This window comes from Pan paniscus, chromosome 10 (assembly GCF_029289425.2).
Source record: "Pan paniscus chromosome 10, NHGRI_mPanPan1-v2.0_pri, whole genome shotgun sequence".
NCBI classification, from domain to species: domain Eukaryota; kingdom Metazoa; phylum Chordata; class Mammalia; order Primates; family Hominidae; genus Pan; species Pan paniscus.
In genome coordinates, this window is record NC_073259.2 from 96538704 (window position 1) to 96682882 (window position 144179).

Genomic DNA, 144179 nt, shown 5'->3' on the forward strand with positions numbered 1-144179 from the left:
AGAATATAAACACATCATAACACATTTTGCAAACACGATTTATACACCCTATAGTGGTCAAGGGAAAAGGCGGACTTTCCCAGGATGCCAATGTCCTTCTTGGCAGACTGTTCTGATGTTCAGTGTTCTTAACTTCTTCCTGCGATGACTCTTTTGGAGTCTCCCCTCTGCCAAGGCATAATTCAGTACTGGCTCCCTTGCATAAATGGAACCAGGCAACCATTTGCATTTGTATAGTGGGATATGGGTGAGCATGGTTTACATCAGGAAGAGATCGAAATCAGACCCATATCACTAACCGGCAACTATAAAGCTGACATGTTGCCAAATCCAATCACAGTTCCCACTGCTTTCTACACTGTACAGTGGCTGACACTACTGAGTTTTAAACATTTTTTCTAGATCCCTTTGAGAAAAATTGTTACCCTCACTATCCAAGCTGAAATCTACTTGCAGAGACCAGGATAACTACAGGCTGCAGTTTGTATCTGAAGAATAAAGCTAGGTGTTTTTTCAGCATTTAGACATTTCTGGAGCCATGCAAATGGTACATGCAGTCTGAGACACGTGCTTTCTCTTCCAACATCAGCTGCAAGTTCTAAATGAGACCCAAGTCCCGCAGTCCTTAAAATAGAGTCCTGCTCCATGCAAGTTCTTCTTTATAGATGATTAATTCAGTGCCAGTTTCACAGTAAAACATTCTGTTCCAATTTCTGAATCATCCATATAAAGTCATGGGTAGCAAGAACAGATAAAGATGTGGTCTGTCACTCCAGACAGAATATGAATTTGTTTAAAGCTGCTTCATTTATGAAGCAAACATGAACTGTTACCAGCCTAGAAAGGAAGGAAGAAAAGAGAGATTATGGTGTATCTGCCTTCTGCCTTTTTAAAAATCTCAATAGCTGAAATCATATATGACCACAGAATGAGTAACAGATTTGCAATGTATGCTTCACTTATATAGCAGAAAAGAACTTCATAAATATTTTCTTAGATGCAGTGATCAGTCATTTTCTTCGATCTCCTTGGTAACACATTATCTGAAACAATCTTACTTTTTGTTTATTATCTATGTCCTCCCATTAAAATGTAAGCTCCATGAGGGCAGGGAGCTTCTCTATCTCTTTTACTGCTGTACCTCCACTCTTATAATAATGTCTGGCACTTAATATACACTCAATAAATATTTCACCCTGTGACTTTCATACCTCCTGACATTCTACCAATGATCTCAGTTTGTGATAATATAATTATCAACTTAGTTAGCTTTGAATTTCTCTAGCAAGACTATAAAAGGTAGTAAACAGGGGTGAAGGGAGAAGGATTGACGAACAAAGTGTCTGGAGAGTGGAGATTAGAGAAATGGAGATAGATGGAGTAGCATGAAAGAGATCCCTAAGACAGGTGGAGAAGCTGGTCAATGGCCACCAACAAGTAATAGCCTCACATGGCCACTGAGCCGCTCTAGTATCTTGACTATCTAGTTAGGTTCTAGCAATCATTTCTTCCAGCTGAGGAAATAGCAGCAGAAAGATTTCATTCAATACTTCCAGCCAAAAAAAGAAAGACTGTAATCTTGGCACCGCATCCCAACAAAGTTCTGGGGAAAGTTCGTTTGGCCTCAGCATAGCTTATTGTACTTGTTGAAGCATGAAAGCCATATTTTGTTTTAGTTATTCAGTACTTGTGTTAATCTACTAGCTTTCAGATGTTTCAACTTTCCAGTAAAGTATTTGTATTTCCTTCTCTACTTAAAAAATATATATATAGATGGTATCATCCCATCTTCAATCCCAGTCTCTAAATAAATGTGTTTTGCATTTCTCGTCTTCTCTGCTCAATCTCTTTCACTTGTCCTTGTTTATCAAACCAGCATCACAGATCACTGTTTTTAAAGTATTGAGATCATTACACAGATCAGCCATAAAATTCCATAGTGTAATAAGAATTGCAATATTTTCCAGTCTCTCTAAATGTAATATATTAAAAACTGTCTTATACAACAATTTACCAAGCAGAGAACTCTAGAAGCTAGACAACCTGTATTTAGGAAATCAGAATTAAATCTAGAACAAAAATTAAGAGATACTAAGATAAAACTTCAGAAATCCAAAATATATAGAAGATATTTTAAAAGCATGGTTAGAAAGCAAAAGGAAATCACAAAAAGCAAAAGGATGTATTTTTTAAATGTATAAATAATTGGAAACACAAAGCTTAATGTAGAGAATTAAATGTAGGACAGGCATGGTGGCTCACACCTGTAATCCCAGCACTTTGAGAGGCTGAGGTAGGCGGATCATCTGAAGTCAGGAGTTTGAGACCAGCCTGGCTAACATGGTGAAACCCTGTCTCTACTAAAAATACAAAAATTAGCTGGGTGTGTTAGTGCACATCTGTAGTCCCAGCTACTCTGGGGGTGAGGCACAAAACCCCCTTCAACCCAGGAGGCGGAGGTTGCAGTGAGCTGAGATCACGCCACTGCACTCCAGCCTGGGCTACAGAGCAAGACTCTTAAGAAAGAAAGACTCTCAAGAAAGAAAGAGAGAGAGAGAGAATTAAATGTAGAGAAGATTGGAAATCTATTTTTGATTTTTGTCCCCGGGTCACTTAGCAAAGAAAATAAACGTAAAGACTGGCACCTGTTTTCCCATAGAACAAAACTACAATTTTTGTAATGATAACCTGGGTTCTTGCAAGAACCCTTGTGAAATAAGAAGAGTAAATTTATCATTAACCCTCATTACACATGAAAAACCAGGGTTTAAAAGACATGAACTGATAACTGATATAAACTCATCTAGTATTCTACACCAAAGGGTCAAGGCTTGAACCCAAGCCTAATCCTTTCTAATCATCTGCTTTACAATGTATCTACAGAAACCAAACTCCCAAAGCTTTGAAAGTCTTAGGAAACATCTGGCAAAGAATCACAGGTCTTGCTATTTGGTAACCAACCATTGCCAAGCCTTGAGGCCTAAATTTCCAAGCTTGTCTTCAGCTTGTCCTTTATTCCAATTCTAAGATTTATTTTCTTCCTCCTTAGCTCAGATATACCAAAATTTTGTTTGTATTTCTTTAGTGAACCTCTCCACAATCAAACCCATGCTATTTACTATCAACCACACGGGGCCATTTCTGTGACTAAGCAATTTCTCTTTCAAGGTCTCAAATAAGATTCTTTGCAGATAACTCTCAAATTGCAAATCATTCTTTCCAGGCCTGACTGTTATCTGAAGTTCCAGTCTAACATATTTGGCCACTGGTTAGTTTCAATAATATTTACCAACAGCTTCTTCTCCTGATTTTCCATTTCCTGTTAATGCCACCGCACTCTGGTAAGTCCCATAGTCTCCAAATCATTCTTGAGTTCTGCCTGTGATGCCAAGTCTCACATCCCATTAGTAACTAGGATTTGTTGATTCTTTTACTGCAATGTCTTCAAATGGTCTATGCTTTCTTATTTCCTGGCCCTGATGCTAATTCAGTTGTCATTCTCTCTCACATCTTATTTAAAGACTGGCCTGGTAAGTGGACTCAATTTCTCTAGTTAACCACTCCCGTACATCTTGCCATACCAACACCCGATTAGTTTTCTCACACCTCAGCTTTGATTGTCACCCACATCTTTCCTACACCATTTTCTCCCAATACCTCCTTATGTGACACAAGGCATTTAAGCCCCATTCCTGGAATTCAAACCCTTTCTCAAACCGATGCTCACCCTTTCTTCTCAGCACTTAACTCTTTATATGTGACTTCCACTGGAATCCAACTGTCCAAACTGACCCTTGAACACAGTTTCTACTTTGGGACTATACTGACTTTTGTTTACACCATGTGCTCAGTACAGATGCTACCTCCACCACTTACAAAGTGAAGCTTTTCTCCTATTGTTAGTGATTTCTCTCTCCTTTCAAAAATAGGTAACTGTATTTGGGTGTGCTCAATTCTAAGATGTCATTCATTCCAGTATCTAGAACTGTATTGAATTCACAACTTGTATGAACATATGCAGAGGCCTGGACTTTGATCAAAGTAACTCTGTAAACTTTTAGTTCACTTTTAAAAATTGGTTATTATGTATATGTCTGATTTCCTTTTGTAGGCTATAAACAATTTGAGGACACAACAAAGTTATATTAAGCTTTGCATCCATCAATGCACCTGCTAGAGTTTGTTGGAATCACATTTGTGGGAAGAGTAAAGAGCAAAAGTTTCCTGTAATGTATTAACATAAATAAAGTTTTTAATGTAATCCATCTGTTTTATTTATCTATCTTAATCTTTGCTATCCACAACCCAATATGAAAAAGGTTTTTGTAGGATGCTACGATGGATATTTGGCATAAGCTATGTGACCAAGTAAATTTTTAACTTTTCACATAGCTGTTCTCACGCATGGTGTCAAATAAACACACTTCAGTTAATTTTTTATTTTTATATTTTGAGACCAGGCCTTGCTCCATCACCCAGGTTGGAATGCTGTGATTTGATCATGGCTTATTACAGCCTCAACCTCTCGGGCTCAGGCAATCCTCCTGCCTCAGCCTCCTGAGTAGCTGAGACCACAGGTGCACACCACTATGCCCACCCAATTTTTAAATTGTTTGTAGAGATGGGGTCTTCCTATGTTTCCCAGGCTGGTCTCGAACTCCTGGGCTCAAGTGATCCTCCCACCTCAGCCCCCGAAGGTACTGGGATTACAGGAATGAGCTACCACTCCTGGCCTATTTATTCCTAGGTGCAACTTTTTTTGTTGTTGTTTCTAGTTCAATACATTCCTTCCACATTTGTCCCTTTAGTTAAGATATTAAACCCTCCTTCTTTTCATTTTCCAATTATAGGTTATTTCCTTAAGAGAACTAGCCCATATGTTCTCTATTCTAGTGTTCCAATATTTGTCTTGATTTAATTTGTTTTAGTTGGTGAAACTTCCATTTCAGGGAGAAATCCTTGCCATAAACCTGAGTCATTCCTTGTATTTTTCCCCTTCCTTGTTAACCAAGAAAATGATTATAATCCAAATTATATCTATTTTTTAAATGTATAATTGCAACTCCACATTTTATTTCTGTCTTGGCATTTTTTACTACAGTTATTCTTATTTTTTAGAAGATTTTCTCTCCAACCACATCACAGTTTGTTCTCCCAGACCTTCCCTCTACTACACACCTATCTAGGAACTAGACTTAAGAGTTCCTTGGAGGGTTTTCCATCTCTGCTGGTAGAAGGCCAAATGTAAGGGTTTACTTCATATAATGGGTAGTCAATAGATGATTACAAATGATATACACACATTTTTACTTTGGGGTTTTCAGATTCTGAGGACGAACTGGCCCTTTTCTACCTCTTTTCCTACTTTTCCCTCAGCATTTGAATTCTTATGTACTCATAGACACATACAAGTTTTTTTCTGTTTTTATTTTCATATATTTTATTCTCATCTTATTGTAATTCTGAGATATTCATTCATCTTTCCATTAATTTATTCAACAAATACTTATTCATCATTTATATGTGCACAGTATAAGTGACATTGTTTAGTGGGGCTCCAAAACTAAATTAAGAAAAAAAAATCCTGCCCTCTAAGAGTTTATGGTTTTGAAAAGGGCACAAAATGTTCATTTAGGTGACTGTGATGTCCTACCAAGTGTCATATGAAATCTATTTAGAGGGCCAGAAATAGAGATTATTTTCATTTGGGAAGTCAGGTTTTTGTAGGTGGCAGTATGTGACCTGAGCCTTGGTGGAGCTTTGCAGAGATGACGAGTAAGGCACTTTGTGAAGGAGAATGAGTCATGTTTTCATTCATTCTGCCATCTATTTCCCATTGACTACGGAATAAGTGAGCTGGGTTTTTTTCTGGATAATTCTGGCTTCTTTAACCTGGCTAATGTGATTCATTTTATACATGAGTAATAATTCATACCTTAAGAAAAATAATTTATTAGTTAATTTCTCATGTGATTATATTCCCTCTTGATATGCATACCTTGCTGTCTCATTAATCCAACCCAATACATTAAATACACACATTCACACAAAAGATAAAAACAAACCCTACTTCAGAAGAACAATCTTCTTTGCCATTTGCTTAAACTTTCATTTAGGGCTGAGTCACTCACTCAGTCTCTCATTCAAGAAACATTTATAGAGAGCCAACAATGCACGGGCAGCAAGTTAGGTGTTGAGGGTACAGCAAGAAACAGAAAGACCTAACTCTTTTCTTGGAATGCTAACTGACTATTCAACACATGCATAAGTTGTTTGACTATGGTTGCTTTAAAATACCATCTTTTTTCCTCCTAAACAAATGGCCTGGGTTTCCGTATCCTAATCCACTCCCAAATGTCATGGGACGAATGTCGTAATTAAAACCACATGATTAAAGACCTGTGTGCCAAAACAGGATCCCAGCAATGCAATCCCAAACCAAAAAACAGAGGACATTACTTGAGCATTTGAGCATTTAAGACTCAATTAACCATTTAATGTGTGGTTTGTGAATGCCACTTGAGAGAAGTGAAATGGCTGTCAAGAAGAAGAAGAAAAGGAAGGAAAAAAAAAAAAAAGAAAACAGTGAATCTCATCTTATGGTTCAAAGGCAAAAAAATGAATTTCTAGGAAAAAGCATGGTTTCAGCTTGGGAAATATTGCTTCGGAAAATAAAAAGTGTCAAGCAAACGGTCTATCCATTTACATTATTTGACAGGAAGAATGAGCCTAGAAAGAAGTGGCAATGGGCAGCAGAAAATAGAGGGTGCTATTCATGCTACGGACATGTTAATCAAGAGTATGATTGAAGGTAAAAGTGACAGAGTGTGTAGAATAAAGTATTACGGTGTTAGAGAAATGTGCAACATAATTATATCATGTTATCTTGAGTTGTTAAAAAATGTTGTTGTATAACCATAAAAGTAAGCTCATACAGGAGGCAAGATAATTTATGACTCAGTTCCACTGAAGAAGATTAAGTCTAGAGACAAATCTCTGAACCTGGGACAGGAGTTAAAGCTGGAAGGGCAGTGACTTGCAGGGTGAAGAAGGAATCCACCACAGACTATCTAGGTAATAAAGAGGAGAGTAAATAATCCTTTGACAATGAGGGAATGCACAGAAGAAATGAGGAATTTGAAAGAGGAGAGAATATTCGCATGCAACTGTGGTAAATGATCTCAGGATTCCATGCCAGTAACAAAAATAACAGCCAATTAGCAGAAGCAAAAGTGAGGGACAGCATGAATCAATACTGATTAAGTTAATGCAGCTGTGGGTCTTCCCGCAACAGTATCTGCAGCAAGGGAGCAGAGAAAGCAGACGGGACAGGAGATAATGATACCAGTACCTTCTAGCCACGTCTTACTCTCCTTTCTCCCACAATCCCTCCGCAGACCCACACAATCACAGCACCTGTCTGCCATGCGTTTATGTTCCGTGCATCCTGGGCTCTGAACTATTATAATGCATAATTATTACTAGTCATGTGGAAGGTGGCAATTGACCTGGAAAATCTTACTCTCCTGACTCTAAGATATTTGGATGTTTTCTCTTTTTCCTGAAAATGGCAGGGAAACATTCTGGTTTTCTCTTGTTTCAGCATCTAACACATGGGATACAGTCATGTTATAGTGGTCACACCTAAATAAAATTGATTCCATATATTTTTATTCTATTAGTAATACTTAATTTTAGTCCTAATTTGCTATATTTCCCTTGTCTAATTAATTTTCTGGTCTCAAAAACAGTCTAAGTAAACATACAACTGTTAATTTTTGTGCATATCCCACACTAGATGAATCCACTAGTCAGGACAAACACTGCTTACCTTTCAAAACTGGAGAATACACAATGAATTAGATATGCACATTTCAATTATGTAACAGCTTCAGCCAACATACTGACATCTGCTTGATAGAAGACTTACTAATGAAGTTTGTTTCTAAATTTTGGCATCTCATATGCTGTATAGTTCTTGCTAAATATTTCAGTTTGAATTAAAATTTTTACAATCTACCCATCTGACAAAGGACTAATATCCAGAATCTGCAAAGAACTTAAACAAATTTACAAGAAAAAATCAAACAACCCCATCAAAAAGTGGGCGAAGGATATGAACAGACACTTCTCAAAAGAAGATATTTATGCAGCCAACAGACACGTGAAAAAATGCTCATCATCACTGGCCATCAGAGAAATGCAAATCAAAACCACAATGAGATACCATCTCACACCAGTTAGAATGGTGATCATTAAAAAGTCAGGAAACAACAGGTGCTGCAGAGGATGTGGAGAAATAGGAACACTTTTACACTGTTGGTGGGACTGTAAAGTAGTTCAACCATTGTGGAAGTCAGTGTAGTGATTCCTCAGGGATCTAGAACTAGAAACACCATTTGACCCAGGCATCCCATTACTGGGTATATACCCAAAGGATTATAAAATTATAAATCATGCTGCTCTAAAGACACATGCACACGTATGACTGAGGCTGGAAACCATCATTCTGAGCAAACTATCGCAAGGACAGAAAACCAAACACCGCGTGTTCTCACTCATAGGTGGGAATTGAACAATGAGAACACTTGGACACAGGGTAGGGAACACCACACAATGGAGCCTGTCATGGGGTGGGGGGAGGGGGAAGGGATAGCATTAGGAGATATACCTAATGTAAATGACGAGTTAATGGGTGCAGCACACCAACATGGCACATGTAAACATACGTAGCAAACCTGCACATTGTGCACATGTACCCTAGAACTTAAAGTATAATAAAAAAAAGAAAAAAAAAAGGAAAGAAGAAAAACACTTACCAATGTACGAAAGTAACAGTGTTGATACAAGCCACAATTACACTTCTTGAAACTCTCTCTCTTTCTCTTGCAACATACTGAAAAACAATAAGAAAAAATGCTTATTTGCTCTTGGTCAGAGATTCTGAGGTACACCATGATCTGGGCATTGTAAAAGGCAGCTTTTCTGTAAATATAGTAGCAGAAGATTGAAAATTGAATGGGGAGCCTACCTTCTTATTACTATAGGGAAGAGGGAAGACTTCATTTGTCTTAAGGTAGTCTTTCCAAGTAGTTAAAACATTTCTTTCTCTGTATATGCATATACACATACCAAGCATGCCTATATGCATTTCATATGTGTCTGTGTATACATACAGGCATGACATGAGAGAAGGCAACACACCAAATGAAAATTATAATCAAAGGTAAGGGAACATATGAGTGCTGGGCAGTATAGGGTAAGGTGAAAGAATGACAAGAGCCAGCTACAGTGAATGGAAAGTCATCTTACAGCAAATTTTGTATTCAGCTTTAGAGAAAACAACGAGTATGTTGAGAATAGTTAAGGGCTCTGAAAGCCAGAGTAAAATAAAAGATATATAAAATATACAAGAGAAAATCACTGAACGTATTTTGAATAAGAAGTCACATGATGAACCAGGGTTTACAGAAGAGTGTGACTAAAGGTTGAGTTTAGAAGGGCTAAAGAAAAGATCAGTGGCAGCAACTCATGAGATCATAAAGATGTCAATGATGATAATGCTTCCTACCGAAAGAACTAAGCTTAGGAAGAGGCTCCAAGAGCTGAATCAGTATGTTTTGATAAAAGTGTGGAAAAGACAGAACATGAGCAAATGTGCCTCCAGAGTTCCACAACCAGGAGTCTGAGAAGATTCTGCTGCCTTACTTAAATAAGAAAGCAGAGGTAACCCCTTTATAAACCCTAAGAAGAGTCATGAAGACAATTATGTGAAGGTGTTCTGTAGGTGAATGGAGATGCAGCACTGAAGAGAGAGTGAGACATCAGAAACATGGATAGAGTTGGGACTCACTGGTTAGGAGCTACTGTCATGAGTGAAGGACTTCTTAAAGACATTATGGGCAGGTACACAGTGTGTGAAATGGCAATGCCATGCTTGATTCGGCACACATTTAGCAAAACAAAATACCTTATCTCATTATCCTCTTCATTAATTTGTATATTTTCAACTGCCCTTGTAAGACTTGGCTGTCTCTTCTGGAAAAAGAAGAAAGACATATACTGTAAAATAATCAATGAATGGTCTAATATTTAAGAGGTAAGTGGACTCCACTTTTATCTTTTATGTCAATAACTCCAATAACAGTTTTTTCAGCATGTAGCATGCAAAATATCTTTGTAATAAAAAATTATGAAAGCTGCATGGTACTATCAACTCAACATTTTTAGGATGTTGGGGGCTAAAGAGTAATAAAGAAGCTGACACTTAATCAAATTCAAAAGACATTTCAAGAAGCTGAGTCACAATGATTTTTGCACATTTTAAAATTTTAGACAGGCTTCAATAAGAACAGAACAAAAGAGTAGAAATCCAAAATAGCAGATAATACAAATGACATTTCTATTTGTCTTTTAAGTATATCATATGATTTTTGTCAGATCTTCCTCTTCATATTTAGTTCAGGCTATTAACACCAGTTCCTAATTCTTAAGCGTGAATTATCAGCTAGAGGGATTGTCTCCAGACATAATGAGAAACAGGAAACTTTATAAAATTTAAATTTTGTTTAGATTATAAGCTAAGGTAGAATTCACTGTTTTCTTAAAGGATCATTTCTTGAGGAAAAAAAGATAATAATTTATGTAAACATAGCATATTTTTAAAAAAAGGAATGGTACCACTTACCTTCCAGTATAAGGCTCCAAAAGCAAAGCCAATTATAAGAGAAAACAATGCTGGCAATGCCATGGCTGCCCAGTGTAGGCTGGAGTCTCCAGGGGGATTTTTGGCCTTCCCTATAATTTAAAGAACACACTGATGAATACAGCATATCCATTCTAGAAGTTTTGCTCTTATGCTGTGGTTCTTTTTAACTGTTTCTGTAACACATTCTGGACCTATATCTGTTTAAAGTATTCAAAAGATTGATTTTTCTGCTGAATATTGCTTTTGCAAGGCAATATAAATCCATGTAGTCTCCAAAAGATGAATGCATTAAAAAAGAAAGAAATCACAGAGACAGAAAGAGATCTGGCTTGGGTAATTCTGACACATATGGAACACAGACTTAATATATTTCTGGGGGGAAAATGACTTATACTATCAAGCAAATCTATCTCCCATGCCTTTATCTTCTAAAATCTTTTTGCTTTCTCACTCTTGACAGCTTGCTCAGAAATTTTAAACATGAAATTTTACAACCTGGATCAAGATCTGTATGCATTCAGCTATGTTTGGACTGTTGAAAATATTAAATAATTGTATGTGCACTGTGGTTATAGTATTTTTAGGTATCTCATGCTTAGAATCATGGCTGTTTCCACATTCATATCTTCAACATACATTTATCGGATGCCACTGTGCAACGGACTAAGAGTTTGGACTTTTAATGTTGGAAAGCTTAAGACTAACACTAAGGGGAATGGTTGAAGGCACTAGTGTTGTCCCATACTACGTCTAAATAAGAAACTCAATGAGAGAGAACACATATGGAATTGGTTTGGGACACCTTTCTTGATCCTGCCTGGCTCTTCCATGAGAAGCAAAATGATTCATGAATTTAGGTTGGATGTGGTGGCTCACCCCTGTAATCCCAGCACTTTGGGAGGCCGAGTCAGGCAGATCACCTGAGATCCAGAGTTCAAGACCAGCCCAGCCAACACGGAAAAACCCCGTCTCTACTAAAAATACAAAAATTAGCTGGGTGTGGTGGCGCATGCCTGTAATCCCAGCTACTCCGGAGGCTGAGGCAGGAGAATCGCATGAACCCGGGAGGCGGAAGTCGTAATGAGCCGAGATCATGTCACTGCACTCCAGCCTGGGCAACAGAGCAAGACTCTGTCTTTAAAAAAAAAAAAAGGAGCAGAATGATTCACGAATTAAATAAACAAAACACATCTCCCACAAGGGTCTCTTCCAACATGAAACTTATTTTGACAGATTTTTCTATATACCTATACCTATTTAACATACAAAGTACCTAGAGTACATAATATAAAATAATAGATCTACTATGTGTGTATCAACATCTTACAGGGAAAAATTAATTCATAGATTTAACTTGATAAGTCAGAAATAGATTTTATCTACTATGGTGAGGACAGGAACAGCCCATTCCTCTACCATATGTGAACTGAGAGCAGGAAATTCCCTCATCCTATAAATGGTATGTTTCCAAGGAGACTCTAATGATGGGATGTATGGATGTGTGCTCACGTGTGTGTGTGTGTGTGTGTGTGTTGGGGGAGGAGACAGTGAGGGATGAACAATAAGGTGCTGGTGATCCCCACGCAGGGAGTTGTCAGAAATAGGGTCTTCCATTCACATAACCATGAATTTCCTCCTTAGGATTCCTCCTCCTGGCCCACCCCACATCCTATAGCCCCTTGGGAGATATGTTTTACCATCTCAAGTTGGAGCCCAATGTGAATTTTCTCACCAAAATAAATCTGAGTAATAAAATGGGATTTGGTATAATTAAAGTACTATCATTACAATAACAGAGCTATTTTAAGGATTATGTAAGATTACGTGGACTAGTTTGGGATTTAACTACTATCTATAAAAGTGCTCTCTATATGAAATGGATTCAGGGTTACAAACAATTCGCACCATTTGAGGAATTTTAATAATACTATTTGTAAATAAATCATTTGGCTGTTTTGGTTCTCCTTGAAGGCCAATCTGCTGTGGCCCCCATTATCTATTGGGATTGCTGGTATGTAATTACGATAGATTTACTAGGTAACCTCCTTAAGAGGCCATAATCAAGGTACACAGAGAGAACAAATAAATTAATTAAGATTTTGTGCTTAAAATCCAATGGAAAACTCTAACAAGCTAGGAAGATGCTATGGAGAACTCCATTATCTACGTTGGGTCAGCCAGATGCCCTGTAATCAAGGTAGCCAAACACCATGTTCTTCTTGTTCTATACAAAGACCAAACCTAAGTCTTGAAATTCATCACTCAGAACAAAGGAAAGACCAGACTCAAAAGCAAAAAGCAGCTTACTAAAGAGTGAGATATTCTGGAATTTGCTACCTAAAACCTTTCTCAGGCAGAAGGATAGCATCTAAGGAAGGGGCTTCCAACAAAGCTGTGTGGGAGACCTCACTAAAGAAAGCTCAGACTTGCTCTCTGAGAGTGCGGTGACTACTATGTTGACAGTTCCATCCCTAAGACTGTGAGCCAATATACAATCCTGGAATCTGACTAAGACACAGCAGCAATCTTCCTGCAGGAGACAGGGAGGGAGAGAAACAGCAAAGACTGGATGGCGGGGCAGCAGTGGAGAGGAGGGTTGGGGGAAGCGCCCATAGGTTACTGAGCTTCACCTCCCATAGAGGTCAATGTTACCTCACTTTCTTTATTTCACTTGTTCATGCGTGGGGCTTAAGAACCAGGCCTTTGGTCCATCAGGGATACTACTGTCCCTCTTGCAGGCAGACAAAAAGAACTTTATCAGAAGAGATTTGCTTATACCTCCAGGGAATGACTTTCAATACTTTCCACTGCAGCTATCGAGTAGGAATCAATGAGATTTGAATTGCATGCCTCAAGGCCCAAATGAAGGGTATTTGGGGACAAAACTTAAGCTGACAACAAAGTTTTGATTTTATGCAAAGATAGCCTGCAGAGAATTTATGTGGAGAGGAAGCTCATCTGGGCCGGATTTGAGTAATCCCAAATTCCTGGGTTATTACCATATTAATTATATCTCCTTATTACCAAAACTATTCACTGTCCAGAAATCTTGGGAACTGACTTGTTTCATTTGACTAATAATAACCAACATCTGTAGAAATATAGAACACAAAGAATTGTGCTATAATTTTGCTGAACTTCTTTTTAGAGTGAGCATTTTTAGGAGCACCATGCCTGTGACATGGTTATCTTGGTGCTTATGAAACAAGCAAATGAGTATTCTTCCTTGATTCAGATCCAGAGCTCACTAAAGGTTCAACATAATTACTGATCCAAAGTCTTATTGCATCTCATTGTTCTAGTACTTAATGATGAACTCTTATAAGACATCAGTTATGTCTCCAAGCACATCTGTACTAACTCACTTAAAACTCACAGAAACTCTGTGAAGGAGGTATTATGATCTTCCATTTGACCGAAGAGTCAAAAGAGTTTAACTTGACTGGTATATGAGTCCAGGAAGGTTGGGTCAAGACTATTTCTAGAAAATGTATAAGATAATGTCAAAGTTAGGATTTCTTTCTCTATCATTTATGTACTGTCTGCAAGAATCTCAAACATAAAACATCTTTTAAACATTCTCTTTGCTTATCATAAAGGATATTACTGTTATGCTATAAACATAATTCCCTTTGGATAACTAATAGGTTTGTATGTTATTCCATTCTCCCATGACTTTTCCTTACACACTCACATCTCTGTAATAAGTTTTCATATGCCCTGGTACTCTGACATGGCCAGCTTTTGAGTTATCCCTGAAAACTAGCATGCTTTCTTCAAATTTCCCTAACCCTTCTCCCAAAAAAGTCTTACCCCCTTTGTGCTACACCTAAAAACATTTGCATAATTCTATTATGATACATATTGTATACTGTACTATGAGTATTTTATTTACGTCTGTTTCTCTCTGAATGTTAGCACCACAAAATCTTGTCTTGTGCAGAGGTATCTAAGTGGCATATTCATGAGTGACATCACCTAGCTAAAAGTTGCTGACAATGCAAGACTCAAAATTTTTTAAAAAGGAAAAAAAAAGAAACAGTGAACAAAAAAGAAGGCTGTCCATTCATCTTGCAATTTAAAAAGTAATCTCAGATTCAGAGGCACGGGATTGAATAGGTATTTTATATTTAGTTTGTCTTTTAAAATTAGTAGGAAAGACTTTTGTTTCCAAATACGATGGTAGCAGACTAGCCTTTCCGACCTAAGTAATTATAATTCTAGACAAATTATGAGGCAACTCTTTTCAGAAATTAGTGAACAGCAGTACAAATGTGTAATTCACGAGACAGGGAATCCACACTAAGTGAGGCTCATGTTTGCCCTGGCTTTCTGGCTTTCAGCTCTCCTGTCTGGGGTGCACTTTCAGATTGAGGTGTGGAAGACAGAGTTCAAACAAGGACCAATGGCCTCACTAAGCTAGGGAGTCAGAGATTGAAGTTCAAGGCTGCCGATGCAGCTGGAGTTTCTAGATCTAGGTTATTTGGAAGAAGGGAGCTGTGCAAAGAAGGAGCATCAGAAATCCCTAGATGAATCTCCTTAAGTTACTGGTCCAATAATAAGCTGTATATGCACCAGTAGAGAAGTCACAAAACCTGACCAAAAAATAAAATTATAATAAAAAAAATAACCAAACACCAAACTCATGGGAAGCTATAATCTTAGTAGAGGCCCTAGCAGTCACAGAACAATGGGGACAAAATTGTTAAGACAAGCAATATTGGAGAGATTTTATGAGCACTTTACAGATATCTCAGATATTCCAGGCCTTAGGAATAAGGCTACTTTCCCTTGTACCTAAGAAAGTTTAAAAACAAGGCTGGGAGAAAAGATAAACCTCATCTGCTACTATTCGAACCTCCTACCAAAACACAATTCAATAGCCTCTAAAGAACCGCTATAGAATCTGAAAGATATTCAACAGCATAGAATTCATAATATCCAGCATATATTAAACAATCACTAACCATTTAAAAGGAAATGTGACCCCTAATCAGAGAGGAAGAAGTCAATAGACATCAACTCTGAGATGACCTATGTGTTGAAATTTGGAGACAAGAACTTTAGAGCAGCTATTATAATTATGTTTAAGTGACAAAAAAGAATTTTTTTTCATAATGAGTATGCAGATGGAAAATTCCAGCAGAGAAATATAAAATTCATTAAACAATTAACTGGACATTCTAGAACAGAAAATATAAATTCATAAATAGAATAATTCACCGGATGAAAAATTCAGCAGATCAGAGATGGCAGAACAAAAGGTCAATGAACTTGAAAGCAGACAAGTAGAAGTTACTCAGAAGAACACAGAGAAAAGAGGATAAATAAATGAACAAAACTTCTGCGACCTATGACACACTAGCAATCTGCTAACATATATGCAAGTAGTATCTCAGAATGAGAGGATAGATAAAATGGATTAAAAATTTTGAAAAATTTATGACTATTTTTTCCCCAAATTTGAGGGAAAACAAATATATAGATCCAAAAGCTTGACAAATCTCAAGAAAGATAAATACAAAGAAAACCACTCATAGGCATATTCTAGCTCAACTGTTAAAAAGGAGAACACTTTGAAAGAACGCAGAGGAAGAAATGACCCTGTACATACAGGGTAAAAATAAGACAAATGGTGGCTACCTTTTTTATTTTTTTCAGAAACAATAACTGCAGGAATACTATAGTGATATTTTTAAAAGACTAAAAGAAAAAAAATCCTGTTTACCCAGACTTCAGTATCTAGTAAAAAGTACCTGCTACATGGAAGACAAAACAAAGATATTTTCCAATTAAAAAGAAAAAAGAATTTGTTGCCAGCAGATCTGTATTATAAGAGATGCTATAGAATGTTTTTCAGCCTGAAGGAAATTAATACCAAATGGAAACCTGGACTGACAAGAGGGAATGAAGGGTACAGGAAATAATAAATATGCAGATTAATATAAAAGACAATATATTTATTCTTCTCTTACTTTAAAATACGTATGACAGTTCAAAGAAATAATTGAACTGCATTGTGTATTGTAGACTGTATTGTGAAATTTATAACTGATGTAGATATGTTAATATATGTCAATGATGACACAAAAGATGGGTATGGGTAAATAAAACTACCCTGTTTCAAGGTTCTTGCATTTTTTTCTCAAGTGCTACAATAGTAACTCTAAGTAGAATATTACAAGTTAAAGTGTATACTTTAATTTCCAAAATAACCACAAAATAATGCAAAAGGGTGCTGTTGAAAATCCAACACTAATTAAACACTAGAAAAAAAAATTAACCAAAAAAAAAAGGGCTAGAAATAAGGAACAGAAGGTCAATACACAAATGGGACAGATAAAAAACAAGTAAGGAAATGGTGGATTAAAATCCAACTATACCAATGATTTATTACATAGAAATGGATGAAGCACTCTAATTAACAATCAGAGATACACTAAATAAAATAGTGAAGCCCAAGTGTATGTTGTCTACCAGAGATGTACTTTAAAAATACAGACAATAGACTGAAAATAAAGGAAAGCCAAACATATACCATGAAAACAGTAAGCATAAGAAAGATTTGCTCTAATATCAGACAAAATAAACTTCAAGACAAAAAGCACTATCAGAGATAATGAGGGATATTTCAGTAAGATTAAAAGGTCAATTAAACAGGGAAGATCTAACAATAATCAATGTATAAGCCCATAATAATAAAGCTTTAAAATATATGAAGCAAAAAACCCAAAACCAAAAGGAAAATCAGACAAATCCACAATCAAAAGTTAATATTTTCAATTCCCTTTTCTCAATAATTAATAAAAATTAGACAAAAAGCTTAATAAGGAAGGGAAGATATAAACAACACTATCAACCATTTTGGCCAAATTTGAGTGCTGCATTCAACAGTTAAATAACATACATAAAATAGTTTCAGTACATTTCAAAAAAATTATAGAGTATGTTTTCTGACAACAAAATTCATAGACTAGTAACAATAAGATATATAGGAAAATCTCAAACTTTTTGACATCAAACAACGCACTTTTATATTATCCATGTATCAAAGAAGAAATCACAGTTAACAAATATTTAGAAAAATAACAAAATCACAACACAAAAATGTGTGAGGTGCAGCTAAAGCAGTGTATTTAAGAAAATTTATACCTTTAAGTGCTTGTAATTAGCAAAAATAGTTTAAAATCAATGATCTGATTTTTCCACTTCGAAAAGCTAGAAAAAGCGGAGTAAATGAAACACAAAGCAAATGGAAGGAAATAATAAAGATTAGAAATCAATGAAATATAAGCAGAGAATTTAAGAAGACAAAAGTTGCTCCTTTGAAAATGTTAATAAAATCCATAGTTGGTAAGAAAACCCTTAATTGACTAACACACAAACAGGGCTCTAGTCCCTTTTTGACACATTTTAGAACTGATATGCTACGTAATTTAGAATTTTAGGTTTTAGAAGATTCTGTCCTGCACATAATGTATAACATATACTATCCCCAGTGAATCCTGGGTAGCATTCTGTAATCAAATACATTAATATTTCATTAGTAAAATATATATTCACTTTTAGAAAGATAAATAAAGACTATAAATAGCTTCAAATCACTTCAGGTCAGGTTTTGGTGGCAAAAAATTCCAAAATAAGTAAATTGTATTTTAGAGTTTTTAAAAAATGTTCTGCATTGTAACAAGCTATTATGAATTAGTAATAAATTGATTACTTCTTTTCACAGATAGGTCTTCTAAGTCCCTGAACAAATGACAGTGCCCCATTTATAAGTCCTAAGGGATGACTTTTTTAGCCTAGATCACAAGATGGTTTTTTTTCTTCCTGCACCTTCCATGAGGCTAGAGAGTATTTAGTAAATACAATAAACTTTATAATGACCTTTGCCTGGATTTTCAAAGAAAATTGGGTTCTTGGCAAAAGAGGACAGAAATTTCAGAAAAATAAGCCTATTCTCACCAAGCATATAATTCTGTGGTAAAATAACAAAATCATCAAATTTCCAAATGCGCAATAGTAAATACTGATATACACAAATCTGAAAATATCTTTGGAATTCTATACAACCAGCATTTATAGACTTAAACTTCCATTTTTGTCAGACACATTCCACACAGAATATATGTTAACAACCAGCATTTATACACTTAATTTTAAACTTCCGTTTTTGTCAGACACATTCCACACAGAATATATGTTAATGATTCAACAAAAGGCATAAATCATATTTCTAAAATTAATTTTATGTCTTATTTAAAATAACCTCAGCAGAAAATTTATTGGCCTAATTCTCTAAACATTATCTCCAGCTCTAGGGAAATTTAATTCTACAAACTTAAGTCTCAGGAAGACCATAAAAGGAATAACAGTAACAGAACAGTATCAATAATAATAAATGTAGAAGTTTCCTTGAAAGCCCATGCAATACTCCTATAGGTGCTAATTGGAGCCATGCATGCATTAAATCAGATATATGTACTTACTATTACTGCTACTGCTGTCATTCCTAAGGGAGCTGGCTGCAACAGGGGGTAACATAAATGGTTTTGTGACACTGACTCTGGAATCTAAATAGAAAGCAATAATGTGTCAGTGTTATATGGTGATTTGTATGAGTTATAGAGTCCCTGAAAGGTGAAGTGCAATACCAGATTACTTGCCAGGTCTGCTTCCCAAATCTAGAGTATTCAGATCCTATTTATTTCATACTGGGTCCTGCTATTCTATTTTACTAAGAAATCCACCATTATCACCTTGTAGAACAAATACTTATTGAATAAATATGTTAATAAATACAAATAATGACACATTGATGGTAATTTCTCATTAAAAAAAGAAAGCAATGAATCCAGGTTTGTATTATAGGGACCCAGTGAAGGGAAAAAAGAGTCTTAATACAGAGTAACTGGGGAGGATCAGAATTTGTGACTTAGAGTTAGATCCTTAAGAAAAAAATTTGAGAAGGAACATTAAGTAGACTGGAGGTACAGAATAATATAATTGTAATTACTGGCAAATATTAGATGAGAAAAGGTATGAGTGGCCATCTCATGTATTGTTTACTCACAAACAGCTCACTAATTTGAAACTGATGAATATTGCTTTGGGTTAGAAACCCACAAATCTACAATCATTAGTTTCTTCTGTGCTATTGATATCTGCTTTTTTATTAGACGTACATGCATGTATCTTGCTACAGCTAAACACAGAGGTAGATTCTTACTACATAGGGAAGATTTAAGTTTGTTGTTTACATTTGAACTGGAAATGCTTACATGTCTTACCTTTCTCAGGACTTAATGTTGAAGAAACCACACAATCACTAGTTTCAGATGCCACTACAAAGTCCTTGAAGGCATCAATGGATCTATTAAAAATTCTAAAGAATTCTTCAGGAGTAAAGAGCCTGGGTTCTGGGCTCTTGAATGATTTTTTTAGATCCTAGAAGAAAAAATAGGATTACATTTTTCAAATAGTCTTTAGACTTAACTGAGGTGAAGATAATGGACTATAAATATGTCTCTCAAAGATTCAAGTATTTAGACTCTTACAACTAGCACTTTTAGATGGCTGTTTTAACGTACGTAATTCAGATTGGTAATGCAGGGTAGTGATCCCAGTGGGATCACAAGTTGAATCTGGGGCAGTGAACACAATGTCATGGCAAAAAATAAAATAAAATAAATAACCTTAAAAACAAGCTGGGGATATTTTTCTTTAGAGACGCTCATTAAAAACATGAGGGTTTATTTTAAAAAGACCCCTCCATTACAAGAACTTCCAGTCTTTAGAAAAAAAAAAACCTCACCATAATGCATGCTCTAATATCCAAAAATTAGAAAGTCAGATGATACTAAATATTGGCAAGGGAACTCTTACATACTGCTGAGATAATGTAAGTTGGTACATTTGATATTATCCAGTAAAGTTAGACATGTGACCATCCTGTGACTCAGAAATTCCATTCTCAGGTAAATAACCTACTGAAACTATTGCACATATATACCATCAGACATATAAAAAAGTTTTTTTGCAGCAATATCTGTATCACTTATGTCAATCCAGACAGAGTGGCTTAATAACTAGTGATACATTGAATTAGTGGAGTTCAATTCAAGAGAAGGTTAACTACAGCTATATGCTTTAAAGTGGATACATCTTCTAAACCTAAAGCTGAGTGAAAGAGGCAAGTCCCAAAATAATAAAAATGGTATGATTAATTGATATAAAATTAATATAAAATTCCCCAAAGCAAATCAAAGCTATGTTGTAGGGATACATAATGGATTATAAAGAAAAGTAGGTAACCAAAATAAACAACTATCTGTTACTTACTATGGACTATTCTAAGTGCTTTATATACATTAACTCAATCTCCAAAACAACTGAGAAATATAATTGGTAATCTCCTGGGTTCCCACCAAAGTGCCATGATTAGTAAATGCACATTCTTTGTTGTTTGCAGTGTTCTTCCCAACATCACCATTGACCTAACTCATTTACCTAACTCATCTTTAAGGCTCTAATGCACATGTTATTTCCTTTGTGACACCTTGTGTGATGCACTCTACTTTTTGTGATCTCTACTTCTTTTGAATGCCATTGGCACACTATATGCAGTAGTAATATGAAAGAGTGGTTAACACCACATTCTGACTTTGGAAATTAGAAAATAATACAAAGATTAAAGGTAGTGATTGGATTATTAGTATGGTAAGAATTATAAGATAGGATAGCACAAATGGGATTGAAGTTGGGTCTTACAGAATAGCTGGAATTTAGATGGGACACAGGAAAAAGCATTTAGGTATTAAGGTACAGAATCTTGCTTAAAACTTTGAATTTAAACTTACATAAGTCTCCTAAGCTAATCTTTGGCCATTTGAACTGTATACCAAATCAGGTCTCCTAAGCATGATTTTGCTATAGACACAGTGTGATGAAAAAACATCAAATTTTATTAATATTTATTTTGCTAGGTAGGGTGTTAAAGTACTCATGGCAAATAACCTAACGTCGACCCTGTTAGATGAATTCTGGCATTGCCCCCATTTTAAAGATAAAGAAAGTGAGGTACAAAGAAGTTACGCTCACAGAACTCATTAGCGACAGAGCCAGAATTTAAACTCCAATATCTCACTCTTATTTTCTGGAGTACATTGCCTATTCCATATGTCATGCCCATATCCTGAAGTTGGTGATGATCAGTTATCCAATGACTTTGAGGAGCCAAAATGTATTCCTTTGCTGTGACCTATGGGGTGATTACATTATGGATAAAAGGATATGTGTTTATTACAGACAATTTTCCATTTAAATGAACACTTGTAACTTAATAGAAAGGTTTCAAGGACTTCACTTATAAAAAATAAAGATAAAGGCAGGACTGATTTTGCATTGTAATGTAAATAAGTTTTATTTTTGTATTAGATGACATTTAAGTTGGAATGTGCACTTCAGTATTGCAGTATAACTGCAAATACTTGTTTTCTTTGCTCATCTGAACAAGATTTTTAAATTTGAAGTTTATACAATCAAAATATCATAAATAAAGGTGCCTCATTTTCCCCAACAGCACCAAGAAGCATGGGTTTTTAGAGAAGCGTAATGAAAAATAATCCCAATGAACACAAAGTTACCTTAGATGAGTTTTCTTTCACGCACTCCACAAGGTCATCCACTATATTCACAAGTTTGTCTATGATGGAATAATTACTCAAGCCTTCAGAAATATTTGAAAACTTGTCCAGAAGATCAGTCAAGCTGTCTGACAATTGTACTACCATCTCGCTTATCCAACAATGACTTGGCTGCAAGATATGAAAAAAGAGACAAAACAGCTATTTTAATAAGTGCCATAAAACTCGGAGTACTCTTCAAAGCTATCGTTTTAGTTACTCAAGTGATTCTCCTGCCTCAGCCTCTCGAGTAGCTCAGATTACAAGTGCCTGCCACCACGCCTGGCTACTTTTTTATTTTTAGTAGAGAGGAAGTTTCACCATGTTGGCCAGGCTGTCTCAAACTTCCTGACCTCAAATGATCCACCCGTCTCAGCTTCCCAATGTGCTGGGATTACAAGCATGAACCACCGTGCCTGGCCAGATTTTTTAAATTAATATTACATTATTTAAAATGTTGTAATAGGAGGACACGGGTTATTGTAACAGGAAGAGAAGGGACTAGTGTGACAGGAGGAGGAGGGACTATTGTAATAGGAGGAGGGACTCGTAACAGGAGGAGGAGGTTGTAAGTTTGCAGGCTTTATATGATTTTAACGTGTTATCTTTTCTCTTATAAAGATCTTTTAAGTGGAAACTCTCATGTATTTTGAACTCTGCTGAAATGCTGCAGTGACAAAAATAACATTGTTTTTAAGAATAACATTGAATTGGCTCATTAAAAGCACAAATAATTTAATACAACTTGTAACAAAAATATTGTACTCAGAGTAACTGATGTCATGGAAAATAAATAAAACTACTAAGCTTTATTTCTCTATTTACCAGCAGAATATCTCTGTGGGAAAAGTCAAGCCTTTTATTTGTTTATTTATGCTTTAATTTTTTACAGAGACAGGCTCTCTCTCTGAGTCCTGGGCTGTAGTACAGGCGTGCAATCATGGTTCACTGCAATGTTGAATTCCTGGGCCCAAGTGATCTTCCCACTTCAGCCTCCCAAGTAGCTGGCACTACAAGTCGCATGCTACCAAGTGTGGCTAATTTTTAATTTTTTTATATAAATGGGGTCTTGCTTTGTTGCTCAGGCTGCTCTTGAACTCCTGGCCTCAAGCAATCCTCCCTCCTCAGCATTCTAAAGTGCTGGGATTAGAGGCGTGAGTCACTGCATCTGGCTCAAGTCATTTATTTATTCTAAAGTATAGAAGGGACCACTTTATATTCATTTAACAGAACTGTTTTACTTAATATAATACAGCCAAAAAGGAAACAGGTTTATCTGCAGATAGGTAAGCCCCAATTCCTGGAACCATTAAATGTCACTCAAAACTTTTAGGATTGTTGGCTCTGGCTTCAGATAAGAAGGATAAACAAATCTCAACATGGGAATTTAGTTCAAGTGGCCATTTCAACTCGTCATAACCAAGTTCTCAAAGAATATGTGTTTCCAAAGTATGTGCAGAACAGAGTCCTTGTTTTGTTAAATCAGTGCTTACTTCAAGCACATGCAAGTTCCTACTTGCATCATTATCAGGTCTCTTTCAAAGCTGTCAGTCTTTCCTTGGATGCTGAATTGCTCTGCAAGTTTCTTTCCTTTTAGGGAGTGATAATTCCTTATAGACCGTCAGCCCTATCAACAATGAACAGATTTCCTAGGATATGGAACACAGCATACACTGTAAATTGCTATTTGAATAGTATTTATGTGATAGAGTAGCTTTCACCAATTCATTCCGTTGAAATTGTGCAAATTTTTCTAACAATGAAATTCCAGGTATTAATCTCTTAGGACTCTATTTCCTCACTTTATGAATATGCTTGCCTAGGATCTCTGGCAAGTAAGAACCAAAATCAAATTCCTTGTTTTGAATTAAGACATTCCTTTAGTTTCTGTGGTAGTTGTCTTATATGAATGGGTACTTTGTTCATTTTGCTTTTTTTTTTTGTGGTTAAAGTAGAAAATGTTTTGTTGATTTGTTTCTTACTTTTAAGCTGGGGAATTCTGGGGTACTTACTGCCACTTCTGTTGATCACTATTTTCAACTGAACTCTATATTTACATTTTATATTCTAGTTCCTATTTAGCTATTACCCTACCTCCTCCCATTTTCACATACCTAAATCAACAGTCTAAACAATCAACTCTTTCCAGTAAAATTTCCAACCCCAATCCTGTGTTTTCTTAGAGTTAAACCATGGAAATTCCACAATCTAATCCTACTCTAATGTTTGCCCTTCTAAAGTCATGAACAATTTGTTGATAGTTGATATAAACTACGTGCCTACACAGCTGAAAAATCGCGTATTTCTAAAACCCTTGTAATCATGTTTCACTCATTTTTTATTTTTGCTTGTGCTATTGTTTCTTTGGAAAAGGCTGAATCATAAATTCAAAGTTCTATTTTTCAGTAATTTGTTTAACCATGTATATATTGGCTTTTTAAGATTCTTGAGTTTATTAAAGATAAAATGAAGGTAAACAAATAATATTAAGCAGTCAGTTTTGATCTGCCTGCTTGTAAGAGAGGAAACTAGTTTTGACTGGAATGTCTAGCAGTTTTGTAATTTTTAATTAAATATCGTCAATGATTTGCAAGGAGAATAAAACACAATGAACTAAGTATTTCATTTGTGAGGTGATAGCAGGTCTTTCTGTTTTTCAATTCCTCCACGATTATGATTATGAAATAAATGATTAAAGATTGTCAAATTTACAAACGTACTTTTTGTTTGCCTTAATAAATGATATTATCACTGTTTCTTATTTTTCAGAGATATTTTAAACTTAAATAGTTTTATATAAATATTTACTCAATGATATTCATTAGAAGAAAGTAAGATATAATGTTCTCTCTTTCACTAGAAAATATAAAGGATTAAGAAAATTGACAGTCATACAGGATGTCAAAGGTGACACAAATGATTGCTTTTAAATTCCTGATGTGCGTGGAATTTGATGCTTTATTCGCCTGTATGTATAGTTTCCAAAAGAAGAAACATATAGATTCTGCTTTGAGTGTAAAAACTTTTTTTTGACTCCATGCTCTCAATTTCTTACCTTCTTTCTTGATAGCTTCTGTCTTATGTTTTCTTGGTTAATTATAGCAGCTCTAGCTAGGAATACTAAAAACATGTGCTTTCTATCCCTATGTACTTATAACATGTATTATTCTAGAATCCAAACTGACTCAATGATATCGAATCAATATCCTTGGACTGCTAGCATCTCACTACCACTGACAATTCAGTTAAAAACTGTGAACTTCCTTAGGAATTTTAAAGTACCATGAACACCAAATCATGATCTCACTAAATGATTAAATGAAATATATAATTTAAAATGAATAAAATTAAAAGTATTCTAAACATAACTAGGAATATGACTGTTTCCAAAGACCAACAACAGAAATATATGCACATTCTAAGACTAAGCATAAATTTTTAAAAGGTAATATATTAATTCCACAGAATATGTGACACAGAATCTCTGTAGTTCCAGAACCAGTAAATTTGAGAAACTGGCTGAAATAAACCATGTGTTTTAAAATCATCCTGAGGACTTGCTAATTCTGGCATGCTTTCTCCTCTCCATCTCCTGCCTCATTCAAGAAACTGTGGGGGTTTATTAGGTGAAGTAATTTGACACATTATTCCACATTGGTATTAGATGCACAGTCTTTTTTTTTTTTTTTTTTTTTTGAGACAGTCTTGCTCTTCTCGCCCATGCTGGAGTGCAATGGCGTGGTCTCAGCTCACTGCAACCTCTGCCTCCTGGGTTCAAGCGATTCTCCTGCTTCAGCCTCCCGAGTAGTTGGGATTACGGGCATCTGCCACCACGCCCAGCTAACTTTTGTTTTTTTAGTAGAGATGGGATTTCACCATGTTGGCTAGGCTAATCTTGAAGTCCTGACCCCAGGTGATCCCATCTCGGTCTCCCAAAGTGCTGGGATTACAGGAGTGAGCCACCGCGCCCACCCCACAGACAGTCTTTAAGAGCAGTCACGGTAAGATTTACGGATTAAGAAGCTGAAAGTAGACAAAATAATACTGTAACACTTCTTCACTGAGGCACTTTACTTTCCATTTGGTAGCTATTCACAGAGAGATATCTATGTTCTTTCTTACAGGGCCTAAAGCTAGTATCTACCCAGTGAGAATGTTCTTTTCACAGGAGTTGGTGAAATACCAATTAGAGATTCTCAGAGAGAAAAGCCTGGCTCATGAACTATGAGGTTTCTAAGAATATTCATAAGGAGTATTCACCCAGCCTTCTAATCTGATTAATCTAAATACCAGCATTACCACCCAGTTTGTTTTTGTTTTACTTTCTTTAATTCGTGTCAAACTTCAGTCTTGCTGGAATTAGACGTATGCAAGCCTAGGGCACCTTTCTGTTTGTGCTTTCAGCATCTACCTCTGGGATGTGCAATCAAAATCTAGAGCCATGTCATCAGAATCACCAGAATTCCAGACCTAGAAGGAATACTGAGGACCAGTCTCACCAATTGCATAAGCGGGAAAATCAAGGCTTAGAGTAGTGAAGTGTCTCGTTCCAGGTTACATAACAAATTTACACAGAAATGCAAGAAACCAGGACTCTCGATCACTCATTTTGTTCTAGCAGCCATGAGAATAGTGAAAGCACATAAAACTGAAGTGTTTTTTTCTGCTGAATTCACTATGACCCATGTGGTCTCACATCTGGACCAGACACGATTCTTAGGCTCAATTAAGAAATCTCTTTGGAATAGAAATGGTTCTTTCTGTTTCATTTCAATTAATCCAGAGTCATACCAATGAAGGTAAATTTCTCTGAGGAATTGTGACAATTGCCATTTGTGGACTTTATTTACTGTTCTTTTGGTTTTTTTCGTTGTGGCTAGAAAGCTGACATTCTACTCTCAAACATTCCATGGGCAGGCAAATTTAAATGTTTCCTAAAAAAGCACTTTGCAAAATATTGCATGTTCATGTTGCCAGTGTAGTCTCCGAAATCTTAACTTCTCTTCGGATTAGCTGGGTTTTGTAATGATTTATTTTAGTCCTCTCCCTAAACAATTAATTTGGGTCTTCAGTGTTCACTTTAGGCATCTAACTTTACATTTCTTGTTTGAATTAAAGTGCCGTACAAATCTCAATCTGATTAAGATGGTAATCAACCAAAGCACTCTAAATATGTGTTATTTCCCAGGGCAGACCTATAAATGGCCCCTAGGCCAGCCCTAAAATAGAACAGTGAAGGAACAGCACAGGGGTTTGGGGAGTGAGGGCAGCAACGATGAAGTAGAGGCCTAGTTTTTAGTCCCAACTCTGTCAATTCACTTTGTGATTTCAGGCAAGTCATTTAATCTATTCAGGGCTTCAGTTTCTCCATCTATAAAATAAATTCTAATCGATGCTGGCCAATATGGGAATCCCACTATCCATCTGCAGCTCCTCTCACTCAAAATGCATTGAATGTGACTACAGAGCTAAAATTTTCATTTTACTTAATTATAATTTCTTTAAATTGAAAAGTCAATAATATCACCCTATTTAGAGGCTGAAACTTTTAAGTATGTTTGGAAAACACAGAAATGTGACTATCTTCTCAATGGTAAATTTTATTAAAAAATCTAAATATGGAATAACTATTTCTAATGAAAATTTAGTGTATGAACTGTAATATGTTGCAGATGTAAAACACACTGTGGATTTTGAATAATATGAAACATATAAAACATTTCATTAATAATTTTTATATTGATTTTAAGGTGAAATGACAATATTTTGGATACATGGGGCTAAATAAATTTCATTATACTTAATTTCAGCTGCTCGTTTTTATTTATTTATTTTTTTAGTGTTGCTACCAGACAATTAAGATTATGAACGTGGCTTCCATTGTATTTCTATCAGACAATAATGGCCTAGATAATCTGAAAAGCATCTTAATATAATCACTTATTAGGAAGACGGGCCCCTGTGCTGTAGTACAGTATACAAAAGAACTACTTAAAATAGCATTTAATGTCATATTTTATTCATTCAACTAACATTTTACGCTTATTCCTTTTAAATAAATACTTTCTTATTACATGGGAGATCGAGGCAGATAAATAGTTGACTACAAGTGTCTATTTGGCTGACGTCTATTTTTATAGAGAGAATGCCGCATCATAGGAGTGGAGCCTCAGAATCCATGCTTACAAACAGTGAACTTTCCCTGTAGCCACAGTTGGTTGGATGATGGTAGACACCTGACTTGGATAGGCCAACCAGAACGTTCCTCCCCAAAATTGGTATTGATCATTAGAAACTGATAATTAGTCTCTGAATAGGGCTGAAATTGAAATATGGAAACCTGGCAGCTCTTGGGCAGTTACATTCTACCAAGTGACTGGAACAAAGGAGAAAATATCTGCACAAATAGAACGAGGCGGAGAAACAGAGATTCAGAGATGGAGAAGGAAAAACTGATAGTTTCCAATCCTGGTTCCAGTCTTTTCATGAGGCCTGTTGCACCCATGCCCTTAGGTGACATGCTATTCTCTAGCGTCCTTATAATAATGGGACTTTTACTATTAGTGAAAACCACAGGAATCTAAACTAATAAGATGGGCTCCTTCAAGATTTGGAAATCTAGCATTTTTGCCAAGAGTTAAATGTTTATTCATAACTATTTTTTGAGGAGCGACTATATGCATTGGATTGTCTAAAGAATGGTGAGGAGATACACAGGAGTAAAAGATTTCAACCTTGCTCTGTAGATAGTCAAAATATAGTAAAAAGAGAACACAACAACAAAATAATAATGATGGTATCTGATGTTATTATATGCACACCACAACTCATATTTTTTGTATTTTAATTATTTCTCACAATAATACTTTGAGACAAATATATAACACTTAAAATATTAAGCTCTATGTAAGCAATATATGATCATGTACCCAAGATGAATAGCTTCTGGACAAATTCCATAGAAGTCCCAAGATAATAAACTAAAAGATAGGTTCCACATAGCAGGTGCAATGTTAGTATTGCTGACCACCAAGCCCCAGCATCAAGCAAAACACTCAGCACAGAGTAGATGTGATGCCAATTTCACCTGATCAAATGATACAAGGGAGAGAAAATGTGGGCTGAAAGAGCAGAAAATGTCCTTGTGTGAAAGAGAAATCTTAAACTGACCTTGGAGGAGATGACCACTAAGATGGGTTAAGCCCCAAGATATTGCATGATTCTGTGGGTAGAATTTGGATAAGTGGATGGGAGAAGAAAGGGCATCCTTTGAGAACAGGAGCATTATTTTAGGAGGCAGTGATGCATGTGGCTGAGGTGGCAAGTTTGTGTTGGGGAATAATGGGTATTCAGATGAGTTGGTTAGGGCAGGGAAGGATTACAGAGAGTCATGAACATTAGGTTCAGGAATTTGGCTCTCAGCCTTTAGTAAATGGGAACAATAAGCAGGTTCTTGAATGCAAAAATAACTCAATTAAAGCAGTAGAACAGAAGGCTTAAAGAAGCTGTGATTCCCCAAAATTGCATAATACAATTCTTACACCTAAAATATTTCAAAAAATTCACACGTATCTAAAAGAAGATAATAACGTTGCAGTGCAGATACTGTGTGATGAGTTATAGGCACTCACCTCATCATTATAACCTTGTGAACTAAGTTCAAATCTGTGCCTCAAGGAAATTACAAATGATTATATGGTAGGGAACTTTTCTTCTTCCTTTCTTCACTTTCTTTCAGCAAATATTCATTAAATGCATATGAGCATCCATGAGGCACTGAGAATCTAATGCAGAGCAAAAATAATATAGTTCCTACCTTCGTGAAGTTTACAGGTTGGTGGAAGATTATCTATTAAATCATCCCACAAATACATCCAAAACTGCTACTCTGAGGAGTGCGATGAGAAGAGTTTCCAGTAGAACAATTTGGTTTCATCAAAAATCAAAACCGAAATCTAAAAGAATCGGGTGTTAGCTAGACAAAAGAACCAATCAGGATTCCAGGAATAGAGAAAGCCAGGCAAGAAGCTATGTGGCAGCAAGGAACTGGTAACGATAAAGGACTGAAAAAGGATGTGGAAAGGTGCCAGATCAGTATAGTCTTTTTTTTTTTTTTTTTTTTTTTGAGACGGAGTCTCGCTCTGTCGCCCAGGCTGGAGTGCAGTGGAATGATCTTGGCTCACTGCAAACTCCACCTCCCAGGTTCACGCCATTCTCCTGCCTCAGCCTCCTGAGTAGCTAGGACTACAGGCGCCCGCCACCACGCCCAGCTAATTTTCTGTATTTTTAGTATAGACGGGGTTTCACAGTGTTAACCAGGATGGTCTCGATCTCCTGACCTCATGATCCACCTGTCTCAGCCTCCCAAAATGCTGAGATTACAGGCGTGAGCCACTGTGCCCAGCTAGATCACTATAGTCTTGGAGGCCTTGTTGAAGCAGCTCCTTTTCCTGTTTCCTAAGAGCAACAAAAAGCCATTCAATGAATATAAAGAAACAGGAATGAAATGATTGGATGTATTTCTTTTTAAATCACTCTGTCTATTCAGGAAGAATCAAAACATCAAATAATAAATCCTGAGGTATCAAAGAAAATGGAAAGAGCCCAGAGGTAAGTAACAGGGCCAGGCAAAAAAAGATGAGAATAGCCAAGAAGTGAAATTATGCATACCTGAGGAAGGGTACTGAAGAGGGAAGAAGGTTGGAAGGCTTATTGTTAGAGTGGCATCACATGCTGCCAATCACTTCCATATTTAGCTGTGCCTTTAAAAAGTCTGAATGAAAAACTGACAATGATAGCAAAGATTGGTTCAGGTAAGTATCATCAATAGATGCTAAATCTGTGGGAGAAACTTTGATAAGGAGAAGGATTGCTTATATGGCCTTAAAGTGTCTCTCCCCAAATTGTGAATGAGTAAATATACATAAATAGTTGAACATCTTAACCAGATGATCAAAACAAACAGCACCATGAGGAGAGGATGGACTCTGTGTGCCTCTGGATGTGGTTACCTGAGCACAAATCATCACTTACGTAGCAGTGTCACTTGAATTGCATAAGCTCCACAGAAGCATTAAGAAACATCAATCAAATGTTGCAAAGAGAAACACTTTTCTTAAAGGGGAGGACTGTCTCATTCAAAAATATCAGTGCCATAAAGACAAAGAAAGCCTGAGGAAATCTTAAAGGAGACTAGAGAGACAGGATGTAGTAGCTTATTATTGCTGCTATAACAAAGTACTACAAACTTGGTGGCTTAAAGCAGCACAAATTTGTTATTTTACAGTTCTGGAGGTCAGAAGTTTAAAATAGGTCTGAATAGGCTAATACCAAGGTATTCATTAGGGCTGTGTTTCTTTTGGATGCTCTAAAGGAAAAATCATTTTCTTTGCCTTTTCCAGCTTTCAGAGGCCATGTGCGTTCCTTGGCTTGTGAATCCCTCTTCCATCTTTGAAGCCAGCAGTGTAATATTTTCAAATCTCCCTCTCTGGCTCTGACACTCCTGCCTCCCTTTTATAAGAACTCATGTAAATCAGAGTGGGACCACCTGGATAATCCAAAATAACTTTTCCATCTATAAATCCTCAATTTAATTACATCTGCAAAGTCCTTTTTGCCATGTCAGGTAATATATTCCCAAAAACAAGGTATTTTTGGGAGTCATTATTTACATGGTATCAAAATGAAAATTCCAATCCTAGATAGGATCTTATACTGAAGGAAAAGAAATGCAAAAAAAAAAAAAAAAAAAAAAAAAAAAGCTAAATTGAAATGCAGACCTAGATTAAAGTACTATAATTATTGTAAAATTTGTTGAAGTTGCAAATGTACTGTGTTTAGGTAAGAAAATATCCTTCACATAGGAAATACACACTGAAGTATTTAAGAGTAAATGGACATGTATGCATCAGTATACAACTTATTCAAGAAGTTCAGAAACATAATAAAACACACATGCATACATAGAAAGAAAGCAACTGATAAGGCAAATGAGGCAGAATGTTAAAAATACTTGAAATAGCTGAATCTGGATTAAACGGCACATGGGTGTTCTTTAAATATTCTTGCAACTTTTTTGTAAATTTAAAATTATTTGCAAATAAAAAACTAAAAGAAAACTGATGAATATATACTTTAAGTAAAAATTGAAAAACGAATAAGATCCAGTGTTCAGTAGCAAAATAGGTGGCACAGTTAATAAAAATGTCTGTTTCAAAATAACTAAAAGTGGAATTGGAATGTTCCTAACACAAAGAAATTGTGAAGTTGAGCTGATGAATATTCCAGTTACTCTGATTTGATCATTACACACTGTATGCTTGTATCAAAATATCACGTGTACCCCATAAATATACACAACTCTTATGTATCCATAATAGCTAAAAATAAAAAAAATTTTTTTTAAATGAAGATTTTAAAACTCAAATATTACAAGCAACCCACAGTTTATGTAATGCTATGGAAGTTCAAGTGAATGAAGGTGTGTGGCAACAATTCAGCAATGCCATTTTTATTCTTTCTACAATAACATTACCAGTAAATGTAAAAGACCAGAAATATCCAGGTATTCTTTAAGGTTAGGAAGTTAAAGGAAATTTTAACAGTCCGGCAATATAATAGTTTCAAGGAGTTTAAAATAGCATTGGTGATTATCGTTAGATTTAAATACTAAGTGGTTGATCACACCCTGCTATTTGTGAGACAGAATCTGCTAGGTAATTTTCTAAGAAGGACCTTGGAAAAGTGAACTCCCTTTTCTAGGAGAATTTAGCTGTTTTTTAAAATGAAGGCAAAATAAAAATAAAAATAAAAGTGTATTCTATTCTAGAGCTTTCTTCTGCCCAGTGCCCATGGGCAGAATTTTATTGCTTTGGCACCAGAGAATCTTTTTGGCACCCATTCCCACTCCACCCTCTATTGTTTAAAGACAAAAGATAAGGCAGCTGGGACTCTGACCACTCGCAAATAATCAGAGGCCTCCCCACTGGGAAACTCCTCTGGTCTTCGCAGAAACGAACATGTCAAAATGAAGGTAAAACAAAGGGTGAGACCCCTGGTTCTGTCCAATGCTCTAAACATGGCCTTGTTTTTCTTGCCCATGGTGGTGGCCAAGAAGAACAGTGTTTCTCCAGTTGTGCCCGTATAGCATGCCAGAATCAATAGTAGATTTTTCTCAATTACAGAAACAAGCACAAAATATGTGGCAGTGAATCAGCTTTATTTTCACAAGCTTGGCTCTTGCTATCACAAGCCGACATTGAAATCTATGATTTAGTATATTCTATGATTATACCAGCACAAAAAATTCTATTTAGTTGTTTTCAGTTTAGCATTTGTTTTTCAAAGAGCAGCAGGTTATCTTTGGGTGCTTGGCAATCACAATCCTAAATGCTGCTGCAGTCAGGAAGGATCTGGGGTGGGTCTTTATTACCTAGAGGCTTCCCTTCAAACACTTTCCCTAAGTGTTGTAATTATTTAGATCCTCACTTTCCGTAACCCAGGGTTAAGAGTCTGATGACCTAGGGGTTTCTTTTTAAGACTCTGTCACGTTCTAATTGTATAGCCTTGGGCAAAATACTTTTGAGCTGTAAAGCTCAATGTATCATTTGTAAAATAGGAATCATAATAGCTATTTTACCTTCCTCAGAGTTTTTCTAATCAGCCAAGGAAATTAATATGTGAAATCATTTTGTAAATGGAAAAGTGTTATAAAAAGGCCACATAATCCCCCCTGCCTGCCTTCCCAATTACTAAACTTTTTGAACTAAAGATCATTGCCTAATTGGTGTGTGTTTGTTTCTTCAAGTGTCTGCCAAAGTGCTGGCTCCTGGTTAGTTTTTCCTAACTAAATACTTGCTTAGTAATCAAATAATAAAATTAATTAACTTTCAGGCTGCTAATAATTTTCCATTTCTATTTCCAGAGAACTCCCCCTAACTCAATAGGATAGACATTGACATAGGCTTGAGGATAAATGGTTCGACATGAAGATACATGTTCTAAGGAATTCTAAAAAAAACTTTAGGTAGTTCATGCTAAAATGCTTACTAATAAAAAGAAATGTAGCTTTGACATTCTCTTGAAATGACAGCCTTGTAGTCTTTGAAATGCATTTTAAGCACAAGCACATAATGATGTGTTTAAATTGGTAACAACTTTGATGGACTGATCCACAAAAATTGGTCAAAACCTAAAACAACTTGCACAAAGTAGATGTATAATAAGTTTTGGTAGATTATGGAAAGATGAGAGTTGTAGAGAAGAGAGTAACTCAAATGGTTTTAAATTTACTCAAGAAACACAGTACAGTAGTTGAAATGAGTCAACATAAAACAACTTGTCAAAGCATGTTGAAAGATATAAGCGAACTTCAAAGTATAGAAGCTTAACATAAAATTATTAAATATTCAAAAAGTTCCATGTCTTATGTATGGGTGCATACACTGCAGTAAACATATAAGAGAATGCTCCTCCTGCTCTACATAACACTAGTGAATGCTGTCCACATTACAAGCCCTGAAAGCACACATTGGAATGAAAAAGTCCAGCTCAGAATAAGTGTTACCACTAAGAGACAAACTGGGGATTAATGAAGACAGAGAAGGAGCATACATGGGGCATTAGTTACATTTGTAATGTTTCATTATTAAAAATATATTTGAAGCAAATATTGCACAATGGTAAGGTTTGATAAGCTCTGTGATAGGTATACAGATATTACATTATTCTCTATGCTTGAAATATTTCTTAATGTATGAATTCTGATACTGTGTAATGAGAAAAATAATTAAAATTTCTTGGTTTCAGCAACAGAGTAGTACTTATAATAGTAAACACATACACTTGTTGTAAGGTTCTAAGAATCTATTGCACTGCTAGTAAATCAAATTGTGCTTTCAAATTAAACAAGTGAGATAGGTCAGCTATGAAAAAGAATTTACATAAACTTACACTGAAGTCCTTTTTAGGGGGATGCTTAAGGAAAATGAGAAAATCTGTGGCTAGGTCTAAAGAAGATAATCGTATTTACTTTGGAAGTACAGATGGCCCTCTGTATCCATGGATTCAACCAACCAAAGATGGAAAATATTCAAACAATAAGAAAACATAAAGCAAATTTTAAAAGCAGAGTATAACAATGATTTATGTAATATAGGCATTATATTCAGTATTAGAATTAATTTAGAATTAATTTAGAAATAATTTAATTTAGTTCCAAATTCCTGGAACTAAACTCCTGGAACACACAGGAGTTCCAGTGTGCCTTCCATGGTGAAAAATAAAAATTTAAAAATAAAGTATACAGAAGAATGTGCATAGGTTATATGCAAATACTATGCCATTCATAGAAATGACTTGAGCATCCTAGGATTTGGGTATCCTGATGGTGGAGTGAGTGGGGAGGATGGAGGGTCGGAAGGTGTCCTGGAACCAATCCCCTAAGGATAGTGAAGAACAACTATACAGGTCTAGGATATATGTGCTGAAATGATCACTGATAAAGTTTAACAGTTGCTTAAGAGGGGGAAAAAAAAGCCTGCAAGTCAAATTCCAAAGATAAATTCTTCAAATCCTGACAATAAGCAAGCTCCTAAATAGCAGCTAGTGTACTATCTCAATATGAATGATCCCATTTCTTCTATGAGCTACTAAAATGAAACTCAGAAATGTAGTTTACATACCAAAACATCCATCCCGGGGACATATTTGAGGGTTATCATATAGTCTTTTGGAAGATTTGCCACCTACAGAGACAAAAAAAAAATTCCATAAGAAAATTCTTATACATCAATTAATCATATTTGTAGAACTTTGGAGAAAAGCAGACAAAACTGTTGTGCTTTATAAAGTTACCAATGAATTTCAATATTTACATGTATATTGATTTTTAATCCTTGATTTCTCTCTGTAATCAAAGGCATCCTTCAAAATAAAAAAGTGATAATACAGATCTTTTAGACTCCAAATTCAGTTATGCCTGGCTAGGTATAACCTACTGAGTTTTGGAAACATGATCTGAATTTCAGCTTCCACCTGTGATCTTGGAATTCCCCTCAAGGACTATTTTCCTACTTGTTCCTCCATAGGATTAATCATAAAATACATGCTTTTTATGTCAGTGGTTCTCAAAATGTGGACCTCAAAGTGATGTTCCAGCAATAGGGAATCTGTCAGAAATGCATATTCTCAGGCCATACCAGAGCTACTGAATCTTACTTAACAAGTCATCCAGGTGATTCCGATGTGCACCCAAATTTGAGAACTATTTTATGTTGAACCTAAAAAATGATCAGTGAAACTTCAAAAAAAAATGCTACTTATGAGATGCAAATGCTTTATAAGAAATAATTTAGAAAGATTCATTTTGTGATGTAACTTAATTCTCTTACCTTCGGCTGAACATTTGAGAAGTCTCAAATATTTGCCTAGGTTCTTTTGAAGGCTTTCAATAATGTCTGACTTACTTACATCAGTCATTCTGGCATAAGTGAATAAGCAATAGGTTTGGGACAAAGGAATCTGGGACAAATCTAAACTCTGTATGTTGGTTCCTCTCATTTATACAATGAAGATCAAGATACCTATGTCAAATGGTCATTTAGAATTAAGATAGATGAATGTGCCAAACACATTATAAACACTCAATCCATGTTCTTTACTGAGAGCTATACCGGCAACTGACTTTGGAGGCATATAACCCTAGTAAGTTACAGAGTTCTAGGTTCTCTTCCTTCCTACACACTGTACCAACTTTGCTGTCCGCAACCTTCTCTTATGTCACCATTAAAATTCCCAGATGAATAATTTAGCCAACAACTGACTTAGACCATTGGGTATTAAGATAACATATATTAAAAAGTAGTTTTGCACCATTACATCTTCAAGGGTCTATCTTGCTTTGTAGACTTATTTTTTCCTTCACCTTGTCTCTAAAAACTTTATCTTCCTTATAGAAAGCTAAGATCATGTGCATGTTTGCTAGACTAGGTCATCTCGCACAAGTTTACCATAACATTTTCTGTAGGATTCTGCTTGGTCTTGTCAATAGCTTCTAGAATCTGAGAACAATTTATTGATAAATGAATTTAGGCATGGGCATAAGTAGTCACATGGGAGCTAAGATAGTAACTGATCTCATGGTGCTTACTACCATCCTACTTCCAGTAATGCCACCTGACACTCATTTCAGCTCTGAACTGAGGCACTTAGTATGGTTCCTTTTCCCTAAGTTCACATAATCATAAAATAGTAACAGTGTCTAACACGTATCAAATATTTACTATGTGCTAGGCACTGTGCTCACTATGGGCTTGGGCTGCATTATTACAATTTATCCTCAGAACCTGCTGACATATTACCTCTATTTAACAGATGAAGAAACTGAGGCTAGAAGGGGTCAAGTGCCTTGACTAAGGTCACACAGCCATCACATGTTAAGTCTAGACTAGAACTCAGGTCCCTGGAGAGAAGAGCCTCCCTTGTCTCTTAGCTCCACTACATATTTTCACACTCTACACCCTCTGGGCACTTGTTCTGGGTATTTTCCACTTGTGAATCTTCACCATCAACCTTCTTCATACCACCCTAAATAAAATATTAGAATCATTGCTGCTTTTTTTTTTCTTTTTTTGGTACAGAGTCTCACTCTGTCACCCAGGCTGGAGTGCAGTAGCACAATCCTGGCTTACTCCAACCTCCACCTCCTGGGCTTAAGGAATCCTCGCATGTGTCAGCCTCTGGGATTACAGGCACGCACCACTACACCTGGCTAATTTTGTATTTTTAGCAGAGACGGGGTTTTGCTATGTTGGCCAGTCTGGTCTCAAACTCCTGGCCTCAAGTGATCTGCCTGCCTTGGCCTCCCAAAATGCTGGGATTACAGTCATGAGCCACCGTGTCCATTCCATTGCTGCTTATTGAAAACACACCTGAGCTGCCAGACATGACAGCATTTTTGTTCATTTATTTTTGGCGTTAACTCCCTTATTCTTTACACTTAACTTTCTTCCTCTCAAACTTTCCACCAAGCTTCCATAATTTCTTTTCTCTTCTTAATCTTCATCCTCATCTTTGAAAGGAAAAAGCGTCTAGTCATTTTATGTAAACCCTAGTGACAAAGACAGAGCAGACCTGCTGCAGATGTGAAAGCGATAAGTAAGCAGCAATATTCTATCTCATTTTGAATAAATCAGGTAAATTAAAGGCATTCCAGATAGAAAAATGCAGCAAGAAGTGGCAGGTATTCTGAACACAAGCTGCTTAACAATCCAGCCCTTTCTTAAGCATAATTTATATTATTTTAAAAATACAAAAATACAATCAACTAGATTAGTATTTACAAAGTGTGGGATCTGAGTATATGTCTAAAAAGCAAAGAAAATGTAAAGAGTATGGTGACCAATTCCATTTCATGAATAATTTATATACAAATATTGGTTCAAAGAGGGCTTATAGGAAGTTCCCTGATAAAAACACTGAAATCTACACTCTACCACTGGTGGTAGGGCAGTGTATAATAATAAAGTAATTTATTCGTTAAGCTGATTTACTGATATTCAATTTCTGGTGAGACTGAAAAATAATAATGTTTTTGAAAAGTGCTTTATAATTTAAAACAAGTTTTCATATACAGTCTCTACCACAACCCCATGAGAGATTATATTAAGCTTATTTTACAAATGAGGTCATGGAAACTCAGAGAGGTTAACCGGTATCCCCAAGGTACACGCATTAGGAGTAACTGGTGCAGGTAGGATGCAAACCCTGGCTTTGTGTGCTGGGGCTCAGCACATCTACCTATAGCGCAGTCTCCCATTATTACGTCCTTGGTTTTCATTGGTTTCCTTCTAATTACATTTGGAAGAGAAATTAGAAAGTCAAGTTGTAGATATTTGTGGTCACTTAATAAATTATTGTGTTAATATTACTTTCTAAGCATTTATACAGATTGAACATCTCTAATCTGAAATCTAAAATAAAGCTACATGCATACAAGCCATGTGATCTTTGACAGAGTCAACAAACATACACAATAGGGAAAGGACTCCCTATTCAATAAATGGTGCTGGGATAACTGGCTAGCTATATGCAGAAGAATGGAACTAGACCCCTACTATTCAACACATACAAAAATTAACTCAAAAGGAATTAAAGATTAAAATGTAAGGCCCCACACTGTAAAAATCCTGGAAGAAAACTTAGTAAACACCATTCTGGACATTGGCCTTGGGGAATAATTTATGACTAAGTCCTCAAAAGCAATTCCAACAGAAACAAAAAATGACAATTGGGAGCTAATTAAACTAAAGAGCTACTACACAGCAAAAGAAACTACTAACAGAGTAAATAGACAACCTACAGAATGGGGGAAAATATTTGTAAACTATGCATCCAACAAAGATCTAATATCCAGAATCTATAAGGAACTTAAACAATTCAACAAGCAAAAAATAACCCCATAAACAACAAGTAAGCAAAATACACAGACATTTCTCAAAAGAAGATATGCAAGGGGCCAAGAAACATATGAAAAATTGCTCAACCTCACTAATCAACAGAGAAATGCAAATCAAAACCACAATAAGACACCATCTCATATGGGTTAGAATGGCTGTCATGTTGGTGGGAGTGTAAATTAGTTCAACCATTGTGGAAGATAGTGTAGCGATTCCTCAAGGATCTAGAACCAGAAATACCATTTGACCCAGCGATCCCATTACTGGGTGTATACACAAAGGATTATAAATCATTCTACTATAAAGACACATTCACACGTATGTTTATTGCGGCACTATTCACAATAGCAAAGACTTGGAACCAACCCAAATGTCCATCAGTGATAGACTGGATAAAGAAAATGTGACACATATACAGCATGGAATAATATGCAGCCATAAAAAGGATGAGTTCATGTCCTTTGCAGAGACATGGATGAAGCTGGAAACAATCATTCTCAGTAAACTAACACAACAACAGAAAACCAAACACCACATGTTCTCACTCATAAGTGGGAGTTGAACAATGAGAACACATGGACACAGGGAGGGAAACATCACACACCAGGGCCTGTTGGGTATTGGGGGGCTAGGGGAAGGATAGCACTAGGAGAAATACCTAATGTAGGTGACGGGTTGATGGCTGCAGCAAACCACCATGGCACGTGTATACCTATGTAACAAACTGCACGTTCTGCACTTGTACCCCAGAACTTAAAGTATAATTTTAAAAAATGTCAAAAAACAACAGATGCTGGTGTGGCTGCAGAGAAAAGGGAATGCATATACACTGTTCAGCCACTGTGGAAAGAAATTTGGGGATTTCTCAAAGAATTCAGAACTACCATTCAACCCAGCAATCCCATTGCTGGGTGTATATCCAAAATAAGTCCTTCTACCAAATAAACCCATGCATTTGTACGTTCATCACAGTACTATTCGCAATAGAAAGACATGGAATCGACCTATGTGCCTATCAACAATGGACCGAATAAAGACAATGTGATACATATACACCATGGAATACTATGCAGCCACAAAAAAAAACAATGAAATCATGTCTTTCGCAGGAATATGGATGCAGCTGGAGGCCATCATTGTCAGTGAATTAACACAGGAATAGAAAACCAAATATTGCATGTTCTCACTTACAAGTGGGGACTAAACACTGCATACTCATGGAAATAAAGATGGCAACAATAGATACCAGGGACAACTAGATAGGAAGCAGGAAGACAGGGTTAAAAAAACTACCTATTGGGTACCATGTTCACTACCTGGGTGATGGGATCAATCATACCCCAAACCTCAGCATCATACAATATACCCAAGTAATAAACCTTCAAATGTAGCTGCTGAATCAAAAATAATAGTTGAAAGTATCTTAAAAAGAAAAAACCACAAATATTCTAAAATCTGAAAAAAAAAAAAGAAATCTGAAACACTTTTGGTCCCAAGCATTTTGGGTAGGAAATATTCAACCCCGTAGTATATTGACTCACCTTCCAGAAAGCACAGATAACCATGAAATAAATTCTGCTTCTCTGATACATATCACTGTGGAAAGTTTCACAGAGTAGAGGGAGCCTATGGCCTGCAACTCGGAAAATACTCCTTAGAGGCAGTGAATTTAATGTATGGACTAATAGCACAGGTTCTGGAGACAGACCACTCAGGTTGGATCCTGGCCCTGAAACCTACTAACTCAGAAGTCTTGGGCAAGTCACTTCATCTACTTCAGCCTAAATTTTTACATGTGTCACATGGGAATCATGTAGAATCTAGCTGATGGATTTATAAGGATTAAATAACTCATATAAAATACTAAGTGCTTAGTTAGGCATGGTATGTGAATGAGTATGAATTTCTATTAATACTAAATGCGAGGGAGTGGGACAGTCTAGATAGAAGAAGGGTCTTATGCAAAGGCAAAGAAATGGGAAAGCTCATAATGTGTTAGGGAGACCAGTTAAGAGATAAGAAATATTCCAGGAAAACTGCATTTGAGAGGGACCCTCCAAATGTTGAGCTAAGGAGGTCAAATGGCAGGTAGTAAGGTACAGTAGGAACAGTTCTACCATCAGAACTCCACAGCAAGTTGCTTCTGCTTAGACACATAGCATCATCTCTGTGGAAGTTCTACTCCTTGTCTGTAAGATAAAGAGGGCAAACTAGATAATTTCTATAAATTCAGTCTGGTTTGACTTACTCATGTAAGTGGTGATGCAACACTGAACGTGTTTCAGCAGAGAAGGAACCTGGTAGTAAAATACCAAGATTAGTATGGTAAGACAGTTTGGAGCAAAGAGAAAACAGAGACAGACAAAAGATTAGAAGACCACTAGGAATCTGAATATACATTAAATGTTTACATGCAAACTGGAAACTAGAAAAGCAGGAACCAGGTCTAGAGTCCAGGGAGGTATTCCCTATTGGTAGGGTTAAGTGGATAAGTAACCAAGGCTATGTATTTTAAAAAACAAATCTGTTCTACTAAAGAAATTCATGGCAAAAAAAAAAATTAATTGACGGAAAATTTTACCAAAGGCCAACTCATTCTAATGAGCTCTGGTTTGGAGTGCAAGGATGTCAATACTATGCCAGATTGTAAAATAAAAAACTGCAAAAACAAGTTACTGGATGATGAGCTAACTGTGCTAGGTGGGAACCATTTACTGTCTTCTTTGAATGTCCTAACGATTGACCATGTCCAGTGACACTGGAAAAACATCCATGGGAGAACAGCATTTGGAAATGCTGGAGACTTGGCCAAGAAGAAGTCTTTGCAAGCCAAACTGGCACTGGCTGCATACCACACCCTGCAGGTATTTGGACTCAGAAGAAAAATAACTCAAAGTCAGAACACTTAACTTCCTCTCTAGATCACTGATCTAAAAACCTTTGGATCTCATGGTTCAAGGGTCACTGAGGTCCCTAAATCTCATGAGATCAGTGGCCACCTTGGACATCTTTGCAAGACCCTTACTTGTTATGCTGTCTCTCCCAAGTCCAAGGCAGGAATCAAAATTCAGTAGTTATCTATGACTCCCTTGACACTTTTATAAAATGCTGTGCATATGTCAACTTTTCTGGGGAAAGAGTCTATGATTTTCAGACCTAGCAAAGTTTAATAATCATGGCTGTAGAGGAAAAAAGCTCTACACTTCTATCATCGTTCACTCAGGTACAGTAGCTTACTATGTTAGTTGTTCAACCTTCAGAAATAACACCCACCAAAAAAGCTTTTTGCTTCTTTGTTTCTCCTAAAAAATTATCTACCACTAATATTGACTAAAAATCTAACCAACCAGGTGTATTACCTATAGTTTTCAAATGTAACTGGACTTTTTTAAAATGGTAACTCAATTAGTGATTAAAAATAAATTGGCAGGGCACAGTGGTTCATACCTGTAATCCTACTGCTTTAAGAAGCCAAGGTGAGAGGATTGCTTAAAGCCAGGAGTTTGAGATCAGACTTGGCAACAAAGTGAGAGTCCATCTCAAGAAAAAAATTTAAAAAATTAGTCAGGTATGGTGGCAACTACTCTGGAGTCCCAGCTACTAGAGAGGCTGAGGCAGGAGGATCACTTGAGCCCAGGAGTTTGAGGCTCCCGAGAGCCATGACTGCACCACTGTACCCCAGACTGGGTAATAGACACCCTGTCTCAAAAAAAAATTAAGATGACAACTTCAGGAGGCTTTTCAAGGTCATCTTTCCTCAGTAAAGAATATCTAAATAAAGATAGATAACAATTTTTTCTTTCAAATAGAAGAGATTATAAACTACAATATTTAGGGAGTGTATAATACCTCATGATGATGACATACCTTATGATGATGACACACCTTATGATGATGATTCCAATTAAGTAACTAACTGAGCTTCTACAATATGATAGCTTCCTAATCACAGTAAGATAAGGTGACTACTATTCAGGAAATAAAATTCAGTAGGTTACAATGATAATTCATTAATTGTAGTTGAAACTTACATCTTAAACTACTGGGAAGGCATTATAAATTATGAACTGCATTACTGTGCCTCAATGATAGGTAGTTAAGGGGTCAAACCTCTACTCAACTATTTCCCAAGTGATGATAATCAGATTACTAAATACCACTAGATCTCAGCTTTCTAACCAATATACTGGGCTAAAAATAGTTATCTTGTAAGGTTATGAAAAGTAAAGGAGACAATCCATGCAAAGTGTTTCTGCATGGTGTCTATGTACTCATAACTATTGTTCTAAAAAACCAAGGAGCAGGCTGCACATGGTGGCTTACACCTGTAATCCCAGAATTTTGGGAGGCAGAGGTGGGAGGATCTCTTGGGGCCAGGAGTTTGAGACCAGCCTGGGCAACATAATGGGACCCACATCTCTACAAAAGATAAAAATAAAAATTCAACGAGCAGAAGACATATTATCCAAGTAGTTTATTCTATAAAGGAAGAACAATGTTTTCCTAACAATAAGACTCATGCTTGATAATATAGCAATCTATCTAGAGTTTTAATAAATATTATTTCTAATAGTCCTTTTTTTAAAATACAAAATGTCCTAAATTTAGCTTTAAATAGAGAAAGAATTTTCTGCTGACCACAGGAGCAGAAATTAAAATGCTAAATATTGCAACCTAATAAAATAAAATTTGGAAACTATCTTTCAAACTATTATTTTTTGAAGGTCAAACAAAATTATGTGAAATCTTCACTATTAATGATATACCTAGGTCATCTGAAGAAAAGCTTAGAATTCATCCAGAAATGGGGACATTCAGAGACTCCAATTCTTCACTTTAATGCAGTGGTAATTCTACTTGAGGGACATAATATTTGAAGAAGAAAAATAATCAGAATTAATCAAAACTGTCTATTCAAAGTGTGAAAATGTGTTATCTGAGGATATTTTTATAATCTCTCATTACGATAATCTCCATGAATCATGTATAAATATAGCCAACTTGAAATAAGTGCCTATCACAAGACCAGGAAGACAATAGATTCCTTTGTTCTAATGCTATCTTACTAATTTGTAGACTGACCTTGAAAAGACAGAGTAATTTCACCTTTACGAGATGGAGATGGGACCTTAAGAAACATTTTGAGGAAGACAAGTTATTACCCAATAGAAAGTTAAAGACAAAACATTTTTTCTCTTTAGCAACAAAATCATATTGAGTTAAATTGCCTCAAATGAAGAAACAAAGTCGTCACAAACAAAGAGAAGAGTAGGGAGAATACACAGAGAAAACTAGTTTGAACTTTTTCAATATCTGGATTTCCTTCCTATATGAACAATTACAACTACTAAAATCTGCAACCTAACTATCCCATAGATACAAGTTATAAAAGCTTGATTCATCCTCTTCCCAGATACTTGACCCTTTCTTTAGGTAAGTCTGAGTTTGCCATTTAAAACAAATGTTGCAACATTTTTTTAGAAACAAAGCAAAATGTTCTGTAAATAGATGAACTATTATGCTTAGTAAACAGGCCAGAAGCATTTCGAATAAAAACCACGGGGACTGTAGGGGCAGTACAAAGTGTTCAAGAAGAAATTAAAAAAAAAATTTGACATTAAAGTCATAAATCATGTGCTTCTGTGACATGAGAATCACTTCAAGCAAAAAAACTTCAAGTGTGTGGGCACAGTGCAGGTTGCCACCTAATGCAAAGATGAAACTGGTAGGGGCTGCAAAGGAATGATTTCCATTGAAGGAATAACTGTGAGCACAGGCAAAAATGGACTGTCAGGCCACTTTCTTTCCCTCACATAAAATGTAGCAAGGTTATGTCTGCAAAGCAAATTCCTCTTATCCTATATAACCTCCTTCAGTCGAGTCATTATTGAATTATTCCAAGAGGTGCAACCTGAAAAAACATCATTATGGAATAAAATAATTTCAAAGCTGAAAAGGGCCTCCAAGTTTCTCTAATTTAGTAGTTCTTATCTTCTTTGGTGTCTTAGATTTCTCTGAGAAATGATAAAAGCTACACACTCTCCTCAGAAATGAACATAAGGCATATGAAGGCAGCACAATTCTGAGCCTCATGTGTAAGCATTTGAAGTTTGTCAGCCCTAGATTAATAACTATTGATCATGTCCATGTTCCTCATTTGAAAAATTAGGAAATTGAATGCCAGAAAGATTCAGTGATTTGTCCAAGGCCACACAGCCAGGTAATAGTGGAGCTGGTATTAAAAAAACCTAGCATTCCCGACTTCCTTCAAGATGCTCTGCCCCACCATGTATAGAGAAAGGCTGTGATTATCTACATACATAAATCTCAACAGTCCCTCATGTTGCTGTTTGAATAAATGAAATTACTAAGTTAGGATAGGAACACTCCACTTCTTTTCAAACATTAAAATACACACACACACATGCACACACACACACACACACTCTATAAACATTACGGCCTAAGCAGTCCTGATACTTCTACATAAATAACTTTTATGTAGATGCTAGTTGGAAACATTAGGGTTCTTACACCCCATCTCCACAAGTTGAGATTCGGTATAGTGATGCCCTTAGAGCTGTACCTTAAATAAGTCCCTGAGAGACTACCAGTAGTGACCTACTTTAAACATATTTTGAAGATTTGTATTAACCTGGCATCCTTATAAGTCTATACAACACAGATGATAACTAGTCATAATAGGAATTGAGATTAAATAAGAGTCAAGACATTTTGGTTTCTAAACAATGACAGAAGAGACCATCGAGAGCAATTGCTCTTAAGCCTCCTTTCAGAATTTTGTTAAAAATATAGATGTTTGGATCCCTCTTTCAGACTTACCAAAGTAGTTTCTTGGTGTAGTCCCAGGCACCTGTAATTTTTATTATTATTATTATACTTTAAGTTCTAGGGTACATGTGCACAACGTGCAGGTTTGTTACATAGGTATACACATATCATGTTGCTTTGCTGCACCCATCAGCTCGTCATTTACATTAGGTATTTCTCCAAACGCTATCCCTCCTCCAGGCCCCCACCCCCCAACAGGCCCCAGTGTGTAATGTTCCCCTCCCTGTGTCCCTGTGTTCTCATTGTTCAACTCCCACTTATGAGTGAGAACATGCGGTGTTTGGTTTTCTGTTCTTGTGATATTTTGCTGAGAATAATTGTTTCCAGCTTCATCCATGTCCCTTCAAAGGACATGAACTCATCTTTTTTTATGGCTGCATAGTATTCCATGGTGTATATTTGTGAAATTTTCTTTATCCAGTCTTCTATTATTGATGGACATTTGGGTTGGTTCCAAGTCTTTGCTATTGTGAATAGAGGTACCCATAATTTTCATCAGCATGACAGGTGATTGTGATGCTCACTAAAGTAAAGCACATCATTTCCTCTTCTTCACTCACCCAGCAAACATTTAATGAACATCATCTACTTTGCTTTCCCCGCCCTTCTCATATCACCATTAAAATTCCCAGATGAATAATTTAGCCAACAACTGACTTAGACCATTGGGTATTAAGATAACATACATTAAAAAGTAGTTTTGCACCATTACATCTTCAAGGGTCTATCTTGCTTTGTAGACTTATTTTTTTCCTTCATCTTGTCTCTAAAAACTTTATCTTCCTTATAGAAAGCTAAGATCATGTGCAGGTTTGCTAGACTAGGTCATCTCGCACAAGTTTACTATAACATTTTCTGTATGATTCTGCTTGGTCTTGTCAATAGCTTCTAGAATCTGAGAACAATTTATTGATAAATGAATTTAGGCATGGGCATAAGTAGTCAGATGGGAGCTAAGATAGTGACTGATCTCATGGTGCTTACTACCATCCTACTTCCAGTAATGCCACCTGACACTCATTTCAGCTCTGAACTGAGGCACTTAGTATGGTTCCTCTTCCCTAAGTTCACATAATCATAAAATAGTAACAGTGTCTAACACTGTTTACTATGTGCTATGTGTCAAATATTTACTATGTGCTAGGCACTGTGCTCACTATGGGCTTAGGCTGCATTATTACAATTTATCCTCAGATCCCGCTGACATATTATCTCTATTTAACAGATGAAGAAACTGAGGCTAGAAGGGATCAAGTGCCTTGACTAAGATCACACAGCCATCACATGTTAAGTCTAGACTAGAATCCAGGTCATTCACAAAAGTTAGATTTTAAACACATACTGTCCTTTTAGTATTGTTTCTTGGGTCACAAACTAACAAGCAACTCAAGGAAAAAAAACATGATCTATTTTTAAACAGTATGTTTTTTTTAAAAAAAAAAGTACTCCCCCCTCACCCCCATCCCTATACACAATAGCTAACTGGGTATATAGCAGACAACTCTTGCATGGCTTTGCTCACAGTTCCCTCAAGTAAGACATACTGATACATCTGCTGCTGCTGCATGGAAGAATGCTTTTAAACCTGAACTCTCTGGGTCCTAAGGAATTTGTATAAATTGTGTCTGTGTGTTTCTAATTCTATATTGAGGCTAAGCCAGCAAGACTTCAACAGTGGCCTTAAACTTCTGTTTTGAAGTTCTATTATAAACCCAAAATAAGACATATACACCAGAAAATATATATCAAGAGGAGGGAAGATAAATAGAGCCCCTTCTACTCCTTATCCCAGTACCTCAAAAAATAAACTTTTCATCCTTTTCTCCATATCACAACCCTCATTTCTTACCTATTCTCGCATCACCTCGGTTCTCTAGTCAGTATTTAAATAACTAGGAATTTAAAAATTGCTTCTCAAGCTTTGTTCATCCTGAAATCATACATGGTTCAAAAAAGCATTAAGATCTCCCCTAGATCATGACGGTTGGGAAGGATGCATTCCAGATGTGTTATGCCCTCTCTGTGGCTTGATCTTGAGAGAAAGCATCTGGAGAAGCATAGCATGGAGCTGGCAGTGACTTGGGGAAGCAATGCAAATGCTTTCGCTGAGGGAAGAGTTCAACGTGACAAACCAGGGAGATGAGTCCCTTCAACATGTGGGCAATGAATCACCTCTCTATGTTCCCTGAAGGAGCAAACACCCACTGACATGTGACAGGGTCTTCCTGCTGATTGAATTGGGAGAATAGCCATTTCAGATTTCCTTTCATTAGGCTTTTTAAAGAAGAGTAGGAAGACATGTGAAGGGGAAATAGAACATGCTGGGAAACCCACTGGAGAGATTATGGGGAACAAGCTGGGGCAAGCCCATCAGCACACAGCGAACTCTCCAAGGTCCTTCACTGCCTATGAAGGATGGGGAGAAGACCAGCAAAGAAGCAGTCACAGCAGTGGTGTGCAACTAGCCAGTTTTACCAACAAATTATCCATGACCCTAAATATCTCACTACCTGCTTTCTATAAACCCTTTATTGTAACCCAGTGATTACTTTCCCCACTTTAGGAAAACATTACTTTGGGGCAAGAAAAATCTAAATCTTTTATCAACAAGCACAGGAAAAAGAGCCACAGCTCTTTTTTACACAGCACGGTAAAGCATTCCTTACTTACCAATTTAGTGACGTCTTTTACATTATTAGTCACACGATTCCTGCAGATCCCTTCAGTTTTGACGAGAGGATTAAATAGGAGCAGCTGAAGATAAATGCAAGTGAGAATCCAAGTCTAAATGAAAACAGAAAAATTGCTTGGTGATCATCAGTTAAAATCTGTAATCATTCAAACTTTTAACATCTAATGCCTTGATGCACAAAAAGATCAGTCTAATATATGTGATTGGCTTAAATGCAATTAAATATTACGCATTCAAGCTATGCTCACCAAAGTTTTTAAAAGCTTTTAGTTAAAATCCATTTTGAATTATTCTCTCAATGACAATATTGTTAACTTTTGTTAAAAACTTTCTTCAGCCAATTTCCCAATGGCAATTAGGAATAAACTTGTAGCAGCATGTTAAAGACTTAGCCCTTAGGGTATCTTCTAAAAACCAGAGAATGCATAAAATGTATACCTTATGGCACCAAAAGAAACATCTTATTTCTACTTTAAATGTAGACTGCTTGGCAAGAAGCAGCATAATCCCTGAGCAGTGCTTTAATCCAATAATCTACAATAGCACACCAAGTTAAAGTGAGAGAGATGTATATTTTTAGACCTAAGAGAATTCCACTGAATTTGTGAGACATCAAAAGAATATTTTGAAACACAGCTTTTTAGCCACTTAAGGAAAATATTTCCTAAGCCAATAGGAAGGCATTCTTGAACCCTAGCAGAAAGTAATCTGTCTTCTCTCTCTCTCTCTTGAACACACATAACCTACACATCGGCTTGAAAATAACATTTTCTATTATGTATTATAGTTGCTTTTATGCATGACTTATTTTTCCTTATTACACTGTAGAGTTTCAAGAACTTGTGCAACTGATTTATCTTTGTAGTATCTTCACAACACATAACACAGTGTCTTGCATATAAAAAGTCCTTAATAAATATTTGCTGGGTCAATCAGTGGTCAAGGTAAAAATATATCCTGATGCTCAAATTCAATAACCATTTATTGAATATATATTATGCAACAGGAACAACGCCAGTCACTAGGGTAACAAAGATGTTGAAGATGCCCTTGAAACTCAGAGGCAGGTAAATAAATAACACTCACATCTTGTGATAAACACTTTCGGAACACAGAAGAGGAAGCAATTAATCAATTAACCTTAAGGGGGAGAACCAGTTGCAGGAAGACAGTGCCAAGAAAAGCCAGAAAGAAAATGTGACTGTGGCTGGATTTAGGAGGACAAGGAGGATTTGCAAGGGCTGACAAAGAAAAGATGAACGTTCCAGGAAAAATAAACAGCATGACAAAACCATGCAGATGTGAAGACATCTTAAAATATGTGCACATTCTTTTATGAGATACCATTCTTCTGTAAAATCTTAAAATTACACAAGAGTCCAGATGCACATGGCTAGAAATCTTCTCTATTTACATAGCTAGCCATATTAAAAAGGAACTGGATTATTATTTTCAATTAATATCTGCATGCTAACTAGATATTATACTAGAACAAATAGTGATTATTATTTGCTAAAATTTCTAAAACTACAATGCTAATTACATGGATATAGTGGTTTGTATTCAAGATTGAAATCCTTTTATTCCCTTACCACCATGGTCTATTTTAGCAGTAATCCTGCATAATTTTATTTAAGGCTACTTCTAGCATTGTGGGGTCACACTCTTCATAGTATCATCTTTCTTGGACCACAGTGAAGACTAAGTTGTATAAATTATTTCTGTTTGAGGATTCTTCTTTTTGGACAGACAACCCCTACATACAAACTGTCCCTTAATAACAGTCTTCCTTCACATGTGTAAATATAATTTATTAAAGTCAGCTTTCTTTTATATTGTCATTGCTAAGATGTAACCTCCCTGGAAATATATTTCTCTAAACCCCTCTTTCTGATGTGATTTGGGAACTTTCTCTAAGGATCTCTGTAATGGACCAATCTCAGAAATGACCATAATCATATCCTTTGCTCAAAGAAATGTAATGGCAGAAATTCTGTTACTGGTCTTCGCAATCCTTTACGCCTGGCTTTGAATAAATACTAAAGAAACATTTGTTTTCTCATTCATCTAACAAGTATTTATTGAGTATCTGGTGTATACCAGGCATTGTCCTAGGTGCTAGGCCTATATAATGAACAAAATTCCTGCCCTCATAAGGCTTAATCAACAAACATAAGTAACTAGGTTATACAGTATGTCAAAAGGTGTCAAAAGCTATGGGAAAAATAAGATTAGAGCAAGGTAAAGGGGATCGGGATCATAATGTCTACTCTGCCTTACTGGTGATCTTGGGTTCAGAGTGACAATCACAGTCATGAGTCACAGGAGGCTTTGCCCAGCACCAAGTGTACTGCTGAGTTTTAAGAAAGGTTAGGTTGGCCGGGCGTGGCGGCTCATGCCTGTAATCCCAGCACTTTAGGAGGCCGAGGTGGGTGGATCATGAGGTCAGGAGATCGAGACCAGCCTGGCCAACATGGTGAATCCCCATCTCTACTAAAAATACAAAAATTAGCTGGGTGTGGCAGTGCATGCCTGTAATCCCAGGTACTCGGGAGGCTGAGGCAGGAGAATCGTTTGAACCCGTGAGGCGGAGGTTGCAGTGAGCCAAGATTGCGCCACTGCACTCTAGCCTGGCGACAAAAGCTAGACTCCATCACCAAAAAAAAAAAAAAAAAAAAAGTTAGATAACAAAAGAGTACATACAGCACAAGCAGAGCAGACTCCCAGGCCATCTCTGATATCAGAAAGTCATTGAACACTCAAGATACGTGTGGCAATGATAGGTGATGTTGGGTAGGTAGAATCATTCCTTCTGCTTATACCTTGCTAGCTGAGCAGCTTTTTAGGGATATGGCATGAACTTCTATTCATTTTCTAGAGCAGCTACCCCCACCAGTACCAGTCTCAACAATAAAATATTAATACATATCAGTGCATGACATATGCTTGTAATAAAGCACACATCAGTGCCTGCTACCTAGTAACTTCAGCTGAATTCCCTTGGAGGAAGTATAGATGTACACCTAAAAGTTTCTTGAGTCCTTGTTGAAAGAAGACTTATAGGGAGGGTCAAATCACCAGGCATCTCTGAGTCTCGAGAAGAGCCATAGAACTAACTCTACTCTTTTCTTTCCAGAGATTGCAGTATGGGTGGAAACAGCTTGAAATTTTTAACAGGGTAATATTGATAAGTGTCTCATTAAGAAGATAAAATTTCACCAAAGATTGGACAAAGCTAAGGCAGTAATCCACGCAGACATCTGTGTGAAGAGTACTGCATACAGAGAGAAAAGCTGGTGCCAAGGTCCTAAGGTCTATTTAAGGCGTCTGTTATTTAAGACATAGCAAGAGTAAATTAGGGAGCAGTAGAAGATGATGATGTCAGAGAGACAATGGAGAGGACAGCTCATGTAGGGCGTTGAAGCCTATTGCCCAGACATTGACTCTTACTTGAATAAAATAGGATTTATTGCAAGATTTTGAGCAGAGGAGGGATATATACTTCAGAATAAAAATAAATTAATTAAATAAGATCAGTCTGATTGCTATAATAAAAATAGACTTTAGGGTGACAACAGGTAGAAAATGAAACCGACAAGTTGGGAGGTTGCTGCCGTAATCCAATCAAGAAAGGGTTATAGTAATACATTGACTGAAAGTGGTTAGATTCTGGACATCTTCTGAAGGCTGAACCATGAGAATTTCCTGACAGAGTACAATTTGAGAGAAAGAGTCAAAGATGACTATAAGAACTTTGGTATGAACAACTGGAAAGATGGTGTTGCCATCAACTGATATGGGGAAGACTGGGGGTAGAGAAGGTTTGGAGGGCAGATCAGGAGTTAAATTTTGAGTATGTTAAGTTTAAGATGTCTTTGAGATATTCTAGTGATAATGCCAGGTCAAGAGATTTAAATCTGGACTTAGGAGGGAAACTTGGGGTGCAGATATAAATATGATAGCCTTCCATATATAAGCAAATGAGTGGATGAGATCACCAAGGGAGTGAGTAAAAGTATAAAAAAGAACAAAGAACTGAGCATGCTATGGTGTTCTAACCTTAAGGGATCTGACAGAAGAGTGAGAACCCACAAAAGAGTCCAAGAGAGCAAAGCAAAAAGATCATGGAAGGAAGCCAAGACTTTAAAAAAGTACTTTAAGGAAAATAGGGTCAAACTATGTCAAATGCCAGTTATAGGCCGAGTAAGACAAGGACTGATAACTGACCACTGGTTTGGCAACATTAAGGTCACTGGTAATATTAACAAGAGCAGTTTTATTGAAGTGGTATGGGAAAAAGCCAGTCTACAGTGGGTTTTAGAAAGCAGGAGACGAGATTAACCAGAAACAGTGAGTATGAACAGCTGTTTTGAAGAGTTTTCCTTCAAAGGAGAGCAACTGGATAAACAAACACATAAATAAATAAAACCAAGATGGGGAAGTAGCTGGCAAGAAATTGGGGGTGAAGAGAGTTTTATTTGTAAGAAGGTTGAAATGCCAGAATGAGTGTATGCCTATGGGAATGATCCAGTAGGAGGAAGCAATTGGCAATATAGGTCAGAAGAGAGGGGACTGCTTGGGCAACAGCCTTGAGCAGGAAAGAAGGGGTGAGATTCAGTTCTCAAGTAGAAATTGTGGCTTTAAATAGGAGTACAGGTAGTTCAATGCTATCAGGCAGAGCGCTGGAATGTGAATGCAGATGCTGGTGGTGTTTTGGGAACAATTCCATGAATAGAGCTAAAGGTTACTGAACATTTACTATATACCAAGCATCTTGGATATCTAATAAGGAAAAAAATAACTTTCGTATATCCTAATTTTAAAGATGAAGGAGTTGAGGTACAGGGTGGTTTGGTGACTTCTGAGTGGTGAAATCAGTAAGCCCAGGTCTGTCCAATTCTAACTCCTGTCCTTTTAGCCCCTCTACACTGTCCCAGAACTCCTGCAAATCTGTTAGATGATTTGTGAGAACTGTGATGCGGTAGCAGATCTCTAAAACTTTAATACTTTTGCAAATATCAAGCATATGGAGACAAGTCTGTTCCATATTCCATGCCACAGCTGAATAGTCTACATTATTCAAGTCATCATAATTTTTAATATATGTCCTTTGATAGTTCCTTAAAATATATCAACACAGACTGCTATAATAATTGAAGAATGATTTGATCAGGGCAACATAAATTTTTTTTGCATCAGTTAAATTCAAATATCTTACAAAGACACGGTTTTGTTCATTTTATAAAAATCCACTGGGTCAATGCTAAAATTAAATCTATGTTAGCTTATGAACATTCAAATATCTCTGAAAAACCTATATTTCTTAAGCCCTTTATTTTAAAGCCATTATAAATAAATTCATATTGTAATTTAATTTTGCATATACTTTGCATTAAAAATATCCACCTTTCATAAAATTAAAGAATTCATTCTGGCATAGCTAAACATTAGGACAGGGAGATAATCAAGTTAAAAATACTGAGATTTTTGCCAAGCAGTAATGACATCTCCTTCATCAGTATACTCAGGAGAGAGCTGAAATGCAGAGCTTACTTCTTTATATAAAAAAGAAATTTTTCAGTATTAACTTTTCTACACAGAAGTCTTTCTAATATTGTACACACACTTTGATTTCTTAAACAGTGAATTGAAATATTAAACTTTGCTTTTCTGTGACGGTTCAGGTTCATCAAATAAAAGGAAGACTTTCAAAGTATCTCAGTTATGTAGTTGTAGCTTCCCTTCTCCAAGTGGTTCCAAATTACTATACTTGTTTGTATAACTTTTAAAAATTTATTTTAGGTTTCATTTGTTTGTTCCTTAGTTTTCCTGTTTCCCCCAGATTGTCAGGTCATTACTTGCAACATATTGTTACTGCTAACATGCCTATTTCTAGTCTCCTGCACTCTTGATGATGAACACAACACATGTCCCATATGGGAGCTTACAGCAGGAAGTATAATGGCCCCAAAGATGTCCATGTCCTAATTCTTGGAACTTGTGAATATATCACCACACATGGCAAAATGGACTTTCCAGACATGATTACGTTAAGAACTAGAGATGAAGAGACTATCCTAGATTCCCTGGGTCCAATCTAATCCCCACGGTCCTTAAAAATGGAGACTATTTTCCAGCTCTGTTCAGAGAGAGGTGCAATGATGGAAGAAGGGTCGGGGAAATGTGACCTGAAAAGGACTCAACACGTCCTTGCTGGCATTGAAAATAGAGAGAAGGGACCAAGAGTCAAGAAATGTAGGCAGCTTCTAGAAGCTGCAAAAGAGAAAGAAATAGATTCTCCCCTAGAGCCTTTGGAAAGCAACATAGTCCAACTGATACTTTGATGTAAGTGAGCCCTATTTTGAACATTTGATCTTCAAAATTATGATAATTTTTTTTTTTTTTTTTGACAGAGTCTCTCTCTGTTGCTCAGGCTGGGATGCAGTGGTGCAATCTCGGCTCACTGCAACCTCCGCCTCCCAGATTCAAGTGATTCTCCTGCCTCAGCCTCCCAAGTAGCTGGGATTATAGGTGCCTGCCACCATGGCTGGCCTTTTTCTTTTCTTTTTTTTTTGTATTTTTGGTAGAGACGGAGTTTCACCATGTTGGCCAGGCTGGTCTTGAACTCCTGAGCTCAGGTAATCCACCCGCTTCAGCCTCCCAAAATGCTGAGATTACAGGCATGAGCCACTGCACCCAGCCAGTCACTAAATTTTTGGTAATTTATTACAGCAGCAATAGAAAAATAAAACACAGCTCAATTGAAATACTTTTGGAATGAATGAATGAATGAATGAATGAAAGGTGTAGTGTAGTGATGGTCAAGCTATTCCAAATGAGGAAAGTGAATTGCCTCTGCCAGAATTATTGGCCTGCACCCTTTATTTTAAGCAGAGCAGCTCAGCTTTTTTTGTTGTTTTATTTGTTCATGCCTCTGAGTAAGATTCTGTTTAAACAAAAGTTTCCAAGGGCAAGAAGAAATTAAAAAAAAAAAAAAAAAAAAAAAAAAAACGCTTTTGGAAACCATGGGCAGAACATGGATCCAGAAAACCTCTCAGTCCCTTCCCATGTGACTTCAAACAAGTCAGCTAATCTCCCTGAGTATCCATTTATCAGCCTATAAAATGATAGTAAAAATAATTTTTGCCTTACCCATCTCATGAACTAGTAGTAAGAATCAAATGAGAAACTATTCAAACTATGGGTGTTATGCAATTATTTGTTGTGTGGTTTATGGGCTTTGCATTGGCTAGGAAACCAGGAGACAAGTACTTCAAAAATGTTTGAGTAAAACTTTCTGAGAAAAGACTTTATAGAGTAGATCTCCCATGTACAAAGAGTATGACCTTTAGCACATGAATATTTTGACACTGACTTTGAGTTCACACACCTTTTTCATTTATTTCTTAGTTCTGAACTGTGTTTAGAGTAGCTTCAGTTAACAGACAACTGACTTCCAATTAAATGACATGTTCCAATATATCAACAAAATATTTATCTTTGTTTTCTCTTCCTCTTCTTCCAATTTCTGGAAACTGAGGGAATACGGTGCCTAAATATGTGGGTGTGCACACACGCTCACACACACCCTAATGGAGATACACTGAAGCAAAATGTCCCTGTGTTTGTGACTTCTGCTCTAAAATGTATCTTTTCAGTTTGGGTAATCATCTATTTTTTTTTCTGTTAACATTCTCTGCAGCTGTATATGACATTTTTCTTTGGCTACTTTGTTTTATCATTGTACAACTTTTCTCTCTAGGTCAAGCTCTTTGTGTGATAACCCCTCATATCTGGATAGTCTTTCATTGTATAGACACATATCGTCCTGGGTAGTTCTCGATTTTTGTTTTTAGAAACATGCATCAAAAGTGTCCCCCGTGTATTCCCCACAACACACAAAATTCCAATAATCCTTTCATTGCTAAATGTTGCCTTCAAATTATTTACATGATTAGGAAAAAAAATAATGAGAAATCTGTGCACACTGTTACAACCAAGGCATGCAGTAGAAACAGTTCTGGTAGAGGGAAGTAATACTGACTAAAATTTGTTAACATCAGTGACAGATGTGGCTGGTCCTTTTCTGGGAGCAGACAGTAGCAGACAGTACTAGAAAAGTACTTTAAAGAAGTCTAGGGTGGGAGGAATTTACAAGAAGATGAGGTTGAAGACCTCAAAGGCAAAGGTCTTGCTTAATTTTCATTTTTATTGAGAACAAACATCAGCAGACTCCAGTGGACTATTCACTCAATAACCAATCCCTCCTGAACACAGAGCTTTCCTTACAGTAAAAGGCCACATGCCAGGAAAAGGAGCTACAAACACCCAAAACAAACCACGGACTTAATCTGAACGTGTGTTGCAACACATAAGTCACACTGCAGATTCCTTTCCTTCAGTAGAAATTAAAATGCATGCAGCCTAAGAACATCAGGGAGACATATGCTGTTCAAGAAACCAGAAGATACCAATCCTCTAAACTTGGAAAAACAAAAAAATAAAATACAGAAAAAAAGCCTTTTTTTCTCTATGAATATGAGAAGTGATTTTAAAATATGCATTGTCAGGGTCCATATTACAGACGTCACAAAGTCAAAAAGAAAGTTAAGTGTTTGTGTAGCTCATTTTCTTTATGCACAGACCTACGAAATGGTATTAGAGCTGCCCTGAACAAAACAGCAGCTGCTGCCAAAAACAACATTCATCTTCTCTTTAATCCTGCATACCAGCTATTGAAGCAGGCAGTTCCCTTGTAGCCCAAATGTATTTTGGAAGAGAGCCAACTGGCTCAACTACCCAAAGACAGGAAAGCAAGTTACCAAGATACAGGTATGGTAACTGGTCCTGAGTTCAGGTCTTCTTAACTCATATGAACCATATCTTCCAAAAATAATCTATGTAAACCAACAACAGGATCCTCATTTGGTGAATAACCATTCAGTTCTATATGACTTCTTTTTTCAGATCTTTTTAATTGCTTAAAAATTTACCATTAAACATTATAAGGAAAATACCTAATCATCTTACACAGACTAAAATTCTTCTCTAAGCACTGTTAAGTAATCTCAAAGGGACAAATGAAACATTTAGGAGATTTGTTAGTTTTTGAAACTTAACTACTATCAATAAAACAGATGTTACCAGAGTAACTAATTGAAACTCAGACCAACTTGGAGTCCAAATTGGTGGGTGCCAAAATCTTGTAAAGATACTCTTCTAACTTCCCTTTTGTGAAGAAGTAAGCTAAAAATGTTTTAAAATATGGGTGATCATTAAAATATGTAATGAATATGCTCTTATAACAAAAAAAAACTAGAAAGAAATTGCTTAATATGAAAAGGCAGACAATGTAATATAATAAGGGAATTTAATGTAACAGGGGAATTTAAAGATTTCAAGGTATTCAATGCATGAGAAAAATTTGGGGAAATTCACCCTTTAATAATCAGTCCTCGTTCTATATGTAAATACTACTTAAAGCGGAAATAACTCAAAATATATTGACTTCTAAGGGGCTGTGCATAGGACAAGCAGTTTGCAGATATTATTTCCTGTAATCCTCCCATCAACCAGGTAGATATTATTACCCTACTCTGCAGGTGAGTAAAACACAATTCGGGAGAGATTAGGTAACTTCCTTATGGCCACTTTGCTAGGAAATTGCTGGATTGGATATAAACCAAAACCTACACTATCTATGCTGGAAAGAAAAATACTAGGCCAGTTAGATAATAAAACTGACTTCATTTATATTTAATGAACTACTAAATTTTATTTAAAAGGGTCATGTTACAGAAGGCATATAGGTCTCTTTAACTCAATCAGTTTCAAATTGAAACTACATGTCAAGTTATTACCAGGTTGAATAAATGAGTCGCGCAGGTAAATCAAGTTACACTTAGCTATAGCTTAAACAAAAATTTACATAGCTAGAGGGAGGGGAGAAACCCAAAAAATAAAGCGATAAGTTGTTTCTTCTTATAAAAACAAAATTGGGTGCTTTCAGACTTCTAGTAACATTATCCCAGGGGCCACTTCTTCATTTAACAGACATGTATGGAGTATCTAATAAATACATAAGATAAAGACAGAAAGACTATGATCACTGGCCTCAGGAAGCTCAAGCTACTAGAGAACACAGCACAGTGGTGGGAGTCAGAGAGAAAAGGCCCAGCCCCTCCCTCAACTGCCCCCTGCCCCAAGTACAGCTAAACCTGACTTGGGGAGGGGGGCATTTGGGGGACAGGGGCATTTGAGGGAGGGGCTGATAGTTTCTGGGGGGAGAAGCTTCTCCAAAGGTGATCGGGGGCAGCCAACTCAAAGTTAGTGAGGGAGAAGACCCCTGACAGAGGAAGTAGCAGGTGCCCACAGAAGTGTGGAAACAAGGCATGTTCTTAGAATTCTGTGATTTTTTTACTCCATTGGAAAATAAGTTTCAAAGAATAAGCAAAAAAAAAAAAGGCAAGGCTAGAGAGATATGTAGAGGCCCTCCTTGCTAATTGATTTAGATTTCATTTTAAAAGCACTGGGGAGACCTGGAATGATTTCAAGCAAGGGAGTGTCAAGATCTGATTTATTGTTAAAAGGTTTATCAGGCATCAGAATGAAGGATGGACTGGGGGAGAGAGGGCAACAAACCTGGGGGCATGAGGCCCATTAGGAGGTCACTGAAGTAATCCAAAGCTGAGATGATAAGGGCCTTAACTAGGGCAGTGGCAGTGAGAATGGAGAGAAATGAACACGTTCAACAGGATATGGAAGTAGAACGGAAGATCTTGGTGACTAATGAAAAGAGGGTAGGGTCAAAAGGGGAAGAGGCACAAATGACTTCCAGGTTCCAGTTTGGGTGACTGTGTAAAAAGTGGTGCTATCTGCTGATCCAGATATGTAGGAAGAGAAGAGGCAGCAGGAGTCTGGGAGTTTATCACCAAAAACCTTAGTGAATACTACCATACCATAGATAGATACCATTCTATCATGAACTATCTGTGTAGGAGATGAGAGAATGTGAAGCCAAATACATGAGAGGGAAATCAGTTGATTGTGGGGTACAGCAGCCAATGGAAAAAAAAATACCAAAGGGAGAAGGCAATGAATAAAACAAGCACTAAAAGATGTCAATATGATGTTTACTAAAGAGTACTTAATGGAGCTGACCTTAATGAGGGCAGTTGCCATTGAGTTGATGGAATTAAAAGTCAATCACAGTGGATGGACTACAGGAGTGAATGAGTATGAGGGAATTTCAAGGGTATATTACTACAGTTTGCCAAAAAAGAAAGAAGAGAGTGAGTGATCATGGAAAGGGCTAGAAAAGTTCACTTCGGTCTTGGTAGAAGGGAACACACAGCCCTGAAAGAGTGGGACTAAAATAATAAACTCAGCATTTCTCTTTTTTAAATGGCCTAGGAATAGGGAACAACTCACCTGGGGTTAACAGAGCCAGGTGAGCTCAGAAGTTTTGACCCTGTGTAAAAATCCCTGATAAAAGACTGGTACCTCAGGCAAGAATATAGGGCCTGAGTGTTCAGGTTTTTACTGTGACTAATTTTAATAAAGATGTACATAATAGAGTAAGCATTTGTGACAGCAGTATAGACTATCTAATTAGTAACAATGGTTTAAAAAGTAGATCATTAGCTATTCATAAAGCTCTTTAGCAGTTATACAAAGCAGAGGGGAAAAAAATCCCCTACACAGTATAATCCACTTAATTTTAAGGAGATGCGAGCTAATGACTAATTCTAATTTCTGTGAGGATAATGATGTGTAACAGACTGAGCTAGTCTAGAAAACTGATAGGTACTAGTTTAATTCTCAACTATCACGTCTGGAAAGCTAAAAACGCCATTTCTCAGATGCCCTTTAAGTTAGCTAGGTTTATATATCTACTGCCAACTCTCTGCAATAAGTGTGTATTTTCAAAGAAATAAGACGAGCAGACCTCCCCCAACACCGGCCAAAGTATGGAAACATAATTTTAAAAATTCATGAAAGTTCTGAAATCTGCATCTTCAGCACTCCATGGACACGGGCACCGTTTACTCTTATGCCAACTAGCTGCTCTTAAAATTGAACTACCCTGATGTACAAGAATCTGAGGGTTGTACATCACCCTGATGTACAAGAATCTGAGGGCTGTAGCTCTCTAAAAACAGCTACAGAAACATAAATCATAATTTATACTCTTTCAAATACATGACTTGCTTCTGAAAGTGAGATCTCATGTAAATAAAAAATTATGTAATTATTTAAAATCTCTAAAATATTTTGAACTCCAAACCATTTAGTGATGTGAAATGAGCATAGGCTTCAGTTGCCATCTGATCCCAAGTGCCCAATCTGAGACCGAATGCCTGAATTTCCTAGAACCTTTTTGTGTTTTTTTCCACTATGGATGTAATTAATGTGCTCATATGTATTTTCACATCTGCTACTGAAAATCTGACAAGTTTAGTCTCACAAGACCTTTTAAATAAATAAATAAATAAATAAAAATCTGAGGAAGCAGCTCAGAAAATTTTCAACAAAGTTCCCCCCACCCCCCACGACCCGCCACTCACCAACCTGGATATTTTACTACATGAGAATAAACTAAATCTTTATACTCTACTTTAACTGCTTCCAAATATCATCAAAATGAGTGGAGCTAGAGACATGAGCTCAAAGAACGTTCACAATCTTGATCGTTTTCTCTGTCACATCAGATGACAAGCTTGATTGGCAAAGGTCACAAACTGGCTTTGCGAATTATGCAATGTGTGCAAGACATACCAACTGCCTTTTTAGTGGGATGGAATAAACTGTTAAAATGTTCCTTCTTTCACTGAAGGTGTTCCAACTGAAACCAAGGGAGTCAGCTGTGTTATGTTTAGATGAAAGTGTAATCATCTGGGGTGTTTACTTAAAATACAGATTCCTGCATGTCAGAGGGAATCCAAATTTCTGAGGGTGCATCTCAGGAAAGCACATCTTTTAATAAGCCCTCTATGTGATTATTAGGTACTCTATAAAGTCTGAGATATAATATTTTAGATAGTTCATGAGTGTTATATTGTTAAAGAAAACAAACAAAACAAAAATGTCTTAAAAGGTATACAACGTTGTATTTGATTGAAGGGCTACATACTAGGTGCTCTTGATTTAGAGTAACTTGAGGGGGTGAGGGATAAAAGATGACAAATTGGGTACAGTGTATACTACTTGGGTGATGGGTGCACCAAAATCTCACAAATCACCACTAAAGAACTTACTCATGTAACCAAACACCCCCTGTTCCCCAATAACCTATGGAAATTAAAAACAAAAAAGATAAGAAAAGTTAAGTGTATTGAGTGCACAGAATACTGTTGATTGTCTCTTTCAATTGCCATTCCAATATTCTCCTAGCATATCCCTCTAAACTATCATGGCTGGAAAGCTAAAAACTCCATTTATCAGACGCCCTTTAAGTTATCCAGGGTTGTAGATGGGACTTCGGTTCTGCCAATTAGGCGTGACTGCAAGATCTGATATGGGAAGGAAATACTCGAGAAGACAGGCTGGCTGTGGGCATGCATTTTGTTGGCTTAGTTGGTACTGCGGGCAGCAAGACCCTCCAGTCAGCAGCAGTAACAGCTTTCTGCACTGGCCGCAACATATTTACAGACTGTAGTGGACTTAAGTTCTGAGTGCTGGGAGTGTTCTGGAAGCTCAGCTTGCAGTCTGCTCCTACGGCCCTTCCAAAAATTCCACAGGCCATCAAATGCACTTCAATATACTCTTTGAAGTATATTCCAGGTTTCAATCAGGCAGAGTAGATTATATTGTCCAAAATTAAATCCTAAGCAAAACAAGGGGAAAAAGCCAAGTAATTAAGCATTTATTTCTCCTAAGGGTGGTCAAAATTTTCCTTAGAAATTTCCCATTAGTATTTCACAATTCAAGTTGAAAAATAAGGATTATTTTAAATTTTAAAAAAGACCAATTTTTTATAGGCAATCCATGAGAGTTTTATACAATTCTACCAGCTGAAACACAGCAAAGCATTTACAGTTGGCATGCCTGGGACAAGTTCCTCTGGTAACAATAAACTTCAATTGCAGATTCATTGACACGCCTGAGACACGTTTCTCTGGTAACAATACTCTACAACTCCAGGTTCAATGACATGCCCAGGACTTGTTCTTCTGATAACAATATATGTCAATTGCAGGTTCACTGTTTATGAAGATGATGACATTTAAAACAGAGAACGTTATCAAAGTAAGATATGAATTCAAATCCTGGTGCTGTCACGTGTTGTAATCCAGAGCAAATTATGTAACCTCTCTGAGACTCAGTTTTCTTGTGATGATAACATGTTTTTGCAGTTTTGAAAAGATTACATAAGACAATGTTATGTAAAGCACTCACAAGCCAATTGGCAGATCTATGAGAACATTACATGACTATTAATGCTCTAATTATTATTTTGTTAATTACAGCTAATAGTTAACTATAGCTAGTTCAGTTAGCTACAGTTAAACCACAGTTGATGCTACAGTTATAATTTTATCTTTATTGATCCCTTAAATATTCTAAAAGCTGTGCTAACAGTAAATGACTATACAATCATTCACAATACAACCCATTTAAAAAAAAATGTATTTTCTTTTTAATTGCACATAATAATTGTAAACAATCTCATTTATCCTCTGCCTCCCCAGAGATTAAAGATCAGCCCTGGAAAGTGAAATAAAGAGGTTGTGAAACTGCCCCCTGAGCTTGGATTTGGATCCGCTCTTCTAAGCAGGCAGGCTCTTTTCTACCTAGTATAAAAGTGAGGCAAAAATTGTTTGGGCAACAGGTGAATGTTAACCTAAATAGCAAAGTTTCAAAAGTCAACTTCAGCTTCACTAATATATCCAAAACAGCTTTAGAAAACAGTGTGTTGGCCGGGCGCTGTGGCTCACGCCTGTAATCCCAGCACTTTGGGAGGCTGAGGCGGGCGGATCACAAGGTCAGGAGTTCGAGACCAGCCTGGCCAACACAGTGAAACCCCGTCTCTACTAAAAATAAAAAAATTAGCCCGGCATGGTGGCATGTGCCTGTAGTCCCAGCTACTTGGGGGGCTGAGGCAGGAGAATCGCTTGAACCTGGGAGGTGGAGGTTGCGGTGAGCCGAGATTGCACCACTGCACTCAAGCCTGGGTAACAAAGCGAGACTCTGTCTCAAAAAAAAAAAAAAAAAAAAAAAAAAGAAAGAAAGAAAACAGTGTGTTTACTCATGCACAGAGAAGTGGTATAGAGGAGGGGGTTGGAAAACATCAACCTTAGAATCAGACTGCCCATATTTTAATTTCTACTTTGACACAATCCTTATGGCCGTTGGAAAGTTATTTTATCATTCTGGGCCTCAGTTTCCTCATCTGTAAATGGGTGTAATAACAGAAATGACTTTATAGGTTTGCTGAGGATTAAATATAGTTATGTAAGTGAGCATTTAGTATAGTACCTGTCAAATAATGCACCTTTATAAATGTTTGCTATGGCTATTGTCGTTGCTGTCTAGAACAAGCATTCCTAGTAACATCATGCCCAAACTTGAAGAATGGTGGTTTAAGCCAAAAATCTGGGCACCATCCTTGATTCTTCCCAGTCCCCTATTTCCACATCTGATCATATTTTCTACCAGCAAAATAAATCTCAAAACTCATTTCTCTCCATTTCATCTTGTACAACTTTAGCTTGTGCTAAGTTCTTAGCACACTCTTACTGGAAGATTACAGGGATCCTCTAAATAGCCTTCTTTGCTTTCAGACTTATTACTCACAATAGTATCTTCTTCTGGGAATATATAAAACATGATCACTACCTGCTTAAAATCTCCCAATGCCTTCCCATTACATTTACAGTAAGACTCGAACTCCTAATCAAGGCCTACAGAGACCTTCGGAAGACAGACTTGTCCAACTCCATGTTTACGCCTTAGTAACCTTTATCTTCCCACCATGCTCTAGCCACACTGGCCTCCTTTATGTTCCTGAAATACCTGGAAGGTAATTCCTGCCTCAAGCCCTTTGTACTTGCTGCTGCCAGTTTTCTCCTTTTTGGGCTTTGCCAATGGCAAGTTGTTCTCATCATTCAGGACTCAGTTCAAATATCACCTTCTCAGAGAAGCCTTCCCAGGTAACCTGTCCTAAGGAGCACCTCTTATCACATCACATCACAGTTTTGCTTTCCCTTAAGCACTTTTCATTCTCAGAAATTATTTTGATTACCCAATTAGTTTACTCTTATCATCTGTTCCTCCCAACAAGAATATACATGGTATAAGAATGAGGATTATATTATTCTTATCCGTCATTCTTACCTCTAGCACCTTGATTTGGTCCTTTCTCATAGTACATAATCCTCCATATTTGTGGATTGTATGTATTGCTAACTGCTACTGAATTGCTCATAAAAGTTCTCCTTCAATAAAATTCTCTTTTATATGGTACAGACCAAGGTACTGGCACTATCTAAATTGTGTTACTAGAGAATAAACCCAGGTAGATATAATGGGGCAGAGAGGAAGGCTGGACAATGTACAATTCAATCCTCAGCAGCTGGTTTCCATATTTACACAATAGAATTGCAACATCGCCAACCAGTTTTGCTTATTATCTGTTTCTTACACTTGACTGTGAGCACCATAAGGTGCCATATGGACTTTCAGTCCCTCCCTGTTTTGTCAGACTGACTAAGGCAATGGCAGGTGTGAAGAAGCCCCTCGTAAATATATTTAGAATGAATGAGTGAAGGATAAACAGAAGGGCTTTGTTCATCAGTTGGGTATAAACCATTGTCATCCTTCTCACTCTTAGGCTCAATAACTGCTAAATTCAAATAGTGACGATTAGCTAAATGCTTCTCAGTTTGAACTTTTAACCATTTTCTTTGTACCTTTAATACTTCCCTAGGTCCATGTAAGTGGAAAACTAGGCTATAAAACCATGAGTAGACTACAAGCTCCAAGAAGGGCAGGGACAACGTAAATAGACAATTTTAATGAATGAACAATCATTGAAAAATGCTTCTCCTGGTAGATGCGGCCCAAAATCGAAGGGCTGACCTGGCTATAAAATCCCCAGAGCTCCCTTTCTGAAGAAACTACATAAGTATAAAGTGGAGTTTCTTTCCTTTATTGACAAAAAGGGGCATATTAAAAAAGCGAAAACACTGAAAGTATCACACAGAGCTGAAATGTAGACACTGTCCTGCAGTAAGTTCACTGGAAGTCTCTGAGAAGTCAACAATTCCATATACTGCTTTATTTAGAATTTATTGTAATACGCAACCATAAATTTTTTATTTCCCCAGTGAGTTGCAATCCATTAACATTTCCAAAGTAGCCATTCATAAAAATCATTCATGGTGATTCAGCATTCAAAATGCATGCAAAGAATAAGATTTCACTCAGGGAAGACATACCCAGAAGTGATGACATGGGTTAAGCTTTTAAATGCTAATCTTATCTCTTCCCAAAGCATTGGTTGACTCTTATCTATCTGTCATCTTTTCTAAAGCAGGCAAAACAATGTTCATAAAACTGAATCCCTTTCCAGACTCATTCCTACTTTGACCAAAACAAAACCAGCTACCTTTTCTTCAGGGACACACTGGCATAGTGTTGATGTTCCCCTATCATGCAACTTGTTTGCAAGAAACAGAAAGTCGCATGCCAGACTACTCATGAGCTGATTCAATGACACTTCATCCCTCCCCCAAAATAGGCTGCATCATCACATTTTCATGCTAATAATCATGACTAAGTGGCAAGCTCTTTTATTCCAATTGTTTATCATGAGATCCATGGAATTATCCTTAGCATTCTCTCTAATACCATTTTGATGTAGGAGGAGACTCTAAATTCATTAAGAAAGGAAGATGTGGCCGGGCGCAGTGGCTCACGCCTGTAATCCCAGCACTTTGGGAGACCAAGGTGGGCAGATCACCTAAGGTCAGGAGTTCGAGACCAGCCTGGCCAACATGGGGAAACCCCACCTCTACTAAAAATACAAAAAATTAGCTGGGCATGGTGGTGGGCACCTGTAATCCCAGCTACTAGGGAGGCTGAGGCAGGAGAATTGCTTGAATCCGGGAGGCAGAGGTTACAGTAAGCCAAGATTGCACCATTGCACTCCAGCCGGGGCAACAAGAGCAAAACTCCATCTCAAAAAAAAAAGAAAAGAAGAAAGGATGTAGGACACAGTAAGGAAAGAGATGATTTTTTACAATGTATCAGGATAGGAGTACTGGCATCACACTTGTTATTGTTATCTCTATTTTAGAAGATTCTGACTTAACAGTTTTCTCGGTAAATGTAAGTTATTGTGCATTCTGAAATTCATCCTCATGGTAGACTTGGGAAGATTATTTTGCTTTCAAGTTTAAAACAAAAGAAGAATATAGGAAATGTACCTTAAGGCCTCAAGTCTTGACCCTTAATAATGCTGGGAAAATACAGAAAGAAACTTTCTTCTTGGAGCAGAAAAGGGGGAGAGTGGGTAACCATTTCAAGGTAATCCTTTGAGCTTCTTTTCAAAGCAGCTGCTTTGCTGAGGAATCAGAAGGGGATGGAAGAACAAATGTAAACAGGGAAACTGTTTGGATAGCAAAGAGATTTTCTCACCATATGGGAGAGAATAGGGATCTACTTCCTCAGGAAATGAAGAGAGGGACTCGTGAGCAATATATTCACTAAATGAAATTTAAGATGTACTTCAGCTGCTGTATGTTTTAAGTGCCAAATCTGCACAAACCATTTTGTACATCTACTTCATTGCTCACTATTTGTGTGTTATCTCCTCTTCTTTATGGTCCTTTTTGGAGCTTTTCTTTGCAAATCAAGGCAGAAGGTAGACTTTGTGATATAATTATATAAAACTGGAAACATTTTATTGGTTCAAGAAATGTTAACTTTTCAGATCTGCACCCAAAACCAAGAAGCTTATCTGATTAAAAAAAAAAAGGAACACAGATCATGCTCTAAGTTTGTATCATTTTAAACACTTCAGAATTTCTTAACTTGGCATCAAAGAGTATCCCCAAAATGATATATGTTTTTAAAAGTACATGCAATATCTGTAACATTATTTTAGAGCACTGTATTGTAAAGCAGTAGTATTACTGCCTTGAGTCACTAAGATGATGGCTTCTAACCACACATGAAATTTGAAAACATCACTTCTTGTTAATCCTTCTCCAACTTTCTTCCTCCACGCTTAATCTCTGATCTTATGTATTGAGACATTATTTTTGCTAAACTCCTTAACCATATCTGTTTTAAATACATAAATATCATTCTAATAGAATCATCTAAACCCTCTCATATTGTCATATTTCTGTCTTTCAACTCCTTTTAGACAAAGACTATACATCTCAGTATCCAAAACTACACAACATCCTTTACTTGAGTATTGCACTAGCTACCTATTAACCAGCACAAATTGTTAACAGAATTTTAAAGGAAGCATCTTGAGTGTGGGTGAGCTGGGAAGGAAGAATCCATTTACCATATTTGTAATAGTCTCATGAATTATTATGTATCAAAAAAAAATCTCGGCTGGGCACGGTGGCTCAGGCCTGTAATCCCAGCACTCTGGGAGGTTGAGGCAGGCAGATCACGAGATCAAGAGATCGAGACCATCCTGGCCAACATGGTGAAACCACATCTCTACTAAAAATACAAAAATTAGCCGGGAGTGGTGGCACGTGCCTGTAATCCCAGCTACTCAGGAGGCTGAGGCAGGAGAATCACTTAAACCTGGGAGGCGGAAGTTGCAGTGAGCTGAGATTGCACCACTGCACTCCAGCCTGGTGACAGAGCGAGACTCCATTTAAACAAACAAACAAACAAACAAACAAAATCTCTAGGTGAGAAAATAAAATGTCAACAGTACTAATACTAAGCAAGAAATTAGGAACAAACAGATCAGGTTTGATGACTGAGAGTTGTAAGATGCTGAGAAATTTGCTCAACCTCTGTGAGCTGATTCCTCCTCTTGTATCAAATGGAATAATCACACTACCACCACCCTCACAGGTGGGGAGAATCAGGAGACATAAAGTATGTAACACATTTAGCTCAGGACCTGGCACAGAGAATAAGCATCGGAAATCAACATTTTTCCTCTTCACCATCATCAACAATATTCTGCCCTAAAATCCTTTCTGGTTCTTAAGTCTTCATATATCTGGCATTAGCGAGTTTTAACTGGCCCTTGTCATTCAGCCTATTGTGTCATTTCCTTAAGAATGGCAAGCAATGGCCTCACCTTCTCCTTTATTTATTTATTTATTTATTTTTAATTTACTGTCTCCATTCTCTTCTACCACCCAAAGTGGCTCATTTATCATTTCTCTCTCTGAGGAAAATTCTGTTTGAACAATGTATGTATGTTTATACAGGACAGTGTTACATGCAGTTTCATGTGTCTGCTGAGGTCAGCAGGCACAAAATTGTCAAATGTCTGGATCCATTCTTAGAATGCTGACAGGTGGATGTTGTCCCTCAAAGAGACATTTGGCATTAAATTCATAGTTTAGTTCAGAAAACCTTTATCAATATTTTGGCACTAGCTAGGGATACCAGTGTTAGACAACTTAGCTAGGTAAGTAAAAAAATAACTTCAATATAATGTGATAAGTGATATGATTGTTTTTTTAAATGCTACAGGAGCTCAGGGTAAGATCACTAAACAACATAGCAGGGAGAGGGGCTGAGGAAAAAGAGCAAACAAAAGTCAGGGAGGACTTCCTGGAGTAGAAACCATCAAAGCTACCCAAATGCGAGGCCCTCAGGGCCTTGGAAACCAAGTGCAGCAATATAGGTATGTCATTGTACATAGTTAGGTGACGCTGGAATGAAACTTACCACTCGGGAGTGGTGGAGATAAGCAACAGCCAAACCACAGAGGACCTTGTATAGTGTGCTGAGGGTTTGGACTTTATCCTGAGGGTAATGTAAAGTCGGTAGAGGATTTTAGCCAGGGTAATGACACAGTCAGACTTCTGTTAATAACTCTAGATTGTGTGCATTAGAAAGAACCTTTAAAATTAAAGGATCTACCCTTACATTTTGATGGACAATAAAATGGACATCCTGAAAGCTGCATAGCAACACAGTACCACATACATGAATTTAGGACATGGATCTCCTGTGCTGTCAGCAAGTTCTTGTTCTGACTTTCCTGTATTACTCCTCAAATGCTAGGACACAAATCTTCAGGGAAAAGTGCAAAAGGAATTCCTTTTTAAATCTAATTCTGTTCCTAAGCAATTCACAAAAATTACACATGTCAGTGTTTCTACTACATTCTCCTTTAGGCCTTAAAAGCAGGGACTTTAATATATATATATTTGTTTTTCTTTTTCAATATCTAAAAGAGATTTCTGCATTTTAATATTGGTTCAAAGTGTTGTGTTAGATCCCACTCTGAACTGAACCCAAAATTACTTCCCACATTTTCCGGCTTGGTAAATTAATCACTGTGGTATCCACAATCAAAGATTCAATCAAGAAACTTCCAGAAAACCTTTGGAAACAAACTTTGTATTACAAAAGAGTTATAAAACAGGAGCTGTTTTCTCTCTTTCACAAGTGTTTTGAACAAATCAGCACTCCATCAAAAAGAACATAACAGTTTAATGTTCTGTCAAAGAATGGAATGCTTGTTTACCTGAAGTAATGGACTGATAAAAGTAACTTGCATCTGTCTTGATTGATACAAAACTTACTCAAAGATGAATCTGGACAACCAAGCCCTTAAACTAAACAGAGTCACTGACAAGAAAATAAAACCTGAATTCATAATGGAAACATTTCCAAACTGTTGATTCTATAAAGTTATTAAATTCAACACATGCAAAAAAAATAAAAACAACAAACGAACAACCTTTGAATGCAAAACTGCATTTTATTTGAAAGGAGCTAACATTTACCGAGGTTTTCTGGTACCTGTCCTAATGCCCTTCTTATGCATTAGCTTATTTAATCCTCACAGTCACCTTAGGACTTAGACACTATTATAAACCTCATTTTACAAGTGAGAAAATCAGAATGTTATCAGAAGAATCAAGTGACTCAAAGTCATACAGTTTGAAGAGATGATTCCAGATTTATGAGTCTCCAAAGCTATTCATGATCATACTATACAAAAACTAATTTGAGGCTCATTTTAGAAGACATTAATAAACTAAAGTTTTCATGTACTTGGAAAATTTATATTTTTTATTGCTCAAGTCTGAGAACAATACAACAACACTAGGCCTCTGAATGGACAGTATAGTATGTAGAGCACTGCTCAGTTAATTACTCTCTTGACTTTCACAACTTGTGAGGTCGCCAACATGTGTCAACATCCTTACAGACACAGAGCAGACAGTCTAATACATACTGATGTGTCTGCTGGCATAATCCATTCCCTAAAGCTTACAGATACAATTTATTGAGCATCACTTCTGGGTCAGACAATTTCCACATATTATCTCATTTATTTATTTATTTATTTATTTATTTATTTATTTAGAATATTTTTGTAGAGACAAGGTCTCACTATGTTGCCCAGGCTGTTCTCAAACTCCTGGGCTCAAGCAATCCTCCTGCCTCTGTCTTACAAAGTGTTTGGATTGCAGACATAAACCACCATGCCCAGACTATAATCTCATTTAATTCTTGTGTTCTTCCAACTATGTACTATTACCCCTACAACCCCATTACACCAATGAGGATATTGGGGCCTAGAGGAAGGAAATAAATATCATGTTGTAATCATAATAGTAGAGCTAAGATTTAACTCTCATTCTGTCTAACTCCAAACCCCATGCTTCTTCCAGTCTACACAAGGCCAATGAGCCAAACACTTTGAGAAATATAATTTACTTCTTAAAAGTAGAGCAGGAAACCGTGTTAATTCTGAAAAACATTGTTTTCTAATAGTACAATTATTTGAGTGATTGTGATTCGTGATTACAAATTAGGTATATAACATTATTTCCAGGTTTTTAAGAAAAAGAAGGGAAAGAACAAGGAAAGAAGGGAGAGAAAAAAGAGTGAGGAAACAAGAGAAGGAAGCTGCAAAGTATTATTCTTCCATTTTACAGAAGTTTAAGAGAAGGTTAAGGAAAGATAAATAAATTGCCTAAGGTCCCATGTCAAGCTAGAGTCAAGAGCCAGAGGTAAAATCTGTATGCTTTTGACACAAAAGCCATGTTCTTTCCATTTTCTTTTGACAAGTGGCTATATTTCTATGGATGCTGAAAATGACTTCACTCATATAGGGAAAAGTAGGCAATCACTCACTATTTCAAAATGGGAATGACTCATGTTCTGTCCCCCTAATTCCAGGTAAAGCAAAGAGCTTGGGAATGTGAGCTCTGAATCCAAATCTGTTTCATAAGCAGCCACCACATATTGGTGCCGCGATCTTGGGCACATGATAGAAAGAAGTAACTTTGCTCTAGGTAAACTCTTTTGTGATTCTAATTATACACATTTTTCTTTTTCAGTTTTTGTTTAAAAAAAGAATAAAAACAACTACATTACTCAGGACAAAAGTGAATTTGAGGCTGGAGTTACTTGGATAAATTGCTTCAACTTTCCCTTTCACTCTGGTAGTGGAGATTTTGCAGTTAAAGTCACTTTCTTTAAGAAAGGAACCATCACTATTGATAAGCATTACATTACCATTTGTTTAATGGTAATAGCAAGAGTAAATGTTTATTTAGTATTTTCTTGGTGTCCAGCACTGGACTAAGTGCTTTTTTGTGGATTATTTCATTTTATCCTTATAACTACCTATGATAAATGTACCATTGTTCATTCTGTTTGGCAGATGGGGAAATTGAGGCTAAGAGGTTTTCGTTCTTAGGCAACCAAAGCAGACCATCTGACTGCAGAATTTGGTTAAGCACATCTCTGTTCTGTTGTCTCCTTTACCTGTGTTGAGATGATGCCAGGACTTTTTAGCCAACATTTTCATTTGTACTAAACTGCTATTGAGTATGTTACAAGGTGAGGCTGCTGATAAGGTTGTGCTGACAATCACCCATTTAAAATCTTGCGATATTAATGCAGAAAATATTTTTTTTTAATATTAATGCAGTTGGATTGATAAGAAATGAACAAAACAAAGGCCACAATATAAATGGCTGGTAGCTTTAAAACCCAGACATAAACGACATTATTATCAAATAGTTTCCTAATATGATCACAGACATTTAAAACCATCTTCCAAAACAGCATGTAAAGAGGATCAGAGCAAATTGATAAAAGTAATTTCTGAAGTATCTTTCTATTTCCAAGAAGTTATTTTGAAACATAACTTTAAAATATTTTAAAATCTGCCCTCTGCCAACAACGTACCACTTTATTTGAAAGACAGAAAGCTTTTTGGCAATGAAGTAATTCCTAATTCCATAAAGTAAGACGACATCTTTAGAGTTTACAATGAGATTCCCTCACAACAGTCAGATGAGTCAGGCAAGGGGTTTCCATTTGACTGCTGGGGAGATGGGTGGGAAAGCCTGATGAGGAAACCCAGGCTCCCTGACCTGTGGGAGTGTTGCTCACATACAGCCATTTACACTTCTGGTAAGTACTGAGGAGTGTGGGGTCAGATGCAACTCATCACTCAACCGGAGGACTCAGCTTTGCCTGCTCTCAGTCTTTCTGGTGTAAAGTTAAAATGCATCTTCTTCTCCACAAATAAATTAGAAACAACAACAACAACAACAAAAAAAAAACAAAGAAGTTCAAGCCTTACAGTTTGTATGTGTATGCATGCGTGTCTATATTGGTGCATTATATTGTAGTGATTAGAAGGAATCTGGCCTTTAGATTTAAATAGGTTTGGCTTCAAATACAAGCTCTTCCACTTACTTGCACTTTTTAAATTCTCATTTTGGGCAAGTTTTCTTAATCTCTCTGAACTTCAGGGTTTTTTATTTTTCTTTGTTAAAAAAATGATGCCAAATAATAATATGTACTTTACAACATTTTGCTACAATCGAATGAGATACACTTGTGCAGTTTGTGGCATGGTGTTTCACCCATGGGGAGTAATTCACAGTTATTAACTTATTAATTTGTCTTATATTTCCTTATTCAGTAATCTGCTCTTTTACTTCTTAAACAGCTTGTCTTTGGCCTACTTTGTTATTTCTTTTCAACAGAAAGGGGAGAAAAGTAAAGAAGACAAAATTGGGAAAATTTTCTAAAAATTTGCTAAGGGTGTTTATGAGTGTCAAATAAGATAGATAATGTATAAATAAGAGAGTTAAGCTATTAGTCTCTAAGGATTGGTTTTAATTTTTTTATTTATGAAAGCCCTATAGCCAAAGCCAGGAATTACTAACACTGAAGTTATTTCTTACAGCATACAGATTTGTATAATGTTCTGTGTGATTTACTATTCTTTTAGAGAAGGAAATGATGCTCTATTAAGTAAGTGCCAGTTGCTGTGATGTTAGACAGTCTATCTCTTTTAATTATCACATCAATACTACTACTAGGTGGTTACTTCTGTGCCCATTTTAAATATTGAGAAAGTGAAGTTCAAAGAGAAAAACTTACTGGGGTTGGTAAGTGGCAGAACCAATACTACATTTGATCTATACCCATTCAAACCTTTGCTATTCTCTCACATTGTCTCCAGTTTCACTAAGTAAATGATGTTATGCATTCACTGAAAATTAATGCTGTAAAATAGTAAACAAAGTAGCCTTGCCAGTCATGCACCAAACACATTTGTGTGTATAACAGACCTAGCACAATTGTTAAAATTTTGCCATTAGAAAAAAGGCTTATAAAAAATGTATCAGTATCTAACAACCTGAATTAGGTCTCCATTCATTTCACAACATTCCAAGTGTATTTACTGAGCAGTTGGCAGGAGCCACTCTTTGAGGCAACTGCAATCACGAAATTTTTGTTGTCCAAATTCTATTACTGGCAGCTTTTTTGAACATCTGAGTTGCATTTGTTTTTGATTCAATGTTCATGTAAACAGAATGCATATCTTTGAAGTATTAAATAAGCCACACTAATGCGCTGTGGTTAATGCCAGCTGAGTCTCTTTTGCAATAAACACCTGGGATTGGCAGGAGAAAGACCTTGTCTTAGTTTTCCTATCTGTGAAATGGGGTTTAAAAAAATAATAACTACCTCTCAGCGGAAAAGTGTTGTGAATTAATTAATCTTGGAACTGTTTTCTACTAAGTGCCATTTTGGGATGATCTATTATCAGGATGGTTTGATTTTATAATATAATGATAGAAGCTATTTAAAATGGCTACACATTTAAATGCCAAACACTTGACACATAGTACAGTAAATTTCATCTCTTCAAGTTGAATCATTATGTGTGACATTTGTACAGAAGTGCAAACAATAAATGGTCAAATCAGTCTTGGATTTAAAAGTCTCATTATTGAAAAATATAAATAAATAAATGCAAACGGCTTAGAACAGGTCCTGACATTGTAAGCATTATATAAGGATTTGCTAGCATTATTAGAAGCTACTTATAATTTTAAATTAAAATTAGCTACAGTCATATGTGTATCTATATATGAAATAAATCAAGCAAGCTTAATAAATGCCTAAATACATTTTTTTCTTAAAGACCCTAGTTTCAAATTAAAAAAAAAGGTACATTATTTTTAAAGTATTATTAAAGCATAGAGTACTGTGGCTTCAGTACATTACAAACAGGAAGTAAAGTTTTAAAAACACTTTTCTGGGCAGGGGCTAAGAATAAATATAAATATGTACATTATATATATATTATATATATATATATAATTTGGTACAAAGATAGTGGAAGAATTATGTAAGCCCTATTTTGTAGTTCAGTGCTTTTCTACATAGAATTAATGTCATCCAAATAGTAAAAACATTATGCTAATAATTTCCTTTTAATTTTTCATGAATGTTGCCTAATCCCTTTATTATCCCCTCATTTTGTTTAGTTCCCACTTTGGACCACCTGGAAGTAGAAAGCACCAGCCATTCTCCTATACTGTGATAATGTATCTTTCAAACAGCAGAATGACAAATGTGCTAAGGTCAGTCCTCTGACTAACAGAGCACATCAAAGATTTATGAGTAGGGCCCACGGAATACAGCAGTTTTCTAAAGTTGCCAGAAATCCAAACTAAAGCAATCACAGAGCTTTTGGTTGTTCATCAAAAAAGGAAATCCCTAATGTGTTTACTATTTCAGAAGCGTTAAATTGTACATTTACACAGAACCATAAATAATGATGTATGACTGCTGAGGTCTGTGTTGCAATCCTTGGGTTTTCTAGATCACATTAGAAACAATTTTATATGAAAACATCTCTACCCTCCCTTCTTCCCACTCCTCCATCTAAAGTTCTGCAGTGAACATGAATTTTAACAGCCAGTACATCGATATGGATAACACATCCAGGAGGGTGACAAAGCCTTTATAACAAAGCACACTTTCTCTGTCACACTCTTCTTGGAAGCCAAAGAATCTGTGTGTTTTCCCAAGGCAGTTGTTTGGGAAGGCACTGAGAAAAGAACTCCAAGTAAACAGTAGAAAACTCAGCACTGTAGGGCCCTAAGAGGTTCCTTCGCAATAGACCACCACTATTCAGTTGTATTCCTTAGAGGCAACCTGGTTCACTGCCACTCAAATACTCACATTTAGGTGAAACAAGCCAATAATGAGATGCGATTCAGCCCTGGAGCAGAGTGAAGACACTGAAAGGGAAAGGTCCTCAGCTTTAGGGATTTTATGTCAAGGTGAAAAAGAGGGAAAAGTTCTAAGCACTCACAGGGCTTATGTTCAGCAGATGAACTTCTGCTCCTGAAAAGGCAACACAGTATGGGCATACAAGACAAACACAACGCCCCCCTCCAAGCTGTGCTCTTTCTTCCCAGGTTTGCACAGGGATGCAATTATGCAGTGGGGATGCCCTTTCTGCAAAGGTGAACAAGGCTTGCTTTTTCAAGTGAGCACCGATGAGTTTGCGGTGGTCCTTTCATGTCCTTTTACATGGTCACCCTAAAGAGCAAAGGCATTCTCTGTGAGCAACAGACAAAGTTTGAGCTGCTGTCTGTGTACCCGGAACACAGAAAAGGCTACCTTATTGCCCCGCTCCCTCCCAATCTACCCATGTTCTAATCAGCAGCATTCAAGAGCCCCAGGGCAACAGCTACAGGCACAAAGTCAAGTGCTGAATTTCTGCATCCAAATATCCCAATAATAGCCATTGCTACTTTTTTTTTTTTTTTTAATTTTCTAGACTATTGCCTCAATTCTAAACTTTGTTTTAGTGGATAGCTCAGTGGGCAATGCCAGTGATTAGAGAAGAACATTATCTTCATGGTTGTGGCCCTGTTTTCTGAGAAATGTGTGTTCTCCTAGCTTGAGGAGGGTCCAGCTGATCTTGGAATATTCTCATGTCAACAAGAAAAGACTGCCATAGCTTCTGACTGCTAAAAAAAAAAAAGAAGAAGAAAAAAAAGAAAAAAAGAAAAGGGCTACGGCTAGCTGCTGGGTTTGCTCCAGCTCTCAGCTAAGGAAAGGAGGTAAGCAAGCACTGTTCCAAGGATGGTACTGGACCCAGACAAAAGCCAGCCAAGGAGAGATTTGGCATAGTATCATCTGCAGGAACTGCCTTTCCCTGAGGCTCCCTCCTCTTTCCACCTCTGTGTCTCCAGCTGCAGCCTCTCATCTTCACTATCTTCTCAGGATTAACTATCTTGGGCATGATTCAGAGATACTAAGACTGGGAGACTAGTCCAAGGTCACACATCTTGAGGCAGAGCAAAGGGTAGGATCAGTTCCTCTGATTCTCCCCTCAGTGCTCTTTCTACTACATCATCAGATCCCTTCTTGGTTTTCTTTCTCCGTTTCAACTCCATGCACACACGTACTGGAAGTTAAAGGGACAGAAAAAAACAGGCAAATACAGGGAAGCATTACCTTTTGTAAGCTTATCTCCTCTGGTTAGCTGACTTTATCTTAGAATTCTTTTTCATAGAACTTAAAAATTTAGAACAGAGAAAGTAAAGATCCTCTTTAACTATGGATTTTGCTAAAACAGGAAAGTGTAAATACCATTCTTTTTACACAGAAATATCAAGCAGTAGGTGAAATGCATAAAAGTAGAACAGTCTAGATTTAAATCTCCTACATTTCTCCCCATTGGCTTATTCATAATCATAAAACAATGGTTATAATGTGTATTCACACTGAAGCAATGGCTGCATAAATCTGAGAACTGAAGGAAGCTTAAATACCATCTGGTTCAAATATCTATTTTACTAGTACTTTAGAAATAGAGAATTTTAGAACCAGAAGGCACTTAGAAATCACCTAGTCTCACTTACTCATTTTACAGTTGAGCAAACTAAGATCTGGAGTTCAAATAATTTCCCAAATTACTACTACTTATTATCCAGGTTAATAAAAGAAATCAGCCTCCTAATATCCAAGCCAAAGTGGCAGCCTACAAAAATAGTAAAATGTAGCCAAAGGACAAAGACAGGTACATAAAGAACAGCCTTCCTTTAGATGACACGCATTATGATTTTAAAGAAAGAACCATGAGCCCCAGCTATGAGAAAATCACTCCCCCACCTCTTTTTTCTATAGAGAAAGAAATAGGTAGAGATGAGATCATGACAATTCTCTTAAACTCGCAGCCCCTGTAAACAGTTTTTACTATACCCATAATTAAGTGAAAAGGCAAACACATCTTGCTGCATCTATAAATCAGAAAGGCTGCAGTCAATTGTCTCTATGAAACAGAGCCTATACAAAACAACCCTGAAAGCAGCATATATTATAAAAATATCTTGGTGTTCCCTCAACTTGTTTTGTAAATTGTTCTGGCTACACACGTGACTAAGACCAAGAACAGTGTGTAGACCAAGAACAGTTTCTTGCAGCTGCTCATGATTTATGTGCTAGAAAGAAAGATAAAAGATCACTCCTCAGAGATTTATATCCAAATGCCTTGCCCTAATTTACAAAAGGGAATAAAATTTACAAAAGGGAATAAAAATAATTTACAAAAGGGAACATTAAGATAATCCAGAAAAGAAAAATAAAAGTCTCAAACTAGCATAATGAAAAAAAAATGTCACTGCACGTTGCCTGGTAAAGACAACAAAGACACCCCACAGAAATGAATGCATGGCCTCACTCAGAAAAGCAAGTGCGAGAACATTAGGGATGGGAAACTGACCAAGTCTCTTTAGTCCAAAATAAAATAAAATAAAATAAAATAATTCCTTAGAATCATACAAGGAGAACTTAGCAAGAGTGTGGAAATATGAAACTGAGTCAGCGATAAAGATAATATTTCCATTTTCCATTTCTATTTTCTATTCTAATTATCTCATTCATTTGTACTTTAAAAGAAAAACCTTCAAAAACGTAGCACCTCTTATGCCCACATATCACCTTTGTCTTCACATATTCCTGGATTGATGTGTCTTAATTATAGTCTATAAACAGATATTAGCCTATCATGGGAGTCACCAAATCAACAGATGTAGATTTAGGAAAACTTGGTCTCTGTGCTTGGTTCATTAGGCATAATTTACCTGCAATAAGTCAGTTTTTCTCTGGCTTGTAAAAGTAGGCCAGCAGGCACTCTCTTCTCAGGAACAATAAATTCAAACTGTACATATAGTAAGCTACTATGCTGGTATAAAGACACATATAAAATTTCATTTAGTCCTTAAAACCACCATGTGAGAAAAATCTTTATAACTTTTATAATCATCATACAGATTACAAAAAACAGAAATCCCAAAAAGTTTAACAATATTTGCCTAAGGTCATTTGTCTCATGAGTAGTAAAACAGGAATTAGAATCTAAGTCTTCAGAAGCTAGAAACTAGAATCCTTCTACCAACCATATTTTAGGTGTTTCTCATATATGCTCAGATATGCTTTATTCTCAGATATAAAGCGAAGGCCACATGTAGTGGAATTTGCCAATCCATGTAAAAAACCTCCAATACCCACACTTGCTATTTGAGTGAGAAATTTTTATGTGATTTATGGTGATGGAAACATTTCAGTCACCTATTATTAAAAAACAAATGTGACCCAGAATTTGCTATCTTCAAATCAGCAGTTAGACGTAAATAAAATTTAGCAATTTTAATTGGTTTGGCCCAGACTTTCAGATTTCCATATGGTTATTTTCCTTGTTTTATGTTAAATGTAATCAACTTAGCACTTGGGTTTTAAAGTCTTGGCAGAATGTATCAATTAAAAGCTACATAAATTAGAATTATTCAAAGCATACATTCCAAATTGAGTGATCTTAAGGACAAGACTAAAAAAATGCTCTTTTCATAAATATGTTAATTTTCTTCTACAAAGTAAACTTGCATCATCACCCACATGACAAACTTCATACAGACATAAAAGAGATATTTTCTTTGGAGTAGTGAAAATTAGCACTCTATTTGCTTATTCTCTGAGAGTTAGTATGCCTAAAATGGCCTTTTTTACATTGTTTGCAAGATCAATCTTTCTTATCTCAGTATTTCTGAAATTGACAGGAGTTATGACACTTCTCACAAACCATCCCCAAACTAAAATGTAAGCACAACATTGATAAATGTAACACCAGGCACATTAAGCTAATGGCACTTTTAACCCAATCTTAATCAGTGTTGCAAAATATGGTGCCTTGATTGTTATCCAATATGGTGTATCAGAATATTATGTTTAAAAAATAGTTACACATTGAAAGAGATGTTTTTTCTAAGCCCAAGCCACAAACACCTCTAGAAAACTGTAAAACCACACAATCTGAATAAAATAAAATCAAACAGAAATCTGAAAAATTCAAAAGACATTCATTTCTGTAGAACTGTGATTAAATTTATTGCCTGTGTCATTATATTGGAAATACTGAAGTGTACCACACATGCTAAATGAATGAATCATTCATCAAACCCCAAGTGGTTGTTGATGGAATTTTCACACTTATTTAGCTTGACGGAAAGGCTAGAATACCTGGAGTCCCCATGATTCTTGGAGAGCTGTGTAATTCAAATCAAACCCCATTTTAAAATATTACTATTAATTTTTTTTATATGTGGGGTAGTAGGAGAGTACAGAACAAGTTGCTTTATAATAGAACCATGGTATTGATGCCATGTTTATAAATGACTATTTAAACTACTAAATATTAATAGATATTCTTCCCTGGTGAGGATAACATTAGAATCAGAACAATCGATCCTATTTCTTAATGTCCAATTTACATAGGCTACCTTCCATCCATGCAGCATTGCACAGAAAATGTCTTTGTAATTTTTGGATTAGAAAATTTAACAATATGAAAGATCTAATCCCCTCCTCCATTTCTGCAGATTATTTTATTGATTTTGGGCTATTTCCAGTGTCCCCTTTTTCAGTGACTGTGGAATCGCTAGAAGTATTCTTAAAAAAAAACCTTGAAGGTCATTAGATCCTAGGCAATGAATGCCTTCATTCAACAAGGGTACTGCCCTCCTTTGCCTACAAGCCGTTTAACATCAGCAAGTTCCCCCAAAGGGCCTGCACTTTAACTTGTGTGATGTGTGACCAAACAGGTCACATATCTAAAATACTTAGCTTTCTCAAATTTCTCTGGTCGGCAGCACTGAGTCACTAATGCCACAGTCACAATGTTTCAGACTAGATTGACCTCTTTCTAGTTTTCAATGGAATTATTCCATGTAATCCGATTTACACAGCCATTTAATCAAAGCGAGAAAGGAGATTACAGAGCTCACATTTGTTTTGCAAAGCAAGGGTGCAAGGATAATCAATCCTACTGCCTCTCAAAGTGACTTGATAGTACATCCCCTGGCTTTGGAGTGTTGGACATTAACCTTATCTGTCTCCTGTGTTCCTGTTTAAATAGGAAGGTTTAGGCTCTTTTCCTGAACTAGAAGGTAGCAGCTTCTTCCCCCAGATCTCACCACGATTCATGGGAGCAGATGCTACTATAAGAAGGAATCGGTCTCTACCCTTCTTATAATTTCGCAGAAAGCTTGTCTAAATCAAGAGATTACAATAAAACTTTTCTTTTGTTGCAAGAATCTTTAACATTTGCATTTCGACAGCACGCTGTGGTGATTCCAGGTGCGGTGCTCAATGCCTTGCCTGAAAGCTAACCTGCTTGTAAGAGAGGGGAGAGGCACATCGCGTCTTTTCTCTTAGAGAGTGCTCTAGACACTATGCAAGCCTCTTTTAGCCAGGCAATGTCCCTTTCCCCTGCCTTTTACCACACCGGTACAAGGGGCTAGAGTCTTGCAACTTTTTGCAGGCCTAGATATCTGTTTAAAATATGATGCTAAGCAGGTCATTTGATAAAGCATTTTGAGCACATTGATGCCTTCATTCTACACCAACGATGTGTACAAACACCCCGATTTCCTTTTTCCCCACCACTTCCACCCCTTCCACACGTTTCAGGAACTGCAATCTCCAACAGAACCTCTGGGGGGTGAAAGGGCAACCCTTAGCCAACCGCGGCAGATAACACATAACAATTTCTAAGGGGGAAAGTGAGAGGAGGTAACAATCAACAATGGTGAAGAGAACTGTGGATAGGGGCACCGTGGCGGCCCTTTCTAAACGAAGAACCAGGTATTTTCTTCAAGGGAAAAAAAAATCTAATTGTCCCCCCAGGCAGCGCTTTACCCACAGTGCTTTATGTATAATGCAGAATTTAGCAGCACTGGGAATTATCTCAATCACTATCATTCAGAGGTGCCTATTTTATAAAAAGCCTTTATCCCTTTTGAAATGGAAAAAGGTGCATGCATCGTGGAGGTACCAGAGCTCTTTAGAGCCCACACAGAGCCGCAAACTAGGCAGACACCGCCGAGAGCCAAGTTTCCCGGGCAGGCGGGCAGGTTCCCGCCCCGCCGAGAGCTGCCGCTTAGGAGCTCCGCGTTGGCTTCGCTCCCGCGGCTGCACCCGCGTTCGCGCCGCTCCTGGTGCCCGGCGCCCACCTCGGGGCTACACAAATAAATCTGAGTGAGAAAGCTAGTGAGGGTGGCGCGTGGGGTGCTGTTTCATAATCTCCCGGAATCCACGGGAAAACCGTCTCCTATGCAAAGACATGCCTTCCCGTGATAACTTAACATTCCATGGCCCAAAAGCCAATCTTTCCACCAGACGGGAATTACGGTTTCCGACTGACAGCTCAAAACTTAACTGCTGAGGCTCCAAACTTGACACCGGCTCCCTCTCAGCACTCCCACTCCTTTTCTCCCTGGCTCACCCGGCTCGGCTCGGGATCACACACCACGCCGGCCTCCCCCGCATCCTCTTGGCTCACCCGGCAGGCACAGCCCTGCACTCCCCAGCTGCAAGTCCCAGGGAGCGCCGGCTTCCCCGGGGCACCGGGCGCGATTTTTCTTGGAGAGCCTGGGAGCTCCCGGGCGCGCCCTACTCACTTGTGTCTTCTTCATAAGGAAAGGCAGCGCTGCGATCCAGCACAAACAGTGGTGTGGCGACTCCGTTTAGCTGTTCTGGAGCTCCAGCATATTGCACGAACAGCGGCGGCAGATAGTCCACGCATTGGGTAGCCCGAGCGCAGCGCCCTCTCCACTGTCCCTGCTTCCCGCAGCGCTTCTAGTCTCGGCGCGAGGCGGCGAGCGAAGCCCGGCTGCTGAGCCGCCGGCGCTTTTATACAGTTCCCGCCCGCCTGCTCCGGACACGCCTCCTTCCCTTCCGGAGCCCGGGGTAGGCGAGAAGCAGGCAAGGGCGCGGAGGTTGTCCGCTCGCCTGGGGGCCCCGGACCTGCACTGGCGGGAGACCGCGAAGGCGCGGGGACGCAGAGGGCGAAGCTTGGTACCCTGCAGCTACTGCTCGCGAGGAGTCCCAGCTTACCCTCCCGGATCCGCTGGGGCTCACCTGGCACCCCCGGGGACAGACGAAATACCTCGCGCGCCAGAGAGGGCTCGGAGCTCCCTCTGTTATACAAAGTCGGAGAGGGAGAGGAGTCCGGGAGGTTCGGAGCAAAGAATTCACCCTGCCTGCCTTAGAGAAATAAAGTTTAATTGCGATCTGTAGTTAGGCCATTGTCCTATCACCTCTATTTTTTAAAAAAACAATTACTTTAGTGAATGAATATTTAATAATTACAAGAATTGTTGACTCAAGCTTAAGTATTGCAAGGGGACACGCTTCATTTGGAATGGTTTGTTACTGTGTCTTTAGAAATTAAGATTGAAAGAGAAGCGATAGATTATTAAACTACAGGTCGCCAACACAGCAAGGCTTTGAAAGTTGTACTTTTTTGAACGGAAAGATAATGCAACCACAATAATAATAGCTAACATCATTATGTGATGCACTTATTCATGTGCCAGGTGCCAGACTAAGAACTTCGCATAGATTATCTCATTAAATTCTTTCATCAAATCTATTAGTGTAGATCTTATTATTTTATTCCCATTTTATGGACGATGAAATACAAGGTTAATTTTCTTGACCAACCATATCTAGTAAATGGCAGAGCTCTAATTTAAACCTGGAGCTCCAGCTGTACAGTCTTAAAAAATACTTCAAATATTTTATTGATTCTCCAGAACGTGTCTGTTTTTGTTTGTATAACTGGAGAACATTCCAAAGCATTTCATTAATTTTTTAAAAGAAAATATTAGCTGAACATTAACATCAGTGATCTTTAAAAGAAAGAATAATGTATGAGTTTAGGAATTAGTTATTTTAATAATAGAGTAGGATTCCAAATTTGCTTTAATTAGTTCCGGTGCGTTTGTTAAACATGAATATGCCAAACCTGTAATCAGGGCGAAGCTTGTTTATTTCACTCCAGATGTGCTGACTTCTGTGATTTCCCCAAATGTGGGAAACTCGACTGCATAATTTAGTGGGGGACTGCGTTCTCACTTTCTCATGTTAGAAAAAATATGTATAGACAGCACATCAATCATGATTCCAAGTTGATAGTTGCTTAGAAAGATTTTTATACATTAGGTACTCTTAGTACAAATATATCGAACATCAAATATCAAAATGAGCTTAATTTGGATACTGGAGGCATAGCAAATGATTGTTTTTTTTTTCTTCAAGATTTATTTTTATTTTTTATTTTTTAGATGGAATCTCGCTCTGTCTCCCAGGCTGAAGTGCAATGACGCAATCTCGGCTCAATGCAGCCTCCGCCTCCCAGGTTTAAGCGATTATCCCGCCTCAGTCTCACAAGTAGCTGGGATTACAGGTGCCCACCACCACGCCCAGGTATTTTTGTTGTTGTTGTTGTTGTTTTAGTAGAGACGGGGTTTCACCATTTTGGCCAGGCTGGTCTCGAACTCCTGACCTCAGGTGATCCGCCTGCCTCAGCCTTCCAAAGTGCTGGGATTACAGGCGTGAGCCACTGCACCCGGCCCCTTTAAAGCTTTTTTGAAGTGGAGAATTTTATTTTTTTTCTCCAGCTTTATTAAGTTATATTTGACAAAAATAGTATCTATTTACCACATACAATGTGATGTTCTGCTTATGTATACATTGTGAAATTATTAAATCAGGCTAAATAATATATCCATCACCTCACATACTCATCATTTTTGGGAGCTGAGAGTATTTAACATCTACTCTTTGTAGTTTTGGAGTACCTCAGTATATTCAGGGGATTGATTCCTAGACCTTTCAGGTATACCAAAATCTACATATATTCAAGTCCCACAGTCAACCCTGCAGAACGTGCAGACACAAAAGTCAGCCCTGCTTATACATGGGTTTTACATCTCTAGAACACTGTATTTTCCATCTGAGTTTGAAAAAAAATTGCATATAAGTAGACCCATACAGTTCAAACCTGTGTTGTTCAAGGGTTAACTGTATACAGTACATTAACTGTAGTTATCATGCTGTACAATAAATCTCCAGAACTTATTCATCCTGTCTAACTAAAACTTTGTACCCCTTTACCACCATTTTCCCCCCAAGAAAAGAAATATTTAGTGTCAATATAAACTCACTTTCATGTATAACATTAAGTAAATAACAAGTAGTACTAAAGGAGGACAGATACGACAAAAATAATCAAAATGGTATGAGAGTTACTGAAGCCTGGGAATCATAAATCTAACCATACGGATTTTATGAGACCAATAGAAAGGAATGGCCTAATTTGTTGTACCAGGTTTAAAGAAACAAGGCAGTGTTCCTAACAGAAATTCAGTTCAATTTCTTTTCATTCAACTCAATAATACATGCTGCGTTCATCTCCTACAATGGATTCTCATTCTCCTCTCTCTTTCTCCCTCTTTCCATTTTTTTCCCTCTCAGTTCTGTCTCCTCCTCCCACCTCCACCATTCCCTGGTTCTAGCTTTGTTAATATCACTGACTTTCTCATACGTAACTGTATCTTTTGTTTCCCTCATACTGCTGCATTACAGTTTTGTTGTGTAATAATGTTACTTGAATCAAGAGAATGTCGAAGCAACTATCCAAGGGATAAGAAAGAGCTAATATGCAAATGAAAGATTTTGGGTAGGCTTATATGGAAGTCACAAATGGGTCAGAATGACTGAGATCTCTCCTTAAGACTGGCTTTTGATAGGGGATGCAGGCCAGCATTCAGTTGATTCGCAGAAGAAAAACCAAGGAGTTCCTTTAAACTGAACAAGAGGCAGGGCTATGTCCCAGGTGGACAGGAGGGATGGGGGATGTTTTCTTATGGAAATAGCAGGCTACCATTATACAACTCAGGGAGTTCAACATTTAACACACTGGGTAGAAAGTTATTTCATGATTATCTAATTTTTACTTGAATACTTTCAATACTATTCGTCACTCATGCTATTATTGATTAATCCAATTTTGAAAAGCTTTTTTCCTGAGCTTTATCGTTTTTGTTGTTAAGAGGCAGGTGTAATTTACCAAATAAGTCTTATCTTGCTTTGTGCATGTGAAATATCTCTTGTTCATTCACTATTTTGTGGATATCTTCTTTTAGACACACATATTGTTTTCAATATTTTTCTTTTAAAAAATGTCTCTCACAAACTGAAACTTATTGCCTGACCAAGCCAGACCGGAGACAGACTGTCTATATCTGTCTTTGAGTGACTAGAGGAGGGGGAAAAGGAGAAGAATGCCTCTTTGATCATGAAATTTCCTCTGCTGAAAGCTCTTTGGTGGCTTGCCATTGCTCTTGGAATAAAGAAATTAGCACCTTAGCAAAGCCTTCGAGGCCTCCAGGATCTCGCCTCTCCCTCCTTCTCCAAGGTCAATTCATTATGTGCTCCCTTTTTTCCAGGGCCAAGGCCCTTCTGTCTTCATAATTCTCACCTCAGACCATTTGCAAATACCCTCCTTTCTGCCTCTGTTTGGACCACTTTGTTTCACCCTATCATTGTGCCCAGTAAGTATGCATTTATCATGTAGATCTCAACTCAGTATTCCCTATATTTTCTTCCTCAGGGAGGTTTTCCCTGATCTCTTTGCTTTGTTCAATTCTCCTCTTACTATAAAGTCGAGCATGAATTACCTATTTTTTACAAAACAACTGCAGTTTTGTATTTGTTTGTTTGACTATTTGGTTAAAGTAATTATGACTGCCCTTGCTCATTATTTTATTGTCAATATCTGTCACAGGGAAAAGAACAGAGCGAATCCCTTAAATAGTCAATTAGGTTGCTGTTGCCCATATAAGCCAGGAATTGGTCTAAGCCCTTAGTTTATATTCTGTCAATAACTTCTTATGACAATCATGTAAGAGAGGTAATTTTTAACTTTTCTACTTAATAAATAAGGAAACTGAGGATCAAAGAAGTATGGTGATTTGCTCAAGATCCCTCAATTGATAAATGGGAAAACCATGATCTAACCTAGACATATGGACTGTGGTTAGGAATTTTTTTTTGTGGGGGGGACAGAGCTTCACTCTTGTTGCCCAATCTGGAGTGCAATGGCATGATCTTGGCTCACGCAACCTCTGCCTCCCAGGTTCAAGCGATTCTCCTGCCTCAGCCTCCCGAGTAGCTGGGATTACAGACATGCGCCACCATGCCTGACTAAGTTTTGTATTTTTAGTAGAGACGGGGTTTCTCCATGTTGCTCAGGCTGGTCTCGAACTGCTGACCTCAGGTGATCTGCCCACCTTGGCCTCCCAAAGTGCTGGAATTACATGCGTGAGCCACCATGCCCGGCTTAGATTTTTTTTTTTTTATTTGCCTAGCACACTTTCCTGTCACTCTTCTTCCATTATTAGCACTCACTTTCACTTAGAGAATTCAGACTATTCCTTATCTTTCAAGAGAGACTGTCATTCACATGGTTCTGTTTTCCCACCTCCCTCCACTATGGGAGATAGGCTTAGTACCCTGATCTGTCCAGTCCTGATTGGTGGAGGAATGGGTACATCACATGAGATGGGCCAATCAGAATCCACTGTGGGACTTTTGTGCTCGAGCTAATGGGAAACAGTATCTCCTTCCTATGGAGTTTCCAAACTACAAGAATGTGAAGTTCTCTTTGCCTATGTGAAGGCGTGTGATTTTACCAGCCTTGAAAATGATGAAATACATAATAAGTTCACAGAGTATTCTTTGAATAATATAATTTTTCTAGTATTCAGAAAATAACATCAAACTCATTTGTCTAGTTCAGGGTTTTTCTTGATTATGTAATAAGGGTTAGCAATATTGTGAAGGATAGTGTATTAGTCCACTTCCATTACTATAAAGGGATGCCTAAGACTGGGTAATTTTTAAGAAAAGAGGTTTATTTGGTTCACAGTTCTGCAGGAGGTACAGGAAGGATGGTGCTGACATTTGCTTCTGGTGAGGCCTTAGGAAGCTTACAATCCTGGAGGAGGGTAAAGCAGAAGCAGGTGTGTCAGATGGCAGGAGAGAGCACAACAGAGTGAGTGGGGGAGGAAGTCCCAGATCTTACACAACCAGATCTTTCATGAACTACCTGAGCAAGAACTCACTCATTACCAAAGGCATGGTGCTAAACCATTCATGAGGGGACCACCCCCATGATCCAATCACCTCCTATCAGGCCCCACCTCCAACAATGGGAATTACATTTCAACATGAGATTTGGAGGGAGATTATGAGAAACCATATAATTCTGCTTTCGGCCACCCAAATCTCATGTCCTTCTCTCATTTCAAAACACAATCATGCTTTCACAATAGTCCCCCAAGATTGTAAACTCATAAGTTCCAAGTCCCAAGTCCAACGTCTCATCTGGAGATGAGTTCCTTCCACCTATCAGCCTGTAAGATAAAAAATAAGTAATTTACTCCCAAGATGTAACAATAAATAATACAGGCATTGGGTATATGTTCCCATTCCAACAGGGAGAAATTGGCCAAAAGAAAGGAGCTACAGGCCCAATGCAAGTTTGAAACCCAGCAGGGCAGTAATTCAATCTGAAGGCTCCAAATGATCTTCTTTGACTCCTTAGGACCCACATCCAGGGCACACTGGTGCAAGGGCTCCCAAGGTCTTGGGCAGTTCTGCCCTTGTAGCTTTGTGGATGCAGCCCCTGTGCATGCTCTCATGGGTTGGAGTTGAGTGCCTGAGGCTTTGCAGGTTCAGGATGCAAGCTGCTTTTAGATCTACCATTCTTGGGTCTGAAGGATGGTGGCCTCCTTCCCACAGCTCCACTAGGCAGTGACCTAGTGGGGGATCTGTTTACGGTCTTCAACCCTACATTTTTACTCTACACTGTCCTAGTAAAGGCTTCCTGTGAGGGCTCCACCCTTGCAGGAGGCTTCTGCCTGGTCACCCAGGCTTTCTTGCATGTTCTCTGAAATCTGGGAGGGAGCTGCCAAGCCTCCTTCACTCTTGCATTCCATGCACCTTCAGGTTTAACACCATGTGGAAGCAGCCAAGGCTTACGGTGCCTTATGGTCTCCAAAGCAGTATCTGGGGCCCTTTGAGCTGATTCCAGAGCCAGAGCAACCAGAATGTGGGGAGCAGTGACCTAAGGCTGCACAGGACAGTGGGGCCCTTGGCTTGGCCTCCAAATCCACTTGTTTTTCTTAGGCTTCTGGGCTTATGATGGGAGGGAGTTCCTCACAGACTTCTGAAATGACTTTGAGGCTTTTTTCTCATTATCTTGGATATTAGCTCTTGGCTCCTTTTTAGTTATGCTAATCTCTCTAGCAAGTGGCCACTCCAAAGCCTGCTTGTATTGTGTCCTGAAAATGACTTTTCGTGTTCTATCAATGGACAAGCTGCAAAATATCCAAACTTTTTTGACTCTGCTTCCCTTTTAAATGTAAGTTCTAACTTTAAGTTCTTTCTTTGCTCCTGCATCTGAGTATAGATTGTTAGAAGCAGCCAGGCCACATCTTGAACACTTGCTGCTTAGAAATTTCTTCCACTATATATCCTAAGTCATGACTCTTCAATTCAAAATTCTACAAATCTCTAGGGCATGAACACAAAGCAGCCAAGTTCTTTGATAGGGCATAACACGGGTGACCTTCACTCCAGTTCCCAATAATTTCCTCATTTCCACCTGAGACCTCCTCAGCCTAGCCTTCACTATTCATATTTCTATCAGCGTTTTGGTCACTACTGTTTAACCATTCTCAAAGAAGTTCCATATTTTCCCTTATCTTCTTGTCTTCTTCTGAGTGCTCCAAATTCATCCAGCCTCTGCCTGTTACCAGTTCCAAAGCTACTTCCACATTTTCAAGTACCTTTATAGCAAAATCCCACTCCCTAGTACAAATTTTCTGTGTTAGTCTGTGTTACTATAAAGGAATACCTGATACTGGTTAGCTTATATAAATAAAAAGAGGTTTAATTGGCTCCGAGTTCTACAGAATGTACAGGAAGTGTGGTACTGAAATCTGCTTCTGGTGAGGACCCAAGAAGCTTACAATCATGGTGAATGGTTAAGGGAAACAGATGTATCACATAGCAAGAGAGAGCAACCAAGCAAGTAGAAGGAGGTTCCAGACTTTTTTTTTTTTTTTTTTTTTTTTTTTTTGAGACGGAGTCTCGCTCTGTCGCCCAGGCTGGAGTGCAGTGGCGCGATCTCGGCTCACTGCAAGCTCCGCCTCCCGGGTTCACGCCATTCTCCTGCCTCAGCCTCCCGAGTAGCTGGGACTACAGGCGCCCGCTACCACGCCCGGCTAATTTTTTGTATTTTTAGTAGAGACGGGGTTTCACCGTGTTAGCCAGGATGGTCTCGATCTCCTGACCTCGTGATCCGCCCGCCTCGGCCTCCCAAAGTGCTGGGATTACAGGCGTGAGCCACCGCGCCCGGCCGGTTCCAGACTTTTAAACAACCAGATCTTGCATGAATTAATTGAGCAAGAACTCACTCATCACCAAGGAGTTGGTGCTAAAAATCTTAATATGATTTTTAAGCTGGGATCCACCCAGATCATTTGGGATCCACCCAGATGATCCAATCACCTCCCACCAGACCCCACCTCCAACACTGGGAATCATAGTTCAACATGAGATTTACAAGGGACAAAACATCCAAACCACATCAGATAGTAAATACTTACATTGTTGGTGGTTGGCTTTTTTCCCCCTTTATTCTATGCCTAAAAATTAATTGTATGATCAATTTAAAAATCAACAGTAAATAATTACATTCCTGAAAAAAGTTGAGCTTGTATAATAACTCATCTTAGAAATTTTTATTTTTTTATCCCCTTGTGAACCTCTAGAAATATTCATATTAACTCAGAATGTTCTGTTTAGTCTTATCAATAAACATTAATTACATATTAAATGGAATTTGTTTGACAAAAAATAAAAAAATCATGAGTGTCCCTGGAGATAATTATGATATGGATAAGTAATTATAGTTCATATCTATCAAATAATCAAGAAGCAAGCTCAGCTACTCACTGCTTGTAACAAGCATTAAGTGCAGTGGAAGGAAAATTACTTTATTCCAGGGCTTGCAGTGAGGAAATGACCAAGGCTAGTGCCTTAAAGAAACCATTTCAAACTTTAGGGTGGGGAGAGGGGCTTATAAAGGGAACTTGGAATGGGAGGCATGCTGGAGTGGCACTGGGTACAAGGTCTGTGTGTTTTGTACTAGTAGTATCTTGAGTTATGGTTCGCCTAGAGTACGGGCTGGCATCATCTCAACAATGGTGGGGTTGTTGACTAACTACCTTGAGGTAATCTCTGGAATTTCGTGTCTGGGTCTTCATGCCTGGTCTCTCTCAAAATTAGCTTCTGGAACTTCTAAGTAAGCACAACTTCTAAGTGTGCATGGTGTAAGTTTAACAAGTATACAGTTAGATAAATGTTCATAGGATCAAGGAAGTGTGTGGTGAGAGAGGGACATAGCATTCCAAAGAACACTTAAAGGCTATAATTTAAGACTAAGGAGAAAAAAAGAAGGTTTCTGCAGTTTGCTTCAAGGTTACATGTGGAGAGTAGGGGGAAAGGAGAAAAAGGAAAGAAGAAAAAGACAATTCTCAAAAGAAGAGATACAAATTGCCAACAAACATGAAAAATGCTCAACAGCACTAATTAACATGGAAATGAAAATTAAAGCCACAATGAGATATCACCTTACTCCTGCAAGAATGACCATAGTTAAAAAAATCAAAACATAATAGACATTGGTGTGAATGTGTAAAAGGGAACACCACACTGCTGGTGGAAATGTAAAGTAGTACAACCGCTATGGAAAACAGTATGGAATTTCCTTAAAGAAGGAAGAGCAGAATTACCATTTGATCCAGCAATCTCACTACTGGGTATCTACCCACAGGGCACTTGCATATGCATGTTTATAGCAGCACAATTAGCAATTGCAAAAATATGGAACCAGCCTAAATGCCCATCAACCAATGAGTAGATAAAGAAAATGTGTTATATATACATCATGGAATACTGCTCAGCCCTAAAAAAATGAAATAATGGCATTTGCAGCAACCTGGATAGAGTTGGAGACCATTATTCTAAGTGAAGTAACTCAAGAATGGAAAACCAAGTATTGTATGTTCTCACTTACAAGTGTGATCTAAGCTGTAAGAATGCAAAGGCACAGAATGATATAATAAACTTTGGGGACTTGAAGACAAGAGTGGGAGGGGGTGAGAAAAGACCACACGTTGGGTATAGTGTACACTGCTCGGGGGCAGGTGCAACAAAATCTCAGAAATTACCACCAAAGAACTTATCCATGTAACCAAAAAACACTTGTTCCCCTAAAACTATTGAAATTTAAAAAGAAAAGAAAAGAAAATGTTTAATGTATTTTGAAGCTAAAGTGCTCATTACAGTATTGGCTATCACGATCCAATGAGAGAACGAGATTGCCAAGAACATCTAAAGGAATAAACTTATTTACACATTCTAGTAGCAACTTGAGGGAAAATAAATCCAGTGGATCTTAGAGATAGGATTTCCTGGTATATTTCAAAAGTACAACTTCAGCTTTGCAGAGAGAACTTCAATCATTTATTCATTAGTCCCCTTGTTCGGCAAATATTTGTTATACTTCCAGATGATACTATTTCCTTCAAAGCACATGATTAATAATTAATATTTAAATAATAACTGATTTTCTCTAACTTATTTTATTGTTTAATAATTTCATCCAAAACATATTATTTATTTATTTTGTCACTGCCCTACTTTAGAGTCTCCTGAATCTCACCTAAACCATTCACCAATGGTCTTCCTATCCTTGGTCTTCTATTACTACAGTCCATTTCAACATTGCTGCAAATTTACAGCTGCACATGTAAAAATCTGGTCATGCCACTCTTCTGTCTGTCATAGTATTTTTACCCTTGGTACCTAGAGAATAAAATCCAGGGCTCCTTACAATTTGGCCACAATATTTATCATTCTCTATGTTCATCTGTTATCTACCTCCTTCCAAATAACCATATTGAACTTCTCAACATTTTCTCTTTGACACCTTTATTCCTCTGCTACATTGTTCCTTTAACATGGAGTAGCTTTTCCTCCATTTTCTGCCAGAAATCTCCTTTTCATCATTCAAAGCCTGGTTCAAATATCACTGTCTCTTTGAAGCAGAGTGGTTGCTCATTCCTTACAATCTTAGGTTTACTGTTAACAGGAAAATTGATTTGTAGTACATGAGCCTCCACTCAGTGAAAGAGAAGCTGTTGCTCAAAACGTGCTGAGTAAAAGAGTAAAACGAGTTGTAGAAATGTGATGGGAACATTCTAGAGAGAGAATACACATATAGGACTTGATAAAAGTCCTATATGTGTATTCTTTTTTTGCAATTAAAAGTTTTATTAACATAAATATTTGCGACTCAAATTTAGAAACTAGAGAAAATTTAGAGATTTTTAGGAACTATGAGTTTGTAAGTTATTTCATGAACACAGGTTTTAAGACTAGAAGAAAATTTTGCTAAAAGGTAGTTTACACAATTAATCTGCAGATGATGAAATTGAGGTTACAGAGAGGCTAATTTATGATAGAATGAGGAGTAGAACCCACATCTTCAGACTTGACTTACGCAAAACCTTCTGGTTAGTCCAGAGGCAGTACTTCCAAGGAATCAAGATCAAAGAGTAAATATTCTAGTGCTGTTTATAGTAAAGAGTGACTTATTGTTAAGGAGACAGTGGTTTTAAGATTATTCAGAAAGGAATTTCTAGAGAAGAAGAAAAGGTGGAATTGATTTTCTAAATGATATGTATTTCTATGAATATACTTTTTTATATTCCATATTACCAGCATATAGGAGACTGTTGAATACATACATTTTAGATGCTCAAATATAATGTAATACCACAATTTTGATAAATTTTACCACAGGTCCCTCTTCTTCATAACCACTTAAAAATCTATCATATAATCGTACATTTCGGCATCATTTCAGTTTATGGCTTTTTCTATGTCTCATAACTTTTATTTGTACTAGATAAATTAGTTTAGGTTGGTGGTTTTGGCAGCAATGTTATTCTTTTTGGTTATTTGATCTTAAAAAAGATTTGTGGCTTCAACTGTGGCAATGTTGTTTTTCATATTCTACTTTTGAAACATGTGTCCTCCAGTGAATCATTTAAATGAGAAGTTCCTAGAGTATGGCTTATTTCTTAACTGACAAGTTTGTTTTGCATCACTCTTGAAATGACAAAGTTAATAAAGGGTGTAGGTATATAGACAAAAGCAATGTTTTGGAAAGTTTTGTCACAAGATGCAATGCAATTCCCATGGTGTATTTTCCTGTGAAAACTATAAACAGGGAATACTGAGAAGCTATCAAACATTTGGGACTTTCTTCTTTCTGTCTTTTTAGGGGTTGGGGTGGATAGGGAATGAATTTGACATGAAGTCAACTAGGTAACAGATAACTTTTACCATTTTGGGTTCCACAGTCCGAAACAGGCATTGTAATATTTCTTTTCTTTTTTCTTTTTGTGGATGTGCAACTTAGACAAGTTGTAGATTTTTCATGTCTCCTTTCAACATCATCAGACCACTTATCAAGTTTGCATAAAATACATTTGTTAACAATGTACCTCATTGTCTGAGTTTTCTCTCAGCTAGAAACTGACTGCAGTGACCCCCATCTTCACAGGTTATGGGGATCTTAATCAGTTTTCAACCTATTTCCCAGAGGCCTTGAGGGTAGAGATGGCTTTTGGAATTTAGAGTTCCAAACTTAGACTGGTTAGTAAGCCCCAGGCATTGTCATCATTGGCCACATACACTACCCGCCCTCACCTATTTGTTTTTTTCTTTATTTTTGTTGGCAAATGCCAGACACTAATTTTCTTACTCTGAAAACTATACCCAAGGTGAGACACAGATTAAAGAAGATGCTTATTTTCATAACCTCTGAATTTTTAAATATGTTTCCTTTATTGTTTATTAAAAAATGCATTCTTGGCCAGGCACGGTGTCTCATGCCTGTAATCTCAGCACTTTGGGAGGCCAAGGCAGGTGGATCATGAGGTCAGGAGATCGAGACCATCCTGGCTAACATGGTGAAACCCCGTCTCTACTAAAAATACAAAAAAAAAAAAAAAAATTAGCCGGGAGTGGTGGCATGCCCCTGTAGTCCCAGCTACTCGGGAGGCTGAGGCAGGAAAATCACTTGAACCTGGGAGGTGGAGGTTGCAGTGAGCCGAGACTGTGCCACTGCACTCCAGCCTGGGTGACAGAGCAAGACTCCATCTCAAAAAAAGAAAAGAAAAAAAAAGCAAAAATGCATTCTTAAATTGGATTGATTAATGCCATGATAGCTTTCATTTACCTTAAAATATGCAGTGTGGTATTGTGTGTTTGCTATTTGAGTGAGGCTACATCCCACATGCTAAGAGCATTCTATTCAAGAATTTGAGTCCACAGCTGACCAGCAGGCTTTCTTTCTTTTTTTTATTATACTTTAAGTTTTAGGGTACATGTGCACAATGTGCAGGTTTGTTACATATGTATACGTGCCATGTTGGTGTGCTGCACCCATTAACTCGTCATTTAACATTAGGTATATCTCCTAATGCTATCCCTCCCCTCTCCCCCTACCCCACAACAGGCCCCAGTGTGTGATGTTCCCCTCCCTGTGTCCATGTGTTCTCCTTATTCAATTCCCACCTATGAGTGAGAACATGCGGTGTTTGGTTTTTTGTCCTTGTGATAGTTTCCTGAGAATGATGGTTTCCAGCTTCATCCATGTCCCTACAAAGGACATGAACTCATCTTTTTTTATGGCTGCATAGTATTCCATGGTGTATATGTGCCACATTTTCTTAATCCAGTCTATCATTGTTGGATATTTGGGTTGGTTCCAAGTCTTTGCTATTGTGAATAGTGCTGCAATAAACATACGTGTGCATGTGTCTTTATAGCAGCATGATTTATAATCTTTTGGGTATATACCCAGTAATGGGATAGCTGACCAGCAGGCTTTCTAATGAGGAGTTCCATGCTTGATATGGTTTGGCTGTGTTCCCACTCAAATCTCATGTTGAATTGTAGTTCCCATAAACCTCACGTGTTGTGGGAGGGACCCAGTGGGAGGTAATTGAGCCATGGGGTCAGTTACCCCCATGCTGCTATTATCGTGATAGTGAGTGACTTCTCACGAGATGGTTTTATTAGGGGCTTTTTCCCTTTTGCTGGGCACTTCTCCTTGCTGCCATCATGTGAAGAATGACATGTTTGCTTCCCCTCCCACCATGATTGTAAGTTTCCTGAAGCCTCCCCAGCCATGCTGAACTGTGAGTCAATTAAACCTCTTTCCTTTATAAATTGCCAGTCTCGGGTATATCTTTATTAGCAGCATAAGAAAGGGTTATGGAATTTAGAGATCCAAACTTTAGCAGGTACTGATACAAGCACTTGTATTACCCATATGTAGCTTATCCATAGATGTTGGAAATATGTTCAAAATAAGAATGTTATTAATAGATATTATTCATGAATAGCATACTATATGGAAAAATGGTTTTTTAGAGGTGAAAATAGTGGCTGACTGATCAGCATCATTAATGTAAAAAGAGAGCTCTAATTGGTAAGATTAAAGTTCTTAAGAACATGTGGATTGGTTAAACTTCTTTTAGAGACATAAACATCATCAGGGTATAAGAATCCAAGGAGGCCTGAAGCTTGTAGCAGTAGAAATGATGCTAAGGACGTGAGCCCTAAACAAACTGGTTCTAGCCATTGACTGAGAGAAATACAAACTCTAATGATATGTTTGTATTCAGTGAATTTTTCACTTAAGATGTTAAAGGGAGCACTTAACTGTACCAAGAACTAGGACTTACTCAAGCTTTAAATAATATTTTGTGTGACCTGACTTGTGTCCACTTGTCAATGTGTTGGTTAGTCATATCTACATTTGTGAGAGAATTTGATCTGTGATTTACTTTCTCTGTGGTCTGGTAGCCAAATAATCTACTGTAAATAACCTAAGAATTATGCATACTAAATAGACTTAAGATCAGTTCATAATTGTTTAGGGAGCATTTACCAAGCACTAAGTACTTTCCATATATTGTTTAATCTTTACTATGTTCTCTACAATAGTCCTCACAACACTCCTAAGAATGCTATTGTTGTTTGTTTTGGTTTTGGTTTTTGGTAAGCTCACTGTGAATAATCTGGTGCTTATCATTGTCATTATTTAGAGAAAGGGAAAAAAGACGATCAAATCCATCTATGAGATGGGTATAATTACCCTGTTTTGCAGATGAGGAAACTAAGTCACAGGGGTAGTTAAGTGACTACTCTAGGTCACAGAGCTAGAAAGTGGCCAATTTTGGATTCAACTGGTGTTTGAGTAACTCTAAAAATCCACTCTTTTAACCATGATATTTTAGTGTATCCCTTAATAATACTTTGTTGTTAAATAGGAACATTTATGGGCTAGGAAGTGAGTTAAACATTTCTGATAATACAGTGTAGTATTTACATTGCAGAGTTTCCTTATGTAGTCAAAAGGTATAAAAGTAACTTGTCTCATCCTAGGGCATGCTGGATAGCTACCCGGACTACTGGATAATTAGACAACTTTCAAAGGAGTACTCACAGCTTGGAAAATGTCCTTAAGGATTTTGATTCAATGACTGATTTCATGACAATGAAGGGCTCCGAAAGCGGAACAAGGTTCCTTTATATAGAGTAAAGGAAATAGTTAGGCTAGCACTAGACCTTTTTGGTGCAGACATTGGAAGCTGAAGATTATCTGTACTGATTTTCCCCCTAATCCCCATTATTGGGTTTCTGGTTACCAACCTTAGTATAGCTTGTACAATATCATCTCTGTAACCTTTGTGTTGGTTTATCTTGATCAACTGTCAGTGCAAAGTGAGAAGCTGCCTTTCATCTGGTTTCCAATGGTGTTAACTAGAAAAAGAGAAACTAAAAAGTTTGCGTTGAGCAGAAATATGTAGTCAAGGTATTAAAGCACTAACAGTGAACCTAAAAAAGGTATTTGAAGAAAGAAGGATTCCTGGAGAGAAGTTTCACTAAAAAATAGCCTACACCGTAGGACATTGTGAACAAAGAGAGTTGGCTAAAATCTGGATTATTTGCAACGGTACAAAGTTTTTCTATTTGAACTTCAATGAAAAGTTTTTTGTCAATTTATCCTTGCACTGAAACTGTCCACTTAAATCTAATGCATCAAAGATCTGGCATTGTTAAGGAAGAAATCCTTGAACTCTAAGCAGGCCTGGCAAAAAAAAAAAAAAGATAATGGTACATCAATCTTCCTCTCTGGAAAAAATGAATAACTAAAGCCAGTTTGACTTTTGGAGTCCAGTTAAATCAGTTAGAAGAATAGAGAAAGAGCTTTCTAGCCAAGGAGGGAGGAGAAAGTGAACAAGGAAGTTGTAAAACACAGTATGATTATTTTACAATGGTTTATTAAATGAAAGGAGGTAGCACTTTTCTTATCTAACATAGATCATTTTACACTGTGCCATAGTAGAAATAACATCAGCTTTGTGATACACAGACCTCAGTTTAAGGCCTGGCTCCACCACTTTCTGCCTGGGAAATTCATAGCTGCTTCTTAACTCCCAGTACTTGCCTCACAGTAGTATTGGGGCCTGTGTGTGACAGTAACCTTCTGTTTGACTTTGGCCAACTTAACCCCAATGCCTCAGAGGCTTCATCTCTTAAATGGGAATAATAATGCTTCATCACTCCATTCTAGAACTTTTTCCTGCGCATGGGGACAAAACATACAGAACTAATGTTCCTAGTGGTTTTTGTTCTCTCAAAGGAGGATAATAATGATGACTACCAATAGTGGCATTTTGAAGGTTAAGCATTAGTGTATTGAAGCGTTAGTGTCTGCTAATTCTTAAGCAGACAATAAATGCTGCATAATAAGCATGCAGTAAATATTAGAGCTACATTATTAAATTCATACAAGATCTATTGGTGGCATTAACTTAGTACTTACTTTTATAGAGAAAAACATATGCCACAGCAGACAACATACAGGAATACCATCTCATATCTGAATTGTGCTCATTATTGTTCAAAGCATAATCACATTCTAATGGAGAAGGGCATGCATACCTCATAATTCTCACCTTCCAGAAAAGGAGGATGAGATCCAAAGAACTTTAGTGATATTAACCAGAGATGATGTAACTTTAAATAGGGAAGTCAGGGCTGGAATCTGAATTCATGAACCCTGTCTTAGTGATCTTTCCATTACTCCATTTATTTTTATTTTTATTTATATTTATTTATTTATTTTGCTGTTCTATAGGTCTGGCATACTTTTCTAGAAATCCTTTGTTAGAGTAAACTATAAGAAGAAGAAATATGCAATCAAATGGCCTTTCATCTTATGAGTTTACGATGCATTGCTATCCTGAGTTTATTGTTTCAGTTTTTTGAATGTGAAAAAAGATAAATTCTCTGTAACATTCAGAAAGGAACAGAGAAAACACACTTGTGCTAAATTGAGTGGACTCGTGCCATTATCAGTTTTGAGCTTTGAACTGATTTCAGACGCATGAAAGTTGAAAATTAACAAAATGTTTTGCTTTTTTCAAAAAAAGACTGAAATTTTAAAAAATAACAAATCAAATTTATCCACTCTAAGTAACTACAGAAAGATAAATATTTTGATCAATAAAACAAATTGGAATATCAACAAAATTATTAAATATTCTGTGAAACATGTCTATTTAGAATAGAGTAGTTGGTTACTGACTCTATATTGTTTAAAAGTGTTGGGTTTATAGAATTAAGCCTGAACTGACTTTGATTCCTCAATATAGTTTATTTTACCTACCCAGTTAAGTACTTTAATATTTGAGAAACTTTTTTTCTTTGCAATATCAAAATACTTTTAGAAAGTCACAGGAATTTACAGCATTGTGTAAATGTAATATTTATCTATTTTATTTCAGTCCAGCTGAATTTAACCTACACGATCATTAAGAGTCTACACCACCAGGCATGATGCTTTCCCCAGATAACTACAGTCTCTGCCTTTGAGGAATCCAATGTCTGAGCTTTATGGCAATAAAAGCTTATAGTTGCTATCATTCATTAACCTCTTGCAATGTATGAGCCACTCTGCCAAGAGTTTTGTACATGTTTTCTGATTTAATCCCATTGTCCAAGGTTCTGGAGACAGTGTTTTATTAACCTAGTTTATAGATGAGGGAACTGTGGCTTAGAATAAGGAACTTATCCTGAGATACTCACCTCATCAATGGTTTAATCTATCTGATATGGTTTGGCTGTGTCTCCACTCAAATCTCAAATTGAATTGTAGCTGTCAGAATTCCCACGTGTTGTGAGAGGGACCCAGAGGGAGGTAATTGAATCATGGGGGCTGGTCTTTCTCATGCTATTCTTGTGATAGTGAATAAGTCTCACGAGATCTGATGAGCTTATCTGGGGTTTCTGCTCTTTCTTCCTCCTTGTTTTTTCGTGCTGCCACCATGTAAGAAGTGCATTTCGCCTCCCGCCATGATTCTGAGGCCTCCCCAGCCCTGTGAAACCGTAAGTCCAATTAAACCTCTTTTTCTTCCCAGTCTCAGGTATGTCTTTATCAGCATCATGAAAACGGACTAATACACTATTCTTAATTGATATGCCAACACAAATATAGAGACACATAGCAACATATATACACAAAATGCAAACAAAATTACTTGCAGCTTTAAGTAGATCTAAGTATACTTTTCCTTCTTCAGTGGGAACAAAGGTGTTGTAATTGTTGTTTCTGCCTACAGGTAATGCTTCAACATTGATTACGTGATAGTAGCATTGCCGTTGTGCAGAGAAGGCAATGCATTAATAATCATAGAGGGCTACAAAAGTCCATCATGGCTAGTAACTCAAATCTCAAATGCTCTGACCTTGACCCTATAGCCTCGATTTTTCTTAAAAAAAGATTATAACCAAAATTATATTTAAACTTTAGGTTGACTTAAAGGTCTTTAATTATTTTTAATGTTTTAAGATCATTAAAGATCTTTAAGTCAATCTAAAGTATATTAAAGATAATAAAACTTCTCATCTTAACTCTATCTTGTGCTTTTTCTAGGAAACTGAAGTAATAAGAAATGCTTTGAATATACTCAGAACTGTATCTTATAAAAGGATCACAAACACACAATGCCAGAAGACCTTAGACAAGAGTGTATGAAGGGCACAAATGTAGGAGAGAAATTAGTGAAGACATAGTACTTTAAAAATAATAGACTTTCCCCCTTTTTATTTAAATTTTTGAGAGCGAAAACTTATGATAGAATATTTAGAAACATATTAGAGATACATAATTTCATCCTTATTTATTTATTCATTTATTTTTAAGACAGAGTCTTGCTCTGTCGCCCAGGCTGGAGTGCAATGGCCTGATCATGGCTCACTGCAACCTCTACATCCTGGTCTCAAATGATTCTCATGCCTCAACCTCCCAAGTAGCTGGGACTACAGGCATGTGCCACCATGTCTGACTAACTTTTTATTTCTTTGTAGAAATGGGGTTTTGCCAGGCTGGTCTCAGACTCCTGGACTCAAATGATCTGCATGACTTTTCCTCCCAAAGGGCTGAGATTACAGGTGAAAGCCACCATGCTAGGCCTCATTCATGCATTTAAATAGTAAATGGAGTGATTGTATTCTAAATTTGCTAGGGCTTCTATAACAAAGTAATGCAGACTGGGTGGCTTGAGTAACAGAAATTTATTTTCTCACATTCTGGAGGATGGAAGTCCAAGATCAAGGTGCCAGCAGAGTGGTTTTGTCTTCCTTGGTTTGTAGATGGCCATCCTCTTGCTGCCTCATCACACTGTGTCTGTGCACACCTGGTGGCTCTCCGTGTATCTAAATTTCCACTTCTTATAAGAAAACCAGTCAGAATGGAATAAAGTCTTCCTCTATGACCATTTTAACTTATTACCTCATGCCCTATCTCCAAATACAGTCACATTCTGAGTTACTGGGTGTTAGGGTTTAAACACATGAACCTGGATGAGGGGACACAATTCAACCTATAGAAGTGACTTTAATTGCGAAGAGCTTAGAGTTTCTTTAAATCTAGAATCTAGTGCAACTTCTTCAAAATTTTCACTCTATATAAATTAACCATGATCTAATTTGCTAATAAAATGCATTTATTTATTAAAATGACATTCCTGAATTAGCTTTATAGGACAATATACACACGTGTGTACATATTTGGGTATATATACATGCATACATACACTAAACATATATGTTAGAGTATTGGAGAGACAGCGAGGCAGGTATGGTTATGACTACGTGTTATTCACCCACACATTTACAACCAAAAGTATAGGTTTATTTATTGACCAATTAGATATGGCCAAATGAATAACCAAAATAGTACATTTTCATCATGCTGAAATCTTTCCTTTTAAAAATGCACTTGACTAAGTTTCTCTTTTAGATTAACCTACAATTGTATTTCTACATTCAGCTTCATTTTTGGAAACATTTGAATAGACTAAAATAAATTATTTGCAGTTGTACTGTGAGTTCAAAGTAATCTCAAGTACGTTAAGACCTCCCATTGTTGTGGATCATATTTTCCAAAAATGGCTACAATATTCCTAGTCCGACAGACCCTTGTAACTTTCCAGCCAAGAGTAGTTTATCTCTCCTCTAGACACAGTTTTTAAAACTTGATGGACCTTTGTGAATGCTTGAACAAATAGAATGCAGCAGAAGTGATATTATGGGACTTTGGAGAACATGTCATAAAAAAATATATAGTCTCTCTCTCTCGCTTTCTTTTTCTCTCTCATTCTGGAACCCTGAGCAACTATGTAAGAAGTCTGGCTGCCATGATGCCACCATGCTGGAGGGACCACATGGACATACCATGAAGATATATAGAGAAATGCTTTAGAAACCTTAGCTGTTCCGTCTTTCAGCTATTTGAGTCTTCCTAGGCCAAGGGCCAGATATATAAACAAAGAAGACTTGATGGTGACTCCAGCCTTAGTCAACATCTAACTGCAACCACGTGAGAGACTTTCAACCAGAACTATGCAGTGGAGCTGCTTCTGAACTCCTGACCCATAGAAACCATGAATGATAATAAATGATTGCTGTTTTCCTTAAATGTTTGGTCGCATTTCTCAGTGAAATCATCTGTGCCTAGAATTTTCTTTCTGGAAAAGTTTCAAACCCTAAATTCAATTCTTAATTGAATTTTATATCTATATATCTGTAGACAAATACAAATATCTGTATATCAACAAGGTAATTCGGATAATTCAGGTTATCTACTTCTTTTAGAATATGCATTGGGAGTTTGTGTTTGTTAAGGAATGTGTCTGGTTCATTCAAATTGTCGAATTTATAGGCATAAGTTTCTTCTCAATATTTCTTCACTAGTCTCTAGATATCTACAAGATCTGTAGTGATGTTATTACTCTCATTCCTGATACTAGTAATTTGTGTCTTCTCTTTTCTCTTGGTAGCTCTGGCTGGTGGTTTATTAATTTTACTGATCTTTTCAAAGAATCCAGATTTTGATGTTAATGCTTTTTTTCTACTATTGTTTGTTGTCTTTTTCATTGATGTCTGTTCTTGTCTTTATTACTTCCTTTTTTGGCTTCCTTTGGGTTTAGTTTTTTTTATTTTTACTGCTTCTTAAGGTGGAAACAGATAATCAATCTGAGATATTTCTTCCTTTCTAATGTGAGCATTCAATGCTACAGTTTATCTTCTAAGCACTGCTTTAACTGCCTCCTACATATTTTGATATGCTATGTTTTTATATTTATTTACTCAAAATATTTACTAACTTCCCTTTTGACTTCCTTTTCAACATAGGGGATATGAAGAAATGTGCATTATGACCAGCAGTATCTGAGAGTTCCTGTTGCTTTGCATCAGCATTAGCCATACTAAGCATTAACACTTGGTATTGTATTTTTTTCTCAGCCATTCTAATAGTTGTCCAGTGGCATCTCAATATGATTTTAGTTACATTTCCTAAGGGATTAATGTGATGGCTAATTTTATGTATCAGCTTCACTAGGCTATAGTACCCAGTTACTTGATCAAACAATAATCTTACCATATGACCCAGCCGTGCCACATCTTTGTGTTTATTCTAGAGAAATACCAACTCCTCTTTCCTAGTTACTCTTTATTTCCTTACTTTCTTAATTTTTTTCAAAATATTTTTTATTGTTAATTTAACTATATTAGTTATTTACTTATTTACTTTTTCTGATGATGACATATACCATTTAGAAACTTCTGCTTGTCCATGGCCCTACCTGTAGCATCCAGAGGAGTGCAGAGCACATAGTGGATATGGCATGAAATGTATTGCTTTATAGATGAACAATAACAATGGACATTGTTTGGGAAGAGATAAGGACTAAGAGTATGTAGGATGACTAGGACAAGAACAAATGGCATGTGATGGTAAATGCAGAATGTCTTTGTCTTTACAAAAGTGCAATATTGTCTATACTTAGACAAAGATGCTGGGATGGAGAGTGGGGGCTGCCCGGACAGAGCTACAATCAGGGAATTCAAGGCCTGCCACTGTCAGTGACTTACATTGTTTCCTTGGAGTTTTTCACAAATAAATTCAAGTTTATGTTATTATTTAAAAAATCCCAAGGCATACAAGTATTTTTGGATAAAATAAATATATCTGTGAATCTATTGAGAATAAAGGTAGCATGTTAAAACTCCCATCAACATTCTGTTTCTTCCCACTTCTATTTTAACAGTTTTTATTGCACATGCTTATATAGATACAATCAGCTTTATTGAAGCATAATTTATGTATAAAAATTTACGAATTTTAAGTACATGCTTCAGTGCAGTTTGAAAAAATGTATAATTTAACCGCAACCTCTGAACCTGACCAAAACATTTTTGTTACCTCAGAAAGTTTTACTATGTCTCCTTGCAGTCAGTGTCCTCCCCTAACCCTTAGGACCTGTCAACCATAGTTTTCTAGCACAATATCTTTACTTTTTTCTAGAATTTTATGTAAATTGACTGATATGATTCTATATAGTGTTTGGTTTCTCTCACTTATGTTTTCAAGATTCATGTAATTTGTTTCACGAATCAATTTATTTCCTTTTATTTATTATTTCCTTTCCATGAATCAATTTTATTCCTTTTTATTGCAGAGTAGTTACAATGGACTGAATGTTCATGCACTCCAAAATTTGTATGTTGAAATTCTAACCCCCAATGTGATGGTATTAGGAGGTGGGAATATTGGAAGGTAATTAATTTGAGGCTGGAACCCTCATGAATGGGACAAGCACTCTTCTTTTTTATTATTATTATTTTTTTATTTTTCTTTAAGTTCTAGGGTACATGTGCACAACGTGCAGGTTTGTTACATATCTATACATGTGCCATGTTGGTGTGCTGCACCCGTTAAATTGTCATTTACATTGGGTATATCTCCTAATGCTATCCCTTCCCCCTCCCCGCACCCCCCTGCAGGCCCCGGTGTGTGATGTTCCCCACCCTGTGTCCATGTGTTCTTATTGTTCAGTTCACACCTATGAGTGAGAACATGCAGTGTTTGGTTTTCTGTTCTTGCTATAGTTTGTTCAGAATGATGGTTTCCAGCTTCATCCATGTCCCTATAAAGGACATGAACGCATCCTTTTTTATGGCTACATAGTATTCCATGGTGTATATGTGCCACATTTTCTTAATCCAGTCTATTATTGATGGACATTTGGGTTGGTTCCAAGTCTTTGCTATTGTGAATAGTGCCGCAATAAACATACATGTGCATGTGTCTTTATAGCAGCATGATTTATAATCCTTTGGGTATATGCCCAGTAATGGGATGCCTGGGTCAAATGGTATTTCTAGTTCTAGATCCTTGAGGAATCGCCACACTGTCTTCCACAATGGTTGAACTAGTTTACCGTCCCACCAACGTGTAAAAGCGTTCCTATTTCTCCACATCCTCTCTGGCACCTGTTGTTTCCTGACGTTTTAATGATCACCATTCTAACTGGTGTGAGATGGTATCTCACTGTGGTTTTGATTTGCATTTGTCTGATGGCCAGTGATGATGAGCATTTTTTCATGCATCTGTTGGCTGCATAAATGTCTTCTTTTGAGAAGTGTCTGTTCATATCCTTCACCTATTTTTTGACGGGGTTGTTTGATTTTTTCTTGTAAATTTGTTTAAGTTCTTTGTAGATTCTGGATATTAGCCCATTGTCAGATGGGTAGATTGTAAAAATTTTCTCCCATTCTGTAGGTTTAAGTTCTTTGTAGATTCTGGATATTAGCCCATTGTCAGATGGGTAGATTGTAAGAGTTTTCTCCCATTCTGTAGGTTTCCTGTTCACTTTGATGGTAGTTTCTTTTGCTGTGCAGAAGCTCTTTCATTTAATTAGATCCCATTTGTCAATTTTGGCTTTTTTTAGTGCTATGTTTTAAAATACATATTTGTTGTAACTTATAGGGTGTTATGCCTTACATAAATATAAAACATCCTTGTTAACGAATTTCATCCTCACAATAGCCCTATGTCGTATTTATTGTTATTATCTTTCTTTTGTAGATGAGCAAGATTTAGGAAGGTTAAATATTAATAGCTTGTCCAAGAGCAAATGGTTAGCACAGCAGAGCATAAAATTGTGCCCAAGTAGTTCCAGATTTCAAGCTTCTTAACCACTTATAATGCTTCCCTCTAGAAATGAGATTGTTTATAGTGTTTACCCTTGTTCAGTTGATACAAGTTTACTCTATCAGGTTTATGCTAATTTTACAAATTAATTATATGTATTTTCAAATATTTCTATACTGTTAAAGAGCTAATCCATTAAAATAGCTAAGCGTGAAGGTTTCTAAAAAATTTATTAATTTTTTTCTATTTCTCTCTTAATAATTGTTTTTTTGTTTGTTTGTTTTTACTTTTTCCTAACTCAGTTTTAGTAATTCATTTATGTCACCAAAATCAACTATATGAAATGGATTTACATGTTTATTAGTGTTCTATTGTACATTTTATTCATATAACATTTTAATTTTCCTTGAATATCCATATTTAATTTCTGATGTTTTGCTGGAACTTTATTTGATTTTTGCTTTTATTTTCTTTTATTGTTTTTTTTTTTTAGAGACAGGGTCTCACTATATTGCATAGGCTGGTCTCAAACTCCAAGCCTCAAGCACTCTGTCCTTTATAGCCCCCCAAGTAGATGGACTACAGGTGTGAAACTTTTCCTAAAAGTTTGCCTGTTTTGTTCACTCCCAGTCAGAGTACTTGATAGTAGTTAATTTGTCATTGTTTTGAAATGCTCAACCATTTATTTAAATTTCTTTTAGTTTATTCCTTTCTACTTTCCTTAGCTACACATTGCTTTTATTTTTTCTTAAGTTCTTAATTCATCTATTTTCTCTATTTCTTTTAAATATCAAAACTATATAAGACTATGAAGTTGCTTTGGTGTTCTGCTTTGATATATCTCACAGATTTTGATATGAAATGCGATTTCTTTCTAAGTAATCTGCTATTTCACTTACTGTTTCTTCTTAGACCCAGTAGCTGTTTAGGAGAAGTTTTATGTTTGTTTTGTTTTTTTTCTTCTAAGTATTTTAGAGTAGGAGTGGACTTAGTTACTTTGAAAATGAGGAGAGAAAAGAATCAGAGAATTAAAATCAATTACAAAGCTGAGCCAGTGAAGTCAGTATGATAAAAATCTGAGAATAATAGCTGATCTGAGAGGAATAATTTGCACCAGGAGTTAAACTTACTGAGGAAAATTTTTAAAGATGTTGCTGTGTACTACATATTTCTACATCTTTTGATATGGAAACACTTGGTATTTGGTGTGAGGACCAATATAATAATATAAGGTTAAACACATTTATTATGTAAAATAACTTTATTTTATAATCTTATTATAGTATTATATTACATGACTTCATGTACTTATAGAGTAGAAAACATTTGTATAGTTATTTTTCTTTTGCTTAGTTGACTACTTTTAGGTATGTTCTACAAACATAAGTTACCTTTATGCTGTCTGTAGTTTATAATTTTCTTCCTGAAAATGATACATACAATAAATATTTGGTATTCTCATGCAATACATCTATTTGCCATTCTGTAAAGAATAGCCATCTGTTATTATTTTGAAGATGATATCTTACAAATCTTAAACTGCTCTATTTTCTTAAACTATAGCAGAAGCCAACATAATATAGTGAAAACTTTATTAACAGTCTCTGTTTTAGCCATGTATATTTCACTCCTAGATAAATTTCCTTATTTTTTTTAACAAAAAGGAGAGGTTATTCCAAATCACATTTTCCAGGCTAAGTGGCCATGAAATTACCTAAAATGGTACGTTGTAAGCCTTAAGTCCCTCTTTGTGGAGTTCCTGAATCAGTAGGTTTGGAGAAGTGCTCAGGAGTCTTTTTTTTTTTTTTTTAAAGAATCTGATAGGACTCCTATGGTTAAGCAAGTTTTGGAGTAATTTCTTGTGCAATTGTTTAAAACTGGAAGATTAAAGACTAAGAATTACAGTTAATTCAGAAACATCATCAATAATGAGAACAGGATGTTAACTCAAAAAAATGAATAAATCCCAGATGTTACATTTTTGGATTCCAAATGGGTTTTACATTATTTTGTCTATAGTCATATGTTCCAAATTAGAAAACAAATAATCCTTTTTCATGCAGATATAATAATTAGATTTAATTGCAAAATCTTTATCAATTATATATAGTTACACCATTACCCTTGGTGCTGTAATTAAGCAGGGGTTGACAGACACCTCGTACAGGAGAGCTCCAGCTGGTACTTGGTGGATGCCCCTGTGGGACGTCCAGAGGAAGAAACAGGCAGCAATTATTACTGATCTGCAGCCTCTGCTAGTGATACCCAGGCAAACAGGGTCTGGAGTGGCCCTTCAGCAAAATCCAGCAGACCAGCAGCAGAGGGGCCTGACTGTTAGAGGGAAAACTAATAAACAGAAAGGAAATAACATCAACATCAACAACAAGGACGTCCACACAAAATCCCCATCTGAACGTCACCAACGGCAAAGAACAAAGGTACATAAATCCACGATGATGGGGAAAAACCAGCGCAAAAAGGCTGAAAATTCCAAAAACCAGAAGGCTTGTTCTCCTCCAAAGTATCACAACTCCTCGCCAGCATGGGAACAAAACTGGAGGGAGAATGAGTTAGATGAATTGACAGAAGTAGGCTTCAGAAGGTGGATAATAACAAACTCCTCTGAGCTAAAGAAGCATGTTCTAACCCAATGCAAGGGAGCTAAGAACCTTGAAAAAAGGGTTAGAGGAATTGCTAACTAGAATAACCGTTATAGAGAAGAACATAAATGACCTGATGGAGCTGAAAAACATAGCACGAGAACTTCGTGACGCATACACAAGTATCAATAGCCGGATTGATCAAGCTGAAAAAAAGGATATCAGAGATTGAAGATTAACTTAATGAAATAAAGGGTGAAAACAAGATTAGAGAAAAAAGAATGAAAAGGAAAGAACAAAGCCTCCAAGAAATATTAGACTATGTGAAAAGACCAAACCTACATTTGATTGGGGTACCTGAAAGTGACAGGGAGAGTGGAACCAAGTTGGAAAACACTCTTCAGGATATTATCCAGGAGAATTTCTCAAACCTAGCAAGACATTCAAATTAAGGAAACACAGAAACACCACAAAGATACTCTTTGAGAAGAGCAACCTGAAGACACATAATTGTCAGATTCACCAGGGTTGAAGTAAAGGAAAAAATGTTAAGGGCAGCCAGAGAGAAAGGTCCAGTTACACCCAAAGGGAAGCCCAAGAGACTAACAGCGGATTTATCTGCAGAAACCCTAGAGGCCAGAAGAAAGTTGGTGCAAATATTCAACATTCTTGAAAAAAAGAATTTTCAACCCAGAATTTCATATCCAGCCAAACTAAGCTTCATAAGTGAAGGAGAAATAAAGTCCTTTACAGACAAGCAAATGCTGAGACATTTTGTCACCACCAGGCCTGCCTTACAAGACCTCCTGAAGGAAGCACTAAACATGGAAATGAACAACCAGTACCAGCCCCTGCAAAAACATACCAAATTGTAACGACTATCGATGCTATGAAGAAACTGCATCAACTAACGGGCAAAATAACCAGCTAGCATCATAATGACAGGATAAATTTCATATATCACAATATTAACCTTAAATGTAAATGGGCTAAATACCCCAATTAAAAGACACAGACTGGAAAATTGGATAAAGAGTCAAGACCCATCAGTGTGCTGTATTCAGGAGACCCATCTCACGTGCAAAGACACACATAGGCTCAAAATAAAGGTATGGAGGAATATTTACCAAGCAAATGGAAAGCAAAAAAAAAAAAAAAAAAAAAAAAAAAAGCAGGGGTTGCAATCCTAGTCTCTGATAAAACAACCTTTAAACCAGCAAAAATAGAAAAAGACAAAGAAGGGCATTACATAATGGTAAAGGTTTCAATGCAACAAGAAGAGCTAAATATCCTAAATATATATGCACCCAATATAGGAGCATCCAGATTCATAAAGCACGTTCTTAGAGACCTACAAAGAGACTTAGACTCCCATGCAATAATAGTGGGAGACTTTAACACCCCACTGTCAATATTAGACAGATCATGGAGACAGAAAATTAACAAGGACATTCAGGGCTTGAACTCAGCTCTGGACTAAGCAGACCTAATAAACATCTACAGAACCCTCCACCCCAAATCAACAGAATATACATTCTTCTCAGCACCACATAACACTTATTCTAAAACTGACCACATAATTGGATGTAAAACACTCCTCAGCAAACGTAAAAGAACAGAAATCATAACAAACAGTCTCTCAGACCAAAGTGTAATCAAATTAGAAGTCAGGATTAAGAACCTCCCTCAAAACTGCCCAACTACATGGAAACTGAACAACCTGCTCCTGAATGACTACTGGGTAAATAACGAAATTAAGGCAGAAATAAGTAAGTTCATTGAAAACAATGAGAACAAGGACACAATATACCAGAATCTCTGGGACACACCTGAAGCCATGTTTAGAGGGAAATTTGTAGCACTAAATGCCCACAGGAGAAAGCAGGAAACATCTAAAATCGATACCCTGACATCACAATTAAAAGAACTAGAGGAGCAGGAGCAAACAAATTCAAAAACTGGAAGACAAGAAATAATTAAGATCAGAGCAGAACTGAAGGAGATAGAGACATGAAAATCCCTTCAAAAAATTAATGAATCTAAGAGCTGGTTTTTTGAAAAGATTAACAAAACAGATCAACCACTAGCCAGACTAATAAAGAAGAAAAGAGAGAAGAATCACACAGACACAATGAAAAATGACAAAGGAGATATCACCACTGATCCCACAGAAATACAAATTACCATCAGAGAATACTGTAAACACCTCATGCAAATAAACTAGAAAATCTAGAAGAAATGAATAAATTCCTGGACACATACACCCTCGCAAGACTAAACCAGGAAGAAGTCAAATCCTTGAATAGACCAATAACAGGTTTTGAAATTGAGAAAGGAATTAATAGCCTACCAACCAAAATAAGCACAGGACCAGACAGATTCACAGCCAAATTCTACCAGAGGTATAAAGAGGAGCTGGTACCATTCCTTCTGAAACTATTCCAAACAATAAAAAAGAGGGACTCCTCCCTAACTCATTTTATGACAAAAACCACGTGATTATCTCAATAGATGCAGAAAAGGCCTTCAATAAAATTCAACACCTGTTCATGCTAAAAACTCTCAATAAACTAGGTATTGATGGAACATATCTCAAAACAATAATGGTTATTTATGACAAACCCACAGCCAATACCATAATGGGCAAAAGCTGAAAGCATTCCCTTTGAAAACCAGCACTAGACAGGGATGCCCTCTCTTACCACTTCTATTCAACATAGTCTTGGAAGTTCTAGCCAGGACAATCAGGCAAGGCAAAGAAATAAAGGGTATTCAGATAGGAAGAAAGGAAGTCAAATTGTCTCGGTTTGCAGATGACATGATTGTATATTTAGAAAACCCCATCATCTCAGCCCCAAATCTCCTTAAGCCGATAAGCAACTTCAGCAAAGTCTCAGGATACAAAATCAATGTGCAAAAATCACAGGCATTCCTATACAACAATAATAGACAAACAGAGAGCCAAATCATGAGTGAATTCCCATTCACCGTTGCTACAAAAGGGAATTAAGTACCTAGGAATACAACTTACAAGGGATGTGAAGGACTTCTTCAAGGAGAACTACAAACCACTGCTCAAGAAATAAGAGAGGACAAAAACAAATGGAAAAACATTTTATGCTCATGGATAGGAAGAATCAGTATCTTGAAAACGGCCATAGTGCCCAAAGTAATTTATAGATTCAATGCTATTCCCATCAAGCTACTGTTGACTTTCTTCACAGAATTAGAAAAAAAACTACTTTAAATTTTATATGGAACCAAAAAAGAGCCTGTATAGACAAGACAATTCTAAGCAAAAAGAACAAAGCTGGAGGCATTGCACTACTTGACTTCAAACTATACTACAAAGCTACAGTAACCAAAACAGCATGGTACTGCTACCAAAACAGATATGTAGACCAATGGTACAGAAGAGAGGGCTCAGAAATAATGCCACACATCTACAACCATCTGATCTTTGACAAACCTGACAAAAACAAGCAATGGGGAAAGGAATTTCTATTTAATTAATGGTGTTGGGAAAACTGGCTAGCCATATGCAGAAAACTGAAACTGGACCCCTTCCTTACACTTTATACAAAAATTAACTCAAGATGGATTAAAGACTTAAATGTAACACCTAAAATCATAAAAACCCAAGAAGAAAACCTAGGTAGTGCCATTCAGGACAAAGGCATGGGCAAAGATTTCATGACTAAAACACCAAAAGCACTGGCAACAAAAGCCAAAATTGACAAATGGAATCTAATTAAATTAAAGAGCCTCTGCACAGCAAAAGAAACTATCATCAGAGTCAACAGGCAACCTATGGAATGGGAGAAAAATTTTGCAACCTATCCATCTGACAAAGGGCTAATATCCAGAATCTACAAGGAACTTAAACAAATTTACAAGAAAATAAAACAAACAACCTCATCAAAAAAATAGGTGAGGCCGGGCACGGTGGCTCATGCCTGTAATCCTAGCACTTTGGGAGACAGGCAGATCACGAGGTCAGGAGATCGAGACCATCCTGGCTAACATGGTGAAACCCCGTCTCTACTAAAAATACAAAAAAAAATTAGCCAGCCATGGTAGCGGGTGCCTGTAGTCCCAGCTACTCGGGAGGCTGAGGCAGGAGAATGGCATGAACTCAGGAGGCAGAGCTTGCAGTGAGCCGAAATCACGCCACTGCGCTCCAGCCTGGGCGAGAGCGAGACTCCGTCTCAAAAAAAATTGGTGAAGGATATAAACAGACACTTCTCAAAAGGAGACATTTATGTGGCCAACAAACATATGAAAAAAAAGTTCATTGTTACTGGTCATTAGAGAAATGCAATTCAAAACCACAATGAGATACCACCTCACACCATTTAGAATGGTGATCAGTAGAAAGTCAGGAAACAACAGATGCTGGAGAGGATGTGGGGAAATAGGAACGGTTTTACACTGTTGGTGGAAGTGTAAATTAGTTCGAGCACTGTGGAAGACAGTGTTGCAATTCCTCAAGGATCTAGAACTAGAATACCATTTGACTCAGCAATCCCATACTGGATATATACCCAAAGGATTATAAATTATTCTACTATAAAGACACATGCACATGTATGTTTATTGCAGCAATGTTCACAATAGCAAAGACTTGGAACCAACCCAAATGCCCATAATGATAGACTGCATAAAGAAAATGTGGCACATACATACCATGGAATACTATGCAGTCATAAAAAATGATGAGTTTATGACCTTTGCTGGGACATGGATGAAGCTGGAAACCATCATTCTCAGCAAACTAATACAGGAACAGAAAACCAAACACCACATGTTCTCACTCATAAGTGGGAGTTGAACAATGAGAACATATGGACACAGGGGAGGGGAATATCACACCCCAGGGTCTGTCAGGTGTTGGGGGGCTAGGGGAGGGATAGCATTAGGAGAAGCATCTAATGTAGATGATGGGTTGATGGTTACAGCAAACCACCGTGGAACGTGTATACCTGTGGAACAAACCTTCATGTTCTGCACATGTATCCCAGAACTTAAAGTATAATAATAATAAAAAATTCCTAGGATAAAAAATTTTAAAAAAGAAAAAAAAATGTGTGTGGCATCCCCACCCCCTGTCTCTCTTTGTCCTGTTCATGCCATGTAAGCGGGAACAGGCTTGTTCCCACTTTGCCTTCCTGCATGAGTAAAAGCTCTTGAGGTCTCCCCAGAAACAGATGCTGCCGTGCTTTCTTTATAGCCCACAGAGGCTAATTAAACCTCTTTTCTTTATAAAAGAAAAACATTCTCAACAACACTGATTATTAGATAAATGCTAATTAAAACCACAGTGATGTATTGTATTAGTTCATTTTGAGTGGCTGTAAAGGAATATTCAAGGCTGGATAATTTATAGAGAAAAGAGGTTTATTTGGCTCACAGTTCTGCAGGCTGTACATACTTAGTAACAGCACCTGCTCAGCTTTTGGTGAGACCTCAGAAAGATTTTACTTATGGCAGAAAGCAAAGGGGGAACAAGCATGTTATATGGTGAGAGAGGGAATAAGAGAGAAAGGAGAAGATTCCAGAATTTTTTAAACCACTGGTTCCTGTGTGAACTAATAGAGTGAAAACTCATTCATGCCCTAAGGAGGGCACCAAAGCATTCATAAGGGATCCAGCCCTATGATCTAAATGCCTCCCACCAGGCCCACCACCAATACTGGGGATGATATTTATTTGTTTGTTTGTTTGTTTTGAGACAGAGTCTTGCTCTATTGCCCAGGCTAGAGCACAGTGGCGTGATCTTGGCTCACCACAACCTCTGCCTCCCAGGTTCACATGATTCTCCTGCCTCAGCCTCCCGAGTAGCTGGGACTACAAGCACACACCACCACACCCAGCTAATTTTTGCATTTTTAGGAGAGATGGGGTTTCACTATGTTGGACAGGCTGGTCTCGAACTCCTGACCTTGTGATCTGCCTATCTTGTCCTCCCAAAGTGCTGGGATTACAGGCATGAGCCACTGCACCCAGCCTTGGGATGATATTTCAGTATGAGATTTGGAAAGGACAAACATCCAAACTATATCAGATACCATTTCACACCAGTCAGAATGACCATTATTAAAAAGTCAAAAAATAATAGATGTTGGTGAGGTTGCAGAGAAAAGGGAATGCTTCTACACTCTTGGTGGGAATGTAAATTAGTTCATTCCCTGTGCAAAGCAGTTTGGAGTTTTCTCCAAAAACAAAAAACAGAATTACCATGCCTAAATTATTGATTTATGAGAATTCATTTAACTTTTTTTTTGGCTCAGCTGGGGAACACTCATGTATTAATCAGTCTTCTCCAGAGAAACAGAACCAATAGGATAGATAGATAGAAAGATAGATAGATAATGAAGAATTGGCACACACAATTGTAGATGCCAAGAAGTTACATGATCTACAAGCTGGAGACCCAAAAAAAAAGCTGGTGATGTAATTTCAGTTCAAGTCCAAAGGCCTGAGAACCAGGGGAGCCAACGGTATACATTCCAGTCTAAGCAAACCAGAAGACAGATGTCCCAGCTCAAGCAGGCAGAAAGGAGGGGGATGAATTATTCTTCCCTCTGCTTTTTATTCTATTCAGGCTCTCATTGGATTGGATGATGACCAATGACATGGTTTGGATCTGTGTCCTCACCAAGTCTCATGTAGAATTGAAATCCCTAGTGTTGGAGGTGGGGCCTGGTGGGAGGTGATTGGATCGTGGGAGCAGAGTTCTCATGGATGGTTTAGCACCATCCCCCCTTGGTATTGTATAGTGACAGAGTTCTCATGAGATCTGGTCATTTAAATGTGTGTAGCACCTCCCTCCTCTCGCTCTTGCTCTTTCTGTGGCCATGTGACATGCCTGCATCCCCTTTGCCTTCCACTGTGATTGTAAGTTTCCTAGGCCTCTCCAAAAGCAGAATCTGCTATGCTTCCTGTACAGCTTACAGAACGATGAGTCAATTAAAGCTCTTTTCTTCATAAATTACCTAGTCTCAGGTATTTATTTATAGCAATGTGAGAACGGACTAATATACCCACCAACATTGGAGAGGGCAATCTATTTTACTGAGTCTGCTGACTCAATGCTAATCTCACCTGGGAACCCCCTCACAGACATACCCCAAAGTTTTTAATTTAAGCACCCCATCTCCCAGCCAAACTGACACATAAAATTAACTGCTACATCACATATGATCATAACGGAACCCATTGGGTTTCATATGGATTCTGCAGTACATACCCCACTGACTGTCACTGAAAATTGTGACCAATATAAAAACAAAACCACAACAATCATTTTTTAAGATAGTGTGTATATTTCACTCATGACCATAACAGATCCTCTGTTATCTTATATATGGCCCCTTTTCTCCTTTCATCCTAGTACCTTACCTAAAGTTTTAATTTTACTTCATTATTTTTGCCTATTAGGTAAATATGAATTTTGTGTCTTAATGATACTTGCAAATGCTTTGATTATTATTCTTAAAGACTTTTTACTCTATAGACCCAGGAATTTTGCTTGCAAAATTTGATAAGCAGAAATTCATACATTAATCATATCTACAAAAACAAAACCCAATACCGTACTCATAAATTCTGAGCCCTAACTGGTGATGGGATTTAAAAAATTAATAAATGCTTGGTGAATGATTAAAATAATAAATAATGTTAAATTTTACCTGTTTATTTAAATCTGGTTTAGTACTCAGCTCTAGAATGTTGAAAATAATGATCAAATTTTATCAAGTTTATTTTCCACCTATACTTACATTTGGTTGGTTCCACCCCTACCTCCACTTCCTAATGATAAAGGACACAAAATCTCTCTAAAGCACCCTTCTAAAAATTCTCTGGAAACCCAAGAGGTATCTCACATGTGCTTATGTGGCAACTTTATTCATCACTTCCTGTGGGCATTTGCCATTTCTTCCCTCTTTTATTCCAGGCTTTTTCTACTAGGAACTGTGGTGCCTGCTGGGCTTTGTCAGCTGTGCTGGGTACTACTGCTGCTTTTGTCAGATTCTACCACTTAACATTGGTCAGGATATAGGATTGGTTCTTCTGATGATCCCACTCACATTAGCTTGGTGCCTTAGTCTCTTTCTGGACACCACGCTCTCCCACTAAATTCAGTCGTCTTCTGCTACCTAGCATGCCCTGCAATCACCTGGGTGCTGGAGTTGAATGTTATTCCTTTGCAAAGCAGAGAACCTGCTTCTCTTTTGGATTAAGCATTTCTAGAGCTGGTATCAGAGACAGAGAGAAAGACAGAGAGAGAGAGAGAGAGAGAGAGAGAGAGATGGTGCAAGAGAGAACAGATATAAAAGGAAAGCACTATTTTGGTAATACCTAAAAGTATTTTTAGAAATTTTGATTTGGGTTCTCTGTTAGTCTGTTTGGGCTGCTATAACAAAATACCATAGACTGGTTGCTTATAAACAGAAATTAATTTTTCACAGATCTGGAGGCTTGGAAGTGCAAGATAAAGGTGCTGGCATATTTAGTGTCTGGTGAGGGCCTGCCTTCTGGTTCACAGATGATGCATTCTAGCTGTGTTCTTACATACTGAAAGGAGCAAAACAACTTTCTGGAGTATCTTTTATAAGGACACTAATCCCATTCATGAGGCCTCCAACCTTATGATCTAATCAGGCACCAAGGCCCCATCTACTAGTCCACCATGTTAGTGACTAGGTTTTCAACATATGAATTTTGGAGGGAACAAATGTGCAAACCATAGCATGTTCCTATGTTATAAATCCCAGGGTCTCCCCAGTAAAGTCTTCTGCACAAGACTGTCTTGGCTCTTGTTGCTGCTCCCATCTCCCCACCTGAAATGTGGGATTAGGGAAACAGAAGAATCTGGTAATTGAATTAACATGATATAGAATAGGAACAATACAGCTGTGATGCAAAATGACCCTCACATTGAACTAATTTGATGAAAAAACTAATTTGATGAAAGTTATTTATTCAATAATTATTCAATAAAGTTCTTATTGAACTAATTTATGAACCATGGAAACATAAACACTGTAATTTTTTTCAGAAATCTTGAGAATGACGTAGGGCTTAAATCTATGAAGTGACTGGGCTAATGCATTCTTATCTGGTTTCTATAAAGCAAGGTGATTCTACATGACCTCTGAATTGAATTCATCTCACAATTACCCTTCTTCTATAGTAAGGGAGTTTTGGTACTGGGAAAGCCATAGTTCCTCACTATCTTTTTCCTTAGAGCCAGTTGCATCCTAGGAGGCTACTTAGGATTTCTTATACAGAGACTTCTAGTAGGTCACCCCACTGATTCATTAAACATGTGCATACAAAACTAAATCTGACCAGGGTTAAAACTCAGGCTTAATCTGGGTCCCTTGCTACTCCTATAAATACTGTGGAATTTTTAAAAATCAGTAAATTATACGTATTTTTTTTCACCAAATGGTGTTTCCTCCTTGAAATGGTCACCTACATTGCCAAAAGAATCTTTATTAAGAAGATAACATGTTGTGTTTATTAGGGATGCCAAGGAAGAGCAATTATTTATTAGAAATAGAACAGGGTGGCTGAAGAACTAGTGAATGTACAATCCACTTGTAAGTTCAGGTTTACTCAGACTCTGAAACCAGATGATACTTGTGACAAGATAGATATTTATCACCATTGCTGAAGCAGCTTTTGGCAGAATATACTCCCATGCTAAGACATGGACATCAGCAGGGAAGAGTAAGTTAAAAGGAGTAGGACTAAGATCCTGCCAGACAAGGAGTCAAGTGTGTTAGATAATATATCCATGGAAATTAGATAAAGCATCAGCATGCGAGTTTTCCATGTTGGGTCAGCAGTGGTTTTCTGGTACATGTTTAACAATGAACTCTCTTGGGCAGGAGAACAGGCGTATGGTTTGGGGAGGATGGTAGGTAAGGGTAGGAAGAGGAAGAACACCTTGATTTAAATCTTGTGCCAATTTCTCTGGTGTAAATACTCCTGCTATGACCAGTTTCAAGCTACCACAGCGAGATGAACAGGCTCACATATTTTTGAAGTTTTAACAATCCATTCTTGTGAGCCAGTGTGAATCAGCTCCAGCACACTACAAGTACAACCACTGAGGTGCATAACTCAGGCAGGAATAATGGATCAGGGATCAGGGACTTGGTCAAAGAGACTGGGTGAGAAGTTGTATGAATTCAAGCAAAGCATCCAAGTGGTATGTTCTTGTGTCCTCCACATGAAAAAGCAAGCTATGTTACTAAAAATTGTCTGAGTCATGGCCTCTCTGTTCTATCTGTTAAAGGTTAGAACCAGTCTATGTGGAGATGGATCAGAGACAGGTAGAGGCAAGTTGGAGTATTTGCCAGAGTGGGAAACACGGGGCCTAAGAGGCACTATATGGCAGTCCTGTTTTGTTTCTACTGAGTGATATGCTGGGTTTCTGGATCATTGTCAGGGGCTTGGTTCTTCTCTTTGATCTGAAGCTTCATTCCCAAACCTGCACCTAGACAGATATAGAAGAGGTAAAGACAGTCGCTGAAGGAAAGCACTTTGTACAGCAGGGTAGTACGTTGCCTGCTTCTAACTAACTTCAAGAATGAAATAATTTGTACAGAAATAGTCTTCCAATCTTCTCTCTCTCTCTCTCTCCCTCCTCCCTGTCCCCAATAAATGTTCTGCCTTCTTTGGAGCAATCTATCATTCCAAATGACATCATTTACAAATATAATATACTATTGTAAGGATATTCTTTAGTTCACAGTCTAGAATGATAGGAAGGGAAGTGTCAGTGTTTACATTTGTGAATTTGTCATACAACCCTTGCTTTATATCATTTTATTTCCTGAAAGAAATTTAAGTTTCTAAATAATAGTAAAAAAATTCTGAATTACATGATGACTGTAGCTTTCATCACTTACTAAATAAATCTCTGCAATAACTGTCCCTAGGGTGCCAATTTCTTTATAAGTCTGGTCTTTGGATACAGCTTGAGTAATGACACTTGTTTTAATAATCCCTGATAATTGATTATTAGGTAAGAGAAGCCCAGGGAAGCCCACCAGAATGTCAATGAAATAGTTGAATATGGTATTTAAAGGATCTAAATTTTGTTAGAGAATGAAACAAAACACTTCTTCATTACAATATTCCTATTTAAAAATGACTTTTGTTTGTTGTGATGCAACGTTATGTGTATAATTCTGGAAATAGTGTTTTCTAAAGCTACGCATCAGCCTGATAGCATAAAAATTGTTGGCACATTTGAAAAAATAATATACATAAAATTAATTACGTAAAAACATGGGATTTCATGGAATTGGAACTAGTTTGTAAGTGGGCTCCATGTCTCCTGTGTAGAGAAAAAAGAGATAAATAAATAAAAAATAAAAATATTAATTTAAGAGACACCCTCCCCAAGACTACTACCCATTTATTTTCTTGTTCGAGAACTGGGCTACCTCTGCTTTGTAAGGCTACCAAGCCTTCTTCAGCCTGACTGGAGCATTCAGGTCCAAGCTTGTTCTTGATAACATGCTTTGATTGGTTCCACCCCACCTCCACTTCCTAATGATAAAGGACACAAAATCTCTCTAAAGCATCCTTCTAAAAATTCTCTGGAAACCCAAGAGGTATCTCACATGTGCTTATGTGCCAACTTTATTCATTGCTTCCTGTGGGCATTTACCATTTCTTCCCTCTTTTGTTCCAGGCTTTTTCTACTAGAAACTGTGGTGTCTGCTGGGCTTTGACAGCTGTGCTGGGTACTACTGCTGCTTTTGTCAGATTCTACCACTTAACATTGGTCAGGATATAGGATTGGTTCTTCTGATGATCCCGCTCACACTAGCTTGGTGCCTTAGTCTCTTTCTGGACACCACACTCTCTCACTAACATAACGTCTCTGAAGTTCCCCATAAGGCCCTAGGGCTGCAAGGTTTCCCTTCATTATAAAGTCCAAAGTTCTCCCAAGAGACATATGACCCATAACTGTATTCTCTTGTTGAAAACATTTCTGTCTATTCATGCTTCTCATGAATCCACAGGAAATGGTGGCAAGATGAAGGGCACTTCGGGTTCCAAACCATTATATACCATTTATTCCTCCCACTGTTTTTCCGAAGGGACTGAAACAGAGGCTCAGTGTCTTACTTTCCCTGGATTTTATAGGAAGCTGTCCCTACAGTACAGACTAGAATTATGATATCTTAAGCTCTTCCTCGACTGCTTTATTTAGAATACCCCCACCCTTAACCATGTCCCAACACGATTCCCTTTTCTGCTTGATTTTCCTCCCTAACATCCATTGTTGCCTGGGATATGATATATTCTACTTAAATATTTGTTTATTGTTTGTTTTTATCACTAGAATGTAAGCAGTAGGAGGTCGGGTTTTTATCTATCTTGCTCACTGCTCTATCCCTAACACCTAGAGCCATGTCTGGCACACAGTAGGTACTTGATAGTTACTGGATACATAAATATATGAAAGAATAAATGGACAGATTTTGGAAGATAGGGTTTAGATCTGTTACTAGGGTTCAAAAATGTGTCTTTGTAGCACCAGAGTTCTCAGTTTAGTAGGTTTTCTAGAGTGAGTAGGGTTTTGAAATGATGTGTGTTATCACAATATATTGTTATGAGCGCTTGCTAACATGTTGGCCAGATGAGGTTAGAATGCATCCTGATAGAGGTAGATGCACAGTGGGAGCACAGAGGAAGGTCTCACTGCTCATGAGGAGGTGTGGAGAGATGATGCCAGGCATGGATTTATGGAAGAGAAACTGTTTACTTTACATTCTGAAGGAGTTTTTTTGGCAGAGAAGGACACTCCAGCTGAAGGAAATGAATGGTCAAAAGCATAGATGAGGAAGATTCCAGCATTTGAGGAATATTCTGGCATTTTGGTGCAAAATGTTTGGGATTGGAGGAGGACAGAGATTCCACATAGGGATGCCTTCTAGGGCATTCTTTGCTCCAAGTGACAATGACAAGGACTGGGATAATAGCAATGGGAGGAGAGAGGAGATGAAAGAGTAAATAAATATTTGGGAGGTGGACTTCTTAGGAGTTGATGATTGACTGATGTAAAGAGTAAGTTAAGAGGAGGAGTGAGGAACGGCAATGCCATTTCTAACGTGAAGAACTGATATACTGGTTTATCCTTAACTGATATGAGTAATACATGGGGTGGCGGGAACAGGGTTGGTGGGAAAATGAGGAGGAAGACTTCCATTTCCTGTTAGACATGCCATGCTTGAGATACTGGTGGCTATGCAGAAGGGGGGCCTTGAGCTCAGTGCAAAAGTGGGGCTGTTGATGCAGATTTGGGTGTCATTGCTGAGAGTATAGGATTTTATCAGCTCTGTTAGATAGAGGATACAAAACAAGCATAAAAGCATCCTAGGTTTCCAGAATGGAACCCTGAGAGATGTGAATATTAAAGAGAAATCTGTAAAACAGAGGTTGAATACTCACTTTCATCAGAACCAGAGGAGAAGGAAGGGAGGAGGAATCTTTGCAGAAGGAAGAAATGGTCAACCAGCAAATGCCGCCAAAGTCAAGAGGATAAAGTTAAGCAACTAGAATTTCTTGGTAATCTTTGCAAGAGCCATTTCAGTGGAATGCTGAGGGTGAGAAAGCAGGGTGAATGCTGTACACTTTATATGAATGCATAAAAGCATCCCCCATTGTACCCTCAGCCCCACCCCTCCAACCCTTCTCATGGAAACATTCTCAGTCCTGCAGAGTTTGCAATGAGGTGAATTAATTTAGCACCTTGTGCTCAAGTGAAGACTATAATGGTATTCACGAGTTTACATGATGTGACTGTCAGCCTTTTCCTCTTCCTTTAGCATCCTCACAGGTATTTTTTATATGACTAATGAATATCACTTACTGACCAACATGTATTTGAGGAGGTGAGTAAGGTCCAGGAAGTCTTCATTTCTAAAAAGGTCAAAAGTTAATGCTGCAATTACCAGTAACAATCATGCATCTTGAAGTGCCCTTAATTTAAGTTTGATACTGTGGTGGTGAGGTCATCTTCTGTCACCTATATAATAAAAAAATGCCTTGATCCTTTCATAAACATAACTTTTCAAAAGCAAAAGGGTAAAAAAGGCACAAACACTTGTGTATGTCATTGCATATAAAAGACTGAAGGGTCCATAACCAACAGTTAGCAGGAGTAACTCTGGGTAGAGGGTGAGATTAGGGGAGGGGTGAAGGGAGAAATTCACTTTTAATGTATCTTCTTCTGCACTGTTTAATGTTTAAATTTTTAAATGGGCATATATTTAGGCATTGCTTGTGTAATTCTTTGAAAGACATGGCATCTTCTTAGGAGGGAGACTGTCTTTTCCATACTTTCCCTCACCCAAAATACTACATAGAGTTTATCATGCCTCTGGTTTAAACATGATTTCTACTTGTTGATGTTAATCTTAATTATGAGCCTGTTGATGAAGGGGAAAATGTGAGAGAATAACCAAGGATAGAATAAAAATGTCTATAAATACCGGGAGCAAAATCGATGCCCTCTTCAGCAGCCAGATGCCCTTTCCACTTCCCCAGAGTGTTGCTCGAATCACTGGGAACTCAGTAGCAGTACAGATTCCCAGGCCCCACTCTCCCAAACAGGATTCTCTGAGGAGGAGACAAAGAAGCTTGCAGGTTTTAGAGAGCCCCATTGGTAATTTTTTTTTTTTTTTTTTTGAGACAAGGTCTTGCTTTATCACCCAGGTTGGGTGCAGTGGCACAATCATAGCCCACTTTAGCTTTGAACTCCTGAGCTCAAGCAATCCTCCTGCCTCAGCCTCCTGAGCAGCTGGGACTACAGTTGCACAACACCGTGCCTGAATAAATTTTAACTTTTTTTATGGAGATGGGATCTCACTATCACTGTTGATGATTCTTTCGCACGTCAGCATTTAAGGGTCACTGGCACACGTTAAAACTTGGGAATCTGGGGGCCTGAGTTTTAGTCCTGATGCTCACCATTTATGTGGCCTTGGACAAATTGCTTATTCTTTCAGAGTCATTCGCTTTGAGGATTCTCTGAAGAACTTTTTCTCCAAATAAATCTCATTATCATATTTATATTTATGCCTGGTCCTACCAAGTAAAAGGAAGCCTTCAATGAAGTTGTGTTTACTGAAGTATATATAAGTTTCAAACGTTCTTTGTCTGAGCCAATCAAACCCTCAGGTACTTATTACTGAGGGAGTTCCTGTGCTAATATCATGGGTGTGAGTCATGGGGAGAACCATTGCTAGGGTGGCAAAAACACAGCAATTATAAAAATGTCTCCTGTTTCTTCCTATTGTGTAAATATTTGGAGGTTCAGTGTCTGTAAAATGGCGGAGGCAGGAGATGGTATTAGTGGAGGAGACACGGGGAAGAGAGAGAGACCTGTAAACACAAATAAATTCTGTTTTTTCATATGTTAGTTGGTTGCTTGTATTTTTTCTTTTAAGAAGTGTCTGTTCATGTCCTTTGCCCTGTCTTTAATGGGATTTGTTTGTTCTTTCTCATTGAGTTGCATGAGTTCCTTGTAGATTCTGGATATTAGTCCTTTGTTGGAGGTATAATTTGCAAGTATTTTCTTCTATTCTGTAGGTTTTCTGTTTACTCTGTTAACTATTTCTTTTGCTGTGCAGAAGCTTCTTAGTTTAATTAAGTCCCATTTGTATATTTTTGTTTTTGTTGTGGAGGCTTGCTTTGCTCCTGTTCTGGGACTCTGGGCCGGATTCCCCATCCATTGGCAACCCAGTGATCAAGGGTCAGCCTAGTGAAATGACCTTGGAGTCACACCCTAATGTGAGAAAGCTGAAGCAAGTGGCTGGAAAATTTCAGGACAGAGATTCTCTCCTCTTCTGGCTTTTGCTCCGCCTCTAACCTAGAAAAGAAAAAAAGGAAGAAGGAGGTGATTTAGTTTGAATATGTGTCCCTGTCAAAATCTCATGTTGAAATGTAATCCCAGTGTTGGGTGGGACCTGTTAGGAAGTGATTGGATCATGGTGGGGGTGGGCATTTCTCATGAATGGTTTAGTACTATCCCCTTGGTACTGTCCTCACTGTAGTGAGTGAGTTCTCATGAGATCTGGTTGTTTAAAAGTGTGAGGCTCCCCCTCTCTTCATCTCTTTCTCTTGCTTTGGCTGTTTGAAGTGCCTGCTCCCACTTTGCTTTCTGCCATGAATAAAGGCTTCCTGAGGCCTCCTCAGAAGCTGGTGTCATGCTTCCTATATAGCCTGCTGAACTGTGAGCCAATTATAAAGAAATTAAGCTTCTTTATAAAATACCCAGTCTCGGGTGTTTCTTTACAGCAATGTGATAATGGACTAACACAGGAGGATTTGCTGTGTTTTTGGTATTTCACTGTCTAATAATTCATGAGAATTTCTTTTTTCTGTTTTTTTTTTTTTGCAGTTGATATGATTATAATCCCCAAAAGTCCAGTCTAGTGACAGAGACAAACATGTAAACTTATCATTACAAAAAGTGAATAATTTGACAGATATAAGTAGAACCCCATGAGAATGTTTACATTTATTTAAACTTACAGTTAATGACATAAAACTGTCGTTTTATTGTTATGTATAATACTCTACTGAATTCAGCACAGCCTGGTATATTATACTCACATGCACACACACATATGAACACTACCTGGATATTTCCTAATGGTATATAGGATAGCAAACTCCCAGTTGTATTTTGCAAGACATTGTGTCCCTTCTTAGCTATGTTTTCTTTTCTTTTCAAGCTCTGGAACTTTTGCCCTCTCTTTCTTCCTCTGTCCATACCTCCCTTTCATTTTATCTCCTTCAAAAATTAGACATGTCTAATACTGCTGAGCCCCAAGAACACATTTCTATAGATTGTAGTGATTTCATGCACGTGCAGTGGAAAACATTTTAACTATTTATGAATTCTGTGGTGAGAGGAGGTTGGGTAAAGCAGAATTCAGTTTTGAGTAGAGTGAAGACACTTTTTATTTGGGAAAAATGCCTTAACATGGATATTGCTTATGAAAATGTAAAGTTCAGAGTATGTTGGATGAAAGAGGTTTACACAAAGAAAAAGAAATTGCTCTGCTCAGTAGTAAAAAGGACAGCATCCATTGACTAAGCAGGTGGTACTGAGAGATTGTTAAGCTAACTAACTCTTTGCTTCCCCTGGGTGATGGCTGACAGGGGCAAAAGACAAGGTCACTGGGGTATGATAAGAGACAGAGTAAAATACCCTGATTTGCTGAGGTCTGGGATTCAGCCTTAGGGTCCAGGGGAAAGAGGGAGATGACAACCAGGGAACTTCTGAAAAAAAAAAAGGCATGGCATGTGACCTTTATTAGTACTAATAACATCTGACCTTAAATGTTTTTTCTTTGTTGTGATTCCTTTATTGGTACTTAAATTTATAAGTAAGCCTTATTAATCATTGAAGCCTGCTTTAAACTTTGCTGAAGAAAAAAATTTTTAGGTGGTTTTTTAACCACAATTGTACTCAGCTCACGATGAGTGTAGCTGTTTTCTCTTCTAAGGCTGACAGGAAGGCAGTAGCAGCATGTTTTCAAGAGATGCCACCAGTACTTGAATTCTATGAATTGGCCAGCAACAAAGAAAGTGGCTTGAAAGAGCAAGAAGTGAGTAGTGACACCCAAGGTGGGCGAGTGGAATATAAAAGCATTCTCCAGGGTTCTTAGTAAAATTAAGGAAGCGGAATGTGAAAGGAGGCATGCATGACTGCAGTCATGCAGGATGGAGAGCTGAATGATTTTTATTTGGAAATTAAAGAAAAGGCCAATTCAAAAGTCCTGAAAACTTGAGGACCCTCAGGTTATTCATATTATATTCTATCTTTGGAATGCCTTACATTTATGAGGATCCATTCTATAAATATGAATGAATGTGGCACCTATACATCCTGTAAGTTAATGTTTTAAAAATTTCCTTAAATTTAGGATTATTTTGTTTGAAGTTATTTTACACAATGTTATGCCCTTTGATATTGGGGGGGGGTTAAATTTTATCCAGATATGTAAGACAACTATTGGATTGCAATAAAAAAGATGGGTAAAGTTGGAGAGACTGCACTTTTAGACGGCATCTAACTATCTTTAAAAAAATGAATGGAGTTTACTTGATTGACAGATCTCCTAAAAGGGAATTTTGATGGAAAAACAATCTGACTTTGTAAGCAGTGTGTGCTGCTTTCCACTATCACCCTGGAATTCTGCCGTTGATACAATGCCTGCTTTGCAATCCCAGTTTTTTCTTAGTCGCTGCTTTATTCTTCAAAATTCTCTTCAGATTAAGAAATACAAAACCACACTCAGTGACAGTGATTCATGAATAAAAATTTCACAATCCGTAGTCTTTCTACAGATCTGAATTTTTTTTTTCTACTCCTTGAGCTTTTCAGTTTAAAGATAGAGGCACTTCTGGGAAGATTCAAATTACCTTTTGTCTCAAATTGTTGTCATCAGGTTAAAAATAATCCAATTCATATTGGCCTTTTGCTAGCCCTAACAGTGAGGGTTTTATAGATAATATTCCTTAAGCATAGTTGTTTTTAATTTTTTGGGGAAAAAATTCTGTTAGTCAATAGTCTGTTTCCTGGGAATGGAAAGTGAACTTGGGTATTAATTGCGGTTGACACTGCGCACCCTATATCAGTGATTATATCAGAAGCCAGGGGCCTTAAAGGGAGTTATAAATCGATGCTGCAGGCCTGGCGCCAAGCACAGACAGGGCCTGGCCCTCGGTCATGACAGATGTTCCACTATTAAAGTGATTTCTGGATGTTGTGACCTATTACCAGCTCCCCTGCCGTGAGATGCACAGCCAGTATTGAATAAACTTGCCATTAATTTGTCTTTTGGGCCCATGACTGAGATGGAATGAAAGAAGTTCCCACTGGCAGGAAGCTTGAAGGAGCATGGACCTCAAAATATGTGGAAATTAGAAAGAGATAATTAGGAAGAAGGAGATATTGAGAAAGAAAACTTGGGACATAAAGGATTTCCTCAAAAGAGTATCATGATCCTGACAAAGGGAGGCAGCATGGGTGTCACCTGGGAAAGAAAACATCACAGCAGAAAAATCAATGGGAGTCAGGCTGAGAAAGAAAAGGAGGAAGAACTGGTTGGGAACAGGTAATAGAGAAATCAAGAGATTGGGAAAGAAAGCAAGAGTATGCTTAAGAAGCTTTCATTAGAAACCATTTCAAGATCTCCCTAACCCAGAGTATATACTAATGCTTTCCCCATACCTGAACTTTTCTTGTAATTTAACCAGCATTCAAAGTTGAGGCATTTCCAATAATAATTAAATTATGTATAAAGACATATTAGGAACATTCACAGAATAAATTTTGTTATTAGATATGAAAATCCTTTCCCTCCTACTCATCCAGTTTTCAGGGCCTCATGGAAAAGAGACTCGGATAATTTTCTTAAATCATTATTAAAAAAACAAATCCGGCTGGGCGAGGTGGCTCACACCTGTAATGTCAGCATTTTGGGAGGCCGAGGTGGGCGGATCACGAGGTCAGGAGATCGAGACCATCCTGGCTAACACGGTGAAACCCTCTCTCTACGAAAAATATAAAAAATTAGCCGGGTGTGGTGGTGGGCGCCTGTAGTCCCAGCTACTCGGGAGGCTGAGGCAGGAGAATGGCGTGAACCTGGGAGGCAGAGGTTGCAGTGAGCCAACATCGCGCCACTGCACTCCAGCCTGGGTGACAGAGCGAGGCTCCCTCTCAAAACAAACAAACAAACAAAAAACAAAACAAAATCCTTTGATCCTTAACATTTTTTCTGCCCTACACTTTTTCTAGCAAGTAATTACTTGGCTAAATAATATTTAAAAGTCCTAGAGAAGATCAAGTATAAAAGACAATTGAAGATGATTCAGAGAAAAAGATGAACTATTTTTGAAATAATAATTCAAATCTGGGAAGTTCAAGTTAATAACCATTTGATATGTGTTTAATTCATCTTCAAAATAATTATTGTAGCTTACCAAATTATCATGGTTGTTTTGAAGTTTTATCTTTTTATTTTTGGCTAACCAATAGAATAAACTGGAATATGCAAGAATAAAAATAAAAAATAAAAATCAAATCTCGTCCTCTTCTCTTTCGCCGTTAAAGTCTTACATGACGGAGGACCGAGGGCATTAGAGTTACACTGGTCAGATGTTAACAAGGAAACCTACAGTAGAGAGGATGAGAACATTTGTGCTGCCCTCTGTTCTACAAGCCTTAATTCACTAACGTTACCAACAGTATTTTTCTTAAGCTGGATTTACTGTGTATATTCAATTTTCAATTAACTGCACAGATGTATTTACTTTATGGATTATCTAAAAGTCCTTTGAAATTTAATATCCCAATAATATTAGGTAGGGCTTTAAGGTCTGAATTTCCTCCCATTATGCAGTTGATATGTAATCGTGAAGACAGTTGTGATGAGTATCAGCAGAACATGGCAAAGTTTGACGTGAAAAAACAAAACTCAAACATACAGAATATCTAAAATCAAATAGGGCATGATTTAAGTTCTTGATAGTTAGACATTATTTCTGCCACTAAAATTATTCCTTCTTATGTGTAGACAACTGTCAGTTAACCAAATTCTGGTGTCTGTGACTCATAGATAAACGAGGAGACTATCAAATACTGTAAAATCACTGATAGGTATATTCTTAAGTGGCCAAACATTAGATACTCTTCTAGAATCACTCTTAATCTCATTTTAAAATCAGAGCAGTAGTAAAAGAAAAAACAATTCCTTCAAAAGCTTCCAGTTTTTTCAACTTATAATATGATGGGTTATAGTATTATACTCACATTTTTGCAAAAATTAGACAACTTGTGCCAAGATAAATATTGTGCAATGCCCTAAGCTATCATAATGCCTTGAGAAGTAAACTTACAACAAATTTTTAAAAACCAACTCTGCAAAGAGTTGCAAGGCAGAAATTGCAGTGTATTCATTGCAAGGCAGACATTGCAATGTATTCTTTTTTTTCAAGTTAATATAGTTTTTTTATTTTGAAAGAGAAGCATATTCGTATTGAAACCAAATTCTGGTATTTTTAGTAGAATTAACTTTATTGCAGGAGTGCCCAAGTGTGTGGTGTGACTGAGAGAGAGAGAGAGAGAGAGAGAGAGACAGGCAGAGAGAGTAAGAGAGTGCATGAACATAGCAAAATAGAGTCTAAATCTAAAGTCCAAGTGATTCCAAGTAAAGGAGTCAGCTTTTTCACATGTGTTCTGCACATGTACCCTAGAACTTAAAGTATAATAAAAAAAATATATATATAAATAATAATCTTATAAGGTTTTGGAAAGGACAAATAAATTAATACATGTAAAGGGGCTGGCATAGCACCTGGCTTATAGTAAGCACTCTATGAGAGTGTGTTATCATTACCTTCCATGAAGTCCAGTTTGGTAATACAAATATTTACTTCACCCAGTGAGATAACATATACAACGTATTCTTGATAGACATTCAATACATAGCTTAGGGAATATAAAAAGAATACATTTTTATTTGTATTTTGGAATAAAATCTAAGAAACAGCTCATAGTTTTTTTATTGATTTAGTTTGTTCTTGGTTGATATCAAAAAAGCCTTCTTGACTGCTTTTGTTAACTACATTTATAATAGATAGCAATAGTATCTGAAGTCTTTTCATGTTGTAGTCTGGGCTGTGGTTGGGTCTCCCTAAAAATTTGTTTGGTTGCTCTTGTACTTGAGATCAATGTGATGGTTAATGTTATATGTCAACTTGACTGGGTTACGGGGTGCCCAGATATTTGGTTAAATGTTATTCTGTGTGTGCATATGTAAGATAATTCTGGATGAGATTAACATCTGAATCTGCAAAATGAATCATGCAAATTGGCCTCCCCGATATGGGTGGTCTCATCCAATCCATTGAAGGCCTAAATAGAACAAAAAGGCTGAGGAAAGGAGAATTTGCTCTCTCTGCCTGATGGTCTTGAGCTGGAATTATGGTCTTCTCCTGGCTTTAGACTTGAACTAGAACTACACCATCACCTCCCCTGGGTCTCTAGGTAGCTGACTGCCGATCTTGGGAATTCTCTCAGCCTCTTTATTGGTGTGAGCCACTTCCTTGTAATAAATCTGTGTGTGTGTGTGTGTATATGTGTGTGTGTGTAATGCGTGTTGTGTATATTTGTGTTATACACACACATGTTATGTATCCATTCAGTTCTGTTTCTCTGGAGAATCATGACTAATACAGTCACCTATTTAGCCTTCTCATGAGATTGTTAACAGGAGCTATATTGGACTATAAAAAAAAACAGTTTCAAAGATTTATACTCCCTTACTGCAAATTCTCTTCAAGGAGAGCGCTCTAAGAGCCATTCCCATTCATGTGCCTCAAAACTCTGTCCCAAGGCAACCCCATTTAAACAGACCATCAGAGCAGAGAAGCACTACTCTGAACCTCCTACTTCTGGCTCACTTCACGTAGCTCTATGTTGTTTGCCTCTGGCTTGGAGTCCCAAAATGCTTTTAGCATCTGGCAGCCACTTGCTCAGTTCCCAACTGCTGATATGATGTTGCTGCTGGAGGACTCACTCAGCCTCTAGAAGATTACACCCATCCTCCGAAAGGTGTGTTTGCTCTTATTTTCAAAGCCCACCAGTCTAGCACCTTCTGCTACAGTTGCTTCTGACTTCCTTGGGGGTCTTTACCCTCATATGCACAGATGGATGGACTTCTGGAAACCTTATAATTTCATAATACTTTAAGAAAAATAAATGTTCTTTTCAGGTAAACAGATTATATTTTTTTCACCAGATTTTCAAAATGTGTGTCTAAAATATAATAATTTGAATACCTGCAATGTCCCAGAACCCCCCAGAAGGTCCTTTGTTTTAGGGATTTAACAGGTTTCCTGGTTCTTTAAAGCTTTCTGATTCTTATTCTGCCTTGGGAAGTGACATTAACTCAGTCCAAATCATGCTATGTTGAGCCCAAATTTTCCTCCCCCGTAACTCAGAAGGTTATATACACTTCTTCCTCAAAAGGCCATACCAAGCCTTCTCAGCAGTCTCAGGTTGAGAAAAACAGCTTAAGGTTAAGCATAAGTACATTTTCCCAAGGAAACAGTAGGCTCTAACCTTTCGGAGTGGGGTATACACACATTTACTGTTTTTTCAAGTTACGTGATGCTTTGTCTGTCTTAAGCACACATGTAAGTAAAACATACATTTTTCCCACTTCCTCTAAGCTATCTTCCTCCCTCCCCACCTATATTTGGGGATACTAAAGTTCTATCTTAGGGTTTTCAGTGATCTCCAACAAATACTTATTGAGTGCTTCTGTTATGCTAATGCTTGGATTTTTGTAGTTGTACGCTACAGTGCCAGAGAAAGTCACTGCCATATTTTTTTCCCAAATAAAGAAATATTACCGAAATCTATTTGTGTTCTGCCAGTTTGCTGCTATGCCACCATGATAACTTTTAAGGTTTATCCTTAGTCATGTTCCCATTGCCTTAAAGTAGGTTTGGTCCTTGTCTGCATGGAGCTGTTAGTCTAGCATAAGAAAATAATAATTTTAAGCAGCAACTATAGTAAATGGTGTCCGTAAAGCACAATGGAACAGCAGCCTATGGAGCAATTAATTCTGTTTCCATGTGTGCAGGTTGCGGGGAGGTAGGGAAAGTCACTAAAAGAAGATGTTTCTCTCTCGGGTCCTGACATGAACATAATTTGGCCAAAAAGAGTACTAGGGAGGGAAAAGAGAGAAATCTGAAAACTGTAAAATACTCTAAGATTTAAAAATAAAATCTAGATAGACATTCTTTCTTAAACTAATGTTTAGAAAACAATTACTGTTTGAATAAGAGTGGCTAAGTGTTCCTATTAAGCAATATCTTTAAGATGCTTATTTAAAGCCAAGAAATTCTGTGCCAATTTTCTTTCAAATTCTGAAGCAGCTGTATGCCTTCAATGCCTTATTAGTTTTAATTTTAAACAACAATTTAAGGCATTTTAAGGATTATTTTTTCTTTTGCTTTTGAATTAAATCCATAAAAATACAGAGATACTAATTCCCTTATTTGCCTAACATTTATGGAGTGTTTTTATATACTTTAATACATGTTTACTCTCTTAGGAAAGGATTTAATGCTTTCTATAAAACAGAATTTCTACTGCCAGCAACTGTAAGATTTGATTTATTACAAGAGTCTATAATTTAGACTCATTAACACACTCCATGCAAAGGGTCATTTTGGAAGAAATTTGTTTTAAATATTTAAAGTTGTTGTCATTACTGGATAGAACTTCTTGAAATATCTAGTGCTCTATTCCAATAAAATATCAGAACTCTATATTATTTGAGTCTTCATAGATTAGGGTTTTTTGGACAGTTATTTGCAGAAATATACTTGAAAATATTTATGCACAATCATTTAGCCTCCCTTATTTAAATAACACTTCAATGACCATAAATCTTTGCTGTTTCAAACACTTTCCAGTATTAAGTATTGTCTTTAATAAATTCTTTGCCAATTCGTTATGCAGATATTTTTGTTGTTTTAGTCAAATAAAATGTACATCTAAAAATATAATAAATGTGAATACCTACAATACACCAATAATGTGCTTAGTACCTGTAACACATGGTCTTAAGGAAAAATAAGCCTGTAGACAAGGAATTATAGCATTATTGGTTAGGTACTGTAAAAGAAATATGCACAAAATATCAGAGACTCATAAATTATGAAGAACTAAATTCTAGTCAGGAGGGATGAGATATCTAAGAAAGACTACAGAGGACAGAGGACAGTTGTCAAAGACTCTGGGAGGATAAGGGGAAGAAGAATGTTCTAGTTAAAGGCAACATCATGCGTATAGTGAGTGTGAGGCAGGGTAAGAAGTCCCATGGGGCAGGAGATGAGATTCAGAATGAGGGTTGGACCACATTGATAAGGGCCCAGCGTACCACTTAACCTGAAGAGGAAATGGCTAGGGGCATGTACTAGAAAGATCACTTTGGTAACAGTGAAAGGGAATTGACCCCTTCCAGAAAACAGTAATGACAGGAATATCAGTTACTAGTCAATAGGCAGTATAAGAGCCTTGACTGTGGTGACAGGCAAGACAGGTGGGATGCAAGAACTGTTTGAAGACAGTGGACTTGACAAAATATAGTGACCAATGGGGAAGCAAGAAAGGAGGAGCCATAATGAAAAAGGAAGAGTGGCAAATAATTCATTTTTTATTTTGAGAAATACAATGAATAGCATTATTAACTAACAGTATTAATACTAATATAAAACTATATAACTATATTACATATATTACATATATCAAATTATATAAACTAACATTAAATAATAGTAATTTTAATTTATTATTATTTTTAAAGGTGGGGTTTTACTATGTTGCCCAGGCTGGTCTCCAATTCCTGGCCTCAAGCAATCCTTCTGCCTTCGCCTCCCAAAGTTCTGGGATTATAGGTGTGAGCCACCCCACATAATACTAGTATTAGTCAGTATTAGTATTAGTCAGTATTATTAACTAATCTAAGAAAGATGGAAAGATACATTTTGGAAGAATCAAAAATAGTCGGTTTTGGAAAAAGAAACATTTTATTGGGAAGGGCATGGACACAGTTTCAATCTTGGCTCTCTGCTTTATTACTTATCAGCTATGAGAAACTTGGGCAAGCTCTTTAACCTCTTGGATTTTCCTTTTCTTCTTTTAAAACAGGGAAAATTATATTTACTTTGTATATTTGTTGAAAGGATTAAATGACAAAATGTATGCAAAGTGACCAGCACTTTCCTGAAGTATCAGAAGCACTCAGTAAATGTTATTTTCACTTCTAACTTCTCCCTCTTTTGAATTTGAGAAGCAGTAAAGATCCAAGATGTCCATTCAGACAGTAGAGTTGGTGGAAAAAAAAAAAAAAAAAAGGAAAACTCAGTCAAAGGAGGGAATCAACCAAAAGGTTCCAAATAATTTTTCAAAATTAGGGCATAATTGATTCAAAGTTCTAAATATACATAAATTCTTCTTTGGGATCATATTTAAATGTAAAATTATAGCATCCAATAAGTGTTTAGTGTGACCAAGTCCAGAGAAAGGTAATTTGACTATAATTACTACTCTCATTATTACATTATCTGTAGTTAGGATTTTTAAATCTTGATCTCTATAGCTACTTTAGAAATATATACAGAACAGCTTATTTCTGTGGGTGTATGTGTCCAGTTAAGGCAAAATTCATCTAAGGAGTGTTAAAGAAACCAGAGCCACTAATATTAGCCAGAGTAGGAAATGGATTCTAGAAAGTAAATGTGTTCTAAGAGGAGCACATCCAAGATGAGATATAGTTGTGATTGTTTTCTATTATGGTAAGATACTGGAACGGAGGAAGGAGGGGATGATAGCATAACCAATATCCAACTGGAAGTTGATAGTGATTTGCAGAGTGAATAAATAGACATGTTTTATTGAGCATTTTGAAATAAGTATATTTTGGACCATACTGTTCTTCTAAGTCATTATTCACTTATGATTTTTTATGTTACAAATTCAAAAAATAATTTTTTCCCATAGAATGTCTGAATATTCTACAGATGACTCAATGCCAGGTTAAATCGGAATAAAGATTTGAAAAAGCTTTTACCCTTTTTTCTCTTTACTTCCTACCACAAGAGGGCATATATCTCATCTTCTCTTAGAAATTAACAGAAGATATGTAGAATGTGGGTTATTTTCAATCTATTCAGTTGTCTATTCTTTCCTGAGATCTGATTGACAGAAAAGAAGATTCCCTACCACCTCATGGTTGCCTTCAGAAGGAAAAAGTTCTATTTCTAAAAATTCACATTTAGTATAATAAATTTACCTAGTACCATCTAGAGATTTTTTTTCAACCTGTATCAACCCTCTGTATCAAGCAAAGAAGATGAAAAAGATGCCTTTACCATCTCTTCTATCAAATACTTTAGTATCATGTAGTGGTAAACCACCTAAGTGTCAAGCAATGCTGTCTTTCTACTATTCTGCAGTTTGATCAATAAAATGATGTTCACTCTTCCCATGGAGCATCAAGGTTTCACCTGTTATGAGAAAACGGGATCATAACCTTCCCTCCAAACTGGGAAGGAGCTGAGAGACCAAAGAATGGTGCAGACAAGTCCAGCTTGGCAAGCAGATGAATTTATTAGGACTTACATGTGGGGCACCCCTAGGTGGTAGCAGGACAGCTCTGAAGATCTGCCCCATTTCTCATCTCTAAGCTGCTTTTAAGCAATTTTCTGGCTCTTTGCCTACTGTATATGTATGTGCAATTAAACTGTTTTCCTTGGTATGTTCCCAGCTATGCTCTGGGATGTTTGGGTTCTCAGGGACAGCTGCTGTTTGGCTGGACACCGTGGCCTTGGCTCACCTCCCAGTATCATGGCCTTGCTCACTTCCCAATATTCAAGGTTCAAGCAGCAGATATACACCCTTAAGTAACCTGGTGGGGGACCCATAACACTGCAATCTACCTTATACCTTAGCTCTTATATTCTTTCTATCAATCTTGTACAAGAGTCCCTGAGTTGGGTGTGAGGGGAAGAAGTTGTATACAGCCCTATAAGGTATAGCCATGGCTTGTGCATACAGGAAACATCTACAGTATACACAACAGAATAAAAAGCAGAAGCTAATGACAATTATGATACCTATTAGCGAAACATAACTGCAGTGAGTAGGTAAGGTGTATAACCAATTTGCGAGTGAGTCAAAGAAACCTAATTGGGCTATATCATGGGTTTGAATTGACAAATGATTTAAAGCATTTGTGACATTACTTTCCTCATCAGGGACATAGGTGCAACAGGTAGCACCTATAAGGGCGCATGTTGTTGGGTCTCTGTCATGTTGGCAATTGATCCAGGTCGATGCAATCTCCAATGAGTCTGGGTTGCATTATCTGTGCTGTTGAACAAGCCACTCTAGTTTTATTGTGAGAAAGGCAGAATTTTCCAACGCATACCATTACCATCTGACAGGGTAGGTATTCACATTCCCAACAATCGGACTGGTTGCTGACTGCAGCTGTAGTTGCAGCCCAGTACAGGAAGACATTACCAGCTGCCATGGGTAGCAGGAACAGCAGCCTATGGGCATAAACACAGGTGTTTAATAGGGCCCTTCGTGGATGTATCCACTCATTGTAGCATTACTATTGTTGTATTTCTTCCCATTGATCCTATTAGGAGGCTGACACAGGCTTCAGGCCTGGCTTACAGTACCACACACAGGCACAGCCTCCCCAGTGATGAATATTACCCACTAGCATTGTACATTTGTTAGAACTGATGAACCTACATTGACACATCATTATCATCTAAAGTCCATAGTTTACATTAGGGTTCACTTTTGGTGTGATATATTTTATGTCTCTGGACAAATGTATAATGACATGTATCCACTCTTATAGTATTAGACTGAGTAGTTCACTGTTCTAAAAATCCTGTGCTCCACCTATTCATTCCTCCCTTACTACTAAACCATGGCAAGTACTGATCCTTGGACTCCATAGCTTTGCCTCTTCCAGGATGTCATATACTTGGAATTTTATGGTATGTAATATGTTCAGATTGGCTTTTTCACTAAATAATATACATTTATGCTTCCTCCATGTCTTTTCATGGCTTGATAACACATTTCTTTTTAGTGCCGTGTTATATTATACTGTCTGATGTACCAGTTCATTCATTCATACACTGAACAAGTTTTGGCAATCATGAATAAGACTGCTATAAACAACCATGTGCAGGTTTTTATGTGAACATAACTTTTCAATTCCTTTGGGTAAATATCAAGGAACAAAATTGTTGGATTGTATGCTGCGAGTATGTTTTAATTTTGTAAGAAACTAACAAACTGTCTTAAAAAGTGGATGTATCATTTTGCATTCCCATCAGCAATGAATGAGAGCTCCTGTTGCTTCACAATTTCGTCAGCATTTGGTAGTGTCAGTGTTCTGATTTTGACCATCCTAATAGGTCTGTAAGTGCAGCTAGAATCTTTTTTTTTTGCATTTGGATGTCCAGTTGCTCCAGAACCATTTCTTGAAAAACACTATCTTTCTCTTTTGTATTGCCTTTGTTCATTTGTCAAAGATCAGTTGACCATATTTATGTGGGTCTGTTGCTGGGTTTTCTGTTCTATTCTCTTGATCTATTTGTTTATTCTTTCACGAGTACCACATTGTCTTTGTTACTGTAATTTTACAGTAAGTCTTGAAGTTGGGTAGTGTTAGTCCTCCAACTTTGTTCTTTTCCTTCACTATTATGTTTGCTGTTCTGGATCTTTTGCCTCTCCCTATACATTTTAGAAGCAGTTTGTCAATAGCCACAAAATAGCTTGCTGAGATTTTGATTATGGTTATATTAAATCTACAGTTTTAGAAGATTTTGTTGCTTCTTTTGGATTTTATGCATAGACAGCCATGTTATATGCAAAAACAGTTTTATTTCTTCTTTCCCAATCTGTGTACATTTTAATTTCTTTGCATGTCTTATTGCATTAACAAGAACTTCCAGTATAATTTTGAAAAGTAGTGGTGAAAGGGAACATTCTTGCATGCTTCCTGATCTTGGAAAAACTTAGAGTTTCTCACCATTAATGCTAGCTGTAAGTTTTTTTAGGTGCTCTTTACCAAGTTGAGAAAGTTCTCCTCTCTTCCTAGTTTGCTGACAGTTTTTATCATGAATGAATGTTAGATTTTGTCAAGCACATTTTCTGTGTTTAATAATATTATCATATTTTTTTTTACTTCTTTAGATTGTTGATATGATAGGTTATATTAATTAATTTTCAAATGTCAATCCAGTCCAGTCGTGAATACCTGCAGTAAATCCACTTGGTCATGGTGTATAATTTTTAAAATTGTTTTTGGTTTTAATTTCTTAATATTTTATTGAGAATATTTATATCCATGTTCATGAGAGATATTTCAATGCTGTTTTCCTTTCTTGTAATGCCCTTATCTAGTTTTGATATGATAATATTGGTCTTAAGAAATGAGTAAGGAAGTGTTTCACCTGCTTCTCTTTTTTTTGAAGAGATTGTAGAGAATTTGTATATTTTCTTCCTTAAATGTTTGGTAGAACTTACCAGAGAAATCAGCCTTGCTTTATTTTTTTGCAATGTTATTGATTATTATTTTAACACCTTTAATAAGTATACGTCTATTCAAGTTATCTATTTCTAATACAAAACTCTATTTTGTAGTTTATTCCTTTCAAGGAATTGATGAACTTCAACTAAGTTATCAAAGAACCTTCAACCTGTTTATAATATTTTTTATTATCATTTTCATGTTCATGGAATCAGTAGTGATGACCTTTCTTTCATTTCTGATATTTTATTTGTGTCTTTCCTATTGTATTCTTGGCTAGCCTAGCCAGAGGTTTATTAATTCTATTGATCTTTTCAACAAACCAGCTTATAGTTTTGTTTTCTCTAGTGAATTCCTATTTTTAATGTCATTGATTTGAGTTCTAATTTTTATTATTTCTCTTCTTTTACTTGCCTTAGGTTTGCATTGCTCTCCTTTCTCTATTTTCCTAAGCTTGGATGATCAATTTTAGGTATTTCTTATTTTCCAATACATGTTATCAGCATTGTGAATTTCCCTTTATGCACTAGTTTTGCTGGCTCCAACAAATTTTGATAAGTTGTATTTTTATTTACATTTAGTTCAAAATATTCTAAAGTTTTACTAAGACTTCTTCCTTGATCCATTAATTTCATTTTTGAATGTTGGACATGTGCTGCATTTTGCATTTTGCATAGACATTTCGGTCCATGATAAATGGCATATATGGCAATGGTCCATAAGCTTATAATATTCCATTTTTTACTGTACTTTCTATGTTTAGATAATAAATACTTATCATTGTATTACAATGCCTACAGTATTCAGTATAGTGACATGCTGTACAGGCCTGGAGCCTAGGAGCAATAAGCTATACCATATAGGGTAGGTGTGTAGTAGGCTACACCATCTAGGATTGTGTAAGTACACTATGATATTTGCAGGATGACAAAATCACCTAAAGATTCATTTTTCAGAATGTGTCTCTGTCATTAAATGATGCATGACTGTAATTGTACAGGTTATAGTATTTAGATTTTATTAAATAGCCAATTGGATATATATTAAATATGAATCACAATAAGTAAATTATCTAAAAACAGTTATGTATTTTTCATTGTAGGATAAGAAATACACATTTGTATTCATTCTGACCTTTAATGTACTAAAAATTAGAAAAATTCGTTTTATATATTATACCATAGATAATTAATGATTCAATGAATTGAAGCCCCTAAGATAAATAATTTAAATTTTCTCTTTAAGTAGGCTTCTAGCAAGCTAAGTATATTGCTATAAAATAGTTTTACTTATAGACTACCCATATTAAATCGTGGCCAGCTCACTATTCAGTGAGCTTGTCTTTTGTCTTCTTTCCAATGCTATAACTATATGTCACATGTATAAATATGTATTACAAAAGTGGTCAGGATTGAACATACATCATTTGTCTTAATTCAGTCAAACAAATTAGACCTAAATCTTCAAAAAAAATCCAGAACTCATATCATTTAATTTCGCTATTTAAATGATTATTTGCCTGGCTTTACTAGTACAATAGCTCCAGCTTTCTTTTGCTCATTCACTTCAGCTCTACAAAGTGCTTGCATCCCTGCATTGTGAGTCCAGGGGTGGAGCTCCCTGTTCCTTCTGGTTTCGGGAACCTTGTATTTCCTCCCCTGCTTGTCTCTTCCTCCCTCTTTTTCTGAAGTTCAAATTACTTGGGCACTGAACAATTTCCCTTATTCTACTTTCAGGAATTATCTCCTGGTTCTGGTTTGTTTACCTGATATGTGACCTCTTACTTCTCTTGACCTCAGTTATTTGAGTGAGGAAACCACTCTTTTAAAAAAAAATTATGAAAAAAGAGCATGAGAGAAGATGTGCTCCTCTTGGAATTTTCTTAGTTGTGTCTTAAGTTTAAGATTGAAATGAAAATATACAATCTTCATTGGAAACTAAGGCATCCTTTAAAGAAATAAATCTTCTGGAAGAAAAAAAACCTCCCAGCTATGATGAAATGCTAACTCATAAGTATATTCCATTACAATAAATTATCTAGCCTTTAAAGAGCTTTTACAATTTCAACAACGAGAATCATTTCTAGGAGGAGAAGAAATTTTTTTCTTTCCACAGCATGATTACAAATCATTCTTTCTGCCTTCTGTTTTTCACAATCATAGTGCAGTGAAGAATCCCTTTACTTCCTCTGCTGTAAAAGGAAGGAACTGAAGTCATTAATGGTTCTGATGAAATTAGGAAATTCATACTCTCACATCCCCAAAGAGACCGTATTAGTAGTTTTAGCAGCTTAAAAGACTCTCTCAACTTCCCTCTGAGTTCATTAAGAAAACACATGAGAAATTCCCATATGGAAAGTATGGATTTTTCTCCCCCCTAATCACATAAAGTAGTTTCTTGTATTTTCTTTCCTTTCTACTGGAGTGAACTGGATCAAACCACAGGCTACTGCCTATTTCAGTGCATTCTGGTTTATCTATACCACCAATTAGTTGCCACATGCACGTGTACCAAGATAGTCAGCTCTTACGCTTCTAGAAGTGTGTTGACCCCTTCTCCTAAGTATGTATACAGAGCTTTTTGCTAAAGTTTCCAGGCACTTTGTCAAAGATTTACTGTCCATAATGAAGATGGAAGAGACTACAAGCACGGAGAGCAAAGCACACAGCTGCTGGGAGAGACATTGCCAAGATAGGAGTAGCTTTGAAAGATAAATGAAGAGATTATGTTACAAGCATGGCTAAGGACTTCTGGAGGGCTGGCAGAGGCTGCACTTTCATATTACAGGTCTCAGAGTTTTATCCCTTTCTAATGAATTGTTTATGGTCCCTGTACAAAACCAAAAAAAATTTTTCCCCAAAAGAATAATATTTCATCAAAAGTCTTTGTGGCTTTGAGGTAAACATACATTTTAGGACCTAAGAGAGTCAGGGACAATGATTTTCACAAATATTGTATATATTAGAAATGAATGCTTAGATGAATTCAGCATAGTCACACCGTTGTCTTTTCTGCAAATATTTTCTTTAAAAAAATGATGACCTTTAGGGCAGTAGCTTGCTCTGTGGAATATGATTTTAAATAAAATCTAATTTTTGTTTCATGTTATAGCTACGTTTCTTTTCTTTGAAATAATTTCTTTCCCCAATTTGTGTGGTCCTAGGCTATAATTTGTTGAATTTTTAGGTTTCTTTATGCTATATTTTTTCATTTGTCTTTGAGCATCACTCATAAAAATTAAATTTCAGAAGATGGTACAGAGATTTGTAATAAATAGAATTTATACAAATGCATGCTAATCTGTACAATTTACATAAATATCTAAATTCTAAGCTTTAGATTTTGTTGTGGTCTATAGAATTTTTTTGTTGTAGGCATGCCTTCCAAATTATAACTTTTATTAGACTAACATTAAATTCCATTTCCTTCCTG

General features: G+C 37.1%; 1 protein-coding gene across 2 annotated transcripts; it reads right to left on the reverse strand.

Annotated features, from left to right (window-relative positions):
* Window positions 1–8818: 8818 nt before the first annotated feature.
* Window positions 8819–84339, reverse strand: KITLG (KIT ligand). 2 transcript variants are annotated; one of them, XM_003828321.6, is made up of 9 exons: window positions 83856–84324; window positions 49371–49484; window positions 36075–36137; window positions 22354–22524; window positions 19999–20155; window positions 19198–19281; window positions 10688–10797; window positions 9971–10038; window positions 8819–8896 (listed from the first exon to the last, which is right to left on the reverse strand). In XM_003828321.6, exons 1-9 carry the CDS (start codon window positions 83868–83870, stop codon window positions 8857–8859), a joined length of 822 nt encoding a protein of 273 aa, XP_003828369.2. In that variant the 5' UTR covers window positions 83871–84324; the 3' UTR covers window positions 8819–8856. The 2 variants fall into 2 exon arrangements, with proteins under 2 accessions (XP_003828369.2, XP_024787011.1); XM_024931243.4 differs by lacking the exon at window positions 19198–19281 and having other exon boundaries at window positions 8825–8896; window positions 83856–84339.
* Window positions 84340–144179: the final 59840 nt, after the last annotated feature.

What these genes read in the sequence shown, in the direction of transcription:
- KITLG (XM_003828321.6), bottom strand. An exon ending in TGAAAGAAAACTCATCTAAG is followed by an intron (nt 20,156 to 22,353) that starts GTAACTTTGTGT and finishes TTTTTCTTCTAG; the next exon opens with GATCTAAAAAAATCATTCAA. An exon ending in TGACAGCAGTAGCAGTAATA is followed by an intron (nt 10,798 to 19,197) that starts GTAAGTACATAT and finishes TTTAAATTATAG; the next exon opens with GGAAGGCCAAAAATCCCCCT.